A 134,641-nucleotide genomic window follows, 5' to 3' on the forward strand; every position below is an offset into this window, starting at 1 on the left:
TGCCCCGTCCAGGCTGGACGGTTCGTTCATCATGAGGGACCGGATGACGATATCATCGCTTGTCCAAGTGGCGTGCCGATGGCTCAGATCCCTTCTTACAGCCTCCAGTTCTCTCTCGTGGGGATCTGGCCGGGAGGATTTTGTCGAGGATGAGGTGCTGCGCAGCGAACAGCGGGATGATAAAACCAAACCGGCTCTCCTCATCGATTAGGAAGAGACTCAAGAGAGCAGATTGATGGCGACGACAGACTCGCTTTGTCGGACCTTGCTTGGTTTGGAAAGACTGCTTCCATGGCTATCCAGCCTGAGCTTACGATCTCATCTTCCGAAGAAGAATGTCTAGAAATAGCTTGCTCGGCTTAGTCTTGGGGAACATTTACATTTTCAGATAAACCAAAGGGCCCACTCAGTTCCCTATCGACTAGGAAGTTTGCGCAAAGGAGGAACGAGAAACATCCAATACCAGGGTATCCGTTGGTCGTCACCAACTTAATCACTAATCCGACCCTCAGTAGACACTTCGAGATGGAGCGAGGACATCCTCTTCATGAGTGTATCAGCAATCAAAGAGTGATGAGCATGTGGTCCTTCTACTTCTAAACGAAGCAGGATAAAACACTGTCGAGCACACCGTCGTGGTTGTTGGACTAGACTGTTAGCTCTACCTCTGCCATTTTGTATTCGTGTGGATTTTACAAAGCCCCTATCTCCTATCATTAACTTCCGCTCTGTGCTCTATTTGACTGAGGTAGGCGAGCTTAACTGCTTTGTTTCTGTTGTACAGGAGGTATTGATTCGTTTTAGCTTGCGAGTTATTCGTTTTGTGTGTAAGGGCAAGAGAAGGATTCGCTGATCTATGCAAAAGTCGACCTTCATGACCTCGCGCTACTACTGTTGCTGCTGCCATTGCCGTCATCCTCCTTGATGGGCAGGGTCTGCTTCTTCTCGTCGGCCTCCCACTTCTTGGCAAAGGCGTAGACTATGCCGGACACGAAACCCAGGGCGATCGCAGAGACGCTGCCGAGGGTGACGGGGGCGGAGAAGAAGATGAGGCCGCTGATGGCGATGGGCAGCTTGTTGAGGGCGCCGACCATGGAGTACGTGGTGGACGAGGTGACACGGATGCACCAGGCGGAGCAGTAGGAGATGAAGATGGTGGCGAGGCCGGAGTAGACGATGCCCACGCAGATGCGGTTGCGCTGGTCCTCGGGGAAGTTCCTGACGAGGTTCTCGTGGCCCCAGTCTTCGACCAGGAGAGAGGCGACGATGAGGATGGGGATGGTGAGTAGGTTGTTGTAGTACATGGCTAGACGGGGTCAGCGTGTTTTCACAGCAACGGGACAGCCCCAAGAGCAAACAAGGCACAGAGGGCGAGAGGGAGGGGGGACGTACTATCCCAGTCCTTGAAGTCCATCCTCTTGATGACCTTGCGCAGGCTCAGGGTGTAGGTGGCGGTGCAGACAACATTGAGGGCCATCCACATGTAGCCAGCGTTGAGAATGGCCAGGGCGTCCTTGGAGGAGTCGCCGCCGCCGCCGCCGCCGCCGCCCATATCGCCGGCGAGGGCGTTCCGGATATCGGCCCAGGCCGCGACGACGGAGCTCAGAACCATTAGAGAGAAGGCCACCGTGGCCATGCGGGTGACCTCGCCGCCCCACAAGAAGACCTCACCATAGGCAATGGCGATGATGGTCAGGTTCTTGAAGATGGTGTAGACGGGGACCGAAAGGTACTGCAGGGCCTTGGTGCTCGTGTAGATCATGCCGACAAGGAGGAACGAGATCGGGAACCCTATCGGGGTTAGCAAAAACTATATCTTGGAGCGTGACCTATTGCCTATTCGAGGCGGCTGGGGGGAGGGTGATGTAACTGTACACTTCTTAGACTTGTCGAGGGTGACCGGGGTAAGAGACTTGATCATGCCGACCCGCTTGCACGCGGTGATGACGGCGATACAGATGATGGCCTAGAGTTGATGGAACTGTAAGGACTGTCTTGAAGAGGGGGAGAATGTTTTTCATTCAATTTTTTTTGAACAGAAAAACGAAGAAGAAAACCCCATCTTGCCAAACATACCTGGGCGGCTAGATAGAAGAAGGTCAGGTTCCATGAGGCTCCCGAGACGACGTACTTGTTGACGACGGTCATGGAGATGGACGCCATGCAGTAGGCCAGGACCGAGACGGGCGCATTGTTGTCCATGTCGGCAAGCGACAGCGGTGGCAGCAAGGAGCTGCGTTGGGGGCCGGCGCGGGCGCGGCCGACGAGGGAGTCGCCCTCCTCCTCGCCGTCGAAGGAACTACCGCGGAGCGGGATGCCCTGATCGGTGTCGTCCTTAGTCCGGTCGGCCATGGTGATGATGATGACGATGTGGCGGATGGTCGAGGGCGAGGCGAGCAAACGGAGGATCCGTACACAGTACGTGCTCTGGACAGATGGTGGTTGTCAGGAATCGCGGTCGGCGAGTCTGTCTCAGCAGCCGCAGCACTGCTGTGTGGTGTGTGCTTAATGTACCTGCTTAGGGGGCTGTCCTGGCGGGCCGAGATTACTGTGGCGTCCCGTAAAATTGCACCACCCGAATTCCTCCCAAACCCACAGAGTACCAAGCCCACCAAGTCCACTCCAATAAGCATATCAAAGCGCAGAGATCTTGGCTCTTGTGGCCGAGTTCTTTTTTCCCCAACGACGGGCCATCGAGCCTTTGCGGATAACTTGGTCTTGGTACTCCATACCTGGAACGGACCAACGAGGCTCGGTTCGGGCCCTGATTCGCGTGTTGCTGATCGCTTAATCATTCAGAGTTTCCGGCGGGGAACTCATCCAACACCCTCGCGGGCTTGCAGAATTACTGCCGCTGCATCCGTACACTGCATTTTGCATCTTTCAGTCTGCTTAAACCTAGCAGCCTTCACTGCTACTACTGCAGCAGCCGTTTGCTTTTTGCCCGAGCTCGCAGAGCTTGTTGTTTTTGTCACCCACCTACCCTACCCGTATTTTGAAATGCAGCGTTATCGGGGGGGGTGGCAACGGCCCTTTCAGGCTCATTTCCCGTTGTTGACCAGGCTGGCTGCTGGTGCATGCTATCCCCCCACTTTGGCAATATTAGCTAAGCGCATTGGGCATAGCCGGGCGGAGAAAGACGCCTTATCCGCCAGTCTAATGCACTCAGACGAAAACCGTTGGCAACTAACTGTTCGCGATTGGCAACGAGCATGCCAGTCAGAGCCCTTCGATCCATTGACAGCTTTGGTGATGGCATCCCTTACCTGTCTTTCTGGGGGTTGGCATTCAACGCTTTATGCGTTTTCGTTTGCCTCTGTCCTACACGCCGCGTTGCCTCTACGACAATCAACACCTACACGTACGACACGAGGCCCCCACGCAGCACTTGGGTTTTGCGGGGTGAAGGGATGACAGAATCTTAATAAGTGGACCGTGGCACGCTGTGGCGCCGTTCTCCAGCAGCTACTTTTCCGAGTGAGACCTCAGGGTGTGATCGGCAACTCCGGCAAAGCAAAGATGATGTTGGGGTGAGTTATCTGATTCTGTCTGCTGCAGACGTTTACTGTCATGAGGGCCTGATGAAGTTTCGGACAATGGCAGATAGCGCGCTCGAGGATCCGTACTCTAGATCGTTAACGGCCCCCTATAGGACCTACCTGATAACGACGACACTGGACTCTTTGCACGGGCAATGCTTTTGCTGGGGAACTAACCCCGTTTTGGAAGGTGGAATTGATCACAAAATGAGGTACGGATGGATACACGGTGAATACTTGGCAGGCTCCAGGATCATTCGAGGTTTCTCCGAGGTCAGTCTGCACACCCATCATGTCCGCAAGCCCAATCCAGCCTAGTGCTGCTTGCTGGGTGGTCAGAGTTTTCCCAGTGCTTCTGGCTGGCGGTATCCGAGATCCCACTGAAGTCCAGTTGGCTTTGCCGATCACACCCTCATTCAGCCATTGGCCCTGCAACCCGACTATCAACCGAACTTCTTCGTTGACATTGGCATAGGAAATAAGCTCTCTGTTACGGAGTATTTGTTCGAGATCCATAGAAGAAGCAACACAGGGTTAATCGTTCAATAGTCATGCCGTCGTCCTAGAGCGCTGTTTCCGCCCACGGCCACAACAGCTGCTAGTAGTGGTGGTAGCCGTTGTCAGCAACAGTGGTCTTCTGTTCTGTACAAGTTGCGGTGATGCCAACTACCAAGAGTGTAATTTATTTCATCATAATTGCCAAGCCCTTGTGCGGGTTGCACATGAATCTTCCAAAGGCGGATCTCCCTATTCTCTCCTCCCGTCTCCGTATCCCGCTGCCAAGCCACTCCACCTCTCTTACTGTGCCGCCCCCCTTTCGCCTCTTGGGACCTTTTCTTGACCTCTCTATTCCTCATTTATTCTCTCGCTTGTCCCTTTGTGTTTTTTGTTTTCCATAGCTCCTTCTAATCGAGGGATCCCTTTCTCTCCATCATCCCCTTTTTCTTCGGTCCTTCGGCCCCTCGATACCCGGCCCGTCATGGTCGCCATCACAAGCTCCTTGCGGCGGTTGACGCTCGTCTGGCTCTTCGGCCTCTTCACCCTCGGCCTCTTTTTAGTCTTTTACCACGACGCCGCCTGGTCCGCCGCCCGTAACTGGAAGGCCCCCTTCGTCACCGACTCGGGCCTCGACTTCTTCGGGGCCGACGCTCGGAACAAGGTCCGCGTCACCATCCTCGAGTCCGTCGGCACGCACGATGAGGTCACCTCCGCCCTCGTCACGGCCTTTGGCGGCCAGCCCGACATCAGCCTGACCCTCATGCTCCGCCAGCAGCGCTACAACATGCAGGACATCATGAACTCCTTCAAGTTGGCCTCCCCCGTTTCCAAGATCCTCTCCCAGGACGACTTCGCTGCCCTGGTCGCCGGCGCCACCCTCCCTCACGTCCTCGTCTCCACCACCTGCGAGCTCGATCTCGACGCCAAGGCCAAGGAGTTCCGCGACCTGCTCGCCCGGGGCGAAACCTACCTCTTCTGTCTCGTGCACCACGCCGACCGTTGGCGCGACGGCCAGCCCGTCGATGTCATCCGCGAGTACCTCGACAAGGGCATGGCCGACTTCATCGGCCTCAGCCAGCACACCGTCGACTTCCTGCACCGCGATACCGCCGAACACTGGGATCGCGACCTCAACTTCACCGCCCATGTGCTGCCCCCCGTCTTCCCCGTCAACCTGCCTGACCCGGACCCGGAGGGCCTGTCGCTCGCCATGCAGGGCGACTACTCGTCCGGCCGCCGCAACTACCAGCACACCTTTGAGCAGCTCGGTCACGTCATCGGCGAGCTGCGCGCCAAGGCCGGCACCGAGGAGGAGAAGGGCAGGAAGGTCACCCTGCACGTCATCGGCCACGGCGAGCCCCCCAGCGTGCCCGAGGACCTCCAGAGCAACGTCGTCTTCGACCAGGACCTGTCCTACCCCGACTTCTACCGCACCCTGTCCGGCGCCTTCACCATCATCCCCGCCTTCGCCGACGACGAGTACCTCGACCGCAAGGCCTCGTCCACGGTGCCCGCGGCGCTGATCGCCGGCGCGCCAATCGTCGCCAGCGAACGCCTCCTGGCCGCGTACACCTACCTGCCGCGCGAGGCCGTGTGGCTGTCGGAGCCCGGTGAGGACGAGATGGACACCATCAAGCGCTTCGTCGGCGACACGGCCGGGTACCAGGAGCGGACGGGCAAGGTCAAGGAGACGCGGGAGAGGCTGATGCAAGACAACATCAAGAACGTCGGCGAGTGGATCGGCGCGGCCGTGGCCAAGGTCAAGGCCATCAAGGAGGAGCAGGAGCTCGCCAAGGGGAAACCATAGGGACATGAGCCTGCCCGGGGGGGGGTCAGCTTTGTTTGAGGTGTACGCTACGTTATAGACTGTATATTGATGTCATGCGCTTACGAGCAAATACCCATTTTCCTATTCACTTTCACATCCTTCTTGGTTTTGTGCCAACAACTCAAGTGTCAGCTATTAATCGTCCCTGCATGTACCACACCTTCCTCCTTGGGATCAGGCGTTTGTTCGGAACTTCTTTCCAGGAGAGTGGCAGTGGAAGATCCACCATCGAACGCGCTGCACGATAGGGCTGAAGGGTTGGAGTCGTGATATATCACCTGTGCCTTGGCTGAGAATACCCCTGTGCCATTCGAAACTCTGAAACACTGCCAGGGACTCTCCAGCAGCCAGACCAAAGACGGTGTAATGGTTAGAATACGCGTACGGAATTACATTTGGGAGCAGCTGGAGGGTGTTCTTAGATTGTGAGGCTTGTTCGTCACTGCTGAGACCATGTTGATAGTGTGCCAAGATGACTACGCCGCCGAACCAACGGTAGGGACGGATGCCGTTTTATCCTCTCCTCTGGTGAAACGGCGGAGGGATGAGGACGCTTTTTGGGAGCAACATCATTTCGTGCATCAGGGGTCGTAGGGCGAAGAAAAAGAAGTAAGGCGGCTAGAAACCAAGCACAGATAGTACATGTGAAAGCCTCAGAAGTTACGATATCAGAAACCGATTCATAGTCATCAGTCATCTCAGATTGCAAAAACACACTGCTTCGTAGCGTGCTTAGCAATAATATCAATATGATGCACGAACCTTGTTCATTTGAAGCAGTGTGTTGTTGTCTGTTTCACAAATCGGAACGTCTTCTCAGTAATCTGGCGCTATCGGTGATGGCCAGCAACTGTAAGCACTCTAAGAAACTTGGGGGTTCGTTCCAACTTAGCTTTACTATGCACTTGTTTACTTTTTTTTTTTAGTTCTGTCGATCTTATTTGGACATTTTGTACTTCTCCCCCTACACCCAGCCATACTGCTTATACTTCATGTTGCGGCTGGCTGCCATAGGTTTAACGTAACCTGGTTGGAGAATCACTGTTATTTCTTAATTCCAGAGGTCTTTAACAGTCGATCTAGTTATAGTAAGTGAAAATAGAAAGCGTTGCCTGATGAAGGCCTTGAAGAATAAAAGTGTCGAGGCCACAAAAAGCCAAATCCTCACCTAATTGTTCATTAGACGGAACATGTCACCTAGGCTAGCACCGGCGTCAAAAAACGACAACGATAGAGGCATGCCGGTCCTTCCATTTTATAACTATTTTTCAACCCCAAGTCATTCGAATGCATAAACTTAACAACAGGGATTGCCGAAGACGGCATCACCAACTTCAGATTGTAATCTAGTCGTTGTGGACCACCGAACCTGGTCCTGCCACAGCACACAACACCAGGCACCCGGCATCCGGCACCTCTGAGTTAGCTTGTGCGTGAAGCTTCATTGGCCAGTTGGGCGCACAGTTTACACGCGTAAGGGATGATGCCTACCATCAAGGTAATATAAAAGGTTGATCCATTGCTTCTGGTGTCTAACGAAGGGAAGAATGAAAGCCATACAGGCCCTCGGCCACAGCCTGCTGTTCTAGACGGGGCGGCCAAGCGTCGTGGCGGATTGAGACTCCGCTGGATAGGCCACTTCTTAGGGACCCGGCTCAGAATTTCGCCGGTCCCAAATTTTACGCCCGTAAGCCTGAGATATGCGCTTCCGCGCAGCTATGAGCAGCTGATCTGATTTCAACAGAGCCCCTGCCGGCATGGGAGGGTATGTTGCCGGCCTCTACTACTGAGGACACGAACTTCAGAGCTTGAGGGAGCAACATATTGGGATCTACTGTCTCATAAGCCTTTTGTTTGTGATAACTTTCCAGTTGGATCTAGCTACGTTGCTAGCTAAAGTCACATGCCATCGCGTTCCCGCCGCCAAGCCGTATCCATGATAGACAGCGTAAGCACTCTGATTCCAGATGACGTTAAGAAGGAAATCCAAATTAACGACTGCCTTCATTGCACTATTAGTGACTGAAAAACCATGCTGGATCCTGAACTTGGTCTAGGCCCGGGACATCTAAACTCACATCTGTTTATTTGCAAGAGTTGTCGCTGCAGCAAGTTCCGAAGGCTCCTCTTCCAGGACATGGTACGTCAAATCCAAGGCCCTTCTTGCAAGGGCCGTTAACGCCACCATCAAAGAATGTGGATCCAGGGCTAACATCGACACAGCCGGCTGAGACACTAGCCGTGAGCGCTGCGGCGACAAGGAGGAATCCGGAGAACTGCATATTGGTAGAGTTCTGAAGATGGGTGGAAGAATGACTATGTTCTGAGAGAGTAGCAAAAGGTTTATGGACTTGAAAGAATGATAGCCTGAAAGACTGAAAGGCTGAGTTGTTGAGTAAGAGACGTGATACCGAATGCTGTAAAGAGCTTCTCTTTAAATACCCACCCAATCTACATTACTCGGAAATCACGAAAATGTACCGACTAGCATTTTGGTAAGGGCATAGTTTCGAATAGTCGCCGAGCTCAGGATGGTCATGTGTAAGGTCTTAATGAATCCGCAGGAGCCGTGAAACACAGGGAAGGTACGCTTAATAAGACAATAGCTAATGCTATCTGATATCAAGGATAGTCTTCGCCCATGTATAAAACAGCTTTGAAACCAAACCTTTAGGGATCAGGTACCCGGTCTAGTATCCAAGGTAGTAGGACCATGCAGACATTTGGTTCGTCCAAGTGGATACTTGCTCTCGGTCCCTATTTACTTGGTCCAGTATCGTGTTTGGCGAACAGTCCCAAACGTAGGCCAGCCGGTGGGTTTTTTAGATTCTTCATCGGTGTCTCCATCCGTACAAGTGTCGTCTGGGAAGGGGCGACAGAATCACCCACCTCGCTGCTCTTCCTCAGCATGGACTCGGCAAAGTTGGGCCGCGCCGAGCAGAGTTCCACTCTGCGGTCGACATTCTACCAGACGAGGGTTCTATGGGACATATTCTTCTCGACAAGACTATTGAACACCAAGCTTTTGAGAAACGGCTTCAGAACGCAGAAGCTGCTTGCAGCTTTGCACAAGCACTGTGTCATGAGCAAGGGGGGTATGAAATCGCATCTACGAGTAGACTCTAATCTACATGACTAATCCTACAAGGTAAAAGGTCTGCTAGGATCTACATACCAAGGCGAATGAAGATATTACGATTCAAATGAAAGTATCACGAGTCGGGCTGGAACACTGAGTGACCGGAATGCTCCGATGAAGGCCGGAACGGTCCGGTCAGACCCGGATAGGCCCGGACGAGCTGGGGCCATCACAACACACACTGTATTTTGAGGTTTTTGAGATGACGCGAACCCGGGGGTAGTAGTCCGAGTTGTCGAGGCAGCCCAAGGACCTTCCGAAACGAACCAAGGCGAAGCGTTGCAGGCTAGTTATCTGTCGGAGGAGGCGGTTCAAGGAGGTGATCTACTCGACGGGCGTGATCAATTCAGGAACATCGGCGATTGGCCTTCCACGTCGGGAAAGTCTGCCGTGCGCCCGAGTCATACCCGCCAGATGGATGACTCTTTTACCTCGTTCATATCTTTCAATCCGGCCACATGACAAAGGATTTCCACGCCGGTCGGCCCGTCCTTCACACCATTACTTGAGCGTGAGCGTAATAAAGTTTCAACCCGCTTCACAAGGGCTACAGCATTGCTGAGTAGCTTCAGGTGGCGCTGAGGCTCAGTGGCCTGCGTAGGCTGCTGACTTACACGTATGATGCTTGTAAGGAAGCAAGAAGCAAAGCAAAACGTAAAAAAATAGAATCACTGTGTGAGAGACTATGTACTCTATGGACAGGCGTATCTACACCTGCTAGTAGTTGATGACTGCTGTTCACACTCAGGACGTGTGACACTCAAGCCTTTAACTAGAAACTTATACTAAGCAGCAGAACATTGCTTCAGCTTGGTGTAGCTAAAAAAAAGTTCTAGGACTCCAATTCCCATTTTGTTGGATCGAGAGATGTAGTTGACTGTGGGTATATTATGTGTTCGGTAGGCCTAGTTATATTTATGCGTGCCCAATTATTGTCCTTCTGGCTGACTAGGTATTGACATGGTCCTCGCAGACTAGCTGAAGCCTCTAAGCAGCGCATCTCTTAGAGCAAAGCGGTATTTTCAAGGTCGCTGACTTATCTATTACAGGATGAATCTATTCGTTGCTTGTCAGGCCTGGAGACGTAACCCTAGGTAGATGATACTTCCGAGACTGCAAGGGTAACCGGCTTATACGTCCTAGGACCTGAAACGAGATACAGCCTTTTCAGGTGCCACAGAGACTGTAAGTCACGTAGGCGCTATTTTACTATGTTGCTAAGTTAGAAGACAGCTGATCGAAGGACAAATTTACTGGTAGCGTTAGAACTGGGATTTTATAATGAACCACTCTTATCCAGGTCCAATTCTCTTTCATAGCACCCTCAGTTTGATCAGATAATTCTTTTTTGTAAAGTTGCGACCTGGTTGGAAGCTTTCTGCGAAATCATCCCTCGGCGTTTCAACTTCGTTATGAAGAGAACCTGCAGTGTTCCTATCAAACAGGTTAGCAGAGACACTGAGGAAGGGTTGGAGATTTTACGCCTGGAGAAGCCTGTATTTTTCAATTGATTTAGAACCTTAACTTTTATTTTCGAAAAACGACGTTTGCGTCTAGAAGATTGCTTTGTAAAAATTGATGTCAGGGTTGCCGGAGCAAGGGAGCCATCTTTGGGGGGGGGGGGGGGGGGGGGGGGGGGGGGGGGGGTGCTGCTGCCTGAAAAGGGAGAGAGCCATTAGTCCGACAAGGGTTTTAATAAAATAAACGGTCTCGGCAGTTAAGGGATGCGAAGGTCAAATTTGAACGCCAACACCCACCTATACCTACGTTCCTCGTCGACTCTCTCACTCTGTGTGAGTTCAGCCTGACAATTAGCTTCTTTAGCGAAGAGCCAACTTTTTTTTTCCTCTTTTCTTTCCTGGATAGAAGAAAATGGCATTGTGATCGTTGTTTCGTAAACGACTGTTCCTGTTCTAAATGGAATTTTGTCACGCACTTGAGTCATGCGTTTGAGGACCGTATTTGGGGGAGGCTGTTTATCAGACAGCGCAAAGTGTCTGCGGCCTGATTTGCGATTGGAAGCAACATCAGGCGATGATATACTAATGGCTCTGTTGACACCTGATTACTTTGTAGACCAGTCCGACCTTTATGCTGTCCTAGGTGATGGTATGGATGACTCTTGTTGTGTTCTGAAAGCTTTGCTGGTCGGTGCCTTTTGAAAAGAGCTCTTTTTCAGACGATTGCGTTCTGGCTACCTCTGCTGATCAGGAATGCTGTTATCTATTTTTGCATTGATTTGTGATGCCGGCTGATACCGGTCTGTATTGACTTGGGCTTCGACTTAATCCTCGTCGTCCTATTCAGAGGTGTCATTGTTAAATTCTGAGTCGGCTTCAGCATAGGTGCTAGTCGGAGAGCTGTCTTTCGCAGGCTTGGTGGCCAATTGGAGGTCAGAGTGCAGTGTAAGCACTTTCTGCAGTTGGCTCAGAGGCAGTGTGCGTTTGGATGCCTTTTAATAGTGACTAAAGTTACAGAGGACGTTATGCAGCTCTGGGTAGCAGCTCAGGTGCGAAAACTAGGCGTTAGTCGGTTAAACCAGCACAAAAAGGTTTTATCTGGATCGTAAAATTTCGTGTGTGAGAGTTAGTATGTGTGCGGAGTTCCCAGAGTAGCAGTGTGTATCTTTCCTTGATAGTGTTTTTGAAGCAGAGAATGGCGGTCTAGGGTTGTCCGTAGTTGAGCAACTTTTTTTTTCTTGTCATCTGAGTCAGAGGCTACGAGACCTCTTTGATATTTGTTCTCATCACTGGCCAAGTTCAGTGGCATTGCAGCCACCCTAAAAACCGGTTATTGTCCGTAAGGACTTTCTGGGAAGGCTGTTGGTGTTCAGCGCAGAACAAGTCTTCCTTGCAATTGAGGGATTTGGAGCCTATATATGATACAGAATCAGGAGAGCTTTGATGGAAAGCGACAGTTGACTCATGTTATTCTCATCTGGGGATACAGAGGATAAGGCCAACATCGCGACAGTGGCAACTCTAGATAGCATAGGTGGGTTACAAGGCTGATCCAATCTCTAAATACAAAGCCAAAGACGGAAGCAGGTTCTCTTAAGGAGTTTTTTACACCGCTGCAGACTTTTCGATGTGGTTGTGGCCTAATTTAACTACTACTGGGCAACATACAACCTGGATGTGGGCTGTGTTTTTTGAAGCCCTAACAGTGTTGATTGGTTTCTCTTGGTGGAGCTGGGAAGACAGGACCAGCTTATCTTTATTGTCTTCTTTGATCTTATGGTTCGAGATGAATGTGGCGTTAGAAATCGAGGGTGTTGGATCACTTTGTGTGATTAGATAGGAAGTAGAATCCTGAAACTGTTTGTCGATCTGGTTATTGGCTCTTCCGTTGAAGCGGCACAACTTGCCATGTCGTTGCCCCCGGGTTCCAGAGTCACGCGCTTCATGGCTATAGAAGCACTCGTCGTCACCTTCTTGCCTGTCATGATTGATCTGGTGAAACTATCTTTTGTGATATGCTCCTCGACTGTATCCTCTCATACCAATTTCGTTCTCGTTGCAAATCGCATTCACTATGCCCGCTAATATCAACTCTTAGAAGATATTACGATGAGATAGCATACTTGGCAGCGAGCGAAAATAAATAAATTTAAAAGAATGAGAAACTTCTGCAGGGCGATTGCAGTGCGAACATCAAGTAGCACCCGCTGCTCAACTACCTCCACCCCGTCTTCTCCTAAAAAGCGAGCGCCGGTGTCCGCGGCACTCTCGCTGTTGATAGGGCAGGTTAAGATGTCCTTTGCATATGGTGTTCGCCGAGGGCTCAGCAGGTTAAGTCAACATACCCACTTCCTGGCCCCCCCCCCTTCCTGGCCCCCCCAGCCCCACCAAGCTACACCAAAAGGTACTACTTTTTAGTATACCCTTAATTAATTGCCTAAAAGAGCTACAAAAATAAAAAAAATATTATTTTAAAGATCTTAACTTAAATTATAAATAAAAAAATAAAAAGAATAAATTAATAGTAAGATAAGCTTGAAATAGTACTATAAAAATAAAAGTTAGATTTTCTATATAATTTATGTTACGGTCGGCTTTCCGTGGTAGTGTCTATTAGCAGAAGCTGAGGCAACGAAGCTGGGGAACAGTGCTGTAAGTCGTGCTGAAAGGATCAGGTCTTCAGAGGATACGGTGATCAGTCGTATACTCAACAAAGGTCTTGTAATGTGTGTCACTAGTGAAGGGTGCCGAGAGTATCCGAGGGGATAATCACAAAGTTGATTGCTGAAGAGCTATGGGAGTCTGTCCTTGAGTGCGTCCAAGTCCATCCTATATACAAGTCCGCTCATGTAGTCTTAGAGGCATCCGTATGTTCAACATACGGGTGCCGTACTCTTGGCATACGGGTGCCGTATCCTTGGCGTACGGGTTCCGTATTTCTGGCGTACGGATCTAATCTAATCTTATCTCCACGTGACCTGTACCATAGTTCTTCCGTTCCGGGGGAGTCATCTGCTGAACCCTGTCTCTTGTCCATACAAAGGCTGTGCCGCCCGCGTCCTGCTGGCCGGGTGGGGCTCTCGTCGCCTGTAACTTGTTGGGTCGTAACATCAGGTCTCCCCTCCAAAGGTCTTGTCCTCAAGACCCATAAGTAGGTAGTGTCTCCCAGGTTGGGGAGTCGTCAATTCTGCGTCCCTGTTTATCATGATGTTGACAACATGACAGGTCGCGTCCAAAAGTCAAGGGACTCCAAATCAGCACTTCGTTCAGCGTGTGACGACGTCTTCGATCGTTTTGGTTCTTCTGATACCATGCCTTGTACCCGTTGCTTCCGCGCGAAGCGTCCATGTCGGATTGCTGAGGGTTCCAAAGTCTGCCAGGGTTGCAAGAACCTGAAGCGCCCTTGCGATGGCGTGGTGGTGGCGTCGAGCCGTGAGTTTTTCGTTCTTGTCGTGAGGTGTCTTCTTGGTGGTGTGCTGACAAGGGTAGTGCGACGCCTGAGTGATCAGCGTCAAGAATGGGAGGAGAAGGAGGAGCAAGCGAGTGATGCTCTCCTGGGGCTTCATGAGAAGCTTGCTCGTGTTCAGGCCGAGGTGGCTGAAGCGGCGGGTCGTTTGGCGCGAATTCGTACTATTCGCAAGAAGGTTAAGGAGCGTCATCTCGAGACGTTTTCTCGGGGTCTGCAGGAGCTGGAGGATGACGAGTTGCTTTCTGCTTTGGATGCTCACGAGCAGGGTGTCGTGGGTGATCTTCAATCCATAGGGGTTCCTAACGAGGTCGACTGGCCTTCCTTCGGGATTGGCGAGGAGTTTGCGGATTTAGGTTCCTTAGTTCCGGAGCGGTCTGAGAGCTGGAGTACTCCCGTAGAAGCTCCTGGGAATGCTGGAGGTTCTTGACTGGTTCCCATGAGTTGTCTTCGTGTCCGTAGCCTTTCCACTTAATGAGATATTCGTCATGACCGTCTTCGTTCCTGTGGTCGATGATTCGCTCGACTTCGTATTCTGGTTCGTTGGGTTCAACGATGATGCAGTCTTCAGTGTGTGATCCGCGTGGTGCCGGTTCGAGGAGTGCGATGTGAAAGACTGGGTGGACTTTCATCGTATCGGGTAGTTTTAGCTTGTAGTTGACTGGCGAGACCTTCTTGAGGATTTCGAAAGGTCCGAGTTTTTTGTAGTCCAATTTGTCGCTAGGTCGCTTGGTTTTGATATTTCGTCGTATGAGGTAGGCGCTATCTCCCTCTTCTAAGGATGGTCCTCCAATCCTTGAAGTGTTGGCGTATTTCTTCATTCGTTCTCTGACGAATTCCAAATCTTGGGAGACGTTTGTCTGGATTTCGCGCATCTTATTGATTCCGGCCACGGCCTTCAGGGCCCGTGGTCCTTCGCGTGGTTCTCCATGTGCGGTAGGTTCGAATCCGTAGTTCAGGTAGAATGGGGAGTGGAGAGTGCTTTCTCCGACTGCGCTGTTGTAGGCGAACTGGGCTGTAGGCAACAGTGGTACCCAGTTGTCTTGATCGTAGTTGACATAGCATCGTAGATACTGTTCGAGTATCTGGTTGATTCGTTCGGTCTGACCATCGGTCTGCGGGTGGAAAGAGGTAGACAGTTTGTGGTCTGCACCAAGTTGCGAAATCAGAGATTTCCAAAACTTCGAAGTAAACAGCTTGTCTCTGTCTGACACAATTTCGTTGGGTAGTCCGTGGTTGCTGATGATGTATTTCAAAAACGTGTACGCAAGGTCTTCTGCTGTACTTGCTTCCAGGTATGGAATGAAGTAAGCGTATTTGGTGAGTCGGTCCACAATGACCAAAACGCTGTCGTAATAGACCTTCGTCAGTGGTTCTCTTGACTTTGGTAGTTTGACGATAAAGTCCAAAGAGATCGAGTGCCATGCTGCTGGTGGTATTGGCAGTGGCTGAATGAGTCCGTAGGGTTTGTGTGGACTGTTCTTGCTTTTCTTGCAGGGTTCGCAATCCCGGATTGCGTCTGCGACGTCCTGTCTTGTTACTCGCTGGTCGTGATGTTGTCGAATTCGTTTCCAGGTCTTGGTAACTCCTTGGTGTCCGTGTGCTCGAGTACTGTGAATCTCTCTGATCATCTCATGCGTCATTTTGTTGGTCGTGCCAATCATGACTCGTCTGGCGATCATGAGGAGTTTCTGTGCTGGAACAAGGTCTCCATTCTTGTCTGTCTTGAGGATAACTTGTGTTTCCTCTGGAACGGGGACTTCGTGATCCGTCCTTCTGCTGAGAGCGTCGGCTCTGCCGTTGTCGGTTCCTTTTCTGTAGATGATCCGGAAGTTGTATTCCGAAAGGAATTCTGACCATCTGACTTGTCGTTTGTTCAGGTTCTTGGATGTTGTGAAGTGTGCGAGGTTCTTGTGATCCGTGTATACGAGGACTTCGTGTTTCGTACCAGATAGTTGTGGTCTCCATTCATGGAATGCTTCGATGATTGCCATGAGTTCTTTGTCGTGGATCTGGTAGTTCAATTCTGGTCCGTGGAATGCTTTGGAGAAGAAGGCACAAGGGTGTAGTCTTCCTTCTTCGTCGCGTTGACCAAGTTGTCCGCCCATAGCGAAGTCTGAGGCGTCGGTCTCGACTTCGAAAGGTTTGTTAGGGTCGGGGATTCGAGTGACAGGTTCTGAGCTGACTTGTTGTTTGACTTTCTCGAATGCGTCATTGCGTTCTTTGGTCCATTCGAATGGGGTGTCTTTCCGTGTGAGGTTCTGGATGCATTGCACGCTTCCTGCGTAACTTTTGAGAAATCGTCGATAGAAATTGACGAATCCTAGGAACGACTGGACGTCCTTGACGTTCTGAGGTGTAGGCCAGTCCCTGACTGCCTGTACTTTCTTCGCTTCCATCTCGATTTGCCCTGGGGTGATGGTGTATCCTAGGAAATCGATTCTTTGGGTGTGGAATTCGCATTTTTCGGCTTCTACCAACAGTTTGGCTTCTTGGAGCTTCTGAAGGACTTGGTGGACGTGTTCCTTGTGTAGCTCAAGGGTAGGTGAGAAGATGAGGATGTCGTCGAGGTAGACGACAACGAATATGTCGATAAATTCGCTGAGGACGTGGTTGATCATTGTCTGAAAGGTGGCGGGTGCGTTGGTGAGTCCGAAAGGCATCACGAGGTACTCGAAGAGTCCTTTACGTGTTCGGAACGCTGTTTTCCATTCTTCGCCTTCCTTCATTCTGATCAAGTTGTAGGCTCCTTTGAGGTCGAGGGCCGTAAACCAGTTTGCTCCATGTAGCAAATCTCGGAGTTCTGAGATGAGTGGTAGCGGGTAACAGTTCTTCTTCGTAATGCTGTTGAGTTGTCGGTAGTCAACGCATAGTCGTAGTTTGCCATTTTTCTTTGGCACAAACAGGATAGGGTATCCTGCTGATGACTCAGAGGGTCTGATGTATCCCTTCTTGAGGTTCTCGTCGAGGTACTTGTCGAGTGCCTCTCGTTCTGTTTCATTGAGTCCATATATCGGATGGAACTTCGGGTGGGAGCCTTCGATGAGAGGGATCTCGTGATCGTAAGGTCCATGTTCTGGTAAGCCTGTTTCCAACTCTGGGGCAAACAGCTTTTCGTACTTCCGGTACTCCTCTGGAATAGCTAGGAGTGGATCTGATCCCTGATCTGATACTGCCGGGGCTACCGTCTTGGAAGGCCGTATCTCCCGGAGATAGGCTACGTATCGGATTCGTTGTATGGTGTCGTCAAGAGGTGCTCTAGAGGATTCGTTTGAGGCCTGGCTCTTGCAGTGCTGCTCAGTGACTGAATCTGACCATTGGAGTTGGCCGGTTCTCCAATCTATTCGTGGGTTGTGCTTTCGTAACCATGTGATTCCTAGGATGACGTCGATGTCTCCCATTTCTGTGATGTCGAATTGGAGTTCTTCTTTCTGGTCATGAACTTGCAAAGGGAGGTGCACTGTCTCCAAAACAATGAGTCCGCCACCGTACTCGACTTGTTCTCCTTCGACCGTCCGTAACGCGTACGGGCGTTCTTTCTTCTGCCATGGTATCTGTCGCTCATTCACCAGTCTGGGTGAGATGAAGTTTCCTTGAGCGCCGCTGTCGATGATCGCGCGCGTCCGTTGTCCTTGGATCTCGATGTCCAGGTCGAAGTGTGCTGCGTCGTAGGTTGCACATAGGGTCTTATGGGTTGTCGCCGTACGTTGCCCTTCTGTCGTAGGCGTCATCAGTTTTTTGACTGTTGAGCTTCTTTTTGTGCCTTCCGCCAGGCCTTTGCCTTGGCTTTGGAGTGGATGAGGCATTCGTCGTGTTCGCATTCTCGCCATCCCTTGTCGTCGTTGTAGCATGACATGGGGTATTCGGGGTCTGGGGTGAAGGTGGCAATGTTTCCTTCGCCGTAGTATCGCATTGTCCAGAATGGGAGTTGTTTGTTGAGGTAGACATCCTGAATGGGTTCTTTAGTGTATCGTCGAGGGTAGAAGTAGAACTCCTTCTTGCCCTTCTTGTGTCTTCTGCAGTTGTCGTCCAGGCATTCGGCCCAAAAGAGGTCTTCGTGGTCCTCGTGGCTGGGGTTCAGTAGCGGGTGGTCTCCTGGTACGAGTGGCGTAGGTGGATGGTTCTTTTTGTACGCTGTCCCATGGAACTGAACTGACTGGTTGTCACTCTTGGGGTTGATGATCTGGTATTCTGGTCGCTTCGGGGGTTCCGGGCTCTCTTCTTCGGAGCTAGATGCGATGTAGGTTTCGTAGTACTGACTAGGCGTGATCCTGTAGTCGGGTGTTTCTTCAGAGTCGTAATCTAAGCCGTCTGGCCCTTCCGGGTGGTCGCTTGCAACGTGTTCGTACGCCTTTCTCTGCTGGGGGGTCCAGGTTCGTGGGTCTCGAGGGTTGTTTGCTGCGACTTGGTTGAGTGTAGTTATCTCGATTTTTCCTCCTGGTGCTACTAGTCCTTGAAGTGCAGGTCTCCTGACTTCTTCAAGTTGTCCTGCCTGGAGCATCTCGTCGAGTTGTTCGTTGATCTTGCGTGTGAGCTTCTGGTTGGAGCCCCTTCGCATCATGGCGAGGGTTCTTGGTTGTTCTTGGGTGGTTCCCTTTTCCTCAGGGGTGTCGTCCTTCTTGAGTCCTTTCCTTGCATCGGGGATCTTTTGGTAGGTAGCAATCCCGCAGGCTTGTCGTAGGACGTCGACACACTGTCGTTGGTGTTCTTCGGGGGTTTTGCATATCCCTGTCTTCTCATAGCCTGACCGGGTCATAGCTAGAGTCCGGGGGGTCTTGGGATACCATCCCGATTGTTTTTTGCCGTCTTGGTGAGTGAGGCAGTTGTCGTCGTAGCATGCGGTCCATGAGAGCGAGGCGTGGGGGATGTCTTTGTTGGCGATGTTGATTTGTCGGCCTTTCTCAGGTACTGGTTGGAACCGCTGTTTCTTGGGTTGTCGGCATTCTCTAGCCATATGTCCTGGCTTGTCGCAGTTGTAGCACTTGAAGTCTCGTGTTTTGTTGTCTTTCTGGGCCACGCTGAGGTCCATAGGGCCACTGTGGTGTCCATAGGCGGTGCTGTTGCGATTCTGGTTGTTCTGCCAGTAGTTTCCTCTAGGGCGCTCGGCTTGCCCGTTGCGTTGAGGGTGGTTCTGCTGGAATCGTTGTTGGGGTTGCCATTGGTATTTCTTGGCCGAGTTGGCTGGGGCTCGCTTTTCGCCTTTCTCCTTGCGTCGTTCGTAGAGGCGGTTGTCAATCTTGATAGCGAGTTCGGCGTACTGAAGGAAGTCTTCCGGGCGATCAAGCTTGATGATCTCGTCCTTGACTTCATCCTTCAAGTTGTTGTAGAACATGAAGATCTTGGTGTCTTCGGTGAGCTTGAGCTGGGCGCAGAGTCTTCTGAATTCTGCTGCGTAGGCAGTAGCAGACTTAGTCTGGCGTAGGTGGGCCAAGTCTCTTTCCGCTTGTCGTGATCCGTCGGGATCCTGAAATAGGGATTTCAGGGCGTCTTCGAATCCCTGGAAATTGGCGAATATGTCCCTAACTTCGCTGGAACAATGGTCGAGGGTCTCATTGTTGAGATATTCTTCAAGGAAGGGCTCGAACCATTGAAGGGCTCGTCCTCGCAGGAAGGTCGCGGCATGAATGACTCTCTCAGTTCCGTTGCGGAAGTTTCCTTGATGGAAATTCTGATAGTTCTTGACTTGGATGAGGAATCCCTTGAGTAGTCCTGGGGTTCCGTCATAAGTGATGGGAGAGTTGAGCTTGAGTTTCTCTCGTCCATCCATGGGGGTTTGGATGATGTTGGCGGCCGCTCGGAGGGTGTGAACCTCCTGTTGGAGCTTGTTGGCGAGCTGGTTCTTGTTCTCGAGCTCCGTCACGGCGTCGTTGAACATGGCCTGCATATGCGCGATGTCGTTGTTGTTCTTCTCGATGCGCTTCTGGAGGTTTCCGTAGACTTTCTTGGTGAAGTCGAGTTCTTCGTCAGAATCCTCGGCTTCCTTCATTTCCTCGTCCAGGGATCGAGCAGGTTGCTTGCCTGAGGAGGCGCTGGATCCTGGGGTGGGAGTCTTAGGAGCGTTGGGTCGCGCGGCCATGGTGTCGTTACTGTTCGTTAGCTTCGTAGGGTCAACTTACTGAACAGGAGCAATCAAAGTGTTACGGTCGGCTTTCCGTGGTAGTGTCTATTAGCAGAAGCTGAGGCAACGAAGCTGGGGAACAGTGCTGTAAGTCGTGCTGAAAGGATCAGGTCTTCAGAGGATACGGTGATCAGTCGTATACTCAACAAAGGTCTTGTAATGTGTGTCACTAGTGAAGGGTGCCGAGAGTATCCGAGGGGATAATCACAAAGTTGATTGCTGAAGAGCTATGGGAGTCTGTCCTTGAGTGCGTCCAAGTCCATCCTATATACAAGTCCGCTCATGTAGTCTTAGAGGCATCCGTATGTTCAACATACGGGTGCCGTACTCTTGGCATACGGGTGCCGTATCCTTGGCGTACGGGTTCCGTATTTCTGGCGTACGGATCTAATCTAATCTTATCTCCACGTGACCTGTACCATAGTTCTTCCGTTCCGGGGGAGTCATCTGCTTAACCCTGTCTTTTGTCCATACAAAGGCTGTGCCGCCCGCGTCCTGCTGGCCGGGTGGGGCTCTCGTCGCCTGTAACTTGTTGGGTCGTAACAATTTACTACTATTACTTATTATACTATTATTTTAGTATAGTAGTATAAATTCTACTTTTACTTTACTATATAGATTTAAGGTAGACTATAGTTACTATATTAACTTAATAAAGCTTATTATATATATTAATAATAGTTTTAGTCTATAATAAGTATTTTATAATAGTAAACTTTTACTAGTAAGATCTCTATTATAGAATAACTTTACTATTACTACTATTATAAAGCTATAAAGATAGCTTACTTTCTATATATAGTTTATATAAATATTATTTTAAATAATATAAATTCTATATAATTTATAATAGTATATATAGTAGTTAATACTTTAGTAGAAAATACTATATAAAACTTTATACTTTTACTAATACTACTATTTCTAAGTAGTAAGTATACTATACTACTTAATTTATATATTTCTATAAACTATACTTAAATATCTACTTATATATAGTTTTCTTTTTATTATAGTCTTTTTAGGTAATTAATTAAGGGTGTAGTAAAAAGTAGCACCTTTTGGTGTAGCTTGGTGGGGCTGGGGGGGCCAGGAAGGGGGGGGGGCCAGGAAGTGGGTATGTTGACTTAGAGGCAGAAGGGCAGACTTCAAACTTCAGATCTCTCTAGGTCAATTTCTCGGAGTTGGCGAGACCCGGGCAGACCCGGGCTCCTGTACAGGGAGGCCGGACTTGCCGTGAGCTTACCGGGGTCTTGCTATCTAAACTCTGGCGGGCTGGGTTTACTGGGATCACGTGGTCTTGCGTAAGATCTTAAGGTTAGGCGACAGTTGTAAGGTCTGTTTAAGACCATACGTGTCAACTAATCCAAGAAAGTTCAACCTCCTTCAGTGCATCCACGACCTACGTGTACATCGTTCTACGTGTACATCGTTCTAGGTGCCCCTGTGGCACCAACATAAGCTTCGTCGTCTAGCACAAAGACTACCATACTGATTGGGACGAGGACAAGAATGCAGATCTTCTGGTTAGTGGGGCCACTGGAGCAATGACGTGCTGTCAGTGAACACGAAAGCGATACATAAACCGGCGTTTCCGAGAAAACCACGTCCGAATTGGCTCAAAATCTTAGCAGGAAACTCTGCTAAGTCAAATCAAATGGCGTTGTTGGCAATGCAAAGAGAGGCTTGGGCCCAGTCTGCTATCTGGATTACTCAGCCTAATTTATCATTCTGCTATGGTTGGCAACAGCTTCGGTCCATTTAAAATCCATAATTCTTTTATCGAATGCTCTTTAAGACTGAAAGAGGAAAGAAGAAGCAGAGAAAGCCAAGCATTTCAGCCCATTAATTGGGGGGCCCACAAGGTCAAGCGAGGAATCAAGCACATCAGTTATGAATTTAGAGTTAATATTATGGAAAAAGCTAGCAAATTAGCAATGCAACCTTGGCTGGAAAAGGTGCTTTGCAGAGTGAAAACCATGAGAGAATAACAACGAATCTTTGCGCGATGTGAGAAAAAAGCAAGCCTATCCCTCTATATGCACAGGTAGTTTTTCTGATCATCCCGAGTCCTTCTCAAAACGCCACTACTTCGTGGTTTTCTCTCAAAAGACCGAATGTCTTGGCACTTTGGGCTCGGTAGTTGCGGCAGCCGGTGGGATGAACTGTCTGTGTTGTTCAATGTCCAAGTATGATATTTAAACGGACCCCTTCTGCCATGCAGACCGAGGCTTCTCGCTCACCATCCTCCTCGTCACCTCGATCAATATGGCCAAGATCTTCAACCTTGTTTCCAGCGCGCTTTTCGCGCTGCTGTTCCTCCAGCTTGCAGCTGCACAGGGCGCCGCCCCCCCACAGGACGCCCCCTCTGCTCCCGTCACTTGCGTCGAGGCTCCCCAGGACAAGTGGCTCGTGACCCAGAAGTGGAAAAAGTTCTCCTTTCAGTCACTCGGAGTGTGGTACGCCAACGTTCCGGCCTTGGGGTCTCAACCGCAGCGTCGTTCGTCCCTGATTGAGCGCCGCAAGAAGAAGAACAAGGACAAGGAGGAGGAAAACACTCCCGAAGAACAACCGCAGGATCAGGGTCAAGGTCAAGCTCAAGGAACTGGGGCCGACTGCACTTTCACCCAGTTGATACCCGGCGGAGATGGCACGCTTCAGTTCACGAACACCGCCAGCTACCGTCAAGTCGTCTGCGTCACCACGGTCTTGGCCAGTGACAAAATTAAGTGCTATTGGCTCAATGCCGGCGATAGCTGCACGACAGCCACGTCCACTCAATGGTTGTTGTTCAGTGTAAGTGTGCTAAACCAAAAGTCTGTTTCTCACCGCTGACCGACTGACTGTACAGGCTGGCCCGAGGCTTTAAGCTGAAGAACGGGATTTTGCGATCCGTCAGATACAACAGGATTAGAATTGGCTAGCTCCTGCTTCCTGCTTGTAGGATCAACCGAGTCAGCTCGCTTGAGGCCCAGAGCTGCAACAACAGGCAGCATCAACTGGGCTCGACGGACTCACAAGAGGAGAAGAGCGGTGGATCGCATTGCAGCTGATGCGTCCGCCTATTGCAGAATACAGGGGCTGGAGGCAGGGGGCGAGGGCCGAAGGATTCAATCCACCTGAATCCTTTAGGCATCAGGATTCTTCAACCTAGTTAAACAATCAACGAGCATGAAGTGCCTATAAAGTGGTCGTGGTTTCATCCGTCCACTCATGTTGTCATCGTTCTCGCAATTTGCATCGTCTCAAACTCTCTCCTCTGTGTCTTCCATCCACCGCACCGTCGCCGCCAAGCAATCCGTCAATATGCGTTTCCAGAGCCTCGCCCTCTCCCTCTTCGCCACGTCAGCAGTGACGGCTGCCATTGTTCCTCAGGAAGCGGTCGCAGCAGCCGCAGCAGGAGTGGAAGAGCGGGATGTGCCGTGCGGATGCCTGCCCGACTACGTCGGCAACAGTTATGGCTGCAACAGCCCGTTCCCCGGTCAAAACTACTGTCAGCTGAGGGGTGTTGCTGGCGACTACCCGGTATGTTGACTCCTTCTCTCGCGAAACTATTCATGCTCCGCTAGCCACTCGTGTTCAATTACTAACCATCTCAAAGAGGTGTCTCGCGTTCCCCTCCGGAGGCGGCTCGGCCAAATGCTGCACTGCCTGCAGTGCCCGCTGCCCTTGCTGAAGAACCCGAGAGCGAAGGACTGCTCAAGTCACCATTGGGTTGCGAGTTGGGAATGAGGCGGAAACATGATCCCAAGTGCCGAGGACCCGCGAATTTGCACTGCTATGCTGCCGAGATTGGGGCCGCATATGGAGAGACTCGCCGTCGCTGTCATGCTGCTTGGAATGAAAAGTCTCCCATTGTTGTGAAAATCGCGAAATGATTCACTTGGAGACTCTACCTTGTTATGACATGGTATCTTCGTTGCGCCTGTTTGGCACTGGGTTATTGCGAGTCCCATCTAGCCCGTCGTACTCGATTAGATCATGTTCTCCTGTCTCAGCCCGTTGTATTTCTAGAAGTAATGTTGAGAAGGCTTCTTCGCCGAAGAGCCAGCCCTTTAGCTGGGGCCCATGAAGGCAAGCATATTCCTGATCAACGGCTTTCCAGTGATCAATCAAGTATAATGATCTACTACATAAGACCGGAGCTTCTCCAGTGATCAAAACATCTCAATCTTTTCCGGAGAAGTGGCACTTCGAATCCTTGCCCCCATTTGTTGGTATGATGATGGAGGCGTGATGCTTTCCGTGAGCGTATCTTATGTGGTGAATATCTAAACTTGTCAAGATTCAGTTCTGTTTCGCGTTGTCTAACCTACAGATCTACAAGTCAAACCTTTTCCTCCCCTCAGATGCTTCGATGACCTGCCCGTTGATTTTCAACTCTTCTCCACGCGCAAGCTTTCTGTTCGCCCGCCAGTACACCCACATGATGCCCATAGACACAGGAATGGCCCCGGCATACAGAAACAGAATCGCTATGAAGGCCCTGGTGTACTTGGGCGCGTCATCCTCCCGGAACAGCTGGCCGCCAGCGATGCCGCCCAAATTACTGCCAATGACGGCCATTGCGAGACCGATGCTCCTCTTCGAGGGGTTGACGGCGTTGATACTTACCCAGGCGTCGTTCAGACCCTGGGCCAGGGCGTTTCCGCCGCTGAGAAGCGTGAAGATGGCATAGTGTGTCCACCGTCCCGACCCCTCAGGGAGGCCGTATAGCACGCCCGCGAAAATAACTGACCAGGAGAAGGCGACGATGCACCAAGGCCCGCGCCAGCGCGTGTGGTCCGAGGCGAACGAGATGCCCCACGAGAGCGCAATGACGAGGACGCTGCTGACAGCGTTAAGGAGGTTCGCGTTCGTGCGGGAGAAGCCGAGGCCCTTGATGATATTGGGACCGTAGAGCTGCAGGCCGCCTTTCGGCGCCAGAGAGACGACGTTTAACAGCATGTGTAGCCAGATACGATGGTCTGTGAGGGCCTGGACGAGCGTCTTGAGGGTCATATGGGCCCTGTCGGCGCCCTTTGACTCGTCGTCGGCTATGATGCGAGTGCGAAGGATTCGGCGTTCTTCGGGAGTAAAAAAGTCGAAATAACCGTGGACGGGGGCTGTATGTCCCGGGCTTCGGGGGAGAAAGACGATGAAGGCGACGAAGACCAGCAGAGTAATCGCCCCCTCGACTGCAACATCCAAGAAAGTCAGTCATGGATGGCACTTGGACGGAGACGATGACACTGGAGGGAAGAGAGGGAGATCTCACTAATGAACAACCACTGCCATCCGGAGAGTCCCATGATTCCAGCCATGTTCAGGACACCGGCCGCGATCAGAGACCCGGTAGCCGTGGCAGAATAGTTACCAAAGTAGAAAACCGCCGTCCGCAGCGCCAGCTCCTCGCGCGTGTAGAACAAGGCCAGCATGTACTGCCCGCCGGAGATGTATCCGCCCTCGAAGAAGCCCAGCAGGAACCGCGTGGCAAGGAAGGAGTGGATGTTGGTGCACCACGACTGGGTCAGGGCGATGGTGCCCCAGACACCCATCTGGAAGGTGAGCCAGACGGGTGCGCCGACGCGCTGCAGGACGAAGTTGGAGGGGATTTCTGCGATGACGATGCCGGCCAGCATGAGCTGGGACCCGACGTTGACGTCGTCGCGGGTGATGTTGAGGTCTTGCGTGATGGTGTCCGTCATCGCGTTGCTGATGTTGCTGCGGTCGAGCTGAAGGACGAAGAAGCCGGCCACCAGCAGCGGCATCAGATAGCAGTCCAGCCTGGTCTGTCAGTCGGCCCGGTCAAAAACCGCTACGTGCATGGGGATCCTGAACTCGGCTACCTACTTCCGCACGGCTGCCTTTTCTTGTCGAGGAGACCATGAGAGTTGGGGCTCGGCACCATTCGGAGTCTTTGATGATGACTTCTCGGCGTCATTGATGGTTGCGTCAGGTGGGTCGGCTTCTGAGAGGATTTGTTTAGACATCTTGGCCGCAAGTCAATGCTACTCAATGATGCCACAATGTGTTGAACCATTAAAACCGTCAGACTGATGGGTTTTGGGCCAGATAATATACTTCCAGCCGTCTTCGTTCGGCTCAAACTTCTGCGAAGCAACAATCTCGCCTCCAGGCACATTCCCGAGAAACGTATAGATAGCGATGTCGTGATGCATGGGGCGAAGCACGAACACAGAGCATTGGATCGGACCGGGATGGCACTTGCGGTGGTGAGCGACGGAAGGGGTCGGTGACGGCCAAATGGCTTCCCGGACACTAGAGGAGCTTTCGGGTGTGGCCGTCGGAGGTGAGCGTTAGCGGCCCCCGGAATCTTCGGTGTGGGGCCGAAAGACGGAAGCCCTTCCCCGTTGGCCGTGGCCCGACAAGCCCATCCCGGGACTTATCCTGGGATTTCCGGCTGTTCCCTCGAATTTCGCCTTTTTACTCGGCGTTCAAATATTGCGTCTGTCGCGTCATCGTGTGCGAGAATTTGTGCTACTCCCTGCGAACTCTCTTTCCGACACACCTCGAACACCACGACACCAGCCAACATACATACACCCAGTCTCACCATGTCGAAGGATCCTACGCGACCGAATGTCGTGCTCATCTTGGCCGACAACCTCGGCTGGGGCGAGCTGGGATGTTACGGAGGCGGCGAGCTTCGAGGCGCACCCACGCCCCGAATCGACAGGCTGGCCACCGAGGGCCTCCTGCTGCACAACTTCAACGTCGAAAGCGACTGCGTCCCGACCCGATCGGCCCTCATGACCGGCCGACACCCAATCCGCACGGGATGCCGGCAGTCCGTGCCCCCCGGGTTCCCTCAGGGCCTCACGCCGTGGGAGAGAACGCTGGCCGAGTGCCTCAAGGACAACGGCTACTCGACGGCGCACCACGGCAAGTGGCACCTCGGCGACGTCCCCGGCCGCTATCCCTCCGACAGGGGCTTCGACGAGTGGTTTGGAATCCCGCGGACGACGGACGAGACGCAGTTCACGAGCGCGCCCGGGTTCGACCTCGAGGTGGCCGAGCTGCCGTACATCATGAGGGGCAGGGCCGGCGAGCCGTCGGAGAACGTGTGCGTCTACGACCTGGAAAAGCGGAGGCTGATTGACGAGATGCTGGTGGCGCGGTCCAGGGACTGGCTCTCTCGGCAGGTCGAGGCCGAGAACGCGTTCTTCCTGTACCACCCGCTCGTCCACCTGCACTTCCCGACGCTCCCGCACAAGGACTTTGCCGGGAAGACGGGCCAGGGCGACTTCGCCGACTCGATGGCCGAGATGGACCACCGCGTCGGGGAGATCCTCGACCACGTCGACGACCTGGGGATCCGGGAGAACACCATCGTCATATTCGCCTCGGACAACGGTCCGGAGTTCAGGGAGCCGTACAGGGGGACGGCCGGTCCCTGGTCGGGAACGTACCACACGGCGATGGAGGGCAGCCTCCGGGTCCCCTTCATCATCCGGTGGCCGGGCCGCGTCCCGCGGGGCGTCACGCACAACGGCATCGTCCACGTCACGGACCTCTTCACGACCATCCTCTCCATGACCGGCGCCGCGGTACCGTCGGACCGGCCCATCGACGGGGTGGACCAGACGGGGTTCTTCCTGAGGCCGCCCGATCGGGGGACGCCGTCGCCCCGGCAGGGATTCCCGTTCTACATCAAGGACGAGCTGCGCGCCATCAAGTGGAGGGACTGGAAGCTCCACCTCGTCTGGGAGCCGAAGGTCAACCAGTCGAGCGGGAGGCTGGAGTCGCCATACCTGTTCAACGTTGTCAGGGACCCCAAGGAGGAGGTTGACATCCTTGCGTACAACACCTGGGTCCTGCAGCCCATGTTCAGGCTGAGGGCCGAGTTCCAAAAGAGCCTCAAGGACGATCCTGCGCCGCCTGATCCGCTGAAGGAGATTTAGAGTAGATTCAATGAGAATAACACTTGTTTGTGGACTGTGTACCCATGTTCTCAGCTCTGATGGGGGGGGGAGCATGAGGGGGGTAACTTCTGTGAGCAGTAGAAGCGGGTAACTACACTTTTGGAATCCGTGGATACCATCTCGATGCCTAACATAGATAATCACACTTCCAGGCTACATTCCCGAGACTATGCCAGATTCCCAAACCCCCAGTACAAGGCATCCAACGACGTCTGTGGCAAGTCGATACTGGCCAGCATTGACGGATCGTACGCCAGAGAAGACGTCCCCGGCTCCTGGATCCGTCCCGTGTCGCCGCCGCCGTCATCCGCGGACCGCAGCACAGAGTTGGCCAGGCTCTCGAAGGCGTCCCGATACACGGCCCCGGGCGGATACCTCTCGACCATGGCCCACAGCACGGACATGCACAGGTTGACAGAGGCGACCATGTCCCCCCGGTCGAGGTCCGGACACCGGCCCGGGGCGGCCCGGAGGAGGTGGACGCAGTAGGCCACGGCCACGCCGCTGCGGAAGAGGTTGTGCGTCGTGCGCCAGAAGAAGCGGAGCTGCCCGCCGCGAAAGGCGTGGCGGTAGTTGGCCACGCACGCGGCCGCGCTCCGCGCCAAGAGGCGTATCTCGTCGGCGGAAGGGTCCGGGAAGCACGCCGAGGGGTAGTAGAGGAGGACCATGTGGTGGTGCATGATGGACTCGAAGATGTCCGACGGGGCCAGCTGCGTCGAGGGGGCGGTCGGCGCCGGCGCGCTGCCCAGCCACTCCGTGACCCTCCGTCTCATGTCCTCCCTCCACGCGAACAGGTCGACCGCGGCGCCGTTCTGCGGCAGACTCTGGTTAAGGGTTACGTAGATCTCGGACTCGAGTCTGCGGTGCTTAATCAAGTGCAGGGCGAGAGCCCGACTGCCGCCGCCGCCGCCACCGCTGTCGCTGTCGCCTTCTGCGAGGTCTGGCAGCGGGGTGTGGATGGCCTCGTCGGGGATGGAGAAGGGCCTCCCGAGGATGACGCAGAGGTTCCTCTCCATCGTGTACAGCGCCCAGAAGAGCCACCGGCGCTGGTCGAGCTGCTCTGGGCCCGGCTTCGCGGTGCTGGGCCGCCGCTCGTCGTGGAGGCCGAGCTCGATGGCGAGCCTCGAGGCGAGGCCGAGGAAGTGCCACGCGCCGCTCAGGTTCGAGGCGAAGCAGCAGTGTTGCGCCACGAGGAGCAGGTTGCAGAGGTGGTGAAGGTCCCCGGTGCAGATGACGGCCGGGTGTAGGGCGATGAGGCGGGTGGCCGTGGCGAAATAGCCCTCGGCCCTGGACACGGGGAACGCGGGATCGGTCCTGTTCAGCAGCAGGACTGCCGTGGCGAAGACGGTATAGGTGCGGAACCTGGCCAGGGTCGCCCTGGCAGTGTTGTTGGTGTTGTTGTTCTGGGGGATCGGGCCGTCGTCGTCGTCGTCGTCGTCGTCATAGAGAAGCGCGGCCGCGGCGAGAAAGTCGTCTTTGGACGGCAAGATGGGCGAGAAGAACTCGCAGTGTTCAAAGTAGGCCTCAATCAGTCGACCGGCGGCGTCTCGACTTGGCAAGGCGGCTCGCGTCTCGCCTGGCAGCTCGTCCAGGAGGGACCGGTGGTCACTCTGTTTCGGCGTCTGGGAAACGCTGCGAAGGGGCTCGGCCAGCAGCGAGCGGAGGAGTGACTGTCCGTTGGGCGTCGCGACGGAGTTGAAGAAGACGCCGCCCTCTAGGCTTTGATAGACAACTTGCTCGATCGGGTCCCGGGACGAACAGTTCCAGCCAAGGGGACTCGGGGCGAAGTCGGCCGAGGCTGATTCGAGGTTCACGGCTTCACGACTGGCGAGCTGGGTCTCGAGGTAGGCTACGCGGTCCTCTAGGCTCTTGATGTAGCTGAATCAGGATTGTTAAACGAGTCGAGGTTCAACAAAAAAAACGCATCATCACGTTAGATGCAGAGAGGACGGACCTTCGGGGAGCAACTTGGCCGTCGATGTCGGTGCTGACGCAGGGAACGCCCGCTCGTTTGCAGTTGGAGCAGGCGGGTATGTTCTGGTCGCACCGTTGTTTGCGGGACCGGCATCGCGTGCAAGCAGTCACGTTTGTTCTCCGGACGTTGGACCGTCGGCTTTCGTGCTCCCGGGATGCCATGATCCGTCATTTAACCGTTTGTTTTGTCTACGGGTGCAACCGACCTGCGTCTCTGCTCAAGTTTTCACATGGGATGGAGCAAAGATTTGGTGCAGAAGAGCAACGCAGGATGCGGTTACAAGGGAATATCTATCAGCTCGTGAAATTTTTATGGCTTTTTTTTTTAAATAAAAAAAAAGAAAAAGGAAAAGGCAAGGCTCAGCTTCAGTCGTAAGGGTTTGTAATCCTCGGTGTGTATTGAATGCAGGTGGTCCGGCACGGATGCATGCATGGTCTTCTGTAAATCGCGCATCTGGAGGTTCCGCAACTCTACTGGTTCCAGCCAATCGCGTTGCTTCATTGCATCTCGCAATAGCTTCGATTTTGGTCCTTCATACGGTCTTGACAGTGAATTTGCTTGCTCCAATTGAAGAGCGATGAGGCGTTTTCACACAAAGAACGCAACGTGTTGTTCCGACATCGATTGAGAATTATTATACGTCAACAGAAGACAATCCCCGGCCCTGAATAATCCAGTACTCCCATGCGTTACAGCGCCACGCTCCGACCTTCTCCAGATGCAACATCTCCAAATACACGGGACAATAGAAGAAAAACCAGAGGGCCAATAAAAATACAATCTCAGAGAAAAGCCTCCCTGCCCCTGGACAAATCTCAGTTGATGCCCAGCATGGACGACTTCCGCCGCTCCGGACGCTCCTCGAGCTGCCTGCGGTACGCGTCCAGCTCCATCGTCGCCCACACGAGCGCGATCTTGCCCTTGTCGAAGCGGTACATGCAGTGCTCGTGGAACTTGACGGCCTTGCCGTTGGGCCGCGCGCCGGCGAACTCGGCCACCGGCGTGCCCGTGATCTGCAGCCGCGCGGCGACCTGCTGCGTCTCGTCGTCGACGAGCAGCTCCTGGATCTCGAAGCGCAGGCCCGAGATGGCCTCCCGGCTGCCCTCGACGCCGCGCCGGTACTCCTCGAGCGGCATGACGCGGTCGTTGTGCCGCACCTCGCGCCGGCAGCAGCGCGGGAACTCGGCGGCCGTGGTGCCGTGGTTGACGCTCGCGATGTACCGGCGGTACACGGCGGCCAGGTCGACGGGCTCCCGCGGCGTGCTGCGCGTGAGGAAGCGCGGCGTGACGGCGGCCTCGGGCGTCTGCAGGCGGATGCCGTCGTTGTCCTGCAGCGTGAGCATGCGGGCGATCTTGCCCTGGGCGTCGAACCAGACGAAGCACTGCTCGTCGAACTCGTACGTCGTGCCGGGCTTGTCGACGAACATCATGGCGTCGGCGAGGGCGACGCGGTTGATGTAGCGCACGGCGACGGCGCGGGCCTTCTTGTCGACGAGCAGGGTGTCGATCTTGATGCGGAAGCTGGCGAGGGCCTCGACGCGCGAGCGCAGCCGGTCGATGTGCTCCTCGCGGGTCTGGGTGCGGTTGTTGCGCTCGAGGGTGTCGGCGAGGTAGTTGCCGATGACGTCGAACCGGCGGTTGTTGAGGCAGTCGAGGTACTCGCGCAGGCGGGCGCCAATGTCGACCTGAATTCCCTTGCCGTCGCCGTTCCACCGCTTCGAAGACGGGCTCCTGCTCTTGCGTCGCGGCTCGCCGGCAGTGGCGGCGGCGGCGGCGGCGGGGGTATTGTGAGGGTTGAGCTCTTGGGCGAGGCCGGGGAACTCGGAGGCCTTGTGGTTGGGGGACTCGGGTGGCGGCGTGAGCATGCTCTCGTGGGAGAAGCATGGCGCCTCGTATTCCTCCATGGTCACCGTGGACATCTTCATGGTACCTTGCGGCGTGGTTGTGAGAGCGGTTTGGTCTGTGTGACAATCGACTGTGACGAGAGCATGTGTTTCCTGGGGGGTGCGAGGTGTGCAAAGTGCGCGATGAGTGTTGGTAGGAAAAGATGGCGATGCGAGCTAGATTGTATTATTTACTGGCCGTTGAAACGAAAGCTGGCCGCGGCGCGGAATGTGTTTTTATAGAAGAGCCCCGAGTGACAGCAGCATGCATAGGTAGGTAGCTTCTGCTTGTCGGTCATCGGGCGCAGATCGCAGATCGGCTTTTGATTTAAGGGGAATGGATTACTTCAACATGATTGCACTGGCACTGGAGGGGGGGAGACAAGCGAACGGAGCAAAAGCTCAGCAAATGTCCGGATACATAGATACCCTAGATACCCAAGGCGTGGCAGTGATAGCCCAGGTCAACCCAACAGGCCACGCCGCCGACGCCGACGGTATTGGGGCGTGACCATGAGTACAGTACAGCTAGGCTGGTGGTGACATGGGATACATGTAAAGCCTAGGTAGCCACAAGCAAGGGGCAGCAGGGGGGGAGAGAAAATAAAAATAAAGAAGCGACGGCAGGGTGAAGATCTTTCTCAGCAGTTCCAAACGCGCCTAGAACGCCACGCTCTCACGCGGGCATGACGTACGAATCCCCGCATTTTTCTCGCACTCTGGACGCGCTCGTTCCTTTGGTGGTGGCGAGGCGGGCGACACATAGCCAGGGGGGGTGGATGGAGGGATGGATGGATAGACGGACGGATTCTGCAGAAATAAACCCGTTTTTTCTTTTCGTTTCTGCCAAGTCGTAGGCCGCGCGGACCGCCAGAACAACATCCCATCCCATCCCTCCTCCCCATCAAATTAACCCCCAATAGTCAAACCTTCCCATCACGATCAACAGGAGAAAAAGGTCCGCCAAACTCTCTCTCTCGTCCTCGTCGAGTTCTCGTCGGACACACAGAGCTTCATCACCCCGCACGGCCAGTTGGGGATGGCGTCTCTCGTAACGATGGCAGGGGGGTGACCAGCCAGACCGACCCCGCGTTCACCATCGGCTTTGGCTGTTCATGATGCCCCGTTACTGGCGTCAGACATTGGAGGAAAACCGCCACTGACACTGACACTAAACAAAAACTTCCTTCATCGGCAATGGAAGTACAGACACACTACGTACATATGTACACTGAATCAAGCTCAACAAAAATATGGACACCCGTTGAATCAATCACACCACTTCCTCCCTCCCGCCCCACTCCATCCTCGATTGCCGGGAAGCCGAACGCACGGCCCCGCCCGCGTCGGATGGTGGATCCTCTCCCGTGCCGGGGTTCCCTCAGCAGGTGAACGGGGCCGGTCCCGGGTTCGTGTAGCTCGTCGGCGTCGGCCAGTACAGCTGGAACAGGATCCCCGGGTCCGTCGACTTGTACGCACCGGGGAACGACACGAGGCCTGTCGGGATGGTGCTCCCGCCGCCCGACACCGACACCTGCGCGCACGCCACGTAGAACTGCGCCCCGCCCTCCGTCGCCGCCCCGTGCAGCCCGATGTGCTCGACCCGGACGAGGTATTCGCCCGACGCGATGCAAGACGGGATCTTGGCCGAGAGCACTTGGCTGTCTTTGTGACGTTGATTTTTGTCAGCATGTACGTGTGATGTGTTGCATCCACAAGTCCCTCTTTTTTTTTTTTTTTCCACTTTCTCCTCTTTTGATTTTCTCCCCTCTCCTCTTTATGGCTTTTTTTCCTCCTTTTCTTGCAACACTGAATCAGCCTTACGGGGATGAGAGCTGTCTGCGACTCGACAAACTCTCCACAAGCGTCCACATATTATCATGGACGGCCCCTTTTCTTTTGAAACCCGCAAAACTTTTCCCATCCGGTTTTCTCTCCTTGCTGGAGTTCCCCATGGCACGGAGTCAGAGTCTCGCTCCGACAACCCTCCTCGCATGATTCTCACTGGAGAACCTTTCTTTTTTCCCGGTCCCGCGTGTCACAAAAACCGGAGAACGAAGAGAAAATAGAAAAAAAGAAGAAAGAAAGAAAAACTCACTGAATGAGGCCCACTCCAGCCCGCTGCTCGTGACCGTTGGCCGCTCGTGGTGAATCTTGAACCACACAGCCCCACTGCCGTCCCACGTCGCCGCCGTCTTCCCCGCCGGCACCTTGGCCATCCACAGGCTCGCCGGCCCCGGGTGTCCCACGACCCCGTTGGCCGCGAACCCGATCGTCGAGCCCGCCGTCACGGGCACCGTCGCCACCGCGCCCCTGTCCTTGGCGTCCGCCTCGTAGCAGCGGATCTGCGTCGACGAGACGCCGTCCGTCGGCCCGTTGGTGTAGAAGTTGAGCGTCTTGCGCACGCTCTGCCACTCGGGGTACGTCGTGCCGCCGTACACGAGCCGGCCAAAGGTGTCTGGGAGGAAGAAGCGTTAGTTGGGCGTCGGGCGAGGCGGGGGTTTCCCTCTCTGCGGTCTGCGGTCTGCCGCGTTACGAGACACGCTTACAATGGGCTTCGGCCGAGGCTGCGGCCAAGGCCACGAGGGTAGCAGAGAACTTCATTGTGCCTCTTGGGGACGACCGGAAGCTGGCAGTAGGTTCGGTATTTCACTGTATCTCAAGATGTCCAGGTGATGGCCTCTTCTGATCATTTATTGACATTTAGCACCAAGGCGTCGAAGAGGGGCCTTTAAATACTCCGTAACTCTCCTCGAACCCCCCCCCCCCCCCGATGGTGCCTCCTCATCACGCCAGCATTCGACAGAAAAACGCCAATACTGTTAATATCAGAACGATGTTTCCGTATCCCGGTGGAAATGACGGTGCCCATATTCCACGAATCTCCATCACCGGACCTCGAACGCCATGCCGGGCCCGGAGTCGAGCCTCCGAGAAAGGGTGACACCGCAACCCCTGCCCTCTCCCACACGGGCAACCCGCCAAGATCCACTGTATTGAACGTGTGACACCTCCGCTTCCCCGGGTAAAATAGAGTAGAAACTGTACCCATCGGAAGACCGCCCGTCGGCGTTGTGTCGGCAGCTCTCCTCCGCCAAGACCAGTGTGGGAGTTGATCTGCCGTCTTCCCCGACGACGTCCATACAAAAGCCGCTTGAGAAGGCCTTAGCGCCCCTTTATATTGGGTATCACTAGGAAATCTCGTGACACAAGTCTTAAGGTGAGTGATGGTCACCTAGCCGGCTGTTTGTGGTGTTGGAGTTGGCGGTTCAACCTGTGCATCGAACGTCGGGGTTTGCCCATTTTTTCAGGCTCTCAGACGTGTTGGTTTATTCCCACGCACTTCGTCGTAAGATTTAATCCCATAATGTAAGCTTTGTTGCCGGTCCTCGTATGTTGAAAGTGACTGATGCGGAAATGGCAAATTCTCATATGCTCGTATTCTTCACAACCCAATACCTGCCCACATCGTTTCAACTCGCCAGGTTGCTGATTAACGCCTGGTTCTATCTGGAGGTAGTGTCGGTCTTGACATGATGCAGAATCCTAAATCAGGCCATGTTTCTACAAGAGAGGTAGTAACAAGTTTCCTGCCCAACTCCGTTGCACATTGTCAGCTAACAGTTATCGGAAAACTTCCATTTGGTCACATCATGGGACCATTCGCCAATGCCCGTCTCCTGTTTACTTTTATCTGGGCCCCAGAAAGAGGGAAAGCCGACACCATTCAAATCCAGTCCTTTGGGCTTTCCAGCCGCAGTCTCTCGCTGGCACCCTCCGTCTCCTTGGCCTTGGCGTTCACGCTCTCCATCTCGAACCCGGCCACCCTCTTGTACACCCTGCCGATGTCCTCGAGCTCGTCCTTCGGAACGACGTCGTACACGTTCCGGAAGCCGTCCGGCGCCCTCTCCTCACACACCTGCAACACGTGATCCGGCCCGTTCCCCCTGTTAGCGAAGATGATCTTGGCCGTGGCCGGCAACCTCTCGGCCTCGTACGCCTTCAGCACCCCTTCCACGTCGTCCGGGCTCTCACTGAGCAGCCTAACCAGCGTCTCCGCGTCGATGATGGCTTGCGACGCGCCGTTGGAGCCGATCGGGTACATGGCGTGCGCGGCGTCGCCGAGGAGCGTGAGCCGCCCGAAACTCCAACGCTCGACCGGATCCCGGTCGCTCATCGGGAACTCAAACACCTTGTCCGTCTTGTCGACGAGGTCCTTAACGTCGAGACCGCCGCACCGCCACCCGTGGAACCGGCTTTCGAACACGGACTTGTCGACCGCCTTGGACCAGTCCGTCCGCGGGGGCGTCAGGTCCTCGTCGTCCTTGTCCCGGATGCGCAGCTCGGCGATCCAGTTGACAAGGCTCTTGCCGCCGTCCGCCGACCGCTGGCTGATCGGGTACGCGATGAACTTCTGGTCGGCGTGGCCGGCCCACACCATGGACGCGCCGGTGAGGTACGGCGCGCGCTCGAGGCATCCGCGCCAGAGCATGCGGCCGGAGAAGCGCGGGGGGCCCTCGTCCGGGTATAGGATCCGCCGCGCGGTCGAGTTGATCCCGTCAGCGGCGATGAGAATGTCGCCCGTCACGCTGGACTGCTCCGCCGGCGCGCCGTCCCGGCGTCGCGAGAACTCGGCCGTGATGCTCTTCGAGTCTTGGGAGAAGCCCGTTAGAGCGTGGTCCAGGCTGATCGCGTCCTCCCCCAGCCGCTCCTTGACGGCGCTCAGGAGGAGCATCTGGCACTCGCCGCGGTGGATGCTCAGTTGCGGAACTGCATAGCCAGCTTTGATGCCCCTCGGTTCGCTGAGGATCGGGTGCCCGTGGCGGTTGTAGAAGTTCAACTCCTGGGTCTTGATGCCAGTTTTCTCGAGGGCCTCGAGCAAGCCGAGATTGCGGAGAATGAGCACAGCCGAAGGCTGGACGTTGATCCCGACACCGAGCGTGGTGAGTTGTGACGAGGCCTCGAAGAGGTGGATGTTCGTGAACCCGGCGGCGTGGAGGGACAGTGCCGTTGTCAGGCCACCGATGCCCGCTCCGGCTATGATAATCTTGGGCTGGGAATCCAGGAATGGCATTCTGCTGGCTAGGACCGGTGTGTATGAGTTGATCAAGTCGACGTAGGTTTGACCGGGGGTTGCATGAGTCCGTCTTGGAGTTGCAACCTGCGAGGCAAGTCTATGGGAAAGTGGTGTTTGTATGACTCAAAGACTCAAGACGACGTTAATTGCGCTGATGTTCCGAAATTCGGAGTTTGTCAATGGATTGCCGACTTCAACTGCCGCATTCTGGTGCAGAAATTCACGAGATCCACTGCGGCCCAAGAATTGTAAGTGAAGCCTCGCTTGGCGCTTGAAGAGCCACCCTCCTCCGCTGTATTTCCTGTACACAAGAGCCACAATCCCCACGCCACTACATTTCCAGGGTTTCCATAATAAAAAGACTACCGCCCCCTATGATCCGAAGTTGAAATAAACTTGAATGTGCCTAAAAGAATCTTGCTCTACATGATGATTCAGCAAGACGTGTTTTCAACCCAAATGCTTCTGTGCTAGAACCTGGTGTTACATTTGGGACCACTGACTTATTGAATATGAGTTTTCGACCCTGCAACTTCAGAAAGTGAACTTCTTTCGCAGGTTTCGCTTGACGTCCTGGTCGGGAAGCGTAGCTTCTTAACAACATTGGAGACATGCCGCAAATGGTGCTCGTCGAGACTCCCAACCGTGCAATCTCACTGATTCCGATGACCACGATCAAAACTGGGAAGTGTCGTGACACCCCTCGGTAAAAAATTAAATCTTAATCTACGCAAAAAACAGGCAGGTGATGTATTCACCGGTTGCTCAGAATCCCGGAAACTGGTTTTAGATATGACGTCTACTTGTCTTTGACTTTTACTCACAGGGAATAACTATGTATTGTGTATCCCGGCATCTACCGTACTCAACGTGTCCAGTTTCTGGGGCATGAACGCATGATGCAGTCGAAAGTTAACGACACGACGACCTGGATTTCAGTCGACCTCGTACTTATGGTACATTGTCATCGTGCCTCTGACGACCGTGATCGAGTTGTGCAGCTGCCCCCGAAGCTTCACCGGCTTCTGCCTCACCGCATTCAAGGAGTGGAGCTAACCATTACCGGCATCACTATCTGCGTTTCTGCAGAAACTTCTTGGGAGCTCTACAGGTCGTGGCTACCGATATGTGCTGTGATCTTAGCAGCAAGGTGTTTTAAAAGCATGCTGGTAGACTCCCTTATTTTTGTCTGTAACTACATCCACTAGTCACAAACAAACTCTCAGCTGACTGGACGGGCACAGATAGGCGAGGTGGTCCCTCGGAGTATTGTACAAGTGTATCATATAGCAAACAAGTTGGAGAAAGAGCAAGAGCGTCATATTTCTCACGGGATACTGCGCAAGTGTTCTGGCGATGGAATGGAAGTCCCATCGAGGCAACGCTGGTTATAACCTTTAAATGAAACAGTGGTTAGTTGCGGCTAGACTTTCGTAGAGATTCGCGCCGTTCGGAATGCCTTACAACGCTGAGGAATAGAAACGTACGCAAGCTATAGGTTGCAGTTGGCTTAATAATTGCATAAAACCACAGAATGAGAACCCCGAGGATTAAATTGCAAGACTATATTCTCTAGCCCTGCAATCCAATTGTTAGCGCCAACAAGTCCAACACCCGCAACCGAAGAAAGCGGCTCTTCTCTTTGGGCAAACCTGACGAGCAGCGATTGAATGAAACAAACGACTGATATGAAATACAGACTGTAGCCTTAACGTCCAATAACAATGGTACGAATGGTTAAAACATCGGGAGAAAACCTTGAGTGTCCGTGTATGCGTTGGCGCGGGAGATTCGGCATTTCTGGTCGAAGCAAGCCGCCACCGCCTCATCTTATTGCCGACCTATGACCCAAGACTCCGTGGGTCTGGGGTTTTTGACCCCGAGACGTAGACGGTCGAACGGGTAGCCGGACTTGCTCGTTGCCCGGGCCGCATTGGGATTCCCAACATGGTAAATTGACTGGTAGGAAGTGAATTAAGCATTGTGTCTATAAATAAATTCCTCAACGGACGAAAAAGTAGGACGCCGCGCCGAGGCCCGACTTTATTAGGATTTGCATCTCGTACTCAAGAGATGAGCTTGTTGCGGAGCTTGCGTCCCACTATGAGTTCCTGGCGTATCTCTACTTACCCCTAGATGTCGTCAGATACCCCCCTAAGGGCGGCTGGGAGCATATAACACCTAAGTTAGTTAACTTGTACCTGAGTAAGAATAATGCTAAGTTAGATCTTGAAAAGTATATCCCCAACGTTAGCTACATTAAAAAGGACTACTAGTATAAGCTATAGATAGTCTACAAAAGTGCAACTGCTGTTAACGTTACTGACGATGTTGTCTTAAGCCTTCCTACTAAGTACGCTGATAAGTTTCCATCAAGCATAGGGAGGGCTACATCTTAGAGATCCTGCTGCATGTTTTTGGCAATACTAGGCGCTATAGGCATTACGTCTTCATTGATACAGAGCGCGACACAATCGTCCTCGCGGACCCGCAAACTGGCCATAACCTGACCAGACTATCGTAGTCAGTGAGTCTCAGAATACTGCCTTCCTTCTGCTCTCCCCGGTCAGCCACCAGGAGCGGTGCATGAACAGACTGGATGAGTGCCAGGAGCAGAAGGATTGAGAGAATCGGGAGCGTCAGGGAGAGGAAGAATCTGGAATCAGAGTCATCTAGGTCCGTTGGGCCAAAGATAAATACGTCGCATCGATTCGATTACTTGCTCTTGTTCCAGAAGCGTTTCCCCGGCATGGATGATGAAGCACTCAAAGAACGAATCGCTCAGCGAATGGTGGCTAGAGACAGTCTTTATGGTCGAAGTGATACCCCGTATCATTATCACGGCACGTCTCCAGCTCAGTCTGTGCCGGCCAGAACACACTTCGTCTCTTGCATACCCCGACCCTTTGAAGCCGGGCATCTGCCAATCACAGATTCCGCTACGAAACCTCGCCAAGTCTTGATGCTGCTTTCCCCGCAACTTCAACCTTTCAATCTGCAAGCCCTCCCGGCATCTCCCCCGAAAAGTTGGTTTTTCAGCGAACCCTTCTCGTTGTGCCGGACCAATCTAGCCGTCCAAGGTGGGTCAGAGTGGAACACGGAGATGTCCCGGCATTTGCGTAGGTTCGGACTAGGCAGAGCTCACCCAGTCACATTTCTCCGAACCAGAGCTGTCAACCCTCCGAGCTCCGCGTCCCCCGGTCTCAGAGCGAGTCGATGACGTTCCATGTCCGAGAAACACACGAAACCGTACTTGGGGGAGCAACTTCTAGTTGCCGATTGAGGAGGCGTGACGTAAGGTTGATATGTCCGTATTCAGTAAGGCCTGGGATTGAGGGGAAGCATAAGTAGTCAAGAAGATGTCTGGCGCCGCGTGAAAAGATAGACCTACGACGCTAGGATTGCAACATCAGGCGGAAACATGTCGAAACCAGTTCTCGTCATCATTGGCACCGGATGGGGCGGCTTCACCCTCACCCAGAAAGTATCGTTGGAGAAGTACGATGTGAAGGTCATCTCGCCAATTCGGACGATCCAGTACACCCCGTTACTCGCCAGCGCCGCCTGCGGGCTCTTCAACTTCCGCCTGGCGGAGGAGCCGGTGCGGAGGAAGCACAGGACGGACCAAGACTACTACAAGGCCATCGCCGAGGACATCGACTTTGAGAAGCGCATTGTGCGATGCAAGACCGACGCGCCGACCGCTAACGAGGATCCCACCTACTTCGAAGTCCGATACGACAAGATCTGCATTGCGCCGGGATGCGAGACCCAGGACTTTGGCACGCCGGGCGCCAAGGAGCACGCCCTCTTCTTGAAGACGACCAACGACGCGCGCCTCATTCAGCAACGGATCCTTCAGATGCTGGACAAGGCATCGCTGCCGACGACGAGCGAGCAAGACCAGCGGGACTACCTCAACATCCGGATCGTCGGCGGCGGCGCCATCGGCATCGAGGCGGCCGCCGAGCTGTGGGACCTCTGGTTCGAAGACATGCGCTTCCTGTTCCCGCACCTGGACGGCAAGCTGAACATCACCATCCACGACGTCGCGCCCAAGATCCTCTCGACGTTCGACGCCAGCCTGAGCGAGTATGCGACGAGCTCGCTGGAGGGGAAGCACGTGAAACTCATGACGGGGTCCAACATCCAGAGGGTTGAGGCCGACGCGATCTTCACCAAAGAGGACGGCCGCCTGCCGTACGGGCTGCTCATCTGGGCCACCGGGAACAAGGTGAACCCGCTGGTCGACAGGTTAGCAGTGAAGAAACCCGAGAGCGGGCTACCCCGTATCCTCACCGACAAGTACCTCCGGGTCCTGCGCCCGGACGGGAGCCCAATGGACGGCGTCTACGCACTGGGGGACGCCGCCGACATCGAGGGGGAATCCCTGCCGACGCTGGCGGAGGTTGCGCTGCAGAAGGGCGAGTACCTCACCGTCGTCCTGAACTCGAACGGCGAGCCTGCACCGTTCAACTACAAGCAGCGGGCCCTGCTGGCGTACCTGGGCCGTCGCGATGGCATCATCGGCGGCCGCAAAGAGTGGACCGGCGTAAGCGCCTGGCTGGCCTGGCGGTCGGGGAGCTTGGGGTGGACGAGGAGTTGGAGGCGGAAGATTATGATATCGATCAGCTGGATCTTCATCTGGATTGCCGGGAGAGACATTGCGAGGCCCTAGTTGGTGCGGTGCAGTTGAGGCGGTTCTCAGTAGTAGTGGCGTTTTTGCGCCCAGGTTGCATGTAATTACCAAGAATGGACACGGCTGTAGCGATTGGCAAGCGATAGTGTCGGAGTTTAATTGACAACTTCACCAGACTCAAGGATTGCTACCTTTTTAGTCTTCTATTACTTCGTGCTGTTTGCAAAAAAAACCGAAGACGCTTGACGGGTGTGTCATTGAGCGTCTTTGAGCAGGTGGCAATTGAGACTCTAGATTCAATCAATGTGAGTCTTGTTCCATGTCAATTAAAGTTGGAATAGTTCAGAGCAAGGTCATTGCTACTGTGCTCAGTTACATGGAGCTACAGCTATGCACAGTTCCACGGATTTATAACTAACCCATGGTCATCACCAATGATTCTTCTGGAAAAATGGACCAGGACATATCTGAATGTCACGGGTGCAGGTCTGGAAATGGATCAGTGTAGCGTTCAGCGTGACGTCAGCTTAGAACTCCTCGATGTTGACTAGACCACTGCAAACGATAGAAATTCGAATCGTAGATCCAAAATACCCCTGCTTAATTGTGACCCAGTTGTTCGGTTTGTTTTCAATTCTACATTTAAATCCTTCGGGTCGTTCCCCAACTTCATAAACAACCCCCTTAACTTACCACTTGGCACCAACCAACCACCAAAAAGACCGAAGAATGCATCTCCACTCTTCGGCCAAAAGAGGCGAGAAACCCCGTGGCAGATCGGAATACGAGATGGAGGCTTGGGGGGGCCGCCAAGCGTTGTGGTCCCCGGCAATGCAGGCGGATGCGAATGCAACTCTGCGAAGTATCTGCTAAGACCGCCAAGCAAAAACGATCTCCATACCCCCCATGTTGGTCCTCAACTTCACATCAAGAACAGCGATGAGCGAGAAAAAGAAGTTCATGATGCATCAAGTTTATTTTATCCAATAGAATGTACCCTCTTCCTAGTAAATAAATGGCAGAAAAATCTCAAAATAGGGGAATGCCGGGGTTTCGATCCCGAGGCAGCGAAGGCTTATAAACAACTCTCTCATTCCGTCGTAATGGGGGAGGCTCGTTCACTCGCCCGGGATAAGGGGGCTCCCAACTCCCCTCATATGAACAGTGGGCAAATAGAGTCTTGGGCCGGCAAGTGACAGAACGTCTCCCAATCCCCTGCCTGCCCATTTTCTTTCCTTAGTCGCTTGACAGCTTATCAAACAGGCTCGCTTACGCACCGGCGCCGTTGTAGGCGATGAGGTTGGGGCTGCCGTTGAGGGTGCCGGTGATCTTGTTGGGCGTGCCGAGGGCCTTGAGGCGGGCGACGATGAGGGCGGGCGTGGCCAGGCCCTCGACGGACTGAAGGTAGTTGACGAGGCCGGCGACGTGGGGGGAAGCCATGGAGGTACCGGAGATGGTGTTGGTGGCGGTGGTGGAACCGATCCAGGTGGACAGGATGGAGCTGCCGGGGGCGAAGATGTCGAGAACGGCGCCGTAGTTGGAGTAGGAGGCGATGGCCCAGGTGCTGGTGATGGCGCCAACGGTGATGGCGTTGGCCGCGCTGGCAGGGGACACGTTCGCGGCGTTCTGGGCCTCGTTGCCGGCGGCGACAACGGTGGTGACGCCGGAGGTGTAGGCCGAGTTGATGGCCGTCGTCCAGGCGGACGAGACAGGGCCGCCGAGGGACATGTTGATGACGGACTTGGAGGCGCGGCCCTTGCTGGTGATGTCGTTGACGGCCCAGTTGTAGCCGGCAAGAATGACCGAGGTGGAGGCCGAGTTGCCGACGAAGACCTTGACGGAGATGAGGGACGTCAGCTTGGCGACGCCGTACGTCGTCGAGCCGATGGTGCCGGCGACGTGGGTGCCGTGACCGAGGGTGTCGGTGTGGGCACCACCGGCGGCGTTGTAGCCGAGCGAGGCGCGGCCGCCGAAGTTGGTGTGGGCCGTGTTGATGCCCGAGTCGACGACGTAGGCGTAGGTGCCAGAGCCGGCGCGGTCGTCGTAGACGTACTGCGTAGACCCGGAGGTGCGGTGGGAGATGGTTCCCAGACCCCAGGGGGCGCCGGACTGGGTCGCGATGGCGGACAGAGTCCAGATCTGGTCACGCTCAACGCTGGCAACCTGTTCACATGAGGTCAGGAGGGTTGGTCAAGAGTTTTTGAGAGAGCGCGGTTTCATACATCGGGAGAGTTCTTGATGAGCTGGATGGTGGCATCGTCGAACTTTCCAGAGTATGCGCGGAAGCCGCCAAAGGAGTAAGTACGCTCAGTTCCGGTGAACTGGCGCTTGTCGAGGCTGAGGGCCTGGACGCCGGTGAGCCAGGCCAGGTGGGAAGTGAGGCTCGTGAGGCCGAGGTTGTCCTTGAGGGTGATGATGTAGCTGTTGTCCGCAGCAGTCTGGACTGTAGTCTCGGTCTGGGGGGTGGGAGCGGCCATGGCGCAGGCCGCGGCCGCGAGCATGGCGAAGTGTTTGAAGCCGACCATTGCGCCTGACTAGTGAACCGAGGAGCAGGGAGTTGGGATTGTGTGAAGAGGAGTGGTGAGTGAGTGAAGAGGGAAAGAGACAGAATTATCGCAGGATATCCAGGAATGTTATATATCTTTTCCCTGGGTCTCGCACATCGTGCTTGATGAGGTTTGAGCATGGTTCTTCCCCCACGACCTGGACGTGGCTGGATCGTCCAGGTCCTCGGGGCTGTCTTTGTCGCCGCTCGCAGACAGAGTTCAGGGGCGTTCTTTGAGAGCTAGTACGTACACGATCTTGGCTCATGTCTAGATGCCAGCCACAACCGCGGACTCGGTACAAAGCCAGAAGAATCTCAATGGCGGCAAAAAAAAACCTGATACATCCTTCCAACGGGCAGAGAGAGTGGTTGCGATAGCTGTAACATTGGACAAGACAGGTCCGTCCTGATAAGCCGATGCGGAAAGGGGAAGGAGAGTACCAATTGCGCCATGTGGCGACATAAACCGACCATATTGAAAGCTCGTGCACCTCAGTCGAAAAGAGGAAGTTGATTAACAACGAACGTTGGTGACGCGGCGAGATGCGCGAGGTGGGAGGGATGCTAGGTCGGCTTGGCAATGCAACGAGGCTATCTGAGGGCCGCGAAGCAGCCCTCGAAGATTGGTGCAGAAGAGGAATCTTGCTGGCGTCTGGGGGCGTGGTCGCCACGGTCTGGGTGGTGAACCAATGATGCACAAGAGGACTGTTCGGTTCAAAAGATATGCGTCCAGCGGGGTGAGACTTGACCACACAGACAGGGCCTTCGCTGGACCAGGTACAGACTTGCCGTTGAAGCGGAGATCTTGCGGCACAACCACCGGTAGTTGGACGGGGCATTGGCAAAATGTCACCCCCGGGTGAGACATAGAAACCAGATGTCTACAAGGCCAGATCGACCGACAAGACAAAATGGGAAACCCACGGTCAGCCCGTTGAGCATCAGGCAGTTGCCTCGACATCCAGCAGATTTTACCATCCCATGTGTGCCAGGCTGGTTTATGCATGATATGGTGCCCCAATGAATTTCCGCCGTGCATTCAGAGCCCCTGTCGAAAAACATGATGAGTGAATGTCCATTTTTTGTCTGAAGGCCAGGACCTAGACGACAAGTAGCTGGTGACGCTGCTTCAGACAGTAGGTGTGGTGGTTTTTGGGTTAACAATGACGGCCTCCCTACCTATCGGGAGCTATCTTAACCCCTGCTAGATATCAGTGAGTACGGTGCCTCTGCCATACCCCATGTCCAACAACATCCGGCTCCCCTAGTTCAGCTGGACTAGCGAGTTGGAGGCGTTAGCTTGGGGACTCCGAGGTGTAGCGGCCGTGGTTCTCCGGGGAGGGATGGGTTTGATCCTTGCGCATGAAAGCGATGTAACCCCAGTTGAGGTATCTCGCCTTCCGCTTTTGGACGTAGGCCGCGGAGGGTGACAGTCGGCGATCTATGTAGGATGGTATGCTTTTATGGGTTTGGGGGCTAAACCGAAGGTGCAACAAGTCACCCCGGCCTGTTCATGATGAGAAATGCGCAGAAGATGGCGAATCAGTCGTCATGGCAGCTGTGAAATGTACGAAGCGCCGCGATGTCACCCCTGCTACTAAGGTGTGTCCATCTGTTGACCTGTCGTAGGTGTATAACTATGGGGGACTCAAGAGCGGCAGGCCAGCCGCAGGCGGTAGCTTGCAGCTCACAAACTATTGGCCGACGTTGTTGTTTGTGGGACCCAGGCGCCCCGCACAAACGCCGTTGCTGTTGTTTCTTGCCTGACGATGCAAGCAGGGCAGTAATAATGTTGCAATGCGAGGGGAGAAAGGTGCTGTTCCGTTCCGGGAGCTTATGCCTATGCATGTGGGGCGAGTCAAAAGCGGCAGCGCCAGGGCCTCCTCGGCCATTCAGTCCAAGACCAGACGACCAGAGTTCCTGAACCAAGAAGCGCATAGCGGAGGCTGCAGCCTCTTTCGTCATCCCAACAACCTATGTATCTTTTTTTTCCCTCTTGAAACTCTAAATACCGTAATTGGACTGGCAAGACACGATCTATCGGCAGCCGCTGGCCGGCGATGGCTTGAACATACTAAAACTGAGGGCTGAGCCAGAAGAGTATCGTGGACGCAAGTTGGGCGAAGAAGCGAACACGCCAAACTCTCGCGGCGGACTTAGTGGATGGATGGCGCTGGGGGAACCGCTTATGGTTCCTGAACCAACATCCCAGGCTAGCACCTGTCTTGGACGTAGTCAGCATCAGCAGCCCCCCCGCGCTTCTTTGTTCAGTGGGTCGGAGAACAGAACGAGGTCGGCCGAGACATGCCTGTTGAGATCTCTTCTCGCTCTGGTTCTCTTGGCCTTGGACACGAAAGCGAAAAACACCCCCGGTCAGCAGATTCATCCAAGATGTTCCTTTCTGTGGATTCCTTTGGCGCTCGAGTTGGTAATTGAGGCGGCTCATGGCAAGGAAGGATGATTATCTCGTCCACCTAGTCAGTCACATGCTGAGAGCGTAGCAGTACGTACCGTCCGGTATCCACTCGGCCGGGCGGGCCATACCGGATTTCCCGTCGGAAAGTGGGCAGTATCCGTCCGGAAGGTGCACTAAGTGGTCTGAGCGCAGTGAGAAAGCACCTGCAACGTGATAAGGTAGTGGGTCCCTTCCCCTCCAGCGAAGCAGCGAAGCTGACAAGAGCAGGGATCCCTGCAAACGAAGCTTGCTCTGCTATGGAACTCAATCCAGACCACTACCAGCCCAGCCAAGCCCAAGGCCCAATCTGCTTCATTCTCCGCCTTTTGCTGTTGTGATGTCTCTCTCTACACACTACTCTCCATACTCTTATTCTGCTTTGGCTACTTCGACGTCTCCCAGATAGCCTCTCATCACCCCGGGGCCAGGCTTTAGTGCCTAGCCCGCCATTCTAGCCTCCTTCCAGAACCGTCTCCCACTGCAGGCGACCAACCACGCAGTCGAGACATGGAGAATGAGACAAGGAGAGGGGAAGACGCCACATCTCATCTGGAGGACGCAAAAAGCCTTAGCGGAAGCCTCTCCATCTCAGCCCCGGTCAACCCCGCCGCAAAGAATCGGCATCCTTGGACCTTGGAAGGGCCGCATCGCTGCCGAGAACCCAGCTTGGCGTGGGGTGGCCGCTGACTGGTTCAACAGACCTGCTCTTCTCTTCGTCGTGTTGCATGCATCCTTGCCCAATATTTCCTTTTCAATATCTCAAATGATGCTCAACGCTTCTTGTCTCCTCCCGGGATCTCTGTCGGCCAATATCTCGTATGCGCTACACAAGTTGTCGGCCTTCCTGTTGCAGTCTTGGGACACATCGCCTAGCAGGCCTCGACAGCAGCGCCTGCACCTTTGTCGGGATAGCAATGTCACACAAACTCAGCTTAGTATGCTTGCCGTTGCAGAGGTTCCAACGGCTTGATCTTGCGTCAGCTATCCATCGGATGTCGCCCCGTTGACGGACGTGCCACGACATCGCCGCTTTCCTAAAGAAGGAGGTGGTTGTCAGGACGAGGCTCGGACCCGGACAACCCAAGGCTGAAATTGGGCGCTCCTGACCTTCTGGAAACGGCCTGCAGCCGATTCGCATTCATCACGCCCTCCTCTGCCGTGATGGCGGCATACTTTGCGTAGTCTGGCCTGAACCTCGCTCACCCGATACAAGTCGTCAAATTCATCCAGGAACGGCCGGCACTCAATCGTCCCGCCAATGCTTGGCTTCCGACTCCGTCAAGGATCTTCAGCTCTTATGTCTCGCCGTTACAACATACTTTTGCCAAGGTTGGCTCTTCAAGGGGGCTGGATTGTTCACAACCCACTTTCCCTTCGAGACACTCAGCTAGTCATGTTGCATTGAAACGTCCAGAACCAAATAGCTACGTTAGTGCCTTTCGAGTCATTTTGTCGTTCACTTAAGCGGGCGACTTATCGGGTCGTTCTAAGCCCACTACCACATCTTTTCGTCCGCTAGTTACACATAGCGCTATTTTCTGTAGATGAGCGTCTCTGGAAAATGGACAGTTATCGTCTCACGCCTATCGAGTCGTGTAACGACAGCCAAAGATATTGCATAGACAAATTGGATCCATCAAATGAACAAAACCCCGACTCATGATCCGCTCTAGCCCCTCTGTACATCCGACGCATTTCTCCGGGCTGATGCCGAGCGACACCGTGAGAGGGTAACACGAAAGACGCTCCGAGGGCGTCCCGCCAATACAAGTTGCGCTACATGTCTCATAGGAGCCCAAAGTGGTGACACTTCATCTTCTTCATCCATTTGTATAGATGTAGAATCATCCCACATTTGATTGACAAGGATCAATTGTAAGACGTCCTGCGTTGATATATCGTCGCCAAAGAAATCAATACAGAGTGCCCCCTCGTCATCTTTCAAGCTGATTGCGTTACTTCAGCGAGCGACCTGAAATATGACCAATGTTATCCACCTGCCACTTCTGACTGTGACACTCTCTGAAGTCTCGGGACTTTTCTGTGTTGCATTCGTCAGACTCCCTTGCGGCAACCCCTTTGGCAAAAGATCCCCTATACACCAACGTCCCCGGGCCACTCAATTTGAAGTTGTTCGTTTCCATGTCCTTGCTGCTCGTTGCGAGCTTCCCCGTGATGATAGAATTGGCGGCCGTGGCGAGCTTCCCCATAGCGGTAAATCACGCTTCTCCTGGCTAATCCGTAGCCGATGCATTCGGAGCACGGGTCTTGGCTGGTCAAGACACCGTCAACCCACACGTGATCGGTGTGTTCTCTTGGGCACCCGATCCCTCGGTTCCTGGCCGCTTGACACCTTTCGAACCGGCTGAATAGCCCGACGCGACTGCAAGAATACTCGCCGACTATGTAAGATATTTGGCACATGATCAAGGTGTCCGAAATAAGATTTTGAACGGTTGCGTATTAGGTCTGATTTTGTTGGAACGGATGGATGCCTGGCGTCAGATCGAGGTGGAATGAAATAATCAGTCAAATGTTCCCAAAAACTTGTGCGTTACAAAACCTTCAACTCCATAGCGGAAAATGTACTCGAAGTCACCCTCTTATACAAGATTCGAGGCCGAGACCTGTCCGTGGTTCACAAACCCCCTAGAACTGGCCTCTATTCACTGCCTGCACTGACGAATTTCAATCACAGTGACTTATGTCACGATTCTCGAAGTGAATTGTAGATGGTACCAAAATGGCGTGGTTGACCTGTGAATCGAATGCAAGTTGGAATCATCAAGTCCACCTTCTTGCAACGTGCTACGACGCTAGCCCGACAGGTACTTTTGCTGACTCTGCCAGTCTTGGTGTGTCAGTTAGCTGCCCGGGCCTCGTCACACCTTTCCAACGTCCAAGATGATAAATGTTTTCCATAACGTACAACCCTTTAAGGCTTCTGACACAACTTTTTGGACCAGTAAACGCGTCAGTCAACTTAATGTTAGCTAATGTATTAATTTTGCTGCCGCAGAGTACTAATGTAGCAGTGATAATGGCAACAGTTAGTTGGCTGTAGGAGATCGAAATAGTCTGGGCCCCCCTCTACCGAGAGGTTCAACTGACGCAGTCCCGCTAGCGAGGATAATGATGTTCCATATTCTCTGTTGCCAGAGACAACTATCTACACAAACCAACTGATGCATATGATGGATTATTTCAGTTCCGGGAAATGAATGTGTGATATCCTGAGTTGTTTGTATTTATAACCAAGATAGAATACTTTCGATCCTTCACGGTGACTGACAATAGGAAAGTCTGCCTCACCTTAGCGTTCATCAACCTGTGCATAGGAAAGTGCACGTGATGGAGGGAGGTCAGTCATTTGAACAATTCACTGGGAAACTGGCGTGGAAGTAAAACCCACTAACTAATTCCTGTTATTTTGATTCCGATCAGCCTTATTTAAACTATTTGTTCCATTCACTTGAACGCATACTGAAACATGGCAAAGTGAAGCTTGCCTATTTTCCTTTGGACCATCTCGACTGTTGAGCTTTCTAGTCAGGAATTGTCTTATTTTGACGAAGACATACGTCATTTTTGGAATTTAGACCCAGAAAGGAAGAACCGACTGGTCGTGGAAAGGATGTCATGTCAATATATGTTTTGAGCACCCACAAAGCAGAAATGAAGACAGATCCAGCGGTAGTAAATGCAGCAAAGATTTGGAAAAGGTAAACCTACGACGAAGAAGACTGGACTATATCAGGCTTAACAATGATTAATTCGAACAATCCTCGAACTTCTGATCAGGCGTTCAGTATAGCCTTCACAACAACCCTCCAGACCTATTCATATAGGCTGGTATGCCTGTTCGTCCACTCTCAACCAAAATGCGGAAGCAGGCTGCTAGCTGAGAAAACGACCGACAGCTTTTCCATGTAATCAGGCTCCACATTATCCTCTGCATGCAGATCGTCCTGCGTCCACAGGGCATGCAGCAATATCCTGATGTAATGGAGCTCTCGGTCCGGGGGTGTGTTCTCTGTGCTGGATACCAGGTCCAGAACGCGAAGCCTCTCGACGTCGGTCCGCGCCTCGCAGCCGAGAATGAGTAGGGGCAGCGGACGTTCGCAGGGGCTCATGTGTTGCATGAGGGACAAGCTTCTGTCTACCAGAAGACAAAGTTCCGACGGCCTGATCAGATCCGAATTCGTAGCGCGGCTTAGGTAAACAAGTGTCGAGGCTCGGAAGACCTCTGCCTTCGCGGCGGCGCGTTGTATCCTGGGGTCCGATGGCGTTGGTACCTCGAGATCCCGGGCTCGTCTCTTCAGTTGCGCAATTCTGCCCTTGTATTTTTCTGTGTGACTTGCGGGATCTGTCGATGGAAGGACCTCGGCAGCGACTTCTGATAGAAGATGGAGGGGCTCAAACATCTGTTGGTGCTCCATAGGCCTTTGCCATTGGATTATTCCAGTGGCGGTATACCACCAGTCTCCGTCTCCCGGTAGGTATGTCTTTGATTCACTTGGGCATACAGGGCGACCTGGCATCACAATTTCAGGATATCTCCAGTGTCGTAGGCTGAAACGCGCCATCACTTCGTGATAGTAAGCCCATTCCAACATGATGGGTCCCTCAGCGACTCTGCCAAACGTCTCCAATGAGACGCCTTCGATCACTCGCCATGCAGAGTACAGGTAACAAAGCCACTGATTTGAGGAAGACGAGCTTTTCTGAGTCTAAAGATAGAAGTTAGTACGGTGCCTGGGTCTGAGGTTCCCAAGTTTATTAGCGTCTCCAACATGGATCACGAAACGAACCTCGAACATGCAGAGAACCATTCCTGCTGCTACATGCTGAACGGCGCTTTGCGACTGGATCCCTCCCGCCGCCGAGGCTGACAGAGCGTGGATGGCAGATAGCTTCAGTTCTTCCGCCCTCAACCCTGACCCGTAGCGGTACTGGGACGAAACCGCCATTAAAGCGCGTCGCAACGCAACGCTAGCAGCGGAGCCGTCCAGAGAGGCGAGCCGGAGCAGAGTCTGCCCGAGCGGTTGATTACTGAAGCTCGATAGCTTGAAAGCTATCTTCTGCTCAACTACAAGATGACTATATCAGCTTTTTGAAAAATCGACATCTAGACTCGTCGAAGACGGGCATACAAAATTGGAAAAGGTCCCTTTCTGTTGCGGAGAGCCCGGATACTGACCACGATAGCGAGTATCGCAAAGCTGGGAGAGCACCATGTGGGGAGGCTAGGTGGTGATGTATCTCGATATCCCATGTCGTCGCGTTGATCATGTGGAAAGAGCCCGAGGAAAAGTCATTTCTGCGACCGTTTTTCATCGGTGACTGATTCCGGCTGATGATCAGGCGTTTCCGGTCGTCGTCCCTGGGCCAGGACAGACGGAGCCCGTAGCCCTGGCAGGCCCGGTTCGACCGGACGCAACTGGAGCATTGCGGATACCGGCGGTCGCAGCTGATTTTACGATCTACGACGGTGAGCGAAGTCAAGTCAGTACATCCGTTGTCTCTCACCACTGAAGAGCAGGGAATATGACGGACGGGGCGGGGTGCCCGCGTTCGATGTGCGTACCTATGCAAGTTCCGCATCGTTTCTTCTTCAGGACTGGGGCTGTGTCCCGCCTGGCATCCTGATTCTTCATCGTGCCTCCCATGTTACTTGGTGGCATTAACTATTGCCAGCCGGTCATGCAACATGGCTTCTGTTCACGATATCATCTCGCAGAAAGTTGCTCTTTGCGACATGACTAACGTGCCTTGATTTCTAAGCGACGTGCGTTATGCATGTCATCTTCCAGAGCGAGTGCGCTAGGCAGTATTCGGCTTGAGAAGTTCGTCTGCAACTTTTTGCGAGATGCCAACCCCAATGGATTCACGAAAGTAGCCAATCATGTTGCAAGACCATCAGCCCGCATCGAGATGGTCTCGGAGCTCTCACCTGTGCAATGGCATCTTTTTGCGAAGACTGTCATGCATGACGGGGTCACGCCTAGGTAGCCACATTGAAAATGCTGATCTCAAGCAACTTTTTGCGACATCCTCTGTGAGGTTCCAAAGGATTAACAATCAGAATTACCAGAACTACGTTGGCCAAAGGCCGTTGCGTCGTGGACACGTGGACCGAAGTCGAATGCCAAACGTGTATTTAATACACAAGTCTCTCAATGCGAACAAGTCAACAACCATCAACAACCATCACTCGAGACGGTCGCCATCAACCAAAACTTTCATTGCAGAAATTCGTTGAAGCTGAAGGCAGAAAACTTCTTTCCAAACCACCCAATCGAAAACCATTGCAAGACTTTACAACATGCCTTCTTACCTCGTAACTGGTGTGAACCGTGGCATTGGTGTATGTGTCTACAGACTACTTCTCTAGCTCGTCTAGAAGCGAAGTGCTGACAGTCACCCGAACAGTGGGCGTTCCTCCGCAAGATCTCGGATGACCCCAACAATACCATCATCGGCACCGTCCGCGACAAGGCATCCGTCGAGAAGAAGATTGCCGACGAGCTTGGGAGCCGGTCCAACATTCACATTGTCGAGGTCGAAATGGCAAGCTACGACAGCATCAAGGTACGTGATCCACCAATGTCACCATGACTGGCTTTGGCAAAAAGAAAAGTCTAACTCAGCTGCCACAGAAATCCGTCGATATTGTGTCACAGATCACCGGCGGCAAGCTCGACTACATCATCGCTAATGCAGCCTACATCTCAGACTGGCAGGCCTTCGAGCCCATTGGAAAACTGTGAGAGCCTCCCAGTAGTCTATCACTCACAATATGTCATGTGAGATACTTCAGTCAGTCAGCATCCGCTAACAAGCCAAATAATACAGGGGAGAGAACCCCACAAAGCTCGAGGACGACCTCTTGCAGTCTTTCAAGGTCAACGTCGTCGGTATCGTCCACCTTTTTAACCTTTATACCCCGCTTGTCCTCCAGGGTGACGTCAAGAAGGTCATCACCCTCAGCTCGGGCATGGCGGACATCGACTTGATCAACCAGTACCGGCTCTACAACAGCGCCCCCTATTCCATCAGCAAGGGAGCCGTGAACATCGCCGTCAGCAAGTTCCACGCCCAGTACGCCGCGGACGGGGTGCTGTTCATGGGCATCTGTCCCGGGATGGTCGAAACGGGGCACAACAGCAACTGTGAGTTGACGCATTCGAATGAAATACCCTCCCCCCCTGAGTACACTTGACTGACACCCTGTACAGTGCAGCCAGACCAGTTGGAGGGTGCTCAGAAGGTAGCTGCGATTTTCAATGAGTATGCGCCCGGTGCAGGCTCCCGGGCTCCGGAGGACTCCGTCAACGACGTTATGAAGGTCATCTACGAATCAAGCCTCGAGAACGGTCGTGGAGGTGCCTACATTTCTCACCTGGGCTCTAAGAGATGGCTGTGAGCTGGGGAGCAGGGGATATAACGCGGACCCGTGAAACCTGAGTGTTCTCACCCAAAGTCATCTCTCCGTACTGATCTATCCTCAAACTCGAATACAGCTATTATTGTGCTTGTGTTCTCGATCTTGACGGCTTGGAAAGCCAAAGCTGCGCGTAGCACTTCCTGTCGAAGTTGACTTGTATGTAGGCATACCGCCAGCGATCCAGACGAATATTTCGCTCCCTATTTAGAGCTGCCTCTTGCTGCGCCAGCTGGCCTTCCACAATATTTTATCTGATCATGATATTTATTTGGAGTTTTGTATGCCTTAGTTTGAGCCCGTCGAGGAAGAGAAGTCCTTTTGTTTTGGTCTGTCTAGTTTATCATGCCTTACCTCCAGCGCTTTCTATCCAAGAAGCTCTGTTTAGAAAGATATTTCTTCACAGTAACTATTTTTCGGTCGCAAAGGGCACTGCACGTGATGTTCGATGTCGTGATAACCATGCTGTTGTTGCAGTGATGTATCCAAAGGTGGGCCTGCTGGCCGCCGTCGAATATGTGCCTTACCAGCCCCATTACTCGGATTTCCATAAAGCCCCGCGCCGGATTGACCACCGTGCTCGGGGCTAGATCACTCCCGAGCCTCCGGAGGTCGCAGGTTCGGTTCCAACGAGCTCAACGAACTCACACTTCTGTACGGAGGTGACGGAAGCCTCGGAAGCATCGGGACGTATCAGAATCCAGAGAAGACATCACAACAGGGGATACTTCTGAAAGTCCGGCTCCGCTGACAATAAGTTGCCGTCAAAAGTACAGTGCCATGCGAAGTCTGACCAACTTCGAAGCTTGGCTTTAGGATCCAAAAGCCAAGTTTCCCAATCTTTAGACTGCAAACGAGTGCGTCTACCCTAGTCGTCCTGTGTGAACTTCAGAGTGACCGCTTTGGCAAAGCACCTTAGTCTATCCTAGTCGTAGCCTGTGCGTTCTTGCGTTCGACTCGGCGTTTGGTGCAGTCTAAGTATTATTGCACAACTTCACAACAAGCAGACATCGGCATTCTAGTCACCATGAACACAAGAAAACCAGAACGCAGAGATATCCTACAAAACCTCCTGGAATTCAGCTAAAACATAATAAATCACAAAATCTTGTAGAGTGTCACAACCTCGGTGGAGTGAGCTGGAAACAGGGGGTATGAATCAGTGTATACCTGCTATTTTGCAATTACCTGACACTTTTACTTTCAGTTTAATGTACATGCATAGTGAGCGGATCAACATAGTGAGCGGATCACTTTCCCCTTCTTTCTTACCTTTCCTCCTTACAACAACTTTCCTCTACGCACGACTATGGAATCCTCCTCAAATGAAAGCCGCATTATTCTTGCACTTAAAGCTATCCAAAAAGACCCAAAACTATCCGTACGAAAAGCAGCCTCTATCTACAAGATCCCATTCTCAACCCTTAACTACCGACGCATCGGACGACTACCACGACAAGAAACGCGATCGAAATCAATGAAGATGACTGAGCTAGAAGAAACAGTGATTCTTGAACGAGTTATTGACCTAATCGATCGAGGATTTCCACCGCGACTTGACGACGTACGAGATATGGCTGATTGCCTCCTTGACGAACGCGACGCGACGCGTGTTGGACCCCGATGGGCAGAGAACTTCGTACGACGTCAACCACAACTAAAGACGCGTTTTCGACGTAGAATCGACTATCAGAGGGCATTAGCTGAGGATCCTGCAATTGTGCAGGCCTGGTTTGCCCTCGTACGAAACACAATCGCAAAGTACGGAATCCACGATGACGATATCTACAATTTTGATGAGACAGGCTTCTTGATGGGAATGCTGTCGCACGCAAAGGTTGTTACAACTTCCGACCGTAAGGGAAGGCCTCGTACGAAGCAGCCTGGCAATCGCGAATGGGTTTCTGTCATTCAGGGCGTATGTGCAGATGGCTGGGCGCTGCCTCCGTACGTCATCGTCAAGGGCAAATATCACCTCCTCTCGTGGTATACCAATGGCCAATTCCCACCCCAATGGCGCGTCCACCCTAGCGAAAATGGATGGACTACAAATGAGATTGGCCTAGATTGGCTACAGCATTTTGAAAAGTGCACAAAGTCTCGTACGAAGGGTGCTTTCCGGCTCCTAATCCTTGATGGCCACAACAGCCACAAGTCCACCAAGTTTGACGATTACTGCAAGGAACACAGCATTATTGCTCTTTGCATGCCTCCCCATTCATCGCACGAGCTCCAGCCTCTTGATGTTGGCTGTTTTAGTCCACTAAAGGCGTCGTACGGCAAGGAAATTGAGAAAATGATGCGGATGCAGATTACGCACATTACTAAGGACGATTTCTTTCCTGCCTTTAAGGCAGCCTTTTTTACTTCAATGGGTGAAGAAAACGTACGAGCTGGCTTTAGACAGGCTGGCCTTGTCCCTTTTAACCCAGAAGTAGTTATTTCCCGGCTGGATTTCAAGCCAAAGACGCCAACACCATCCAACTCACGCCCAAGCAGCCAGGGCTCCTGGGACCCAAAGACACCAACTACAGCACATGACGCCGTACGAAGCTCTGCATCACTTAAGAAAAGGATTACTAGTCATCAACATAGCTCACCAACCCATTTGTACGAAGTAGTTGACTTGCAGGCTAAAGGTATTAGCAAGTTAGCACACAAACTAGCTCTTGTTGAAGCTGAGTGCCGTGGGCTTCGTACGGCAAATGAGATACTAAGCAAGCGTCGGAGGGCTAAAAAAACCCAACTACGTCTTGGAGGGTCCCTTAATGCAGCTGAAGCAGAGGCAATCCGGGTAGAGAAGGGTATTGTTGATGCTGGAGGCGAAAATGTGCGTCAGGAGGGAGCTCGTACAGAGGGGGGTGAATTGCGCGGTCGGCGATGTGGCAATTGCGGAAAGACTGGACATAACGTACGAACATGTCAGGTAGTTTGGGAGACCTCTGAAGAAGAGGATGATAAGTAGTTTTAATTGATTTCGTACGATGCTGCTGAATTAACTTACAATAATAGTAGGAAGGTAGAGAAAGGTGATCCGCTCACTATGTTGATCCGCTCACTATGCATGTACGTTAACTAAACACAAAATAAATTACAAAACTTTGCAGAGTCTCACCGCCCCAGTGGAGTAAGCTGGAAACAGGGGGTATGAATCAGTGTATACCTGCTGTTTTGTGATTACCTGACAATCTCACTGCGACATTCAATTCTACAAATTTGGGGCTGCTTCCACAGATTGCATAGAAAGGAATGTGTCGTCTCGGTCCAGACGTTTTATTTCTTTCCTCTCTAGCCATACCAACACACTCAATAATGGTCTCTCTTTCTCAACTTCTGTCATGGGCAACACTTGTTGCGGTAGCTGTCGCTGTTGTTGGCCAAAACGGTACACTACATCTTTTTCATCTCAGAGAAACTAGGCACTAATTCTTAAACGCATAGGCGAATGCCGCACCATACGAGACTGTGAAAGTGGCTGTATTGGGAACTCGAAGAGGTACCTCTACTGTCAGAGTAAGCCTAATCTTTTCCTAGTCGCTTTTGCCGCTATCTTTGCTTCTGGGAGACTAAAGCGGCTGTCTTGAGTTCAAGACGGGACGTTTGGTTGGCTAGCTTACTAACATGTATTTAGCGGATAAGACTTCGACCACTGGCTTTAGATGTTTGCTTGGCAGAGCTACAAACCCGGGATGCGGTTGAGTTAAGCGGTTTCTAGATAGCATTTTGTAACAGTTGGATAAGAGCTGAAGTGTTGTAAGGTTTGGGTTGCAGCTACTTGCGAAAGAGTTATTTCAGGAGCAACGTGCAATGGAACTTTGATCTTTGCGTTGTAGAGATCTTAGTGAGCACAGTCCTTGAAGCTACTGGAACTCTAAAGTTTGAATGGTGCCGTGAAGCAAAACTTGTTCATCAGCTTCCTTAAGTGACACAGGCCACACCCAGATGTCACGTGACCGTTCTCTTAAATATTTCAACCAAAACCTTTGCGTTTGATAGATTTTTGCAAAATGAACCACCCTTCATTCTCCTTTTCTTAGACGTATGGCTCTCATCACAAATGGTCATAAGACATCTCACGCAGTGGCATGAAGAAGAGAAAAACTGGAGAGCGAAACCTTTTGACTTAAGACTTGCAACCGATGATGATCCCGAAAAAAGGGGGGCCGGAGAGGACCCGGGCGGGCCCAAAAGTGGATTGAAAGACGTAACAACAACTGCTGAATTTTCGCCCGCCCGTTCCCCGTCGTCCCAGATTCCAAGCGGAGGTTCCGGATCCAGTAACACCTCTCGTCGTCAACCGTGTCAGGATAACTGGTGCCGACACTGATTTGATAAATAATCAGGTGGCGCGGAAGAGACCGCGGGAGTGAGTCAAACAAGGTAGGGTGAAGAGATGTGGGGGACGGGGGAGAGAGATTGCGAGCATCGTTCCTTTAAATCTTTCTTCCCTTGAACATCCGCAGAAAGACAACACCTGCCCATCAACACAAGAATCCGGGGAACCCCTCAAAAGTTAAACGCCTGCATGTCACAGCCGCTTTCTCCACCAAGCCAACCTGCATCTCATGTTGTCACTGTCACCCTGTTAAGTCTGTTGTCGTCGAAGTAAGCCGCTCCACCGAGCGCAGTCGGTTCCACCCCTGAGCCGTGAGAGAGGGTTGTGATACCAAGGGCAACGGTAGTTCCCATCGATCTTCAAACCCCAGATCATCATCATCCAGAAAATCTCATCATGGGCAACGAAGCTGAGGCCGAGACCGTGAGGGCGCCCGTTGACCCCGAGCGTCAGGACGTACCTGTTTCCCCGCCCGGGCCCAAGGGCCGCGTCCACAACCATGATCCTAACACACCCCCGGCCTTTTCGACTCACAACGGCGGCATCGTCGAGAAGGAAGAAGGCGAGCTGATCAACTTCAAGACTCTACACTGGCTGTGAGTCTTTCAACACGGCACAAACGCCATGGGAGACACGCTGACCACGACAGCAGACAAGGAGGAATCGTGCTTGTCGCAGAGACAGTCTCCCTCGGAATCCTCTCCCTCCCTTCCGTCCTCGCCACCGTCGGCCTCGTCCCCGGCATCATCCTTATTTGCGTCATCAGTGCACTCGCCACCTACTCCGGCCTCGTCCTCGCCGAGTTCCGGAAGCAATACCCCTTTGTCCAGAACTTCGGCGATGCGGTCGAGCTTATTGGGCAGCCGATCGGCATGGGCGGCCTGTTCCGCGAGTTCTTTGGCTGGGCGCAGACGGTCGTCCAAGTCTTTCTCATGGGCGGGCACATCCTCATGTGGACCATTTGCATGAACACCCTCACCAACAGCTCGACCTGCACGGTCGTCTGGGCGGCGGTCGGCATGTTGGTGTTCTGGGTGTTCAACGTGCCGAGAACGCTGAAGTGGACGAGTTGGATGTCGGCGACTTGTAAGTCTTTTCTTTTCGTTCAGTCATCAATCGCATTCCACCCCGAGCGGCTGCTGACCCTCTCTCTTAAGCTTGCGTTTCCATCGTCGTAGCCGTCCTCATCACGGTCATCGACGTTGCCATTGAGAAGCCTATCGGGAGCGGTTCTATCGACGTTTTCAAATCCCTTGGCTTCTCCCCTGCGTTTCTGGCCGTGACCAACATTGCCGGTGCTTTCGGTAAGTGATCTAACAGAAGAAAAAGAGATCAAGCCATCTCTTCGTTTTGCCTGGCGTTTTACTCATTCGTTTAGCGAGTCACTCCATCTTCTTCAGCGTCATCGCCGAGTTCAAAAACCCGGACGACTGGCCTAAGGCGCTCGCGTTCCTGCAGATCACGGATACGACGCTCTACATCATCGCCGCAGTTATCATCTACGTCTACGTTGGGCCCGACGTGCCCTCCCCGGCGCTGTCTGCAGCTGGGAGCGCCACCATCCGCAAGGCTATCTGGGGCGTGGCAATCCCCACGATCGCTATTGCGGCCGTGATTTACGCACACGTCGCGTCGCAGTACGTCTTCACGCGCATCTTCGGCAACACCAAGCACGTGGTGAGGCGAACCAGGATCTCGACCATCGCTTGGCTGTTGATCACGCTGGGCATCTGGGGTCTCGGCATGGTGATTTCCGAGTCCATCCCCGTCTTCAACAACTTGCTGGGCCTCGTCTCCGCGGCGTTTGCCAGCTGGTTCTCGTTTGGGCTGCCAGGGATTTTCTGGCTATGGATGCACAAGGGTAACTGGTTCAGCAGTTGGCAGCAGAAGTGCCGGTTCGCGGCCACCTCTCTGCTCCTACTTGTGGGCATCGTGCTTTGTGTCCTGGGGCTCTGGGTTTCTATCGAGGCGATAGCCAAGGGGGGATCGGGTACAAAGCCGTGGACTTGCGCCAGCAATGCTGCGGAATAAAACCTGTATAATAATATCATGGGGCTTAGGTGCCCCCCGTCTGTTAATTTCATAAGATGTTCCGGTCATTCAAAGCTACATGAACGGTTGATACCACCTGGGAAACCCTGTGTGGACAGACATTAACACGTAGCGTTCGAGTTTATCGTCTTGAATGTTCGAATGCGGTTCCAAAAGATCTTCAAAGGGCTCTTTCCTTTGATGCAATACTATTGTTGATCAAGGCTACAGTCTGTGGGACTTTTGGTTGACGTGGTCAAAAGTTGATGAATGTGTTGAAGTATTCTTAGTCCGTATTGTTCAGCTATATGCATGTTTTCGAAAAGTTTCATGTAGAACCATGATGATTTGCCTGATATGCGGTGCCAACTCCAATCCCGTCGCTATCCTCAATGTCCATCGCCGCCGCCTCCAGTATTGTTCAGTGTCATGCACTCCAGTAATGGCAGCAGTGTCCGGCGATTAAATTATGTTTAACACAAATGAACCACCCATGACTCATGAACTTGTTGGTATCACAGATTCAATCAAGTGAGCGAGCGGCTCAATAAAGTGAGGTTATTCGTAGATTGTTCGGGTGGCCGGGAGAAGGTTCTAAGTGAAGAGCAGCAATCGATCGACGAAGGCCGTGATATGGCTGGACCAACTCTGACGGAGATGGACTTGCGTAATCTGATTGGCCCGTACAGGCCGTGGTCTCCATTCTCCCATTGATAACTCCGGTACGCATTCCAACAGAATTAATTCTTGGTATTACCGCCGGTCTTGTCAGTGTAGGCCCACTCGTGATTTGGGACACCTGGAATAGGGATTTGCTCTATCCCCAACTGTTTTGACATATAAGTGCCTGTGGCGATGAGGCCCCAGCTCTCTGCATTCTCAGCAGCCCGTTTTGCGCCCTCCAGTAGGTCTGGTTTCTTCTCGGTTTTCCGGTCGAAAATACCTCGAGCGGTCTGGTAGCAAACTAGCGGGTCGTAGGTATGGTCATCGAGGGTCCTTTGAAGTTTATTTCGGTCAGTAACAGTCGCCGAGTATGCCCAAATCACCAGGGACAGAACACTTACTTCAGTTCTGTTTCGGCTTTCCGATTGAGCAGCTCTATGACTGGCTTTGCCACATAGGAAGTATGGGTAAGCTCATGCAGGATGATCTGGCTTCTCATGTTGCCGACGCTGCGCATATTGACAATCGTAGACCCGGTGTCTATATCTTTAGGGTTTTTGTCTAGCACCTCTCTGAACTGTCGTAGTCGACCTTCAGTCGAAGCGAAAGCTGTCGCGTCCTGCGGAGTCTCGAAAAAGTCTCTGCAAAACGCCATGACGGGGACATTGGGCCCAAAGCGTGATGACTTCCTCCGCTCCCACACTAATGCGGCTGAGTCGCCCCCCGCTACAAGACAAAGCATGCTGCGGCATTCGATACGGAACTTGTCGTCTTTGTGGAACCCGTCCAGGATCTTGGCCGTGCGAGTGAAGAGCTGCTTGGCCGCCCGTTCAAGCTTCTTTCCTTTAAAGAAGGGATGCTCTGGGGCCTGGAACGCCCGGAAGTAGGGGTACTCGGTGAAGTGTTCAGCCGCAAACTCGGCCGCTTCCTGGGCGATCTCCAGCTCCTTGAGAATTATGGCGACATCCTCTGCCTCGCACCCGCCTACGGCACCTTTCTTTTTGCCGACAAACTTGAACCCGCGCGGCGCAATCTGGTTGTGAATTTGCGCGGCAATGACAAGCAGGAACAACTGCTGGATCAGTAAAATAAACCGCATGGCGACGAGGGGAAAGAAGGTGTGCTGTTGGCAGATCGAGTGTGTTTGAGAGGGAGCGGGCTGCACGTCTTGGTATTGTCAGCTGATCAAACAATATCTTTGTCGTCTTCTGCGCAGACGGCTTTTATAATAGTTGTTACCTCTTTAACTAAACGTTCAAATATCCCCTCTGAGCATTGTCACCTTCAGGGAATGGTGATAATAACTGAACCCTGTACCGCAGTCTCCATTTCGGCACGTCCGCAACTGAGTGTCCGTGTTTTGTCATGCGTGCAAGCTGACAGATACTGAGAGACACGCAGGCCGATAATTGGTTCGTGACAGCGGACGGATAATATAAGATATCTAGGTCCCGGTAGCCTCGACGAGTTCGAATCTCCGTCTCGGTATTTGTTTTCTTCTCTCGCTACGTTATGTCAAAGTCAAAGCGACTTTTGAACAAGACAACTACCCACCCACCTTGTCTCCAGCCACCAACGAGTTGCTTTCAACGTCCCTTATTTCTTCTTCTCATCGTTGAGGCCGGGCTTTTACGCGCGAAATTTAGTTCGACTTCTGGGCCAAAGGTGCAAGGCTCTCACTCAACCACTTGGAGGCCAGCCTAGGGATGGGGGGTATACCCACGACATGGGGACCTATTTGACCAGTTTAAACTCTGCCTAATAAATTAGAAAGTAATGTCGACAACAGCTTTTGTATCACTAAACAGAAATAATTAAAATAAGTACTGGTATGTGCTTTTCTTTTTGTGGGGGTAGGGGTTTATTACTTGCGGCATCGCCGGAAACCAGTCAGGTCGCACCGGACGGCTTCGACGCCTCGCCCTTCAATACCTATTGCCGTAAGACGAGTATGAAAAAGCGAATCCCCCTCCTACTCTCATCTCTTGGGTGACTGGGAAGTTCATCAAAGGCCTGATATGCTTCAATAGCAGCTGCCAATATCCCAACTTGCTTGGACCAAACTTCCAGGTTGCACAAAAGGTTGAAAGTGGCATGCATGGGCTTTGGTTTTCTGTGAGTTTCTCCGATCCCCTGTAGTGTAGACAAGATATTTGGTGCAAACAGGGTTATAACAATACTGTTATTTCTTGTATGCATAAAGGAGCAGTTGATTATGCAACACTAGTCTAGAATATGGGAATGGCGAAAAAGGCGATTCTAGCTTATCACAGAAGTCAAAAACACATACTTGTTCTAGAACTTTAGAGCTAACTCGGTTGTAGGTGATTGCTTCTTGGTGGGCTAATTCAAGACTCGGCTGTCAAGATTTGGATAGGCTCTCCCGGCTTCAGCCATTTGACCTGATCCAAGACGCCCTCTGACTCAAACACCTCCGCCAATACCTCTCCATGCTGAGTGAAATGGTCCCAGGCATCATAATGCATAGGTACTATGCAATCAGCCTTGATGTCGCGGAACAGACGGGCAGCTTGCTTTCCACCCATGGTGATCTGGACCTTCGGAGCAGGCAGCGGCTCCAACTGAACACAAGCTTCGCCCAAGTTCATGATAGCGGCAGCAATGTGGAACTGCTGTCCGATCGCTGCAAGCTCTTCCATGTAGACTGTGTCTCCTGTGAAGTAGATTGCGTTGGGTCGGCCATCTGCAACAGTGCCAAAATCGTCCGTGGTGAGGACGAAGCCAACACATTCATTGCCGGGAACGTGTTTGCATGGCGTGGCCATGATGCGGAACGACTTGCCGCCGAGAGTTAGGTTGACCGTTTCCCATGGCTTCATGCCTTGCACTCCAGGTCGCGGTGCCAGGTTCTTGGCACCATCCTCGGTAGTCAAGACATGGCGACCGTCGAGTAGTTGGCGACCGAGTTCGTCCAGATTATCCCAGTGGTCTTCGTGGCTGAGAAGAACGGCGTCAATGGGCGGAAGGTCCTGCATGCTGAGGCCAGGATCGTGATGAACTTTGAGAAGTGCGCTTCGAGTGGCGTCGATTGGATATTCAACGGAGGACTCGGCCTGATGAAAGAAGGGGTCGGTAAGAAACCGTACTCCGTCGATCTCGATGATTGCTGTGGCGGTCCCGATGAAGGTAATCGACAAGTTGCTTCTGAACCCGGAAGGAGTAGACATGATGGTAGTAGCTTGAAGAGTTTGTGTCGAATTGATGTAGAAGACCCTGTGTTGGATTGATATTATTCGGAGTTTTCAGTCGCAATCATGGAGTCAAGTTGAGATCCTTATATCAAGATGCTGGCGTGTTGTTCGGTCGTGTTACGCTGCGTGATCGACAAGTGTTGGTAAGCAACATTGTCTACAAAAGCATATTGCCTCAAGTTTGATTTCCAATTTCTACTACTTGATTTCCAATGCTGAGATCTTACAGTCTCGGGGTTTGGTACTGACTTTCTCTTACGCGAGGCAGTTTGATGTATGGCAGGCTAACCCCATACATGAGTTGATGTGTAGCGGATACTCTGTCGGGGTCCAGTTTGGGCTAGCGTCTGCAGAACCTGATTGGTTTGCTATCTCGGCGTCTGATATCGCAACTGTCTTTACCTAACGCTGCATGGTTTTCGCGCCGGTGGGCCTCAACGACAAGGTCTCTCTCCACTTGAGAAGGAATTTTACTACGAACAGAGCGAAAGGCTTGGTTTATAAGCGAATACGTCAAGGTATCAAACTCCACTGACACTAGCCGCAACGGCCTTGCTGGATGCTGTGAGTGGGAATGAGCAAATTACAATGACCAGCCGTGGCATTATTCATTTTGAGGATGCAGGAAAAGTTCCTATGGTCTGGAATTTTCTTCATTTTCCTCTCTTGTCCCTTAATAAGAAACGTGAAAGCATGCGTATACTAAGCTTGGTCTTTAATTATATAAAAATTCCTATTTTCAGCATCGCTTTTCCGGTGCCTCGCGGAATCTCCACGTTACGAATTCGAACACTTACACCACCCATCGAACAATAATGGCCCAAAAGCTTGAGCAGGACGATAGCGGAGAATCCGAGCCAAGGAGCGTGGCCGAGAATGCAGGTGGATCCGAATTGTTGCGGAACTCCCGAGACCAACCACTCGCGATGGCAGAACTGGGTACGGAAACATCACTGGCACAAACATCTATCCGAGGACTTTCGGGTTCAGCCGCACCGAGTAGTCCTCTGCCAGATGGGGGCTGGAGAGCTTGGATGTCAGGTATGTAGTTCTTGCAGTTCTAGTGGTAACCTTCCCCGGCCCCGGTTCGAATCGAGCACTGATTGTGTTACGCCGTAGTGTTAGCAGGCTTTTTGTCCATTATGAACACTTGGTATGCTTCATCCTTACTTCGGGTTGGTTTGATTACTTCTGTAAGACAAAAGCTAAATGTCGTGGATAGGGGCTCAATTATCTCCTTTGGTGTCTTTCAGACTTACTATGTCACCAACTTGAATCGGCCGCCGTCCGACATCTCATGGATAGGATCCATTGCCGTTTTCTTCCTGTTCGCCGGCGGCACCGTTACTGGCAGGCTCACCGACGCCGGATACTTTCACCATGTCACAATCTTGGGCGCAGCTCTTGTTGTTCTGGGCACTTTCATGACATCCATCAGCAAGACCTACTGGCAGGTTCTCCTTGCTCAGGGGCTATGTGTAGGACTTGGAAACGGGTCCTTGCAGACACCCATGATGGTTGTGATTGCCACGTACTTTGGGAAGAAGCTACCTCTTGCCTTTGGCATTGCAGCGTGCGGGAGTGTGACAGGAGGCCTTGTCTTCCCATCCATGGCGAGGACACTGCTACCGACCGTTGGTTTCGGCTGGACGATGAGGGCAATTGGTTTCATACAGCTGGGAACGCTGGCTATCGCCGTCTCTTCGGCCAGGCCAAGACTGGAGCCGAAAAAACATGGCAGCTTTTTGGACTGGACTGCTTTTCGGGAAACCGACTTCAGTCTTTTTACAGTTGGGTGTTTTATGGTGAGTGTCGGCTGCAACGCGCAAGGTGGGCCATCTGTCCGTATCACTAACTTGAGATGCAAGTCTTTCATGGGAGTTTTCTTTGGCTTCTTCTTCCTCTCTTCCTACGCCCGGGATATTCAAGGCATGCACTACACCGAATCCGTCAACCTCCTATTGATCCTGAACGGAGTCGGCTTCGTAGCGCGGATGCTACCCAGCCTTCTTTCCCGGTACTTTGGCACAGTCAACACCTTCTTCGCATTGCTGTTTGGGTCCCAGATGGCCATGTTCACATGGATAGCGGTGTACTCGACTTCCGGACTCTACGTATGGACAATTTACTATAGCTTGGTAATCGGCGGTGTGCAGTCGCTGGCCCCGGCTGCTGTGTCTTCTTTCAGCCCGGACTTGCAGAGACTAGGTTCTCGGATGGGCATGGTATTTGGTGTCATTGGGGTCGGGGCCCTTATTGGGTCACCGATCGCTGGGGTATTGATATCAGCGTTGGACGGTTCTTATGTTGGCGCGCAGGCTTTCGCGGGTACGAGTCTTGCAGTCGGATGTGCCTTTGTGTTTGCAGCCAAGGAAGTTGCGAGGAGGAAGAATAATGCTTCCCTATGGACGAAAATGTAAATAATTCGGGAGGTCCTGAAGTATCATTGGCAAGAGACAGGACTATGGACCGAAATCACCATGTTTGAACTATAGGTATCGATTGCCGTTCGTCACAACTCTCTGGAATACGTACTTGAACAGGAAAACACGGCTCTTTACAGAAATCTACTAAAGAAGTTCGAAGGACAAGCTCTGCTCAGACTTGATTTGATGTTTAGACATTGAAATCATAACACACAGGTTAAAATCCTGAGTCGACAGCATACAGTTGTCCTACAGATCAATGCAAGTGTGTGTTCCTCTTGCCTTGAGCCGTTTATTGATTCTCACCATTCCATATCAGAGGTCCTAATTATGTTCGATGGTTCTTAGACGAGGTGGCGCAATGGCTTCGCTTACCTGGATTTGGGGAAAGTCCGTCTGCGGCAAGATGAGGACTGGGTAAGCGGAATTATTCTGATTCTGATGCTAGACAACAGATCCTGACCCCCCGGAAGGGCAATGTTGAACACACATTTCCTTGCGTCAGCATCAGCCGCCGTCTCGGTTTCCCCGACTCAGTCTGTGGCGTGGTTGTGGACCATGTCTCTCTTTTTCTTCTTCGCTTAAGTCGGCGCGACACGCAGAGGATTTCACGTGAAACGGTCTAATACACCCCCTGCAGCGAGTCTATTTCGGGCATCTCTGACCAACATCTACATTCCGAGCAAGACATGCCGACTGCTAGACCTGCATGTTGTGCTGATATTGAAGCCTCTAGTGCGTATTAGAGTGGATAACTTGGATTTTGTTTTGGTTTGGTATCTACGACGTGACTACACATTATTTGCAAGAACACAGCTCCCCCCCCTCCAGTGAAGGAAAATAAAATCTTGACTTCATCGCGTTGCAGATGGAAAAACACGGGCAGCCTCTCCTCCCAAAAAAAAGGAGAAACCAAGGCAGTCGGACGGGGTGCTATGTGCAGAGTTCCAGCCCTGGGGGCCCCCGGGGCATCACTTATTATCCTGTTCAATCGAAAGGTGGCGAAAAGTGCCGGCTTAGAGGATGAAGGCGGCAACAGCAGCGGCCAGGCCAGCTCCGGAGATGGTCATGAGGGCAGCGCCGGCGGTGACGACGGGGCGGATGGTGGAAGTGGGCGAGCCGCCCCGGGTGCCGTTGCCCTGGGTGCCGTTGCCATCGACGATCTTGGTGCCGGAGCCGGAGCCGGAGCCGGAGCCAGAGCCGGAGCCCTTGCCGCCCGTGGAGCAGGTGGCAAGCTTATCCTGCATCTCGGCGAAGATGCCGTTAAAGTGCTTGATCTCGTCGCCGCCCTTGCCGCCGGCAGGGAACTTGGTGGAGATGGTGGTCATGAGGGTGTTGACGTTGCCGCCTGGAAAAGGGTTAGTCCCCTGTCTTTTTTTCCCCTCCATCTCACTTATGAACGGCCCCGAAAACTTTTTTTGGTTCTGCCGGTCCCGTGCAAAGAAAAAAGAGAAGGAAAGAAGAAGAAAAAAGACTTACCGACTTGGGCAACCCAGGTGAGGGTGCTGTCGCAGGCGCCGCTCTTGGCGAAGAGCGGGACCTTGTCGCTGAGGTCGACGAGCAGCTTGTCACCGGCGGCGTTGAGCTGGTCGGACAGAGGCTGGAAGGCGATGGCCTCGTCCATGGTCAGGGGCAGCATGGCGGCGGCGTTGTAAGTGGCGGTGCGGATGATGGTGAGCATGGTGGCAGAAGCGTCCTCGAGCTCCTTGCCCGGACCGCCCGAGTAAGCGCAAATGGAGCCGTCGAGGCTCTGGATGCCGTTGAGGACGGTGGTCATGATGGTGTTGACGGTGCTCAGCTCGCGCTCGCAAAGCTCGCTGGGGCTCGGGGCGGCGATGGCGCCGGCGGCGAGGAGGACGATGGGGGCGAAGAACTTCATCTTGACAGTTGGGTGGGTAGTGAAGTGTGGGTGAGCGAGTGTGATGATGATGATGATGATGATGAAAACGACTGACGGACAAAGAGCGAATGGCTTGCTAGAAAGAACGTGGAGAGGCGAGAGAGTCCTTTTTGAAGGCGGGTGTGGCTGTTTTGATGCTGTTGTCTGCTGTCCGAGGGGATGGTGGGATCGACAGTCCATGTGCATGCGCCGTGTTTATATATCCATGCCATCCATATGCCATGCCATTTCTGGGAGGGGGGGAGAACAGAGAGACAGAGACAGAGACAGAGAGAGAGCCTCGATCGCTTTGACTTTTCTTCTCAACCCCCTGAGATACCCCAGATAATCTTAGAATCTTAGATGGCAGTGACACCCTCACGTGTACGGGCTTGCATCGGCCGGCTAAGGATCTTTCTCAAACGACGCCGTCGCCGCGTGCTATTTTCTCCCGGGTCCTCTCTTCCTCTCCAAAGGCCCCCTCTAGCCCCCGTGCTCGGACAGGTACCATGGGGATCCGAGTCCCGCTGCACTGTAAATAAGCAGCGAGAGCGTGAGATGAGGGCGCCAGTGGCGCTCGCGCTAGCGGAGCCGTTGCTTTTCTAAAGCAGACATGGCGCCCGGCCTTGGCGGAATGAAACAGGAACCGCGCCTACTTGCGCCTTGCGCGCCTCTAAATCTCCCCTCCCCCCCCCCCCCTCTCTCTCTAGAGCTGAGTCAGAGTCATTTAGAGATTGAAGGCATAAGGGGTTTTTTTAGATTTGATTTTTTTGGTGCCATTTCTCCGGCAGTAGTAGTCCCAGCTAACTTACACGCTTGCTGGTCCTTCTTTGCAGGCTTCCATCCTAGGCCGTCTCTCGAGATGGCTAAGGCGCTGAGACGAACCACTCACATCCTGGCAGCTGTCTTGGAAAATCTGGGAAGGGTTCCTCCGATGATTCGGACGGTTTTGTTTTCTTTTTCAGCTTGCGCAAAGACCCTGATCGGCTACCTCGCCCAGCGTGGCACTGGTCGAAGGAATTTGACACTCGTTGTTCTAGGCCTCTCCTCGCTCAGACTCGTTGTGGTTGTTGATGGTGTTTTGGTGTCCTGGTTGTTGTGGTAGCCGCCAACCCCCAATGCTAACAACCTCAAACGGCCTCAAAGTCCATCCAGCACGATCGTGGTTAATTTCCAATCAGGGACTTCGGGCCATTCTAGAAACCCTCATGCCGGGTGAGCTGTGCACATCGTCCGTTGCCCAGGCCCGTGACTGGGCTAGTCTGGCGGTGCACAGAACCTCGTCCGCCTCCCGCGCGACTCAACCCCCTTCATTGTTTTTTTTCTCCCCCTCCACTGTCTCCCAGTAGAGAGACGTCTTTCCCTGAACCGAGAGCCTGATCTCCAATAGTCTGGGTCATGGCGTTGCCTTGAGGCTGAGGCTCCCTCGGCGTTTCCCGCTGTCCGCAGACAGGCTAACCACTTCGCCTTTGCATTCGTTTGGATAGAGTTGGAACCAGGGGCGAAGGAGGACCTTGTGAAACCCGGGCTGCTGGAGCGACTGGTGAGAAGGGCTAAGAGAAGCTTGAATTACTGATAGTTTGAACGCCCTTTTCGGGGGGCCTATTTCTTCTGGACGGTCTCGAACGAGACATGTCTGTGGCTGGTTTCTCGTGGACATCATTACAAGCATGCACTGACCACGCCAGGCTGAGAACAGTTGAACGGGCTTTCAGCTCGGCGCGAAGCTGACGTTGAACAAAAAGGCATTCTGGAGCAAGACTAACGATATTTTCGAACACATGCGTTCCTTGTTCCTAGGTCCCGTGGAGTGTCGACAGCTCCGCCTCTCTTCCTTCCTCCCCTTCACTCTCATCTTCAGCCCTGAGACATACTCCCGTGCTCATAAAAGGTAAGGAATGACGCTATTGTTAGTAACCGGGTCAGAGGCACCGTGAAACTTCCCGATGGCTCTCACTAATAGATCTGCCTGTGGCTACTGGTAAATCGTTACAAGCCATCACTCATTGTTATTTGTATGGATGTTGAGTTTAGGAAACTCATACCTTGGTGTTGGTATTATTATGTTGAGCGAGACATCGTCCCTTTCCTCCCTTCTCCGTTTCGTTTCTCCCGTTCGAGAGTTAGATGATTCTGCGAACAACTCCCTTATATTGATGATGCGTCCGCTCATTAAGAAGGTGTAGAGATATGACGGTGTGCTGGTGACAGAAAATACACGCTTGGAACGATTTAGGTTATTGCAGCTTGCTATTTGCACACAGCGCAAGATCACTTCCTAAAACCAAAAAACAAGAACGTCAGTGTCAAGTAGGTAAGTCAGACTACCCACTTTTCGGCACCCCCCCCATTTCGGCACCCCAAAAATGCCTCAAATGCCTCATCACCAGAACATACCCCTCAACTTTCAACATCAACAACATTTTCTATACTTATGCGAATAACCTCATTTTTTCCTCAGAGCTTCTTTTCAACCTTATGGGCCAGTATACCGAAGATGAAGTCAATCAGGCCCTTGACGCAATAACCAACGGCATGCCCATTAAGAGGGCTGGTCAGGTGTATGGCATCCCAAGATCAACACTTCAGTATCGGATTAAGGGCACTCAACCAAGGTCAATTGCCTTTTCTGACCTGCAGAGACTTTCTGTTAGTCAGGAGGCTAAACTGGCTGAATGGGTTCGCATTCAGCATGCCCTTGGTGTTGCCCCAACCCATCTGCAAGTGAGGCTATTCGCAGAAAGGATCCTCCATGCCATGGGGGATACAGAGCCTATAGGAAAAGGCTGGATCCAAGCCTTCTTGAAGAGGAATCCATCAGTCAAGGTCCAGAGAAGTCGCCCTATCGATTCTAGGCGTGTTAATGGGGCATCTACTGAGGTCATCAGGGACTGGTTCAAACTACTCGCCATACCAGAGATCACCAGCATCAAACCAGCTAATAGATACAACATGGATGAGACTGGTATCCTTGAGGGCCAGGGATCTAATGGGCTGGTGCTGGGCATGTCTGAGACGAAGTCTGTACGTAAGAAACAGCCTGGATCAAGGGCATGGGTATCCATCATCGAATGCATCTCTGCCCTGGGCCATGTTCTGAATCCCCTCGTTATCTATAAGGGCAAGGCAGTCCAGCAGCAGTGGTTTCCTCTAGACCTTGGCCCTTATGAAGGATGGCAATTCACTGCAACGGAGAATGGATGGACTTCAGATGCCACTGCAGTTGAATGGCTGCAGAAGGTCTTCATCCCTCAGACTCTTCCTCAGGGCAAGGAGGTCAGGCTGCTGATCATGGATGGACATGGGAGTCATACAACGACTGACTTTATGTGGTTATGCTATATAAACAACATCCATCTATTGTTCTTACCGCCACATACCTCCCATGTCCTCCAGCCACTTGATCAGTCAGTCTTCAGCCCTGTCAAGGCAGCCTATAGGAAGGAGCTTGGATACCTTGGTCAGTGGAATGATTCAACTGTTGTAGGCAAGAGGAACTTTATAGGCTGTTATCAGAAGGCTCGTACTGCAGGTATGACGATGCAGAACATTAGAAGTGGTTGGAAATGGACAGGGTTATGGCCTGTCTCTATGGCGAAGCCTCTGATGAGCTCCCTACTGCTCCCATCAACACCAGCAGCATCAGGATCATCTGATCAGGTCAGCAAAGGGCAGTCTGGAGGCAAGGAAGCTGAAGGATGGGTATCTGCGTCATCTGCAGTGGCATGGTCGACGCCAAGGAAGATGAAGGATCTAGCTGGGCAGTTGAAGCTATTCACAGAGCTGGAGAATGATGCCTTTACTCAACGCCTTCTATTCAGGAAGGTAAAAAAAGGCTTCAGCGAGCAGGCATATGAGCTGGCAAATACCCAGCAGAAACTGGAGCTTCTGCAGGCCCAAGTCACCAATACTGCAGTAAGGAAAAGAAGGGCAGTCCAGCTGGATCCTAACACTAAGTTCGCCAACATCAAAGACATCCAGCAGGCGCAACTTAAGGCTGGGGAAAAAGAGGATGATGCAGCCGAATCCAGCGACTCTGAATACCCTAGTGAAGCTGAAAGCTGTATTGTTGTTGCATCTAGAAGAAGTCAATGATTAATTGAAGTCGACGAGTATGATGGGAATAGCTTCATTTTTGGGGTGCCGAAATGGGGGGGGTGCCGAAAAGTGGGTAGTCTGACTTAAAGTGCAAAGCCATGGTTTCCCAACTCCCTTGTTGAACACGTATAACCGACTGGAGACATGAGTAGATTGGCAATCGGGTCCAAAGTACGATGTGTCATTAGGTTCGCCGATACCATTCCCCACGTTGAAGTTGGAGGCTGGTGTTGATTATTTAAACTACGAATTAAAACTATGGAATGGAATAATATAATTAACTTTCGTGAACGCCAGGAAAGGTTTGTGTCTGTAGAAAGCACCATTCGTATATCAAATCCCCCGCTGCAACTCCCTCCCGCCATCAAAGCTTGGCTATCGAGTCGGTGCAGTCAGCCATGGTCCCCTTGTCGTTGCCAAAGAGGGCCATTCTCTCCATCCTGTCGCCCGCGTTAGCTACTAGTCCATCCGTCCGTCCGTTCGTCCGCTAACGCGCAGCAGGAAGATCACTCACGACTTCTTGAAGCTCTTGCTCCATTTGTCCTGGTCCCCGATGAAGCCCTGGAACCACCTGCCGACGCTGCTCGCCTCCGAGGTCGCGATGCCGGCGTCCGAGGGGAAGACGAAGACGCCCGCCGGCGCGGTGCCTTTAGTGGCAAAGTCGTGCGTTTGCTTGTAGTAGCTGACGTCCAGCTCTCCGGGTCTGTTTTTTCGTTCCTCGGTGAGGATCACGTCAGCGAGCCCTTCTCAATTCGTCAGCCCTTCATGGTTGAGAATGATACTCACGTTGAGTCCTGCGACGCCCCCGCCTGCGTCGCGTTGACGAAGCTCTGCGTGGAGGTGCTATGGGCGCCGAGCAGCGCCGCGAGGGCCTCGGCATCGAGACCCTTGGCCTTGAACAGCGCCAGCAAGTTCTCGGGGGTGTCAAAGGGGCTCGGCAAGCCGCCCCTCGTGGCCGAGTTCGTGTTGTCCTTGCGGCCGATATAGGTCCTGACCTTGGGCCCGCCGGGACACAAGAACACAGCAGCGTCTGGGACACGGAGGAAAAGTCAGTTACATATTCAGAAACGAAATAAAATCAAAGATTTAGGGGCTCAAGTTGCCAACAACCACGAAGGGATCGAGACTCACTCCCGGCGAAGATTATCATGTCGGCCTTGGTCGTGTTGTGCTTCCCGGCCAGGTCGCTCAATGCGCCCGCGATGTTCTGCAGGCCCCTGTTCTCGATCCGGTCGAGCTCGACGTCCGGCGCGACGCCGGCGATCAGGGATCCGTCGCAGCCGCCGCTGAGCCCCTGGGACTGGTCCCACGAGCCGCAGTCGTGGAAGAGGGCGCTGATGGCGCCCCTCGCGAGGGCGTTGCACTTCCCGCCCTCGAGGAACAGGGCGTTGAGGTCGGCGTTGACCAGCTTCCAGACGTCAGGGCAGTTCGGCGCGCGTGCCTCGAGGTCTCTGGCCAAAGAGGAAGAAGAAGAAGAAGAAGACAAAGAAGGAGAGGAGGCGGCGGCAGCCGCGGGTTCGGGCAGCGCGATGGCGTTGACGAGCGCCAAAAGGCCGGCGAGAACAAGGTCAGTTGCGCGCATTGTTGAAACGAATGTATGAAGATACCGTGGGAGTCAGGACGGAAGGCAGATGAAAGATGCTCGGCTATGCTTGTGCTGATACAGGAGATCTAGGGATTAATCGCTCCCTCATATCTGTGTGCTTCTTTTATAGCATCCAGACATCCCGCAACCTCTTCCACGGAAACCAGATCGTTCCGGCGTGTGAACACAACCTCTCATCTCGAAATCTGCAGGTCCGGCGGCCGATTTTCAATAGCCTCATGCCGGCGCCGGTGATTGCCCATATCCCATCTTGGATCCCTCAGGGGTGGGGAAGCTACATCGCTGGCTGATAACATGCTGCCTGATGCGACCGATAGGCCTCGTCGGCTCGGATGTTCCCAGCTGGGAGATGTGGTGTGAACAATGTCCGATGCTGGATGTTGGATGTTGGATGCTAGACGATGCTTAGCGTCGTCGACGGAAGACAAACAACTTGCTGGCTCCGTCGCCGCTGGCCAGAGGCGTTCCACGTGTGCTTACATTCGGCCGCACTCCCGTTTCTGCTACCACCGGGGCCAATGGGATGTGGCAAATCGATCAATCGTTTTCCACAGCTGATGCAGCATGAGAGCCGCAGGAATTTCTCACGCCTGAACGATTCCGGGCGTGGCAAACCAGACGGAGACGACAGGACATGCGGGGAGCGGCCTGCAGATGGGGCCTTTTTTCTTTCCTTTTTTTTTCCCCCCCTCGCTACTGAAGCGAGAGATGAGGGTGTAATTGCACATGTGGAAGAGTGCTGGTCCCAACGACCAAGGCTCACCGCCGTCAGGCCGTCAGGATTGGCTCCAAGACGTGCGGGTGATAACTTGGGTCTCTCAGCCCGTCAAGCGCGGGAAGCAGTTCGAGTATCAACCACCGATGCTGTCATCAATGTCCGCTTGTTAATCCGAGACACCTCGTACGAGCCCTGGTGAGAGATTCTACACAACAAAATTCGTGAGTCCAAAACATGGACGGAATCCCTTTAGATTGATCAACGCCCAACTCGACCAAAGAAAGGCCCGGTGAGGAGAGCAAAACCCCGTAAGCTCCCTGAGACATTCCGCAGCCAATACGGAGCTCGACGCCGTCAACACACGCTGTCATGTACGGAATGCCTCCCGGATGTATCACGACATCAACGACGCTGACAAAAGCCCGCACTGACACTGGGTCCTGGCTCCCGGACATCTGGGCCGGAGATCTCCAGCGGCGCGATCCCACACCCACCCACCCACTCACCCAAGCATGCAGCCCACGCGCCGACGCCACAAAGGGGAACACCGAACGAAGCCTGAACCGTCTGCAGTGTGCATGCTGCGTGCTGCGTGCTGCGTGACGTGTGATGCGCCCAGACTGGAGGCCGGTTCAGGCCCAGCCCCAGCCTCTGCTTATTACTACATACCCCAGAAGCCTTGCAGCGTGTGTGGGTGGCGCTCAGCGGGCGGCATGGGAAGGAAAGGTCTTTTGGCCGATGTCTGCAGCGCAGTGGGAATTCAGACGGCCGCAGCTGCTGGGTCCGTCTTAAGGGACACACACCGGATCAGACCGTGGGGGATTGAACAATGGGATGCGGGAGGAGGCATCGAGTTTTGAACCGCTTTTCACTCGACTTCGCCACTTTGTGATGACCATCACTATTTGGAAATGATGTAGTCCGATTATGAGCTTCTCGTAGGTTAAAGCACCTTCCCGGTCAATCCCAAAATGCCTAGTTGATGGCGGTATCAAATTCGCAAAAGAAACGCACTATCGCTCGGATATCATTACACAAAAGGCAAAGTGTCGAGACGTGCGAACCAGACATCGCCGCCGCACAAAACGCTAGCTGACAATTTCCCAAACCATTTGCTGTGGCGTTCCGGGTTCCACGCTCCTTTATTCCCTCTTCGTTTCTCGCACGCCAGTTCTGTTGTCTCCTGTCCTCCATTCCTCTTTGGAGGACTACATGTCCTTCATGAAGTCGTCGAATTCCGTCCTGGTCTTCAGATGCTTGGGCATCATCAGCTCCTCCAAGACGGAGGCAATACTGGCCAGAGCGTCGAGCTGCTGCTGCTCGACAAGCATGCACACGTAGTGGTCGCGCACCATCTCGTCGCTCCACTGGCCATGGTCCGTAGGATTGGATACCAAGTTGCAGATCTGCAGGAGACGTACCCTGAATCCGTCGAGAGTGTTGGGGTCCAGATTGCTGAACTCGGCGTGGGAGAGCAGCCCGATTTGGGCGCGGCCGAGGTCGCTTTCAAGCCACTCGGAGCCGTTGTTAGTCAGGGCGAGAGACACGGCATTGAAGGTAGACCCCAAGCGTCGCACAGTATCGGAAGCGCTCCCCGACGCAGCCGCGGGGAGGAAGTTCTGGCTGATTGCCAGAACCTCTACCGTCTTCTGCAGCTGGTCCTTCAACCGGTACATGGCATTCCGAATCTGGGAGAGGCGGTCAGTGGGCCGAGGTGGAATGTTGCCTGCAAGCTTAGGGGACCTGTGTGCCTCATCTATATCCTCGGTGGGGAAAGGCATGTTCTGGGTCCGATAGTCGCTGAAGTCGCTTCTTGTACGTTAGCATCGGTTTGCTCCTGGAAACCGTATACTAGAGGAATGACTGGATGCTTACACCTGAATTATAGGCAGGAAGTCGTTCATCTGCTTCATGTGATTGTCCAGCGCATCGTCCAACTTGACCAATGCTGATCGGACCTTCTTGCCCTTCTCAGTGTTGGCAAGGGCTCGCCAAAGTTTGCTCTGCCTCCGCAACTTCCTGACGATGGTCCGCAGGGACGACAACCACAAGGACAGACTAGGGTCGAGCGGTATGTCTTTCGCCCCAAGAGGTTTCTCCCACTGGGCTGCATACTCGGCGAGGATGGGGCGGAGCTCGGTGATCTGCGCCAACAGGGCGTGGCAGCTGCTGGTGATACCAAGACACTTATTGAGGCCAGCAAGCAGCGTGTCGGTGAGCTTGAGAGTATCCGTGATGTATTCGTCCATTGACTCGAGTGCCTGGCTGATGAAGACAGGATCCATCGAGGAGTCGTCTAGATCGAGAGTCTCCCCCAGCGTGCCCTCAGGTTTGCTCAACGACTCTTCATCTTCCTGGAAACTGCGGGTCCTGGTTAGGCGACGACGCATCAAAAACATGTCCTCCTCGGCTTCGACATCGTATGCGGACTCGCAGCTGTCCCGGATCCCTTCATTTGGAATAGGGGGCACAGGGAGTGAAGAGAATTGGTGTCGCAAGGGGCTTCCCAACCATTCGAGACGCTTTGAATTGCGTTCTTGAGGGCTCACAGCAACAGCAGTGGTGTGCTCACGAGACCCTCCAGCATTTGTGGATGCCTCTTGGCTTGCGCTGACAGCCTTCGCAATCTTTTCGGTTGGAAGCTGATAACCTTTTACCATGGTATGAGGACGAGCCAAGGGCTTGTATACACGGTCAGGGGCCTGTCCAGTGCCGACCGAAGTGGATGACCGGGCTTCATCACGCGGGGTACAGGTCTCGCCAACGACCTCTGACGACACGGATTGTGTTCGGTCGGGCCGCGAAAGTCTACCGGGTATCTTGTTCGCTTCGGCCTCGGTGTAGTCGGGAGGAGCGCCGCGTGGTGCCGTCGAGGACGATGCGGTAGGAGCGACTTCTTCCTCGTCGTCGGAAGACGACAGCGACATGACGGAGAAGTTATCAGTGACCTCCTCCCAGTCGTCGAGGTCGAGTTTGGTGGGGCTCTGGCGTACTGCCATGTTGCCTTCGTCGTTGCTCTGTGGCCGCTACAGGGGACAAGGGGGTGTTTGTCTAGATGAGAAGCTAGACAGATGGACGTCGACTATGGGATTCGGTCCGGAGTTCCTTTTCTTTCCTGCGAGAGAAGATGTTAGATCCTGCTGAGCGGGGAATGGAACGACGTGCAGAAGCAACAGCACAAAACACAGTACCTTGCGTCCTCCTAGCCTAGTCTAAAGAGGATATCTGGACAGTCGAACCAAGGAAAACTGCGATGTTTGTTGGCGATGAAGGGTCGAAGCGTAGCTGTGGGCGGCGACGAATAGTCAAGTAGGTAGCTCCCGATGCGGCGAGGCAAGGGTGACGCGGAAACGGTCGAGGGAAGCGTCGCCTGATCCGGGTTTACGTTGCGGCTGGTGATGGGAATTGGGAGAGAAGCAAGAAAAAAAGGATGCAACCAGAGCCTCTGGTTGATGGATGTTGATGAAAGAAAGGAATCCGGGCCCCAACGGGTTCTTGGTTGAGAGACGGACGACCAAATTAGAGGTGCCTGAGCACCTACGTGCCTTATCTAGGTAAGGTAGGTAGGCAAGTAGATGCCTTGGTAGGTCAGGTCGGTCTCTATCTGCCTGGACCTGCTGAAGCTCTCCCACCTGTCACTGTCAGTGAGCTGATGCGGGGGGGATCCATATCGACGGTTAGGTGTGCCTGCTCTCAGACCCCTCTCCCCCCAGGGCGCCTTGTCACCCTGCAGATCCCACGCCCCAAGGCGGAGGCGGCTCCTGGCCCGTGCTCCACCTCGCTAAAGCAAAAAAGTAAAGCTGTTGGTTCTTATCGGTTTTTGTCTCGATAAGGATAACGATAAGGCACCGACACAGAGTTGAATTCTTCCCTCTGGCGAGAGCCCAGACTCAGAGCAGTCGTCTACGACGTTCTTCTATAAATCCTTAACAAGAAAAAGGAAAGAAAAGAATAAAAAAAGCCTGATTGATTTCAGATAATTCTGGAAGAAGCCAATACCATTCTTCTATTCATCCTTAATCCGACGCGTTAAACAATCTCGATCGTGATGCTACACCACGAGAGAAACCTACTGCCTCCATACCAACGACACCAAATATCCCAGAAACCAATGTTTGATGCCCTGACAGGTGAAAGGTTCCCCAGCTAAAAATCCTTAAGCCTTGCCGCGCTTCTGTTACCATCCAAACATGACCCAACACTATCAGGCCGTCGCTAGTGTTCTCATCCAATTGCATCATCACCCCGTCTCCAACCCAATGTGCGATCTTCTTCTACGCACTCATGCTGCTGCTCTCGTTCTGCACCTTTCCAAACTTCCTCCCAATCATGACAAGCTCGAGGCCGTTCTTGATGGGCCGCTCGCCGCGCAGCAGCAGGCCGATCTCGCTCGGGTGGAACCAGTTCATCCACACCATGACGAGGAACATGAGCGTCGCGTCAAAGACGTACACGTACGCCTCGTTGGTCATGAGGTGGCCCTTGTTGCCCTCGAGGTACTCGATGACGCGGAAGACGCTCCGGACCCAGATCAGGACGCTGGTAACGTAGAGCGTCAGGAGGTAGTAGCGCCATCGGATATCCGGCTGGTGGGACTTGGCCGTCGGCACCAGCGTCATGCGCCGGTGGAAGAGCGCCGCCGTCACGATGAAGAATCCGAAAACGGTGAGCTGTACGAAGAGGCCGACGATGATAACGTTCTCGCCAATCTCCATCATGTTGTTGCCTTCGCCGGCGGCTGCCATCATGCCGCCACCTGTATGTGTGTCGTCAGCAACGTGGGGGGATAGGAAAGGTCAATGGACGAGAGATGTATTCTACATACCGCTCGATTGCAACAACAGAGACAAGACGTCACCGGCAACAAAGACCTTTGTCAGCCAGCGTCTCTTGATCAAAGCGTGGCTCTCTCCATCCGTCAGCTCGATGATGCGGCCGAGGATCATGTAGATGGAGGCGGCCATCAGCGCCGGGGCGATGAGAAGCAGGACATTCTGAATGATGTACGGGAGGAGGGTCCAGCATCCGGGGTCCTCCATGGTGTTCTTCGCCCGGCTGGCGTATCCGACGAACTCGCCTATACCATCAACCGCCGTTAGTCTGTCGTGTTTGAGTGTCGACCCTGGGTTGCATTTTCAGACTTACACACGCCACCAATGACAAACGCCGTCATATACCACGTCTTGGTCCTGACCATCTGGACGGCGTGAATCCCGGTAGTGAGTATGTAGATGATGCAGAAGAAAATCGCCGCTGCCGTCGACGGCTCGAATCGGTAGAAGGACCACTCGGCGTTGACATAGTCGGGGTTACACGGTCGCGCCATCTTTTCGGTCACTATTCTAACGATAGAACAAACGAGTGGCTGTCGATAGCGGGAGGTCAGGTACAAGCGGTGTCCAAGTCGTTGGCGAATCGAAGCACAGCTGGATGAAGGCCTATGCTACCGTCTCTTTTTCGGCTCCGGGGATCTTTGTTTGGTCGGTACTTGGATGGAGGGATGAAGACGAGGAGACTCTAGCCTCAAGGTAGAGGGCCACGTTATGCTTAAGTCCTTTTCAGTCTTACAGGCCTACCGTCTTTGATGGCAACGAGCTAACCCCCAACGCAGTCCACGTGTGTGGGCGGTGCATCGCGCAAGGGGGGAAGATTCGGGAATCAGATTGGAGCCCTGCAACCCGCTCCGCTACCCTAAACATGCCCATTCTTGCTAACAAATGGCAAGTCTCGATGTTTTTTTCGCGCCGCCCGCTGCCTGGAATCCGAGTATTACTGCGCCTTCCCCTGCGTCCCGAGTATTCGGTCGTCGCTAGGGGAATTTTGGGGAACGATGGCGGCTCCCACACGTATTCCCGTATCAGAGGCTCGGTGATCCAATCGTAATCGTTGGTATACGACTTGGCGTCCCTTTCCGGCGGCAGTACGTATCTTCATAGTGTGATAGGGGCCCGGTGGGTCACAAATGCCAAGAGCCATAAGGTCCCGCTCTGGCCCGGAAAGAAGAGCCCCGCAATTGCGAGTATTCGCTTTTCGTCTCGTATCGGGGCTCCGCTGCCTCCGCCTCAACGCTTCAAGGCTTCATTTTTCTTCGACGATTTAACGCTCGGGATGAGTTTTCAATACGATGATTGCGCGGCTATGCTTGCTTTGACTCGGCCCATTCCCTCCTTTTGCGTCCAGCTTTCGTCCCCTTTTTTATGAGACCATACCCGCGTGTTCGTACTCCGTGCTCTCTCTCCCTCAACCTCTCTCACTCGAACCCGATTCGCTCCAAAGAGACTCAATTAGACGCCCTTGTCAAGTTATCCGCCGAGATCTGTGTTGTGCCACTAACGGAGATTTCCCCAACCGAAACCTTGGACGAACAACTCCCTCCACACCCCGCGGCTCATCCAATGGCAACTCGTCGCTCCCACACCAAGTCGCGCACCGGCTGCCGAGACTGCAAGCGGAGGAAAGTCAAGGTGAGAAACCGAGTGCCACCCGCCGTCCTCCGCTTGCGCGCGCCGAACACGCGGGTGGAGGGATCGGGGGTCCGCGTTCGCTGGTCTGACGGCACTCTACCCACACTTCTCTTTCCCCCGGCCCGGTGCGGCGTGGAAGAACTCTCACTGACGGACCGCGTGTCAGTGCGATGAAGCCTATCCCTCCTGCTTCAACTGCACCAGGCACGGCATCACGTGCAGTCTGTCGTCGTCCTCGTCCTCGGGCGACGTGTCATTCAGCACCACTCCTCAACGCTCGTCTAACACGCCGTCGGCTAGCGGTCAGAGCCCGGAAGCACCAAATCATTTTCTCGATGTGCTTATCCATCGCAGCCGACCCGTCCCGCAAGCGCCGACCATCGAGCTCTGGGGCCACGGTCTGGAGCTGATGCACCACTACACCTTACACACCGCCAACACCATGTCGTTGAAACCCGAGATGCAGTACGTCTGGCGCGTCGCCATTCCCGAAATCGGGTACGAGTGCCCCTTTGTTATGCACGGCATCCTCGCCATCGCCGCATTGCACAAGGCGTACCTCCTCCCCCCCGAGCGAGACAGGTATCTCGACCTGGCGACATCCCATCAGACCGCCGGCCTCGAGGGCTTTCGTGCCGTGCTGCAAACACTGGACGATAGCAACTGGGAGTCCGTCTTCTGCTTCGCCTCCATCACTCTGCTCCACGTTTCCTTCCACCCCGTGCGCAAGAGCACCGATCACGACGCCGAGCTCTTGCCGGACATCACGGCTCTCTTCGTCTTCGTGCGGGGCATAAGGGCCATCCTCGAGCCTTACCATGGCGGGCTTGGCCGAACGAGACTCGGCCCCATGGCCCACGGTATCTGGGTCATTGATCCGGGCGATCCTCAGTACCAGTATGTTCCGCAACAACAGTTCCAACACGTCTCTGTCAATGCACGCGAGATACTGACAACCGACAACCGCCCAGAAACCCATCTCTCCGCCACTCCCCGCTGCCGAGAGACACCTTTGATGCCCTGCGCCGCCTCGCCGCGTTCTTTGAGGAATCACTCCCCGACGGCACGCGCCGCGGGTACGCCACCGCCGTCCGGGAGCTCGAGAAATCCGTTCGCCTGATGGCGCACGCTGGGACCCACCTCGAGGTCGGCATGGCCATCTTCTGGCCTTACGTGATCTCAGACGCCGTCATGGCCGACATCCAGTCTATGAACCCCTACGCCATGGTTCTCCTGTCGCACTTTGCCGTCTTGCTGCGCGCGATGGAGCCGACGTACTGGTACCTCCGCGGCTGGTCGGCGAGGCTGATGGCCGCCGTCGACCAGCAGCTGGCAGGGCGCCCGGCGCTTTTAGAGGCGGCGAGGTGGCCCAAGGAACAGATATCCGAGCTGTATGGGCCATACTGAGTCAGCTTGTGGTTCTCAAGGGTGGTGGAGGATATTGTAACTTACACCAAACTCAGGAGGTGGTTATTGGGGCATTCCGCACGCCTGCGATATCGACGAGACATGACTGTTACTCTGTAGGGGTGGTCCAGGATATGGCGTTTTCCTTGTCCTGCCGGTAAGCGCCTTAGACAGGGTCGTTTGATCCAAAGTTGGCAAATGCGTATGCTGCCCTCTCCCTCTCCCTTCCCCCTCAGCCCCACTCAGCCCATTCGTTGATACGCCACGCGAACACACCCATTCTCCTGTTGTTCGTCGCACCTTTTTTTGCAGCAGCCATGTCATTCGCTATGCCGTTCACCATACGATCCGCCGCTTGCCCCTTTGCTCGATATTTTCTCATGGCAGGACCACCAAAGGTCATCCCGTTGTGCCGTTCTCACCGATGCCAATACAGCATGCTATCTGCTGGAGATACCTTCCGCGGTGAATGTGGCCTCACATACCGCTTGGTACGCCCATTGGGGTCCGACTCTCGCAACAACGTCTGGAATGCGGTCGACGCATCTCGCGAAACGAGCCAGTACATCGCAAAAGGACCTTCCGACGGCGATGACAAGTCCCGCGACTGGCTGGCGTTCCAACACGAACTCGACATGCAGAGGCTCTTTGCTAAAGCGCCCATGATCCGAGAGATCGTCGACTTCGTCCCCATCTCTGAGTCGGCCGGTCCTCTGATGATTCTCGAGCCGATGCCCATGACCTTATGGGAGGCCCGCAACACGCGTCGTTTGACCAAGCGGGAGATCAAGTGGATCATGAGGGGAATCCTCCTAGGTATCGGCGCGGTCCATGCCAAACGTATGGTCTTTAGTGGTCTGTTGCCCATCGGTCCAAGTGATAGAATGGGAGCATTTGCTGACACGGTGATATTTCAGACTTGAAAATGGAGAATGTGGGCGTTGGGGGGTTCGACGCCGCGAACCCCAATTCCAACGTTCACGAAATCATTGTCCTGCTCATGGACTTGGGCTCTAGTACGGCCTTTCTTCTTGTTGGCCTGTTGACTGTCTCTAACGATTCCCATAGTCAGTCCACCTTCTGACAGGGAGATCACATCCCTCACCTACCGAAGCCCCGAAGTCCATTTCGGGAAACCGTGGGACCAGAGTACGGACATCTGGTCGTGGGGTGTCATCGTAAGTGCGTCGTCTTCGCCCATCATTGCTTTCTGCTGACACCAGCCCCTGCCCAGCTGGCCCAGTTGCTCCAGGCCGCCGTCGACCCTGAGTCTCCAGGCCTGTACGACAACGTCACTAGGGGAACACTGGAAGAAAAGACACGGGCAGTTCGCGACAGACTGGCGGTGGATTTCGATCTGCACTCGGTGCCATTCTACGCACACGACGAGAAATGCCGAGCCTTGCTACCGCCGCCTCGACCAGATGAGGCTTACATGTGGGCGAACAGCATGGTTGAGAAGGGTGTTTCCGGCGAAGACATCCAGTTCCTTGTCGAGGTCCTCCATCCGGACCCTGCGTGTCGATTGAATGTCAGGGAGGTCCTCGAGAGCGGTCACTTTGAACTCTAAAAGTGGCTCCTGCCCGTATGGAATGGCTGGATAGGTGCCAGGTCGTCCCTGAGCAGAAGAAGAAAAAAAAAAAAAAAAGCTTTCAAACCCCTCACACTATTGACCTTAGTTGTCTATCTATATTAGAGAGTGAATGAGGAGATATGGATCTCAGTGCCTACCTGAGCATAGGAGCACTTCCGTTTTTCTCAATAAGTCAGACTACCCACTTTTCGGCACCCCCCCCATTTCGGCACCCCAAAAATGAAGCTATTCCCATCATACTCGTCGACTTCAATTAATCATTGACTTCTTCTAGATGCAACAACAATACAGCTTTCAGCTTCACTAGGGTATTCAGAGTCGCTGGATTCGGCTGCATCATCCTCTTTTTCCCCAGCCTTAAGTTGCGCCTGCTGGATGTCTTTGATGTTGGCGAACTTAGTGTTAGGATCCAGCTGGACTGCCCTTCTTTTCCTTACTGCAGTATTGGTGACTTGGGCCTGCAGAAGCTCCAGTTTCTGCTGGGTATTTGCCAGCTCATATGCCTGCTCGCTGAAGCCTTTTTTTACCTTCCTGAATAGAAGGCGTTGAGTAAAGGCATCATTCTCCAGCTCTGTGAATAGCTTCAACTGCCCAGCTAGATCCTTCATCTTCCTTGGCGTCGACCATGCCACTGCAGATGACGCAGATACCCATCCTTCAGCTTCCTTGCCTCCAGACTGCCCTTTGCTGACCTGATCAGATGATCCTGATGCTGCTGGTGTTGATGGGAGCAGTAGGGAGCTCATCAGAGGCTTCGCCATAGAGACAGGCCATAACCCTGTCCATTTCCAACCACTTCTAATGTTCTGCATCGTCATACCTGCAGTACGAGCCTTCTGATAACAGCCTATAAAGTTCCTCTTGCCTACAACAGTTGAATCATTCCACTGACCAAGGTATCCAAGCTCCTTCCTATAGGCTGCCTTGACAGGGCTGAAGACTGACTGATCAAGTGGCTGGAGGACATGGGAGGTATGTGGCGGTAAGAACAATAGATGGATGTTGTTTATATAGCATAACCACATAAAGTCAGTCGTTGTATGACTCCCATGTCCATCCATGATCAGCAGCCTGACCTCCTTGCCCTGAGGAAGAGTCTGAGGGATGAAGACCTTCTGCAGCCATTCAACTGCAGTGGCATCTGAAGTCCATCCATTCTCCGTTGCAGTGAATTGCCATCCTTCATAAGGGCCAAGGTCTAGAGGAAACCACTGCTGCTGGACTGCCTTGCCCTTATAGATAACGAGGGGATTCAGAACATGGCCCAGGGCAGAGATGCATTCGATGATGGATACCCATGCCCTTGATCCAGGCTGTTTCTTACGTACAGACTTCGTCTCAGACATGCCCAGCACCAGCCCATTAGATCCCTGGCCCTCAAGGATACCAGTCTCATCCATGTTGTATCTATTAGCTGGTTTGATGCTGGTGATCTCTGGTATGGCGAGTAGTTTGAACCAGTCCCTGATGACCTCAGTAGATGCCCCATTAACACGCCTAGAATCGATAGGGCGACTTCTCTGGACCTTGACTGATGGATTCCTCTTCAAGAAGGCTTGGATCCAGCCTTTTCCTATAGGCTCTGTATCCCCCATGGCATGGAGGATCCTTTCTGCGAATAGCCTCACTTGCAGATGGGTTGGGGCAACACCAAGGGCATGCTGAATGCGAACCCATTCAGCCAGTTTAGCCTCCTGACTAACAGAAAGTCTCTGCAGGTCAGAAAAGGCAATTGACCTTGGTTGAGTGCCCTTAATCCGATACTGAAGTGTTGATCTTGGGATGCCATACACCTGACCAGCCCTCTTAATGGGCATGCCGTTGGTTATTGCGTCAAGGGCCTGATTGACTTCATCTTCGGTATACTGGCCCATAAGGTTGAAAAGAAGCTCTGAGGAAAAAATGAGGTTATTCGCATAAGTATAGAAAATGTTGTTGATGTTGAAAGTTGAGGGGTATGTTCTGGTGATGAGGCATTTGAGGCATTTTTGGGGTGCCGAAATGGGGGGGGTGCCGAAAAGTGGGTAGTCTGACTTAGTAGAAAGACCGCGTGTTTTCAAATGCTAACCCTTTGGCAACTGTTTGGAATGATTGCCTATCAACTGCTGCAAGATTACAGTGCTAGAATTGGCCTATCTACTGCTGTTTTCTCTTCTTTTTGTAACGTGTAACTGGTCTTGACTGCTGGATCCAGTTCGGTGTTACGGTAGTTGTATTAGCGTTCTTTAATCGACTGCGGCAAAGAGGTCTCTGCTACGGACCGGTATCCGCAACCTCTCGTTGAGGAGCAGATTTGCTATCCTTAAAACCCCATTGTTGAGGAGCAGCCGCCACCGATTTCCGTCCGTGAAATTGAGAGCGTACAGGATGCTCAAGGTACCGAGCACCGGCCTGTTACACCCGACACGGAACTCATCAGAAACGTGTTCTGCTCTGCATCATCTTCAATCAGAGACAGCCACCAGGTCCTGCGGAGAGACCTGTGGGAATTTACGATGTAGATCAAGCTATCGACGGATTCGAACAACGCCGTTGATACGAGCCACCGAGAGCACTAACAGCCGTTCCGTCACACAAGCACTACGCCATAGCTCCGGGTGGACGGGCAACTACACGAACCGTTCCTAGAGGTAGACAAATCTGCGTTCCTGTAGATCAAACGCAACATCAGCTAACGGGATTGGAAGCAAACGGAACTGGACCCTGCAGGCCACACCAAGGCCACCATCCCAGACAAAGGCTCGACTCACATCCGCACGTCGAAGGACAGACGGTAGCGGAACATGGAAATCACAATAGAGAAAACCGTCAAGCCACGAGCCAACCCGAGCCCCTCAATTGAACGGCGTTCCCGGCCTTCTTCTAAAATCAACCATGCCCGGTGCCCCGCGGGGGAAAGATAAAGTGACTGGCCAGTCGTTGTTCAGTTTGCAACGAGAGACCGGAGATCCGCTATGGCGTCCCGAAAACCGACAACCGTTCATACACGCATGCTAAGCCAGGAGTAGAGAGATGACCGCACGATGAGACGCTAAGGGATGGATTTACTGTCTGAGGATCGAGGTGTGTGGTGCAAGCACGCCCTGGTGACGTTTTGGCTGCAGATCAGTGATTGCGCTCGTGATTTCACCATGATATCACCTGATTCGCCCCCTTGGCGCTCTTTTCTAAAGACATTGGAATAGCTCCTGATCTCTTCCCCCTTCTGTTTATCGAGGACATGGCACCTATCTTGTATGACGGAGCCTGGCCAAAAGCGTCCTGGCGATGTTGCTCAGTATCGCTTCTTGGTGGATGACCTTTACCGGGATAATCGAAGGGAGCTATGTGATACCGGCGTTATGCCATCGACGTCACGCTTACCCTGCTATCAGTCTTGATCGGGCCTTCGGGTATCGAACCCAAGCAATGGACACTAAACTGTGGAACAGCTCGAAAAGACCATGCAGCCCAACCACACTTGATCTTCAATGAGTTGCAGAAAAAGCAGGCGATTGGCAGGCCCAGGGACAACACACTGTTTGTAGGGGAAAGCTTCCCGGAAGTCTTGTTCCAGAGTGACCGTTGGCCAACCCTGGCTCGGGTCATTGGAAATTACATTGCCTATCATCAAGGCCCATCTCTCGTCCGCGGGAAGTTTGGACTAACATTGTCGAGAGCCAGTTGGATAGGTAACGGGCGGCTCTGGCCCGGGACCCCAGCAGGGAGGTACGTTTCCCGGGGAAAATCAAGATGGGCCAGGCCCGTCCTGGCCACAATGACTTCATTGTGGAAATTGCTGCATCGCAAATGTGGAAACGGAATGGTAACGTGATCCGATGCGGCCCAGGTCGGGCAGGACAAACGGTTTCCAACATGGCAAACAAGCTGCAACGGTCGCAAAGAGGCAAAGGACTCGGAGGCAAGGGCGATCTCACGACGTCAGGATAGACTAGGCCGCGTCGCAGAGAAACAAGCGCCGCCGTATTCTCGCTGATTAATGCCCAATTCCGTCTCAAAAGCGAGAACTGACGCTGTCGAAAGTGGCCTTGGCCAATGAGGGCGAAGTCATGATGACAATCCACGTGCTTTTTTGAGCCGTGGACAGGCCGCCCACCACCCTGCGGCAACGCGCGGGAAACCGAAGACATGCTAGACAAACGGTGGAATGACGTCAACGTGTGTTTTGCACCTCGCCCAATCTTCTCGTGAGTCGGCGTGCATATAGTTGCAGCACTAACATCGGCATGGTTATGTTGGTTACATCAAGATTCAATTAGGGACCGTTTCCTCGGTAGGACGATCATGTTGGGATGGCGTTACGGCGGGCCGATAGTACACCGCTCGTGATGTATTCTGAAAGTAGTACGTTCAATGGTGTCTTGCACGTTTGCTTGCCACCTGCATCGGCTAAGCAAGGCAGCCCAAGAATGGGACCAGCATGAGAGACTGGGGTCTGTGAGGAACGATGTACCAACTCGGACAACATGGATGTGAGTCGCGTTCTGGGTTCGGTCAAAGGACCGCGGGGCTGTGAATTACGAGAGTGCTCAAGTGTGCGGTGCGTAGCCTAGCAATCCCGGACCATGTCTCGCAGCGGGACGGCGTTGGACGGTTGGAGAGGCGAGACGAGTTACATTCAGAGGTGTGGCTGGTACCGCCGGCAGCGGGAGAGGGATGTGACTTTGCGGCGTGGCTGGTGCTGCAGAAAGGGTCCCAGGAATCCTGTTACTGCTCGTGCCAGACAGATGGAGGACTGGGAGACTCCTGGAGGGGCCGAGGGAGAATGACGGAAGAGGGTGACCTGTGCGGAAGCAGGGTCTAGACCAGTCGATAAGCCACCCCTGGGCTTTAGAGTTCAAGTTCGCAAGCGGAAGGCCGAAAGCGCAAATGGGTTTGTCTTATTTAAGTGCACTGGACTGGGCTTAGACGAGTGCCGGAATTTAACGTACCCAGGCTAAAAGTGATGGTATTAATAAGGGAAGCTGACCTGGTCTTGGGGCAGCGGAATATGAGGTCATTACTGGGGCGAGCAGTCAGTCGCATGCAAAGGGGATGAGAGAGGGCAGGGGGGGACCTTAACTGTTAGTAATCCAGACTCGGCCTGGGGTATCGTGTCGAGTAGGTGATGTTTGGGATACAATGACAGGCGTACTATTCGCAAGTAGCAGGCATATTTGCGCATGCTCATGGATGATGGCCGAGGACGCCGGCAAGAAACGATACATCGTACAGTCAGATAGACGCGACGCAGACGCATCGGGCGTTGTCAGTTAAATGAAGGTGGCGTGTGTGGCTTGCGCATCGCAGCCTGTGGTTCGCGGCGGGGGGTTGTTTCTGTTTCGGCAAGTAGCGAGGGCGAGCTATACTAGTAGGAGTAGGTAGTGTAGAGCAAGTAAGCTGGCAAGGTTGACGATAGTGTATGGATATTTTGGCCGCGAATGTGAGCGAGGGAGGCATTTCGGCGAAAGATGGGATGGGTGATGGGTGATGGATGGTGGGTGGGTGGATGGATGATGGATAGTGGATGCATGGGCAGAAGAGACAGAGGCATGAATCATGAGCCCTGGCCGGTAGGCTGCGCCATTGCTTCCTGAGGCCTCAGACAAAAGCAAAGTCTCCACAGATACCCTCCAATGATGCGCCTGCTACCAGCAACGTCATCCCTGCCGCACAGCGGGTATGACGAAGCGGCAGACGTCATGATGGAGAGCCCCGCCATCCAAACGAGTGGAACACGCTCCGATCCTGAATGAGCTTGGGAAGCAGCCGAGCCCTGGTCGTGGCTCCCTGTTTTTTGGGGTTTTTTTTTTTTTTTTTAATATTCCAGGTACGAATGCTCCGAGCTGCAAATAACCATGGGAAGTATCCGTACAGAGAGCAGTGATGAGAATGGGAGAAATCGTGTTTTGCTCTTTCTCGGGAGTCGACTCCTTCTGGCATCACCATACATGTCGTGTAGTGCATGTTCAAGCCCCGAGACCCAACAAGCAAAAGCCCGACGATTGACGCCACAAATGCCCCCGAGCGTCGCTTCCTTGGCATGATGGAAGCGGCATCCATGGGCAAAACACAGTCAACCTGGCACATCAGACCGATGACAATGGGCGGTCCTTATGTCATTAGTTTCCAATAGCTGTCCCTGGACCTTGACGACTTGGTCGTGTACAGCGACGAGGTGCGGCAGTATGATGATTGTGATGATGATGGTGGTGGTGGTGGTGGTGGTGGTGGAATGCAGGCTGCTGCTGCTGTGTTTGATTCCCGCGGGCTCCCCTCCCCCTTGCTGCTCTACCCCTCTACCCTTGCTTGGTTGGTCCTGGTGCAATGTAGCCATCTACCCTGTTGAACCGTGCCCAATCTTGGATCTGTCGCATGCCGAACGGGTCCGGGGTTGAGCGATGGGCGCGGCGGCGGCTTTTGATGAAAACGACGACTTGAAACGATGGGGCTGGCTGCAAACATCATGGTCAGAGACCTTGAAGCCAGAGAAGGAAAGGAGAAGGGAGCCATGATGGAAGGATGAAAAGTCACTCACTTGGGTACATGCGATGTACACGATGTGAGGAGTACCTACCTACCTACCCAGATATGCAGCCGAGTAAGGAGCAAGGCAAATTGCAGTTAAGTACCTAAGCTCTACGTTCCGTGCTTCATTCTCAGTAAGGACAAGATATGCTACAGTACCTACCTAGGTACCTACAAGTAGGTAGGTCACTGGGGGTTAGTAGGTACGATTCGACAGACGGATAGGGAAGGCAGGGGACACGCTCAGTCAGGACGTCTCCGTCTGCCCCGCCTTCGTTCAACATCGGGAGATGTGCCAAGAGGAGGTCCGCTGCAGCCAGTCAGACGTCGCAATGTCGACGAAATACCCCACTTTGGGGCGTAAGTGTGAGGGAGGAACAAGGAAGGGACGAGGAAGGAAGAGAGGAAAAAAAGGAAAAGGAAAAACGAGAAAGGAAAGCAGAGGGGAAAAGGAACGGGGGACAAAAAAAAAGGAGGGGTTTCCTGTCTCCCGCCCCCTTCACAGCACCGTCCATTGATGGATGCGATGACTGACTGACTGAGACTGCCTGGGCCGTCCAGGCTTCCTGGCTATAGACTGTAGTAGTTGTGTGACTTGATACTTGCAATTGGTTCCCATCGACTTCCTTCCGTGCTCCTCCTCTCTCTTCCGCTTTCCACTTTCCATTTCCCACTCTTCCCGCTTCTTGCACCCTTCCACCCTCGATTTCCCGGCAAGGTTCATTCGGCTCTCCATCTCCATATTCTTTCATATCCATCGTCGCCATCGCCCATCCATCACTACTGGCTTACAGATAGATAGATACCAGCCAGCTCTTGAATCACACTACTGCACCTGTCCAACCTGCAACTTTCGACACATTCGAACCACACACACCATACATCGTACACACACCTCATACCTCGCCTCACACACACCTCGCCTCCTGACGCCTGCCTCATTTTACCTACGCGTACCTTGCTCTGTACAGATTCCCACCCCTCTGTCATCATTGCTTGCCAGTGCGAAACCCAACTGACTAGAGGGAATAATAGCCTGACGGAGAGAAAGAGGACGTCCCCGCGCGCACAGAGCACGGCTACGCTACGCACTGCTACACGCCGTCATCGTCCTGCCATTCTTCGCCTGGCCCTGTCGACCTGAACCTTCCACACCCCCGGTCCATTCCCCCTCCTTGCTTTTGGTACCTAGCGTTGTCGGGGTTTTATTTTTATTTTTTTTTAAGGCTGCCCCAGTCTCAACTGCTTGCTTGCTTTCCTGCCTACTGTAGCTCGCCTTCCCGCCCGATCTTCAGTTGGCCCTGTTCCTCCAACTTCCGTCATCCGAGTCCACGTTGCCCCTCCGCCAACATCACCACTGTACGCCGCAGTCCACAAATTCATCCTTCTCACAACAATTTCTCCCCTTCAGCCGCCACATCCCCCCCTCTCTCCCGACTTCACAAAGAAATACAACCTTGCATTTCTCTCTCGTCCACCCGACGCAGACTCTCAACCTTGTTTTCCGTCATACAAACCATATCGCTACGTCGACCTTTGCCCAGTGTTGCCCAATCGCACCCGAGAGCATATTCCCCCCACGACTCGTGCTTCGCCGTCTCCGCATTACCAATCACAGAAAAGCAACCTTCCCCCTCCCCTCACCCCGGGGCACGCCGACTGAATCAGCCACCGCCGATTGCGACTTGCGATTCGGACCAAGAGATATACTCTCGCGAATAACCTCACATTTCGTCGCTCTCCGTAGCGTCCCTGGCGATCACCATGTCGACGATACAGCAGCTTAAGAACTTTATCCGACACGGTACGGCATCATGATTTCTCGCCGCCCCTGACCTTCGCCTTTTCCATAACCCTTCCCCGACCATTCCAAAGTCCGCCGCGTTCGCGCCGTCCAGCTCTCTGCCTTCTTCTTCAGTCGCTCATTTCTCTGCGTTTTGCTAACGTACTTGGCCTCCAGGAAAGCAGGCCCGAGTCAGCAACAACGATGAGCAGTCACCTAAGCAGCAACATTCGCCCCCTCAGAAAGCCCACGTTGGCGTTTCCGAGCCAGCCTACCCCGTTGCCAACCCCGTCCAGGCAATTCCCGAGGCATACTCGGTCGCCGGCGATGCCCAAGCCCGCGCTGCTCAGGCCGGCAACGTCGCCGCCCATGCCGCCGAGCCGAACCAGCATAAGACATCCAAGGCTGGCAAGAATATCGACAGCACGCACATTGCGAAGCTGATTGCCGAGGAGAACGAGAGCAAGAGCAAATTCCCGAGATACCCTGGCTTGGAGAGATGGGACTTGCTTGAGAAGATGGGCGACGGTGCCTTCAGCAACGTCTACCGCGCGCGTGATACCACTGGCGAATATCCCGGCGAGTGTGCCATCAAGGTCGTCCGGAAATATGAAATGAACAGTATGCAGGTGAGTTGTCTATTGGGTGGTTACGGCCGCGACCATGATTTCTTCATTGTTCTTCGGCATTTTGTTTTGTTTATGGCCTTCTTCCTCTCAACCGTTCCCATACCAACGACGGCAATCATAGGGAAACAAGCATTTACACCCGGACTTCAAGAAGGTCCCCAAGGCTGCAGAGGTGCGAAAACTCTCAATATTTCATTTGTCTCTTCTCTCGTCGGGCCATCCTCACTTTTCGACTTTCATGTTGCTCTATTGTCACTGTTATCTCAAGGATGGCCCTCCATTAACCATTTTGGCCAACCTTACTGACGCTATCACAGAGAGCCAACATCTTGAAAGAGGTGCAGATCATGAGACAGCTTGACCACCCTAATATCATCAAGCTCATCGACTTTTCCGAGTCGCGGCAATACTACTACATCATTCTCGAACTGGCCCCCGGTGGCGAGCTGTTCCACCAAATCGTCCGTCTCACCTACTTCAGCGAGGAGCTTTCAAGACATGTCATCGTGCAGGTTGCCCAGGCTCTGGAGTACCTACACGAGGAGAGAGGTGTTGTTCATCGGTACGTCCATTACCTCTTGATGTGCCCCATGACTCTCTTTCGCATGTTCCGGTCTGGAACCAAGTTTGGTTGTCTGACTTCGTGACGTCATCGTTCTTCGAACGAATTGCTGACATTTCCCCTTTCAGTGACATCAAGCCGGAAAACATCCTTTTCAGCCCGATCCCCATCGTCCCGTCCAAAAACCCCAAACCCAGACAGCCCGGTGATGAAGATAAGGTCGACGAGGGCGAGTTTATTCCTGGCGTTGGAGCAGGCGGCATCGGTCAGATCAAGATTGCCGACTTCGGACTCTCCAAGATCGTTTGGGACAACCAGACCATGACGCCATGCGGCACGGTCGGATATACAGCTCCTGAGATTGTCAAAGACGAACGATACTCCAAGTCGGTTGACATGTGGGCCCTGGGATGTGTTCTCTACACACTTCTTTGCGGTTTCCCCCCCTTCTACGACGAGAGCATCGAGGTTCTGACGGAGAAAGTCGCCAAGGGACAATACACGTTCCTTTCCCCTTGGTGGGACGACATCTCCAAGTCGGCTCAGGACCTCATCTCCCACCTCTTGACTGTGGATCCCGACAAACGATACACCATTACCGAGTTCCTGGCCCACCCGTGGGTCAAGGGATCCGGCCCCACGCCCCGCGACGAGAAGAAGACGCAGCCGGATATGCTCCGCGCATTCGATGCTTCGAGAATCGTGGACGGCGACCGCCGCCACGACTTCCGCTCACCTGGTGCGGTTAACCTGCGTGAGGTGTTCGACGTCGGCTACGCCGTACACAGACAAGAAGAGGAGGCCAAGCGTCGGAAGCAGGTCGGTACCAAAGGCGGCGTTCCTGCTCGTTTCTTGAACAACCTCAACGAGGAATCGGATGAAGAGGAAATGGCCGAGAACAAGGAGGCCGAGTATGTCCACAAACCGACGCAAAACACGCAGGCGCTCGAGCAAAGCATGCGCAATGCTCAAATCAAAGATCAGCAAGAACAACAACGTGGTCGCGAGCGCGAGCGACAAGCGGCCCCGGGCGAAAAGGGCTACGGCCAGCACTCGGCAGCTGTTACCGCTGCCGCTCGTCAGCAAGTTAGGGACCGCAACAGGCAGAAGGGTGCTTTCGAGCTCAGCCTTGATGGCGCCACGCTGCTGGGAAGGCGGAACAAACAACCTCTCGCAGCCCGGGCCGGTGGGGCGTAGGAGCCCCGAACCCCTAGCTGCACTCCCCCCGGGAGTGAGGTTGGTCTCGCACAAGGCCTCGATACTACGTGGTAGATCTAGGAGGAGGCATTATGAACCAAAGCGGGGTTTTTCTGGCGTATGGGTTTACAGGGATGGCATATCTTGGTCAAGTGGCCGAGGACACTACTAGCGCAAATCATGAGACGGACGTCATGGATATCCAATTGTGTGTCAAAGTCGGGGATTATTTCTTGTTTTGATTTTCTTACCGGGACGGATTAGCTACGACGACTCATCTCCTTTTCGCGGCATCATATATACATAGGCTTGGAGTTCATTGGCAACGGGACCCTACATCCCTCATTGCGACCATCAATGAATGTCATTTTGCAATTCGACTTTCTCTCCCTTGGCAACCGTGTTGTGCGTCCGTCCAGTGCTCTCGAATCGTGTCGAATGCCCGAATTCTTGAGACATAGTTTTTCTGCATAGCCTGAAACATGGTCGTAATTGAACAACGACTGATAGACTAACGGGGCTCCGTTCAAGATGCCTATTCAAGATGCCTGTTCAAGATTGGTCCCGACGTTGGGACCCTGCCCTGCCATTATCTTACACCATTCACCTTCAGTCTTAGATGTTGAGGTACGCGTAACAATCACCACCACCACGTGTGAGACGACGCGAGCCCCAGGTTCGTTTTTAAAGACGGAACGAAATCACTTGGTCAGTCTTGACCTTTCGCGCATTGTTGTCTCGGGGGATGCTGAGATCCAGTCGAGCCGGGTCTTGCCTCCCTCGAAAACTGGTGCTTTATAATCAGTGTGAAGGGCACATTGTAGCGGGTTCAGGGCCACGCGGCTTATCCTTCTACTGTGATGGACCCCGACGCATTTCCTTGGGCTCGTTTTTCGCATCTTCGCCTCTCTGCCTTCTTTTGGGAACGGGTCGGGCCGTCAGTGGGCAGGGGGGCGTTGCAAGTCGTAGCCGATACTTCCCGGCGGATGCTGGCGAAAGCTTCGTTGCTCCGTGTCTCTCAGGCTACTTTGGGGTCAAGGCCTCGGTGGATAAGTCTTTGGGACATTGGGTATAATCTTCCATCCTTCCTGGTGTTCTTGCCGAGTTTTACTAACGGAATCATGGACACCAGGGGAGGATCCAGCCTGTCTCTATTACCACGCACACGCGGTCGAATCTGTGACGGACAACGTGATGTCCAACACGCCGCCCCCCCTTCGCATCCGTGTACGCACATCGGCCCGACGTCCCTCGCAGAACAGGCCTGAAGTAAGCTCACTGAACAGAGAGTCCATCTTTTTGTCATCTGAGCCAATGCCGCTTTAAGAGCTAGGCTTCGGGGCTGGATGACGAGCGGAACGGCCCGCGCACGTATGCCAAGCGGAGTGCTCGTCGCCTTTTCCCCCCGCCTCTGAAGGGGGGTCCCGTGGATCCGGGGATATCGATGGGAATCCCGAAGGCCACGATCTTGGAAAGGAGGGGGGCGCTTGCCCCAGATGGCGCAATTATGGATACCTTGGCGGCATTGTTTTGTAGGTCGAACGCAACGACATGTCTTCAAGGGAACTCGGAGGAGTCGTTCAACTTGTTGGGAAATTACGCTTGCAATAAAGGCTTTCGCAATTCCTGGGGGTGGTTGGAGAGATGCGCCGATGACTTGTTTATGGCGTTTATGGCCGCTGTACACAGCCCGGTTGAGATCAGTGGCAGTTACCCAACCAACCCACTTGGATTATGGGTACAATACTTTGACATCGAGGGCCAGGCTGAATGTTTCGATAGCGAAGCGAGAACGTTGCCGCATTTCAGGATGCCGTGGCCGGTCGATAGCCGGACGTTGTTCTCTGACGATTCGCATCATCGCCAAGTCTTCAAGAGTGTCCCGCGGGAGTGTTGAATGGGAAAAGCTGTGTGCAGTTTGCCTCCGCGGGCAGATGGCGTCGAGTATTCCCATCCGCCATCAGCCAACGAATGTCGACGACGTGAAAGAGTCGCCGGGCTATCGGTGGCCTCACACCCTCGTCTCTTCGGCCCGCCACATTAACAGGCGCAATTGGGGGCATCGACGGACATACAATACAGTCAGGTCTCACTCATTTTGTCCCCCTTCGAGGTCAAATAGCTGGGTTATTGTTCTAATTAACAATTAGCTAGAAGACCTTTTGACCTAGAACGGGATGATACGCAACGTGTCGGGCATTCGAATCTCGCCATGTTGGTCAACCTCCCGGCCTATCTCGACCCGGCCACAACCCTCCCCTTCACAGTCGATCTGTGGAAGAAGGGGACGACTGATCATTCGGGCACAGCAGACTGTTTGGACCGTTTGGACCGTTTGGACTGCTTGGCTAGGGATCTTGTTTAAAGGAAGAGGAAGAGGAACAGGGCGGCAATGTTCAGTCGAGAACCCTGATGGCCTGCATTGATAAGAGCCGAATCAGGTGTGTCTCAGGAACCCGGATGGCCAACCCTGATGGTCTCTCCTCCCACACAAAACCCGTCCCGGCCATTTGCATCCTCGCCTCCTCACCAACCATCGCCCCCGCGATGCCGGCGGTTTTCTTGCGCAAGATAGCCAGCACACACGTTAGGTCACTGGTCAGGCGGCATGGCACAAGATTGAGCATTGACGACGGGAGACAGTCCACGGTCCACGGGCCACGGATGCTGATGGACCGCTCGGGGTGTCGATGAGACAATTTCGGCCAGCGGATGCTCCTCTCTTCTGGGGATGAGCCATGCTGCCTGCCCTCTCCTCCCTTCCACCGCCATTCTGAGGTGGACGCTCCTGGCTGACGGGACGGAGCTGGCGAGCAACATATAAAGACGCCCGTCTGTCCAGTCTCCCTAGTGTCTGTACGCACCTCTTCGCCATCTCTTCATCAGACAACTATCAGGACACGAACGAAGCATCCAAGTTGAACCGGCTCGGTTAACCACCAACGTTGGCTGGCCGAAGGAGTATACGGACGCAAGGCCGGAGTTGCGTAGACTGAAGTACAGAAAAGGATCAGAAAGAGGAGGAGAAAAGAGAAAGAAAAGAGAGACAGAGGAAACGAGAAAAGACTTGCTGCAACACAGTTCGGGTCCTGACCCTCTCCCTTTTCTCCCTCCCAACGTCTGATGGTTTGTTTCCCTGACCGGAGACCGGCGCATCCAGCTAGGCAAAGGACGGCGAGTTGGCCCCCACGGTAATCGAGCCACAGTCTCACGTTCCTCTCATTTTCTCTCCTTCTCACCTCGTCCATCGCCCTCCCCGTCCTTCTCTTTACCTCACCCAGTCCGCCCCCATCACCTTGAGCCCAGAGGTCACCGGCTGATTGGGCGCAAACCCGCTCCATCGCGAGGTGTCCCATCCATCATCGACGCCGGCGGCTGCGTCCGAGATGATTGGATAACCCACGCCCTGTTAGCTAACAGTTATCGCTTTTCTTTGTTCGCGCAACCTCCGATAGCGAATTTTTTCCCTTCACCGGAATCTCTCTCCTTCTCTCCTCCCTCTCTCTATCTCTATCCCTCCTAGCAAGGTTCTTTTGATGCCTCTGCCCCCCTCCATCCAAGTTGGAGGAAGGGCGGAGCATGGGCAGGACTGGGGTCTTAGGCCAGAGCCTGCCCATCTCTTCTCTCTGGTGAGACTCCGTCTCTCTGCGTCGCCCCCCGTCTTGATGAGGCCTTTTCTCTTTTCTCCCTCTCTCATCATGGCCGTAGATGACAAGGTCATCTGGCGTGGTCTCATCCATCGTCTGTCTGTCTACAAGTCCTTTTCTCTCATACTCTATCTCTCTCCCCATATACCATTCACGTTGTCCGCTCTTTGGTACGATGCTACCTAGTAAGCAGGCGGACGCCTCGCTGGCTCAACTTGTTAGTCAGGCCCCGGCTCTGGCCAATACGGGTATGGCCGGGTCGCATCACCTGAAGTCCTTGGTGTGGGATGGCACAAACTCTGTTTCGCGCGGGTGCCGCCGCCAAGCGCATCACAAGCAGAGTTTCCCCCTCCGTCGTCCTACATACATTGTCATGCATACATGTACGCCAACGGGTACATACACTACACCACGCACCACATTGTGCCCAACCACGACGAGCAACGCCGCCGTCGGGTTTCTCCATTTGTTTGGTCTTGTCCGTCCTCTTCCCTACCCTCCTCTTCCAAAGGCAGTCCAGGCCCACCCCGTGCGTGTATTGTTCCCATCCTTGGCCCATGCGATAATACTCTTCACACCAAAACCCATACCGGCGAGCTCTGTCCACACCCTCCCACGCTGCCTCCTACTAGGACCGAACGTCTGACCGACGATGGGGCAGGGCGACCCTGTTCGGACACTTCTCGTCCAGTCAATGTCGACGATCCCTTCAGGCTCGCCTCGAGCATCCGCTGCCGCCCCTCTCCAGGCTACCCGTTCACGCGACCACGGCATCTATGCACGCCGCTCCATCCACAGCCTGTCCCGCCGCCCAGCCGCAGGCTTGCTACGAGCGTCGAATCCACGACTGTATGGGCGCCCTGCTCCGCCGCATGTGTTCCGCCGCATGTGCTCCAATCACAACATCCCAGGTCGCCGTCTTTGAGAAGGGAGACACCCTGCTCCACGCCACCACCTACCCAACCACACGTCTCGGAGCTTGCTTTGCTTGCTTGCACCCACAGACTCGGTCCCAGACCCCGCTTCCACCACGAGCTTCTCCAACTCGTCTCTTTAGGGAAGACGCAAGGAGGAGCTATTGTGGATCGGATACGTGTGTGATGGGGTGAAGAGTGACCAGCCTGATACGCCCATCTCAGACAGCCAACCCGGTCTTGTCAGCTTCGCGTCTCAATCCCCCTCCCATGCTTCCATTCATCCCCTCTACGTTGTAGACGAAGCTCGTGCGGCATTCGCGGTCTGCTTCTCCGGCCTTGTCGTAGGGGAGGGGGGACAAGGCACACCCCTTTTCCGGCCATGCCCGTCGCCCTTCACGTAACCTCGAATGAAAACCCACCGTCTGATCAGATAGTCGCCTGATTTTCGGCTGACTGATATGGTGATGGGGGGGGGGGGGAAGATGCCTTCTTAGAAGACGGGTCAACGGCTATATAAACCGCGGGATATCTCTCGTTGGCATCGAGTCTTTTTGTTCTCCTCCTCATCCGACTTCATCAGCTTCAATCTAAAACTCTCAAACTACAAACAAAACACTCAAGCTTTTTCGCTTACCCCAACAACTATCAAAATGGCCCCCTGGTGAGTTCGACGCTATCTCAGCTGTTGTCCCACTGGAGAGTTTCGGGGCCTCGTGAAGCCGCTTCCTGCGAGCTTCACGACATACGGAACTCCCGCGGCCGCAGACTGTTTGATGCAAACTCCATTGCTGACATTATCGACACAGCTCCTGCTCCTCGTGCGGCGCCAGCTGCGCCGGCTCTTGCTCCGCCTGCTCCTGCGGCTCTTGCTCCGTAAGAAGCACCCCAAGAACATGTCTGCGAGAAGACGCCAGAAACTGACTCTCTTGTCCCAACAGCACTAAGTTCAGCATGACGCTTCCGCGCCGTTAAATATCCGCTGTCCTCCCGAAAGAGGCTCGCTCGCTAGACTGGCCAACCTTCTGAAAACCGCCGAGCTGTGTGCCCTCCAGTCGAACCATTTGGATCCGTCGTTCTTCGGGTGGAAAAAGGGGGGGGTTTTGGAGGATATTTTGACTTGGCAGTGGATTCCGGTACCTTGCTGGATACGGTGGTTTGAGTATCCTTAGTGAATCTGTCTGGATGGGGAAATCTTTGCTCTCTCTTTTCTCTTTTCGACGTGGAGGACGGCATCGGCATCCACGCAGGAGAGGAAAGGCAGGTGGGGGTGAGGTTTCGTCAACAAACCCTTTCCCGGCGGATTTACTTTGGAGAAGTGCATTCGAGATGGAGAGAATCTAGTTTTCCTTTTTCTTTTTGGAAGCTCTTTTTCTTACCCATTCTCGTGGTGTGATAGTTTTTTTTTTTTTTTTTTTGTACTTGTTTTGATGAGATACGGCAAATAACGAACTGAAATGCTTGATTTCCCGGGAATCCATACTTGAAAGCACCCTCCTCTGTGTTGATCACTTGAGTGATTTAAAAGACGCTCGCTCTCGTGACGTTTTCGATGTGGGGTCTGACTCTGCGGACAATGGATACTTCGTACAATCTCGAGGGAATCCATAGTAACTATTCAGTCAAGAAAACAAAAAGAAACCGGGCATGATTCACGTCCGTAATCGACGAGGGTCGCAGCAGGTTCTTTCCCAATCGATCCATCCCGTCCCGTTCCTATCCGATAGGGACGAGGCAGGGGTGAGCTCGGCAGAGCTGGAGAAGTCTCGAGGACCCCCCACACATTGCATGATGGGGGTTTCATCCGTGCATGCGCTGCTATCCCGCGCCGGGTTGGGACGACCAAAGGGGGGGGCGGGGGTTAGAGGTACAGACGCACACGCCCGCTGGTCGCCAACGATAGGTGGAACAGGGCGTCAGCTGACCGGTCTTGTTGATAATGGGTGTGGTGTTGTTGGCTGGTGGTGTGGCTGTGTGGGTAGAGGGAAGTCGAGCTAAAGCTGTTGTCGGAAGCTTCTGCATTCGCGGGGGGGGGGGGGGGGGGGGGGGGAGAGTATGGGCGCCGTGGACGGGCATGTTGGTATGAGATTTATGGGTTAGTTTGGGGTTTGCTGGCCGAGTTGTCTGACTGTGGCTGGAGGCTGACTTGTTCATCGATGCTGAAAGTCCTGCTCCTTCGAGGCCTCGATGCTCAGGGTTTGGGACCCGGATCAGTAGAGGAGTCCAAGTGCCGGGATGCAAAACAATATCCGCCCCCATGTCTGTTTGTGAACGAGAGAAAAACAGAAAGAAGGCGAGGGACCATGTATCTCGGCGAACCCTGAGTGCGTATCTTTTGGTGGGCGGGGAGTCACCAACACATCGTCCAAGTTAGCTAGGGTCACGCATTGTACACTAGTTGTTATCTTGCTGTATCACTCCAGCGTCGCATGCTTCGAGATTCGCGCTCTTTGCTGTGGCCATCATCGACTTACCACATCTCTGCCTCTACCTGTCGATGACTTCTCAACTCTACATTGTAACATTCCGTCTGCAGACCTAAGTTCCGCAACCGGATTTTCTTCTGGGGATTTTCTCAAAGGACTACTTCCTCGACATACTCTTGGCAGGTTCGAGTCCTGTCCCCAGCTAGACACAGAGGGAGTTGCCCACATTGACCTGACACGGGTCGACGGCTCAATTTACCTAGTTCGCACGACGCGCATGATCTTATCCTCCCAGGAGACTACTCAATTGTTTCAGTGGTCACCGTAGGGCAAAAACGGCATCTGCCAACCACAGCTGATCAGGGCAGGAGGAGGGAACACCAAAACATTCGAGGGCGAGGGGAAGCGCACATTGATACCACGAACAAATCACGAGAGAGCATAGCCTCCGACCACGACATCACGAGTCTTGGCCGCATCCACCAGCCACAGATAGAACACACACTGCCGTCATCGGCAATATAAACTTTACTGCTCTCCCAGGGTAGAGCCTGCGCCTATCCGCTGAGTTGTCAAATCCGGCGATCGTCCCAACCTCGACATCGACGGCAGGGAAGATGCCCGCAGCCGCACGGGCGGACCATATTCTCCAAGGCGGGGAGACCATGCCAGCGGGGCCTGGCAGAAGTGCCGGTAAGGCTGGAGGGGGCGGGCTGGTAATCCAATGTCAGAGTCTTGTCCTCGCGTCCCTAATTCGGGCCAGAGTGTTGCGGGAGACCTGGAAAGCCCGAATCGCATGGTGAAAGCCAGGAATGATGGCTAAATTCGAGAAGAGTGTCGACCGTGGTGCGACTTCACCCGGGGATTTACACGTGTGCGCTGTACGTGGCATATCGCCGTCCGACACGCCAGCTCGCATCGGCATAGGTCACCAATAGGCGATGGCTGATAGGCGGTCGGATATGCAAGTCTCTCCCCTTCCTCGAACCGTCGACGCGGCAGACATGGGCACTTTCCGGATCCAACACGGATAAAAGGGTTTCGAGCACCAGTGCGATCGACTTTTCTGACGGCACGGCACGGCTCGGGTTCGTCCATCCCGTTTCCCCTGGCGTCAATGGTATCATCCGCCGCAGGTTGGCACCACGGTCTGACCGGCGCGTGGTGGTGCGTCGGGTGTGTCAGACGTGGCTTCTTGCTGTCGTGCGAAGGTTGTCACGGCAGAAGGCAAGAGAGCCGATATGTCGTCGAGCCACGCATGCTCGGCCGGTCTCGCTGTCTAGATGGGGACGTGTCGAAGTGGGAGACGCCGTGGGGGTTTCAAGACACGCTGTGGTCTCTTTGAACTGGGACGCGCTGTTATCGACGGGAGGTTCATGGTTCTCATTCATGGGAGCGCCATGAAGAGCATCGAGCAAGGCGGGAGGAGTATCCAGTTCAACGATGAACGTGTTGAGCGACCAAGGCTTCGCAGGGTCGTCCTTGAGGATCAAAGTACTCTTGGAAGGGGGTATACCGGACCAAAGGCCAAGGAACGATACCATGTCGGTGTACTGTCGGTTCTGATCCTAGTCTTCCTCTTCGAATCCTTCCACTCCCATGACTTCATCACTTCCATTGGACCAGAAACCAAGCCTACCTCCTTCATGCAACAATATCAGGGTTATCGCTTGTCATAGGGGGGTGCTGTAGTCACACACTGCTCACACCATGCATTCGTTCCCCCCTTGATGACAGGAGACGGCCTTTGAAGGGCAAACTTTGGTAGAGAGCTCAACACAGCACAGTCGTCCCGGTGATGAAGACGGGGTATCCATTCCAACAAGTGTCCCCCGACTTCTTCGCTAGGCCACCTCCTTCAGGTCTTTTGCGTTGGAGAACAACCTGGAATCTATGGACAGTCACTGAAATAGATGCTTCATGGTAATATGAGTTGTCCCCATCGCCCAAGTCGGTTGTCAGATGACCGCTGGATGTTAGAGTAAGGAAAGAAAAGAAGAGTTTCAAATATCAACTTGGACATACGAACTCAGAACCACTATCATGGAAGGCTTACAACTCCGCTGTGAAGGCGCTGTCTGTTTCGTGGTTGGTATTTCCTCCCAAACTCTCTGGACCATCATAGCCCTCCTCAACGAAAGCCCGCAGCACCACCTGCTTTCTCCTATCACAAAGAGAAACGTTGATGCTAGCATCATGTCAAATCATATCAAACGCTTTTCAGCACAGTCCCAATCATGAGACAAGTCTAACGCCTTCCTAGCACGCAGGTGCTGATCCATCTTGGAGACATTAACCCGAGCCGGGGAGTCGGCTTTTTGTACCTTTGGGATTTCTCCACATTTTACAATATTATCCGTTGGTCTTTCTGCTGAGGCTCCATGTGTATAAAAAGGTTTGCCGAATTTCCCTTTATTACTGTCTGGTACTGGCAGATTTCCTCGCATCTTTCTAGGATCGGGAGCAAAATAACTGTATCGCTTTTACCTATAGATGAATAGAACCAAACCCATTACAATCGGTAGTAATGACACTATGTGCCAGTCAAACACGAAGACGTGTGATTCAGTAACGCTGTGTCGAATCGCGAGGTCAGCAATTTTGCTCAGCCTTCCGGTTCAGACTGCCTTCCATGCCATGACGGCTGATCGAGAATGGCTGATTCACCTGATCGGACACCTCTGTGTCCTCCCAAAATCCATTGATGCTTGTCGCTAATGCAAGAAGAATATCTAACATCGTGACATGGATTACCGTGAGAAGCAAGTGTGGAGCTTTGCCACTCGGCCAGTGTTCCATTATTTCTGCGAACCACACAATTTAAGGCAGAAACAGGTATCTAGCTGTAATAAAACCATGCCATTCAAACGAAACATCAAACGGCCAAGGGGCTACTCGGAACTCGCAGGCATCTATTGAGCATTTTTGCATCCGGGTACACGTCTTTTAGTCGCTGACTGGGTGGAATATTATGACCCCATTCCACTAGTAATTCTCTTCATGTAAACTTTGCTTCGACATCGACTTCTTCCCTCAGCTCTAACCCCGAAGTCTGAGAGGATGCAGCAGTGGACGATTCTCCGACCTCAGGATACCCGACTCCTGTCGAAACAGTGGTCTCGGGCGTCAGAGTCAGAGTTTGGGGGCTGATAACGAACGGTGGTGCAACCGAAGCCAAGCTACCACGACGTGTAGCTCTAGTAGGTGTAACAGAACCAAAGAGAGATACGGCCGATCTCGGCGTCATTGCCCTAGAGGCTGCCTTCAAGAGTCGATTCTCCTCTCGCTTCGCCTTCTTCTGCTGGTTTTGCAACCTAATAAGTAGATCGTTGCTTGCGCCGTCTTCCCTGGCATCCGTCTCCAGTTTATTGAGCTCATCTGTGGGCAAACACTACCAGTTAGCATCCGATCAAGAAAGGTTTTGGAAGAATAGGTTACCAGAATTCAAGATGTGCCTGACCACCGGGAGAACGGGCTCTGGAAACCGCTCTTGGGCTATGTCCTCGATAACCCACTCGCTGCCGAGCAAGACGTTTACCGGCAGTTCTCCGTTGTGAACCAGAAATTCTGTGGTCCTCGTTCGCGCCTGGTTTTCAGAAAACCACGTGACTGAGGTAACTCCAAGTGGCTCGAAGGGAAGGGCGTCTTTGCCGGCGCCGATGAACTGACCAAGATCGTCTTCTGGTTGAAATGATATAGCAGCTCTGGAAAGGAGCTGGGCACTGATCCAGTTGGGCCTACTACCTGTATCCAACTTGACGCGCGTCTCAAGAGGGTCAGAATTCTGAACCACGATGCAAAACGGAAACGTCATGCGATCTCGGTCGAACTGGTCATGGTTTCTCATATTCAGGCGAATGATAGCCCGAACCTCGTCAATCTTTCTCTGTCTTTCATTCGATGACCATTCGGGATGTTCCTCCTCCATCTTCGTCAGTGCTGCGGCGAACTCATTGTCAAAGCTTGCGCCCGCTTCCGTGTGTTTTTTGATTGACTGGGCTGTTTCCCAAGTCTCCGCGCTTTCTCTCGTCGATTTACCCAGCATTTCAAGAATGGTATCAAGATGCTGCTGTATTCCCTTTGACGCTAAACTGTTTGGTTTCCCTCAGCTTTCTTTGCACATATATATGAGTCTAGAGTTGACTTACATTTGAGCGACATCTCGTGAAAAATACGCCAGTTTCTCGATTCTCTCTGCCAGCTGAATCATTATTCTTTCAGGAGGAAGCCCCGCACTCATAAGCCGAATTGGCATCTTTAGCTTCGATGACTCAAGAAATCTGTGGAGCTCCTGGATCTCGTCATGAATGAAAAGCCGGTACTCATCCCAGGTCTGGCCTTTGATACGCTCATCGAGGCCAGCCTCCGAAAGCCATAACTGCACAAGAAGGATTGAACGGTTAGTTCTATAAGAAATAGACTTTAAATCTGCCGATTTAGGATAAAACTTGGTTATCGATTGCTTCAATACGCGCCAGAGATCAACGACAGCCAATATGGATGCTGCCAATGACACTGCCTCCATTTTGGGAACAGGCAAAGAGAATCAAGTTCAACTTGTGGTCAATTTTGATTATAAGATCGGACAAGTGCATCTGAAAATCTTGATTTTGTTACGATTCTCGCAGAAATGGTCTCAAATCACTCACCCCGCACCAGGAGTTGGGCTTATCCCACGTGACATCTTACCTGCCGTCAACGCTGTGCAACATACATATCCTAATGAGACGCATACTGTCCTGCTTGACGTCATAGGAGGGGTTTGAAGGGGAACGACCTTGAGAGGGTTCTCCTCGTGAAGTCGTTTCTCACTTTCACCTTTGGTAACTGGTACCGATCTGGGGTCTAACATTTGCGTCCGTCTCAGCCCAGATACCCGAGGGCGCAATTTCATGAGACGAACCCTGCCTGCCAGAGCCACACCGTCCTCGGGACCAAGTCCTACAGTCAGTTTTAATGCCAATATGCCGCTCCTCACTAGCACAAATGATGAAGGCTACGGAAAGCTCGCCAAACTATTCGCCGAAGCCCAGGAGATTGCCATCTTTCGTAAATTCGATCAACTGAACATGTTAAATCTCTTGCGACTTCAGGCAGAGATTCATGAGCTAGAAGAGGACCTAGGAGAGATACGAGCCGAAGACAGAGACTCGAATGACACGAATCGGAGATTGTACGGGCTCAACTTTCGTGTTATGAGGGAAAACGCTGAAGACGGTGACTCCGAGCAGTTGGAAACTCTTGAGAAAATTGGCCTAAAGCTCATTGAGTACAGTACGGAAAACCTCACGTCTCCCTTTTCTCTATTCAGTCTTATGTGCATTGTGATTGACCTCATTTAATGTATCCAGACCAAGCATTGCAAAATGTTGCGTTTCTCCACAAGGCGTCTCAACCATCAGATGCTGAGATAGCCTTCTTGAGGATATGGTTAGTGAGAGACAAAATGGGAGACCGGTTTCTCAGGAATGCCGGAGTCGAAGCTACGGTATGGGACGACAAGTACCGGACCGACCTACTCACTATTGGAGGATCCTCGGGAACCTCAGACAGGCTCAGCCGGTTGATGAATGGGAGACTGTTGAACTGGTACCATTTCGCTATCGGGCGTTTCACCAAAGTCAGTGTGCATTGTCAACCATTATCAGTTGGGATACGCAACTCAGCAACCAAATCCCATGTGCTACAAAGCTGACAGTCTACTAGTCTGGCAAGAGGACTAATGACGAGATGATCCGGGACTACGACTCAAGGAAGATTCAACGGTTCAGCGACGTCGTTGTGGGAGCCTTGTCAGCTTCGATCCCCACTGTTGCAATTTTGGTTCTGTACTTTGTTCACAACATGACGCATCGAATTGGCCTTGTCATCGTTTTCACTTTCATCTTCTCGGTGGCTTTCTCCACGATAACTGGGGCCAAGAAGGCCGAGGTCTTCGCTGCAACAGCGGCCTTCGCAGCAGTGGAGGTGGTGTACATCGGAAGCGTGGCTTCAAATGACACTGTTTGCGTCTGCTCTCCTGGTCAAGCCTAAAGTCCTGGTGAAGAAATTCTTTTTCAGCCAAGAGACAGGACTGTACGGAAATCATGGTCAACGAAATGAAGGGTGGGGGGAGGGGGACGACTGATGCATCCAACAACTTATTGAATGAGACAACGTAGCCGATATGCATACAACGGCTATCAGAAATGGAAGAAATTAGCCAAGCTTAGCGAGTTTCTTAGCAGCTGTGATGACCTGCTGAAGGGTTTATCTTCAGTGATGGACTCTGTAAATGTCTTAGGGAGCCTGAAAAAGGCCTGCTAATGCCCGGTTAAAGTGATAGAAGCAGCTGGTCGCATGTGAGAATAGAAACTCAGAAAAGGCAATAACAATAACAACATACGCACTTTACCCTAACTGGCCCAATGGCTCCAACATGCTAGGGGATGATGGTTGGAAACTAGCAAATCGAAGGCAAGTTCACCACTCGTGAGCGTGTGTGGATCGATACCAAGAGATGTAAAATCCAGGGGATTCTCGCCGTGTGTTGCTCCGAGTCTCGGACGCCGTGTGCCCGGAACGCGGACCCGCCCACGGCCCGCCTCGCAGTGACCTCCTCAGTCCTCCGACAGCCCAACCGGAATCAGGTGTGCCGCGGCGATGGGAAAGAGAGAAAAGACCGGCCTCTGATTAGCAGCGGCAGCCTGAAACAAAACCCGCTAGATGTGTGGCGCGGCGTGGGTGGGCAGAACCGGGGCTGAATGCGCATCGGCGGAGTTGAGCGCATCGCAAATGGCTGTGAGAGGCTCAACTCGACGTGGCGGTGAGCTGTTCTCCCACTCACCGCATGCGGGCCTGCATCCTGCTCGTTCGGCCAAACCGTTTCTCGCCTGCGGTTTTGAAACTATCCACTTAGTCACGCTTGGGCACAACGGCATCTGGCGATGTCTGCCCAAGCAAAAACTGACCACCCTTCATAACACTACCACAAGGAACATCCCAGGTGCGCAGCAACCGTAGAACTATCCTCGACACAAGAAACACAGTCGCTGCATCTGTCCCACACGGAAGCAAAATCCACGACGACAATGACAAGTCCCCACCTCAAGACACTCAAAACCAACGTCCCGAGCGAGTACGCCACTTCCGCCAGGGTGCGGCAGTGGCTGCTCGAGCACCTCCAGAACCGCAACGTCCAACTAAAAGACGGCCCCAAAGCCTTCGTCTGTCAGTGGAATGGCGCCGAGCTTCACTCGCTGCACCCGAACCACATCTTCGGCTCCTTCATCTCCCAGGGTGTTGCCTCAGAAACGGCTCACCATGTCGTTGGCGACGTGATGGAGTGTCTCCAGGTAAGACGCGGCTGCAACGACGTCAAAGACCTTCTTTGCTCAAGATCTTTGCTGACGAAACCCTTCAAGGACTATCGGAATAGACGCGCGGCCTGCGTGGCGGCCGGCCAAGTATGGTTTCCCGATCCGGAGCCGGAGTCGCAGCCAAGTCCGAAACAGAGTCCCAGCCAGGAGCAGCGCCAGCGTCTACTCCGCGAAGATTGCGAAGTACTTTTGGAGCAGCCCGAGTCTTCTCAAAGCTGGTATTCCTCATTAACCAGTGCCAAGGGGGGTTTCCTCGCTGCCGGGCTCTCCCTTGCTGTTGGACTCGGTGTCATGACGTGGTGGTTGGTCAGCCCCCCGGCTCGGAAAGAGGTAGACAAATAGTATGTGCAACTTCTCGAGGACTTATTAGGAGGTAATAACGCAGACCACTCTCTCATTTCCAGAGCTATGAGTGTTTATTGAAATATACCACCCTCTCCTTAAACTTGGAGAGTGAAGGACGCAATGGTAGATAATGTGGACAACACGGATGGATTGATGTGTGATGCCTTCGAACGATATTTTTGCCACCCTTAGCAGGTTCATAGCATGAAGGATTGAACTTGAAAGATTGCTTCGGTTCCGCAAGCATGGGCCAATACCAGTAGAAGGTGATGCAAAAGTCTAGCAAGGGGAAGATGGGTGTGACGAACTCGCTGACTGAAACCATGCGTAAAAACAACAGAGAGCGTCTTTATTTCTCATTCAAGTCCTCTAGTCAATATCAAATCTGTGCTTGTTTGGATTTTTCTAACGCTCTATTTAGTTTTCATGCAAGTAAGATTTTCCCTGCAACACATTAATCAATATGAACAACATCATCAACATGACTTGGGCAGCCAAGTCCCTATACACCAGCCGCAAGTCGTTCTAGGCTTTTGTCTCTTAGTCACGCAAGGTTCTTGAGCTTTCCTAAGACGGCCTGCTTCTTAGGGTATGAAAAACAGGAGGAGAGAGTAGGAAAATACAAGAAGAATGAAAGGAAAGATCGAGAACTCAGAATTGCAATCCTGGGAGTCTTATGGGTTCTTCCATGAAAAAAGGAAGCTGCTCCCTGATCGATACTTTTCATCACTGTTCTCCAAATGTGACGGTGGTCGTTGTTATTATCACTGGAAGGAGTTAACGTTCCGAGGATTGGAATCACCCGACCTTCCTCGATAAATCACCAACCCTCCTTGCCGGCAAGAACCAGACCAACCTGCTTCTCTCAGCGAGCGCCAAAAGCTTCACCTTCTCCCTCTGAAGACAGGATATGGCTATATCATATCAAAATGTGTCGGAAGATTCCAACACAGTGGGATACAGCCCCAGTGATGACACAGTGTACAAAGCTTAGCTTTCAGATGCTAACGACCTCAAAGGGTCTGAGGGGTGCTTGACTCTATATATGTGGGCGAGGCATTCTTTTTGAATCTTTTTGTACTTTTTTGAGTTTTGTGTGGTTTTCCATCTTTCGTGCTGCCAGGGTGCATAGAGTGTCAAACTTTCCACATTTTAGGTTTCAATTTCATCGCCTTCAGAAACGGAACCATTGCGTGGTTTGGGAGCAAAATGGGGATATCACTAGGGTTCTTGGACGAATCGAACCCAAACGGCTGGGATCAAAAGGGTGCCAATACAAAAAACAACTCAGTCATGAAACCTTGCACGGTAGCGTCCTACAGGAGGTAGCAGGAATGCTGGAGGAAGCTGGGAACTTTGCTCCTGCTGGTCTTGAGATCGGGTTGGTCATTGTAGGCTTATTGGAGGAGGAGTGAAGACACTCGACTCCCTGGTCCTTTCCAGCTAACACAGCCATTCTCACCTGACTGACCCTGCTAATGTCAGGTGGGACTCAGCCATCTTAAGCGCCGACCTTTTTCACTAAGCAAGTGCCTTGTTTGAAGGCCGAGGTTTCACTTGAGATATCAAGAAGGCCTGCTACAAGGTTTCGACGACCTTGGTGGTGTGTTCCATGAAGCGCTCACCGAGTGACTCACGTACTCAACGACCTTAGGAGTAAGTTGTGTAAGAGCAAGATTTGTTGGAAGAAAACAGACGCTGCCTATTTAGTATACTGTATCTCTCTAACCCCGAAGACTGACCAAAAAAACGGGGTTAACGCTCGTCAATCGGGCAAATGCAGCTTCAAAATATCGTCCTTCCAGCCTTACCTTGCTTCGGAAACCCAGCCCAGCAACCAGATGTATGGGCACCCACTCCAACTCAGGGGCAGCAGTTATGGAAATGGTGACGGGAAGTTTCTCCTCCTGCTTGTGATCTGGGAGGGGAAAGATCGCTCGCCGACAGCAACGTTGAGGTCCAGCCATTTAACACGACTGCGCGACATCCTAGTACATCTAGACTCTGTTAATACATGAACATCTTGTGATTTACAACAGGACTTGACGCATAGAGGAAAGCTTTTTAGCTCAGAAACGGTCACTCAAGAGGGGGGCACATCTGTGATATAGCAGCTGCACCTGGCATTTCCTGTGACAGCAATTGAATTCCTTCCTTGGCAGTAACGCGCATAACATGCAACTCAAAGTTGATGTGGCGGCTTCTTTAGCCCAATGTAGATATCTAAGCGGTTGGTGACATATCCTTGATACCCGAATGCATACAAAATTGGAACGATGTCGCGTGCGTCTGCAGAGGCATGAGTAAAGGTCACATCAAACCACCGCTCGCGTCGCACACAGCAGGGAACTCTCGGCCACTCGAAGGAGGATGAGAAGATACAGAGGGTCTATGAGGTGCTTACCTGCCGAATCATGTTCAACGTCTGCATGATGCTTACACACACCGTTTGGCCAGCCCCGACTAGCGTACGAGAACACTATAGCCCGCATCGGTTTCGAGGCATCGCTTCATTCCCCCGGTGTATGATAGGTTCGCATCCAATTGGAAGCATGGCCGTTTTCTCCGGTCCGGCGACACACATGGCCGGTTACACCTGATTTTCGCTGCAGATGCAATGCCGTTACTTTTTCCAACATTTAGTCAGGTCGTCGAACTCTTCCAAGAAATTCCTCAGCATAAGACGACTGGTTCCCCCATCTCTACTGCCTTTTTCTTCTTGAATTTGATTGTTTGTTATTGTTTAAATCGACGAGGCTGAATCGCCACGCAAGCAACCGTCTCTGCGACGGCTTAGTCCTTTGAGAGCAACATGACTTCTTCCAGCTTTCTAACCATTGGCGTCCTCGTACTTTTGTTCACCCTGGCTCTTGCTGGCCCGTCCCCGAGAGACAGAGTTGATCGGCTGCAAGATGCTGGCATGAGGAAGCTCAAGGCGCATCTGGCTCGCCATCCGCCGAAATCTCGTTGCACGCTCAAGACTGCCGTTAAGCGAAAAGAGTGGTAGGCTCACCAAAGTCCCGAAGTAGAAGAAGCCGTACTTATGACAGACGGCCCAGGTCTTCACTCACGCTCGACGAGCGACGTAGTTACATCTCGGCTGTGAAGTGTCTCGCGTCGAAGCCGCCGAAGTACTCACCGTCGGTTGTTCCCGGCGCAAGAAGTCGTTACGACGATTTCGTAGCCACCCACATCCAGCAAACCATGAGCATCCACGCAACTGTTAGACCTCGCAATGCTTGGGTAAAAGATGAGGTTGCTGACCACCTGCAGGCCAACTTCTTGTCATGGCATAGATACTATGTCTGGGCGTACGAGAAAGCACTGAGGGAAGAATGCGGGTACAAGGGTTATCAACCGGTCCGTCTTGTCGTTTGAGTAACGCCCCGTAAACTTAAGTTGACATCGGCTTGCAGTATGAACACTGGCCATACTATGCCTCCGATCCCCTGAGTTCTCCGCTTTTCAACGGCAATGAGACAAGCATGTCTGGCGACGGATCCTATGTCCCTCATCCCGGAATCCCATTCGGCACTCTGACCATCCAGCCGGCGAACGGGGGAGGCTGCATCATGAGCGGACCGTTCAAGGAGTGGGTGGTTTCCAAAGAATCAAGTCAGTTTCGGTAACTTACACATCAATCAGCTTCAAGACGAACCTTGGTCCATTAGCCCCGGTCCTCACCGACGTCCCGCCCAACCCCCGTCAAGACGGCCTGGGATACAATCCCCGCTGCCTCCGTCGCGATATCAACCCCAACTCGTCCAAGTTTACGAGCGAGGCCCATACCTACGACCTACTCACTCAAAACCCGGACATCTACTGGTTCCAGACTGTGATGCAGGGCGAGATGGAAAAGGGGCAACCCGGCGTCCACGGGGGTGGGCATTTCACCATTTCCGGTGACCCTGGCGGCGTAAGTCAACACACTAAAACGGGCAGTCGTTACGATTGAGTATGTACGACGAATCCGATACTGACGACGCACGTCTCCAGGACTTTTTCAATTCCCCTGCTGACCCAGCTTTCTTCCTCCACCACGCCATGATTGACCGCACCTGGTGGATCTGGCAGATGCAGGACCTCAACACGCGCTTGAAGGCGGTGTCAGGAACGATTGCGCCGATGGGCGTCGGGGTGAACGGTACGCTCGACGATGACGTTGACCTGTCGGTGAATGCTCCGAAGGTCAAGTTGGGTGACTTGCTCGATACGATGAACGGCCCTTTCTGTTACATCTATGTGTGAGAGAACACCCTCGAAACCTGGCGCTTTACCAGTGGGTTGGGATGTTCAATACTCGGTGTTTGTTCTGTTTCTAATGCTTTTTTGTCACTCATTTTGTGCATATACACCACATGACACAGCACGCGCATTATTGCCATTTCTGTCGAAGAGAGTTGGCGAGCAAATGAAATATTGTCATGACACTTTAGAAGTTGTCTAACCTCTTCGCATACTGTTTACGCAGAATTAAGGCATCATCCATCACGCTGTGGTTGCTAGAAGCATACCGTCATAGTTGACCAATAGGTTAGTCCTTGCTGTCCCATATCCCAAATCAAAACACGCACGAGATCCAAAACTGGCTTTAAGATCAAGCTTCATAGCGGTTGAGATTCGAGTAGTCATATCAGTAGCGTGGACGAGGCCAACGTATGCTGCCGATGAATCTGTCGATTTGACGAAACTTGTCGTCTTGTTTCCTGAGTCTAATAGAGTGAGAAAGATTCCTTGAGCTGTTTGATTGAGACTATCTCTATCAACCAATATGTGTAGGCAAGGCGGTCTCCTCGGTCAAGAGAATTTCCCCACCAGCGAGGTGGCAGGAGCGGCTGTAGACTCCATTTGGCCATAGTCAACCTGGACCTGGACTCGTGTCTCCGCCGACGTAGACATCTTGGCTTGCAGCAGCGTCCGGTGAATGAAACCAAGTGGGCGTACCGAGGTACGTTTTCGAAGGCGGAGGAGAAGCCATCAAGTCACATAAATCCCGCAACCTACGCCTGGGAGTGCCCAGTCTCGGACGACATACCTCGCCGCTCACAATTGGCAACGGAGAAACAGAACTGCCTGATTTACTAATTTTTGACGGAGATGTGACGGGGAATGCCTCGGTGTTGGCAAGTGTAAGAGAATATCGAGGTATCGTACGTATAAGAGGCCTCCACAGGTGTATCGTGGCCAATTTTCGATGACCGCACCGATGCTCTACCTAATGAGACAAAGCTCGGTTTCAGATGGCAGGTTCTTCAACCTGAACAAGTTGATAATCGCTCAAAGTTGCCACTGTCTTGATACCAAAACCAACTGCAAGTACGGAAACTTGAGGTCTCGATACCATTATAGAAACATATGTCCTCATTTTGTGCTCATCATTTGCACAAGGTGGGAGGCTCTTGAATCCTCCCCGTCGAACCCTGCTTACCATTAGAGATAGGACTGATAGATACACTCAGTGAGTCTCGTTTAAGCAGATCCAGGTTTTGTGTTGGCACCGGGTGATGTTTTCCGTATCTTATCCGCAGCCATGGCTCTCTCTGGGCGATTGATTCGGATATACCGATGCCGTTCCGTACTGCACAACACAGGCTCTCTTGGGAATTTGTCGTAGATTTGTCGTAAGTCCTTCCAACTCCCCACATGAGATTAGGCTTGAGTTCGAGGCGGGTTTGGAAGAAGGAGTGTGGAGTATGGATTCGTGTTCTTCTGTATCCGTGACGTGGTGCTCATGGTGGGGCGGATGCCCGTTCTGCCCCCTCCCCCCCCGAGACATACCTAGGTTGATATTGAAGAGTTGGCGGGTGAGAGTGAGCAAAGGGGACAAGTGACGTGCTGGGGAATGCTTGATCGACCATGAAGTCCTCGGTCAGAAACCCGCGGCCGTTTGAGATGATGCGTCTGTGAGCGAGACAGCAATCTTCGCACGAACAAATCCCAACCCAGAAGGCTTGGTTTCGCCATCGACCATGTCTCTGCACGCGCGTCTCCCGGCTGCGGAAAAGAGTCGACGGCGAGAGGGAAGCTTCGAACTGCGCACTATACATGTAAACCTGTACTTTGCTGGTCGATGAACATCCTACCCATAGATGATCAGGGTCAACCGGCGAGACGCGTGTCAGAGAGCTCGTTGTTTGTCGCTTCACTTTTCACCATTCAAGCCAAGAGCATCTCTACCAGCCCCGATCGATGACGTTTGTCCCATCCGAATATTCATTATCAGCTGCATCTTGGAGGCATCCGAATAATAGTCAAGAGGGGGGCACAATGTCCGGCACAACATCCCAAGGCGCGCGAGAAGCGAGGCAGAGCTCAAAACCCGGACAACATTATCCACGCCAATTCAGCTCGAGGCAACCTGTCAGATCACATTCAATGAACTGTTTCCCGGGTCATGTCGCAGCGAAGAAGAAGAAGGGGAGAACACGAGAAACGGCAACGACAAGAAGTAACCTGACCTTGAGCCGCCAAGCGCGAAGCGCCGAGCCTCACCAAGAAGCGCCCAGCGCGAGGTGGCCCCAACGTCAGCCAACAATCCCTGTCGGCCAAGGAGGTCCCAAGAACAAGATAACGACACCAAGAGCGAAAGGGAGTCCTGGGACAATGTCTGTCCAAGACAATCCTTTCTTGGCCGGCTCAGCGGCGGTCATCACGCCGGGAGGGAGTCTTGCGAGTCTGTCCCAGTGAGTGCCAGCCACTTCTCCTCTTCCCCCCCCCGACGTCGCCCCTGCGGCCTCCTTTTTTGCTTCTCACCACCTCCAACACACGGCGGAAAACCCACAGTTCGCTTCCTCCGCTTGGCGCCGAGGCCGCGGTGACACCGCCGCGAAATACGGGCCCCTCCGCCGAGAGTCTGAGGGCGGGCCACAAGCATACTTGGACGACATTTCATCCAATCGCCGCTCCGCTGTCCCGGTGGCGGCCCCTGAATACCCCGTCGCTCACCTTTGTCCCAAGACAACCAAGATTCTTGTCCTATCTCGCCATACTGGGCAGTCCACTCTATTTGTCTGGGCAGGTTTGGTCTTATTGACAGCACCTGTAACTTGTTTTTTTGCGCACAGAGGGCGATGTCGCACCCCGTTCCCAGTAGTCCCGGCCGTCCCTCCTCCCATCCCCTGGAACTCGTTTCCTGGATGCTGTTCTCTCCAGGTTTCCCCTTCGTCTTCGTCCTGTGTCTTCCTCCCACCTCGCGCTCTTCCGCCGCCAAACCCAGGTCTTGGCATTCCGGAAAACAACGTCGTCTCAAGATGTTATCAAGCTTTGCAACAATGAGATTCACAGGAGCGCCAGCTAATACAATTCATTGTTGAAAGTCTTTTGTGTAAGGTGTCATGGACATTGAAGCCAAGCAACTTTGTTTGTCCAACTAGTGACATCTCATGCACTCCAGTAAAAGAATCGACTCTACTCCACACTCGTACATGATAGATACGGGCCTCCCAAGACATCATCTCCCTCTCATCGACCACGCTAGAGGGCCGTACGTCAAGAGACGTGCCAGGACCTCTCTGGAGCGGTTACCACATGCCAACCCCAACCAAGCGTACTGCTGCTGGCCATTGTCGTCCGCTGTCAACAAAGTCCATGCAATTCCCGCTGTTTCTGCGGTCTTGCCCCCGCCTTCCGGCTGCTGGGTTTCAAAATCTTCAAGGCCTTCCGTCAAGAGAACCAAGATGCGTCGCCATCACCATCCCTTTACCCCCCCCAGCCCCCCACCGATGTTCGTCTCGGAAACACGAAAAGGACGGCAAGCGCCTCCTCGACCAGGCTGCTTGATGTAAGACATCTCCAGCCAAGCGGCCGAGATTGACCAGCAGTCTTGAAGATCCCGCTCCAGTCGCCTCGTCAGCGAGGACGCTTCGCCTGGCTGAGTTGCATCTTGGATGGATCAAACACCGCCGCCCTTGGCCTCCTTTCTATGATTTGCATTTTCTCTGCCCTCTTGCCCTTTTTCCGAAGGATGAAGCGAGGGAGGTGGAAGCCGCCATTTCTTCTCTACACTGCACGTACTGGGTACTGGGGGGAGGGGTCTCTTCTCGCCAGCGCTTCTCCGGAGATTCCATCCATAGCCACGGGTAGCAGTAATACCCTATCAGGATCTACGAGGGGCGTACTTGGCCCTGAATCAGAAGCGTTTGTGATCCATTTCCATTTCCAAAAAAAAAAAACCCCCATATCATTGCCCGCCTGCGATCTGCGGCCAAGGCGCGCCCCCGTTCAGTTCGAGGCCAAGTGCCGTCCCCCGGTAAACACACCACTTGGTTTAAATAGACCGACTCTCGGCGCTGAGAGAGGAATCACTCGCCCTATTTTCCCGCCGCCAACCCAACCAGACCATTTTATCCATCAGCAGCGCTGGGGTACCGGGTGACCGTCATACCACAAGAGGCATAGGAGCTTGCCTTTTCCTCTCTCCCTCTCTCTCTCTCTCTATCTCTCACTCTCTGTCTGCGTCCAGCGAATCCGCCATTTCAAGTTTTTGCCCTTTCCTGACTTCATCTTTTGCGGGATTTTTTCTTCACTTCTCTAGACGCCCTTCTAATTTCCTTTATCTTCCCCTCCAGGCCTGTCTTGATATCTCTTGCTCTCTCTCTCTCAACCCTTTCACCCCTCCGTCAATCTATGCAATCATCGTATGAGCAGTAGCTAAAGAGATCTCCCCCTCCCCCTTAAACTCAAAGCCCTTGCCGGCCAAGGCAGCCTTCCTCGTCACACACGTACCACCGGCCTCTGGGCGAAAAAAAACAAAAGAGGAATTTCCCAAACCTTGGAAAAGTTGAAGAAGACAATCAGCGACCCAAGATGCCTACTCTCGATCCTAGCGAACTGAATGTCGTGCTCGCCATCTTTGGTGGGTAAGTCAGACTACCCACTTTTCGGCACCCCCCCCATTTCGGCACCCCAAAAATGAAGCTATTCCCATCATACTCGTCGACTTCAATTAATCATTGACTTCTTCTAGATGCAACAACAATACAGCTTTCAGCTTCACTAGGGTATTCAGAGTCGCTGGATTCGGCTGCATCATCCTCTTTTTCCCCAGCCTTAAGTTGCGCCTGCTGGATGTCTTTGATGTTGGCGAACTTAGTGTTAGGATCCAGCTGGACTGCCCTTCTTTTCCTTACTGCAGTATTGGTGACTTGGGCCTGCAGAAGCTCCAGTTTCTGCTGGGTATTTGCCAGCTCATATGCCTGCTCGCTGAAGCCTTTTTTTACCTTCCTGAATAGAAGGCGTTGAGTAAAGGCATCATTCTCCAGCTCTGTGAATAGCTTCAACTGCCCAGCTAGATCCTTCATCTTCCTTGGCGTCGACCATGCCACTGCAGATGACGCAGATACCCATCCTTCAGCTTCCTTGCCTCCAGACTGCCCTTTGCTGACCTGATCAGATGATCCTGATGCTGCTGGTGTTGATGGGAGCAGTAGGGAGCTCATCAGAGGCTTCGCCATAGAGACAGGCCATAACCCTGTCCATTTCCAACCACTTCTAATGTTCTGCATCGTCATACCTGCAGTACGAGCCTTCTGATAACAGCCTATAAAGTTCCTCTTGCCTACAACAGTTGAATCATTCCACTGACCAAGGTATCCAAGCTCCTTCCTATAGGCTGCCTTGACAGGGCTGAAGACTGACTGATCAAGTGGCTGGAGGACATGGGAGGTATGTGGCGGTAAGAACAATAGATGGATGTTGTTTATATAGCATAACCACATAAAGTCAGTCGTTGTATGACTCCCATGTCCATCCATGATCAGCAGCCTGACCTCCTTGCCCTGAGGAAGAGTCTGAGGGATGAAGACCTTCTGCAGCCATTCAACTGCAGTGGCATCTGAAGTCCATCCATTCTCCGTTGCAGTGAATTGCCATCCTTCATAAGGGCCAAGGTCTAGAGGAAACCACTGCTGCTGGACTGCCTTGCCCTTATAGATAACGAGGGGATTCAGAACATGGCCCAGGGCAGAGATGCATTCGATGATGGATACCCATGCCCTTGATCCAGGCTGTTTCTTACGTACAGACTTCGTCTCAGACATGCCCAGCACCAGCCCATTAGATCCCTGGCCCTCAAGGATACCAGTCTCATCCATGTTGTATCTATTAGCTGGTTTGATGCTGGTGATCTCTGGTATGGCGAGTAGTTTGAACCAGTCCCTGATGACCTCAGTAGATGCCCCATTAACACGCCTAGAATCGATAGGGCGACTTCTCTGGACCTTGACTGATGGATTCCTCTTCAAGAAGGCTTGGATCCAGCCTTTTCCTATAGGCTCTGTATCCCCCATGGCATGGAGGATCCTTTCTGCGAATAGCCTCACTTGCAGATGGGTTGGGGCAACACCAAGGACATGCTGAATGCGAACCCATTCAGCCAGTTTAGCCTCCTGACTAACAGAAAGTCTCTGCAGGTCAGAAAAGGCAATTGACCTTGGTTGAGTGCCCTTAATCCGATACTGAAGTGTTGATCTTGGGATGCCATACACCTGACCAGCCCTCTTAATGGGCATGCCGTTGGTTATTGCGTCAAGGGCCTGATTGACTTCATCTTCGGTATACTGGCCCATAAGGTCGAAAAGAAGCTCTGAGGAAAAAATGAGGTTATTCGCATAAGTATAGAAAATGTTGTTGATGTTGAAAGTTGAGGGGTATGTTCTGGTGATGAGGCATTTGAGGCATTTTTGGGGTGCCGAAATGGGGGGGGTGCCGAAAAGTGGGTAGTCTGACTTACCCCAAGCCCTTGGTCCCGTTTGACTCTTGACTAATCGCTGTCTCACTCCCCGCGTAGGAGCCTTCATCATTCTCTTTGGCATCCTTTCGGTGAAGATTAAGAATGTGTGGTACTTGGGCGAGGCCTGTAAGTTGATCCTTGGAATGATTGTTTGGATGCTACCGTCGTGGCTGCCCGCGGACCAGTAATATTCTGTGTATAAGCTGGGACAGCTCGTGGACTGACATTGTTTTGCTCATCCCATAGTGCCGGCCGTCGTGTTGGGCATATGCCTTGGTCCAATAGCGGCCAGATTCATCGACAGTGAACGATGGGGATCGGCTGTCGAGGGTCAAACCAACGACATCACTCTCGTGCGTACAGACCCGCCATGCTTTCCGATATGGAATCTTCGGAATCACTGGCTAGTGTGCTGACCCGGGTGCTTTCTCATCATCATAGGGCGTCATGAGAGTGATGATCGGCATCCAACTGGTCATGGCCGGCTACCAGCTCCCGGCGAAGTACCAGAAGAACAGATGGAAGGACATGCTCGTGCTCATGATCCCCATCATGACGCTCATGTGGCTGGCCACGACCATCTGCATCCTCGCAACGATCCCCAAGGTGACGCTCCTGGGCGCCATGGTCATCGCGTCCTGCGTCACCTCGACCGACCCGGTGCTGTCGCAGGCCGTTGCAAAGGGCCCCTTCTCCGACAAGTTTGTCAGGCGGTCCCTCCGCGAGATCATCTCCTCCGAGGCCGGCGCCAACGACGGGTTCGGCTTCCCGTTCCTGATGCTGGCCACGTACCTCATGCGGCACGCCGAGGGCTCCGAGGCGAATGCGGACGCTTCGGCGGCGCAAGCTGTAGCCCGGGCGATCCTGCCCCGTGCCGGGGACGTCGCCCGTCAGGGTGGCGGTGTCGGCATCGCGCTGCAGAACTGGTTCCTCGAGACGTGGCTCTACTTTGTCCTGATGAGCATCGCTTACGGCGTCGTTGTGGGAACGCTGATCAGATTTGCCCTCAAGTACTCTGTCAGGAAGTAAGTCATCAATTAATCGATAAAAAAGACCCCCGGGACGAGTTCCGGACAAGTTTCGCTGACGAAAACAAACACAGGAAGTGGATTGACTCGGAGAGCTACGTGCTCGTGCCCACGGCGATCGGTGTAAGTCACAGACGTGTATCTTGGGTAGCTCATCCGACTGACATCGGCGACAGCTCTTCATGATGGGCACATCCGGATCCATCGGAACCGACGATCTTCTATCTTGCTTCGTCGCCGGCAGCGCGCTCAACTGGGATGGCGAGTACCTGGCCGAGGCGCAAAAGCGACACGACGAAGTCAACGCCAGCATCGACGTCCTTCTCAACTTTGGGGGCTTCATCTACCTCGGGAGCATCATCCCCTGGAGCGAGTTCAGCTCGGACGTCACAGGCATCAGCCCCGGCCGACTGTTCGGCCTCGGCGCCCTCGTGCTCGCCTTCCGCCGCATCCCCGCCGTCCTCCTCACCTACAAGCTCATGCCCAACACCATCAAGGACTGGAAGGAAGCCCTGTTCATGGGATACTTCGGTCCCATCGGCGTCGGCGCGGCGTTCTACGTGGAGCACGCCCGCCACCTCTTCCCCAAGGTCGCCGAGGCCGCCGGCGACAACGAGGTGACGGACATGCTCCGAGCCATCGGGCCCGTAGTCTACTGGCTCGCGCTCTTCTCCATCATCGTCCACGGGCTCTCCATCCCCGCCCTCAACCTCATCTACGAGTACATGGGCGTGCAGCCCATCCAGGAGGACGCCGTCGCCGTCCGACGCCGGTCCGTCCGCGTGCCGCCGCCGTCGAACGCCGTTGAGGGCGACAGGGAGACCTTCATCGCCTTCAACCGCTTCTCGCGGCCCAACCTGTCGACGGAGTCGCTGTCCCACATGGGCGACGACGACTCCTCTACGGTGACGGACGAGAAGATCCGGTGGCCCGACCTCGAGTCGGGCCTGCGGCAGGCCAAGAAGAACGCGAAGCTGTCGCCGAGGCGGAGCTTCAACGTCCCGCGGCTGAGCCCGCCGCGCAGCCTCAGTCGGCCGGCGACGAGCGCCAGCCAGGTCAAGTGGGACCAGTCTCACGCCACGCAGGATTAGCAAGCGTGACGAGGAGGAGGGGTGGAAGTGGCAGAAGAAGAAGAAGAGTTGGAAGATTTATGCCGGATACCCTTGCCGCAATCCTTGCGACAGCAATGAAATTTCTCGTGTGCTAGGTTTCGTGGTGGGAAGTGCGGTGTGTTATGTGCAAGCCTATTACTGTCGTTACTGGACATCGCCACATGTCGCTCGTTGAACATCCCCTGATAGAGACTCTGATTAGCCGACGCGCAGTCTGGAACGCCGCGATGAGGATAGAAGTCGAGCAGAGAGATAGAACAACATGATTATTCTCAAGTCATGACCACATGGCGTCCATCGCCTCACTGGTGATGCCAAGCATAGTGCAACACACGTCAATGACTATTGTTGACAAAAGTACTGCATCGATTCTGTTACCGTTGTCGGCAATATGCAGACTAACATGGCGTTATCAAGCGACTGAACCTCTTGTCAGTAGCATGGGCCCTACTCCGTTGAGTACGAGTTTCATGAGCGGCCCTGACCACTCCAGGGAAAGCAAAGGATTTCATCCAGAACACCTTGGGAAAGACTTGTCTTCTTCAATCTCGGTCCGTCCTTCTATTTCTATGTCCCCCGCGTAGTTCACTGGTGAAAAATTGAAGACTTTACACGTTTGAGAGATTGAGGGGTTCGCAAGCATCGATTTCTCCCATTCCCTATGTGAACATCGTGTAGCCAGACTGCAAATAACTTTGCGGGGGACAATGTCTGTCTTGCACCAATGTACACACACATTCAAGAGTCATGGGGCCATGTGAAAATGCCTGCGTCTGTTGTGTTACCGCTACATCAATTCTGAGTCTAAATTAACCACGGAATCTCCGTTTTGCCCAAGTTTACAAACAGTGCCTTTGAGAGGCTTGGAGGTGCAGTCCGGAGCTGAGTGGATCCCCGGCCCGGACCAGGGCCGCATACCTCCGGTCCGCAAACGACGAGACCAGCAGAGGTACTTCACCGTGAGATTCGAGACTCCTCCTCCCGGGCGATGTGTCTCCGGTCACCTCATAGCCTCAAAAGATGGACGGGATCAAACTAACAACAGCAATCTTGGCGGTCGTAATGAATCGCGGTTATCATCTGACCAACCCGCAACGTTTGCCAGCAGTCAGAAACCGGACGCTTGAAACTCGTCAAGAGACTGGCTGTACCACATATGATGATCATCCCCAGAGGCAAAATCGCGAAGAGTATCCCCCAGCACAAGCTTTCAAGTGCCGAACGTGGGAGTCGGAACATCGAATCATGATGCGGCCGGGAGACGTAATGATGCGGGGAACAGACGCTATGGAGGGACGATCTGGAGGGGGCATTACCCCGCTGGACTTGGCGCGTGTCACTTGTAAGTCGTAACCATGGGCCCCCGGTGCTCGCCAGTGCTCCATCATCTGATGCAGGATGCGGTTTCACAGAAACAACCTCCCGTCTACCTGCGTAACATGGCTCAGCTTCCACTTTATATGTGAGCTGTCCGTAAGTAGGTCAGGGTGATTGCCGTCTCGAGCTTTGGGGAAACGCTACAAGCTCGTCATTCTCGCAGCTGTGTCTGTTTGTATGACCACGTGTTGCTGATAGTTCCAAAAACATCTGTTCGCGAGCATTGAAAGACCGCAGTCTTTGATTCATCCGGTTGATTGGGTTTCGAGGCTCTAGCACCCATCCATCATGCGCGGCTTGGCAGTCTTCGCGTCGCTAGGCACAAGCCTCGCCCTCGGACTGGACGTCCCTCGGTCCTCTGTCGACACGCGTGTCGCGGTGGCGGATCCGAACATCCCGAGCCCCAGCGCCTGGGCCGAGAGAGCAGGGAGGGAGGGCCGGAGGTTGTGCATTCTCGAGCCGGACGCCGACGGCGGGGACGATGCGCCGGCGCTGCTCGCCGCGCTGAACGACAGGTGCCGGACCAGGAGCATCGTCGTGCTGCCGGGTCCGGTCTACCACATCAAGTCGCCCATGGTGACCACCGAGCTGGACGACGTGGTCATCGACCAGCGCGGCAAGTTGCTCTGGAGCAACGACACCAGCTACTGGCTCTCCGTGTCGATGCCCGTGGGGTTCCAGAACCAGAGCACGGTCTGGCACTTTGGCGGCGACCGCGTGGTGTGGGAAGGCCACGGGGTCGGGACTCTGGACGGCAACGGTCAGGTGTGGTACGACCTGAACAAGGGGGGATCCAACATGCCCCGGCGGCCGATGAACATCAACTTCCGGGGCCTCTCGAACTCGGTCGTCAGGGGGCTCCGGTTCGTCCAAAGCCAGATGTGGACGATGAACATCATGCACTCGGAGAACCTCGTGCTCGAGGACATGTACGTGAACAGCACATCCTCCACGGAGAACAACTCGCTCAACACGGACGGCGCGGACACGATGTACTCGGACAACATCACCTTCCGGCGGTGGGTCGTGGCGAACGGGGACGACGCGATCGCCGTCAAGGCCAACTCGAGCAACATCCGCGTCTACGACAGCGAGTTCTTCGGCAGCACCGGCATCGCCGTGGGGTCCATCGGGCAGTTCGCCGGCCAGTTCGAGTACATCGAGAACGTCTTCGCGCGGAACGTGACGCTGCACGACACGCTGCGGGCGTGCTACTTCAAGACGTGGACGGGCGTGCAGATCGGCTACCCGCCCAACGGCGGCGGCGGCGGCACGGGGTACGCGCGCAACGTCGTGCTGGAGGACGTGACGCTCGACGGCGCGCGCGGGGAGCCGCTCTTCATCACGCAGTGCGAGTCCTACTCCGGGCACGCGGGCGAGTCGTGCGACACGTCGACGTTCGCCATCTCGGACGTCGTCTGGAAGGGGTTCAGGGGCACCGTCGCGGACGGCGTGGCCAGCGCGGGGTTCTTCCGGTGCAGCGCGGCGGCGGGCGGGTGCGGCAACCTGACGGTCGAGGACTTTGCCGTGAAGCCCGTCGGCCGGGACGGGGACGGGGTGCTGGATACGTGGCTCTGCGAGAACGTCCACGGAGGCGGAGGGTTCGCGTGTCGGGAGATCGAAGACGCTGACACTGACACTGGTACGGAGGAGGAGCTCTGAAGAGAGGTTTCGTGGTTGTGTTATCATCGCTGATCCGGCGGATCCGGAGCTGCCTCCCGCAGCTGGAGGTGAACTGGCCCTGGGGGGTCCGTCTGTGGTTCCATGCTGTGAATTGTTAGGGTTTAATGAACTGGCGGGTTCCTGGTCAGGGCCGTCGACGTTTTGATAAACATGCTTCGATCCAAGTGGGCATGTTCCCGTTGCCAAGGCCCCAAAATCCATCCACGTTTATTGAGGATGGCGGACCTCGGCCGAGGACCGGGGAGTTAGGACTCCGTACGCCGATGTCTCGCTCCCGACGGCAAATGGAGATTCACGTCTTCCCGCGAAACGATGAACGGTCCCGATGTCCCGTTCGTCCTCCTCTGTACGGGCAAAGATTGTAATCCGTTTGTGGGAAAGCGCCTCTTGGCCACCAGAAGTCGCAGATAGAGAGAGAGAGAGCCCGTCAGATTAGTAATTCTTTATGTTGCCCGGCGGCGGCGCCCGTCATGGCCAACCCGGCGGCGCGAAGGTAGACTTGAACAACGCTGTGCCACCCGTTGAACCGGGATTCTGACCCCAGCAACACATCAACAGCTTCCCGCTGACCTCATCGGCCGCTTCAAAGCCCGTTAACTCCCGGCGGTGGCCATGCTCAACGGAAACTGGCACCGGTGGTCGCCCGTCAGCTAGCTGGCGCCAAGCGTGGCTGCGTATCAAGCTTCTGGTCTTAAGTCGCCGATGCTGCTGCAGCCGACTCCCCAGTAAGGAGGAGCCCTGCTCGTCTGCTGGCCCTGGCACTTGCGCGAGCTTGTCCGCGCTCACCAGGTGAGACAAGCAGACAGTGACAGACAGAAAGACAGACATACATGTGAGAGGGAGGGGAGCAAGGCTGGACTGGGTGGCGGGCCGGGAAAAAGCTTGTCGGTACGGACACGCTTGGTTTCCTCCCCATCAGGTTTGTGTTTTGACAGCGGGACGTTATCTCTCTTTTTTTGCCCATATTTTTAGTTTTGGTTTTATTTTTCTTCAGAATGTATGTCGGAAAACAGAGGGGGGGAAAAAGGTTTTTACACGCTCGGACGCGTCTTTGGGCTGATGTTATGGAGAAAGGAAGAAAAGGAGAAAAAAAAAAAAAAAACCATGCTGCATGCTCCCGTGCGAACCTCCCATTCTTGGAAAGGATCTCGAATGTGCATGACTCGAAGACGAGGCCAAGATTGAGAAAAAAGATCGATTGAGTTTGCACATCGACCATTCCAGAGTCTCTTCATGCTCGGACACTTGGCGAAAGGGAGAGAGAGAGAGAGAGAGAGAGAAGGGGGGAAGAAGATGACGCACCATCCATCGAGAACTACAGTGGGTGGCTCTTTGTCGAGACCCGGACTCTAAATTTGAAGCAAAGCCTGTCTCTGTACTATCAAAAAAACAACAAGACGCCCTGTAAGAACCCTCTTTACACAGACGTTGTTGGACTTGGCGTCCGAGTACAAACCCCCTGGCATCGATTCCGGTTGTTCCGGCTGCCGAGAACAGCCATGACAGCAACTCGGCCTGCGTCCAATGGATGAGTGGGTTGAGTCCGAGTCGAAACGGGGGGTGGAAGGTCCACCAAATTTCTCCCACATCGGCATCCGTCACTCCCACCCATTCATGCTGATTGCAGTGGTTCCAGCGTGGAGCCTCGGGGAGGAGAGGGGGGAGCAAGGAAGTGGAATGAAAACTGGGTTCTTGGCTCACCTACAGAGTTGCTTGCTGCTGTTTGCTGCTGCTGCAACGTTCCTGGGCGCAGTCACACGCGTCCTGGTGGGCTTGGCTCGCGTGCCCTCTTGCCCACCGGGTCATATCCTGCGGTGCTTGGGGGTAAGGGGGGTAGGGGGGGGGTTAAGGGGAGCGAGCAAGCACCATGATGGGAGTAAGTAATAGTAGGATGGATGGGATGAGATGGACTAATGATGGTGAGGAGAGGAGGGTGTGGGACGTCCGTCAGTCGTATGTCTCCAATCCCGCTCCGCCTTCTCCTCGACTTTGATGCCCCCAGCCCCAGCCCTCTCTACTACCATCCATCCCATTCCCCCAACGGCCGCCTCTGTGCGGTTGCACCAAGCAACTTACTTACCATTCAAGGCTGACGGAGACGGGATATCCAACGTCTGGGCGCCGATCTGATCCAATGCTTGAACCCCCAGTCCCTACAGTTGATTGCCCTCCGCCCGAGTGTGGGTTTGTTCCGCCATGCGGTCCTACTCCTCTCTTGGTCCATTTGTGATTTGTCTTGTCTGTCTGCCCTGGCGAATGCTTATTAGCATCAGCATCCCTCTCTCTCTCTCTCTCCTTTGCTTCTCTGTTTTTCTCGAGGTTTTCGGTTGGATTTTTGGCAGTTCTGTTGTAATAACTTCTCGTCATTCACTCCTTTTCTTCTACCTTTTTCCTTCCGGTCTGCCTTTTGGTAGACGAGACAACTCGCCTTTCTGCGACTCTCAATAGACGACCGCCAACACATCTCGGCACGAGTTCCCTTTCTCGGATAACTCATTACGTGTTTGTTTCTTTGGGTCTTTGGTGGTAAACCTACCCTGACCATGGCTCCAACCCTCGGTGTGCTGAGGAACGTCGTGGAACCAGCTTGTAAGTTCCTGACAACAACACGTCCTCCTCCTCCTCCTCCTTCTTCTCTTCTCCCTTAACCCAACTAAACCCGTCTTTTGGCTAACCAACCCTTTTCCACCAGTCATCATCTTCGCCTTCACAGTCGGCGCCCTCATCAACCGCCGCAGGCCGGACCACGACGATGACGTAGACTCGTGCGAGCGTGGGTCGGAGGATTCCTGCTCGCGCCCCACCTCTCCGCTCCTCAAGCCGGGGATGCGGGCCGAGTCGGGCGAGGTGTCCCGCATCGACAACAAGCTCCTCGTGCGCTTCTACCGCACCTTTCCCTTCCTCGCCGAGATTTGGTACTGGAACCTGACGTACTGGTAAGGAAAGCCTTCTTGGCCTTGGCAATATTCCCTCCCTCTCCCCAACTTACATCTTATCCGGGACTGGGGAGGATTCCCCCCCCCCCCCCCCTCGTTCACTCTTGTTAATCTCTCTCTCTCTCTTATAGGGTTTACCAGCTCCTCCGCGCCGTCTCGGCCCGCATGATCGCCGGCAACGAGGCCGTCTTCTCCAGGGCGCGGGACCACGCCATCGCCATCCTGAACCTCGAGCGGTGCCTCGGCCTCGACGTCGAGCTCGGCGTGCAGCGCTCCGTCCTCGACAACGCGCCCTGGCTGATGCCCTACCTCGCCAAGGTCTACTACTCCCACATCAGCCTGGGCATCTGCTTCATCATCTACTGCTACACCTTCCTGCCGCCGGGCACCTTCCAGCGCATCCGCCGCACCATCGCCATGGACAACGCCGTCGCCTTCGTCGTCGTGACGGCCTACCGCTGCATGCCGCCGCGCATGCTGCCGGCCGAGTACGGCTTCGAGGACGTGCTCCACGGGCCCAGCGGCGGCGGCAACGTCTGGACCCAGAACCGGTTCCAGCTGACCATCGCCGCCATGCCGAGCCTGCACTGCGGCACCGCCCTGTTCCTGGCCTGGTGCATCTGCCGCTTCTCGCCCCATCGCCCGCTCCGCCTCGTCGCGCCGCTGTGGCCCGCCGCCATGCTCTTCACCATCGTCGCCACCGCGAACCACTTCATCCTCGACGCCGCGGTCGGCGCCATGGTCCCCATCATCGGCTGGAGGTTCAACCGCGCCATCCTCGTCCTGCTGCCGCTGCAGAACTGGGTGCTGGAGAGGCTGGGTCTCAAGGCGCCCGAGGAGGAGGAGAGCCCGATTTACGCGCCTAAAGAGTGGTGATTTGAAGAGCGTAAAAGAGGCCGGGGGGGGGGTGCAAACAGAGACACGATTGCACGATTTGGTCTCTCGAAAATGTATACAAAAATTCAATCATACCCAAGTTCTTCATTACCTGCTGTTCGACAAAGCTGCTCCAGGCAGCTATACTACGACGTCTGACTTGCTGCCCGTAGCGCAATGCAGCTCAAACCGAAGTCCAGGCCTTTCGACGTAAAGACATTGTGGCAGCCAATTATCAGGAGGGGAAGTGTTGTCAAGTCCTCGGCTGCTTAACAGTGTTGTATACTCCAATTGCCAAACAACTAGACACTTTGCGTTGGAGGACGAGTCTGATTCGTTCTCATAGCTCTCTTGAGAACGAGATGATTCAGACTCGACCCAGGCTCCCGGCATGAGAATCTAGGTGGCTGTTGACCGCAGGCAGAACCACTCAGCAATCGCAACTGCTTGTGAGCAATCTTCCCACAGCCGTATCGAACTAATCGAGCTCGCTCTGGGCGATTCTTCCCGTAATTGATGGTTTCGCCCCTCTTGACCCTCGGCGGGCTCTCCTGGTCTAGTCCGTCAACCACGGGTCTTGTAGAAGCTGCCTCCCCGTCGGCCGATCATTCGGGTCCCACGTAAGAGCTCTGCGAATGAACCTCAGGAACTTGGCATTGTCCTCCAGTTTGGTCTCTGCTGCCTCGAGAGTCTTCTCCGTCGGGATGGGCACAAATTCGCCCCAAGTCCCTGGCAGCCAAGTGAGTGGTCAGACTTTCTTCCAACAAGACGTCGATACCGGGGCGTGGTTTCGCCAAACGTACCATGTTCGTCCCAGTACTCGAGCGCCCGGCTGCGGTGTCGGTTAAGGAGCTCCGCGGGCGGCGGGCCCAGTGCCGCGATGAGCTCGGCGAAGTGTGCTCCGTCCGAGAAGCTGCCGTCTTCTTTGCGGGCGCTGAATAGCGTCTTTCCTTCGAGGAGATCCCACGCCTGAGGTCAAAAGGGGGAGTGGTCAGTACTGACGGTGGCCGCGAAACTGCAATATTGATTCGATGGAGACATACTGTGAGTCCCACGCTCCAGATGTCGACCGGGTAGCCCCATTGGATGTACAGGAGCGTCTCCGGGGCTCGATACATGATGGGCATGATGTCGCCGGCGTGAGGACCGGGGCCGAGCCTGGCTTCCCCAAAATCGGAGAGGAGCAGTGGCCCGGCCTTGGGCTTCATCAGGCGGGACAGATAGATGGTCCGGTCTTCATGCCGCTTGCGAGGCACAGGGCTCGACTGCTCATTTTCTTCCAGCTTCTGGAAGAGGGCGTCGTCGTTTGCCCCGAGTAGCAGATTGCCGGGATGGACATCTGGTCTCGTCTCAGCTGTGAAGGTCTGGCATATGCCGCGTGTGTGGGTTGATGCAGAAAGAAATGCATGTGCAAGAAAGATACGAGCAGAGGGAGGGAAGAGACAAGGCACTTACCAGTATGTACGGACTGTACCACTGTGTGCAGAAAATCGAGGGCCTCGAGAAGCTCCTTGACGGCCCCCTTGACGAATTCCTCGGGAAATCCGGCGCCGTCCATGAAAACCGTACCCATATCACGGATGCTCATCTGAGAAACCTGAAGAGCAAGGGCGACATGTTTGCCATGGGGGCCAGTGACTTCGAAAGAGGAGAGAAGTGTTCTGACGTTTTTAGCGCCAGGGTGCAGGCTCGGAAGAAACTTGTCCAAGTGCTGGTAGAATGGCAGTTCGCGGTGTTGAGCCGAGTTGTGGATGTAGATCTTGAGGGCCAGGTATTGACGATCTCTATCATGTTAACAGATGGTCAGTGTGTATGGTATCTCGGCATGTCGAACGGAGTGCTCACTGGAGGTCGCGGGCGAGCCATATGGTGGAGGAGGAGCCATAGCCAAGCTTCGCCACAGTCTGGAAGCGATCGTTGAAGACCTCGCCGAGCCGAACGGGATAGAAATGTGCCGGGTTGTACTCGGGCACGGTCTCTTCCTCGACGAGCCCATCTTTCGCGATGGCGTCGAAGCCTGCCGCTGGGAACGTTCGGGGCGCTGTCCGTGGATGCTGCTGGGATGACAGCCTGGCGTCGAGGGAGCTCGCATGATATTTGGCTCGCGGAAGCAATGAATGGAGAGAACGAGAAAGTGACCTGCAACGGAGAGGCCGTCGGCAGATGACTCGATACAGAGCCATGGCCGCTGCTCCGAAGGATGTGTGTGTGTGTGAGAATACGTTTGTTTGTGTTTGTTTGTTGGGGATGTATCTGCAGAGTGTTCGGGGTTTCCCGTACTCATTTCATGGGTGGCTGAGGCCCAAAGGGGCTAATAAGCCGCCCGTTTGTATCCCCAAGCAGGATTCTATTCGCCAAAGATCCCTGAAGTAATTCATCTCGGGAGTTGCGTTGTTGCATGTCTGGGACCATCAACGAGTGCACTCTCCCCTATCGCTGTCAATCTTTGAGGCGCTGACTTGACTGTCCGGTCCAGTTCACGATGGGGTTCTCAATGTAAGCAGTCCTGCTAGCATCGTCACTCTGCCATTTTTGGTTCAGATGGACAGCATCAACATCAAGATGAGCAGCGGGCAAGTGTTATATCTATCATCTCCTTGCCACAACGAACCCCTCTGCCATTCCTCAACCCAATAGCATACCCCCTCTCTCTCAATCCAGCAAAGCCCTCTTCACGATATCGACCTCCTCCGCCGTCCCGCAGATCAAGCCGGCCCTCCCGTCGCAGTCAACCGACGCCTTGTCGAGGAGAGGCCTGCCGTCGGCCGGGTCGATGGCCTTGCCCCCCGCGCACTCCACAATCAGGGCGATGGGGTACAGCTCGTACAGGAACCTGAGCTTGGGGAGGGTGCCGGGCGAGACGGGCGAGACGTAGACGCCGTGGCCCTTAACGAGCGCGTGCACGATGTCCGGGACGAGGCCGCCGCAGTAGCGCAGCGTGTACTTCTCCCGGATGAAGCGGGCGATGAGGGCGCCGTACCGCTCGTCGTCGGCCGCGTGGCGCAGGTTGGCGGGCGCGAAGTAGCGCGTCTTGAAGGGCGCGTCGGCGAACCGGACGGAGGCGCGGATGATCTCGCAGTCGGCGACGCCGTTGGGGCCGAAGCCGATCTCGAAACACACCGGGTCCGCGTCCGGGCCCGCGCCGGTGCCGGTGCCGGTGCCGGGGATCCGCAGGGCCACGACGGCCGTGATCCGGGGCCCGATGACGCCCATGATGGCGGCGATCTGCTTCTCGGCGGGGAGCTGGCCCACCGCCGTCCGGCCGTCCCAGATGCCGACGATGGTGCCGACGGTCCAGTTGGGCGCGATGATGGAGCTGCCGTCGAGGGGGTCGAAGGCGACGGTGTACTCTTCCGACGTGGTTGCAGGGGAAAGGGTGCCGGCCGCCTCGCCGCTTGGCCTCGCCGGCTTCTCGACGGGGTCCTCCTCGCTGCTAGCCGTGACGATGGACGGGCACCGCGCGATGGCCTCCCGCATGACGTTCTCGGACAGCACGTCGACGTTGAGCTGGTCGTCCCCAAAGGCGTTGGCGGTCCCGGCCAGCGAGACGTGCTGGGAGGCGTGCAGCGTGCTGGCGATGCCGGCGATGGCGCCGAGGATCTTGGGGATCACATCCTCGCGGAGCGCCGAGCGTTCGGCCTGGGGGATGACGCTTCTCAGGTGCTGTTCGAGGGCTGGTGACGCCGCCATGGTGTGGGTGATCGGATATTGTCGGTTGGTTGCTTGGTTGGTTGGCGGGGGGTGGTGAAGTTGTTGTTGTTGAGTCAGTTGAGCTATTTTAAGATCAGACAGGATTTGAGAGAATTAATTTCAGCCAAAGTGAATATGCATGCCGTCGTCCACGTCGCCCCCACATACATTTCTTCTGGCTGGATTATCCCTTGATCCACCTACCTATGAAAGATGCTGTCTGTTTGTCATGTCTGCCGTTCCAGACTCAATTTCCTCTAACCATTATTCCACATGAAAGTTGACTCAGATGACAGGCTTTCCTGGGCTTTTATTTGATAAAACTAAGCGTTTCTCACGATGGTTTTAGAGACTCTCTGAAATAATCTCCAAAATTGCTTGTCCCTCATATTTCAACTACGTCCAAGTGCCTTTATAAAACGCATGAGAACACTTGCATCTCTCATCTACCTAAGCCGTCATATAACCAACCGAGCACTTCTAATCATCCCTGCGAGCTTTCCTCGCTGTCACCCCCCCTCCCCTGGCGTTTGAACCCGTCGTAGAAGCGTCTCTCCTCAAACACCCGGATGTCGTCGTCAAAGTTGACCTCCCCCAGCCTCCGAGCCTTGAGGATCTTCCTCCGGACCCTCATCACGTCGTACTCGGTGTTGCGCGTCAGCCACCACGTCCACAGGTTGGCCAGGAACGACGCGATCGTCGTGGCCGCCGCGATGGCGAAGCTCGTCTTGTAGCCGTTGTGCGCGAACCGCGACTGGAAAAGCTGCGGCCCGATGACGCCGCCCAGCTGCGCGATGCCGGACTGAAGGCCGAGGGTGAAGGCGGTGCCCGTCGACCCCGAGAGCGTGGCGGACCGCCAGGCCCAGAACGGGATGAAGTACGACTGGTAGAACAGGGTGCCCAGGATGCAGGAGATGTAGATGCCGTAGCGGTTGGTGATGGTGAAGAAGAGCACGAAGCACACGACCATGCCGGACATGAGGATCCTTGATAACACACGATTAGACGGGCATCCTTTTGAGGGGTGGGGGGCAAGTTCTGGGAAAAGACTCACATGATGTACGCCGGCCGCACGATGTATGCCCTCGACATGAACCACGCCGAGAAGATCAGGCCGACGATGGCTGCAAACGCCGGCGGCATGTTGAGCAGCTGATTCCTCGGCAGCCCGACGAACCCCAGGTTCGTCACGATGGTCGGCAGATACCACGTCAGCGCGTAGCCGCCAATGTTGATGAGCGTCTGCGAGAGCATGAAGGACCAGATGAGCGGCGTCCGGAGCACGGCCCAGATCTCCCGGCCGGCGAAGTCCGGGTCGCTCGTCAGCGGCGCGTTCTCGGGGAGCCTGGCCTCGACGAACTCCCGCTCCCGCTCCGTCAGGAAGCGGGCGCTGCGCGGGGACTTTGGGTAGTCCGGC

The 134,641-nt window shown here is 53.7% G+C and overlaps 37 protein-coding genes across 37 annotated transcripts in view; 18 read left to right on the forward strand and 19 right to left on the reverse strand.

Annotated features, from left to right (window-relative positions):
* Positions 1-872: 872 nt before the first annotated feature.
* CH63R_05572 (Gdp-mannose transporter) lies at positions 873-2,352 on the reverse strand (the record flags this gene model as incomplete). The annotated part of the gene is made up of 4 exons (XM_018300547.1): positions 873-1,306; positions 1,393-1,791; positions 1,876-1,966; positions 2,077-2,352. The coding sequence occupies 4 exons, from the start codon at positions 2,350-2,352 to the stop codon at positions 873-875; spliced, it is 1,200 nt and encodes a 399-aa protein (XP_018158397.1).
* A 2,166-nt stretch (positions 2,353-4,518) lies between these two features.
* On the forward strand, positions 4,519-5,844 carry CH63R_05573 (uncharacterized protein; the record flags this gene model as incomplete). Its single annotated transcript, XM_018300548.1, has 1 exon — positions 4,519-5,844. One exon carries the CDS (start codon positions 4,519-4,521, stop codon positions 5,842-5,844), a length of 1,326 nt encoding a protein of 441 aa, XP_018158398.1.
* Positions 5,845-8,773: 2,929 nt separating this feature from the next.
* Positions 8,774-9,052, forward strand: CH63R_05574 (uncharacterized protein; the record flags this gene model as incomplete). The annotated part of the gene is made up of 2 exons (XM_018300549.1): positions 8,774-8,960; positions 9,021-9,052. 2 exons carry the CDS (start codon positions 8,774-8,776, stop codon positions 9,050-9,052), a joined length of 219 nt encoding a protein of 72 aa, XP_018158399.1.
* A 13,264-nt stretch (positions 9,053-22,316) lies between these two features.
* CH63R_05575 (uncharacterized protein) lies at positions 22,317-22,917 on the forward strand (the record flags this gene model as incomplete). Its single annotated transcript, XM_018300550.1, has 2 exons — positions 22,317-22,844; positions 22,900-22,917. 2 exons carry the CDS (start codon positions 22,317-22,319, stop codon positions 22,915-22,917), a joined length of 546 nt encoding a protein of 181 aa, XP_018158400.1.
* Positions 22,918-23,354: 437 nt separating this feature from the next.
* Positions 23,355-23,724, forward strand: CH63R_05576 (uncharacterized protein; the record flags this gene model as incomplete). The annotated part of the gene is made up of 2 exons (XM_018300551.1): positions 23,355-23,573; positions 23,650-23,724. The coding sequence occupies 2 exons, from the start codon at positions 23,355-23,357 to the stop codon at positions 23,722-23,724; spliced, it is 294 nt and encodes a 97-aa protein (XP_018158401.1).
* Positions 23,725-24,368: 644 nt separating this feature from the next.
* CH63R_05577 (Alternative sulfate transporter) lies at positions 24,369-26,020 on the reverse strand (the record flags this gene model as incomplete). Its single annotated transcript, XM_018300552.1, has 3 exons — positions 24,369-25,225; positions 25,306-25,814; positions 25,881-26,020. The coding sequence occupies 3 exons, from the start codon at positions 26,018-26,020 to the stop codon at positions 24,369-24,371; spliced, it is 1,506 nt and encodes a 501-aa protein (XP_018158402.1).
* Positions 26,021-26,605: 585 nt separating this feature from the next.
* CH63R_05578 (Sulfatase) lies at positions 26,606-27,952 on the forward strand (the record flags this gene model as incomplete). The annotated part of the gene is made up of 1 exon (XM_018300553.1): positions 26,606-27,952. One exon carries the CDS (start codon positions 26,606-26,608, stop codon positions 27,950-27,952), a length of 1,347 nt encoding a protein of 448 aa, XP_018158403.1.
* A 188-nt stretch (positions 27,953-28,140) lies between these two features.
* Positions 28,141-30,109, reverse strand: CH63R_05579 (Fungal specific transcription factor domain containing protein; the record flags this gene model as incomplete). Its single annotated transcript, XM_018300554.1, has 2 exons — positions 28,141-29,851; positions 29,928-30,109. 2 exons carry the CDS (start codon positions 30,107-30,109, stop codon positions 28,141-28,143), a joined length of 1,893 nt encoding a protein of 630 aa, XP_018158404.1.
* Positions 30,110-30,763: 654 nt separating this feature from the next.
* Positions 30,764-31,852, reverse strand: CH63R_05580 (SnoaL-like polyketide cyclase; the record flags this gene model as incomplete). The annotated part of the gene is made up of 1 exon (XM_018300555.1): positions 30,764-31,852. One exon carries the CDS (start codon positions 31,850-31,852, stop codon positions 30,764-30,766), a length of 1,089 nt encoding a protein of 362 aa, XP_018158405.1.
* A 1,360-nt stretch (positions 31,853-33,212) lies between these two features.
* CH63R_05581 (Glycosyl hydrolase family 61) lies at positions 33,213-34,435 on the reverse strand (the record flags this gene model as incomplete). Its single annotated transcript, XM_018300556.1, has 3 exons — positions 33,213-33,496; positions 33,930-34,289; positions 34,381-34,435. 3 exons carry the CDS (start codon positions 34,433-34,435, stop codon positions 33,213-33,215), a joined length of 699 nt encoding a protein of 232 aa, XP_018158406.1.
* A 1,123-nt stretch (positions 34,436-35,558) lies between these two features.
* Positions 35,559-36,905, reverse strand: CH63R_05582 (monooxygenase; the record flags this gene model as incomplete). Its single annotated transcript, XM_018300557.1, has 1 exon — positions 35,559-36,905. The coding sequence occupies one exon, from the start codon at positions 36,903-36,905 to the stop codon at positions 35,559-35,561; it is 1,347 nt and encodes a 448-aa protein (XP_018158407.1).
* A 3,424-nt stretch (positions 36,906-40,329) lies between these two features.
* CH63R_05583 (Pyridine nucleotide-disulfide) lies at positions 40,330-41,586 on the forward strand (the record flags this gene model as incomplete). Its single annotated transcript, XM_018300558.1, has 1 exon — positions 40,330-41,586. The coding sequence occupies one exon, from the start codon at positions 40,330-40,332 to the stop codon at positions 41,584-41,586; it is 1,257 nt and encodes a 418-aa protein (XP_018158408.1).
* A 1,230-nt stretch (positions 41,587-42,816) lies between these two features.
* Positions 42,817-44,072, reverse strand: CH63R_05584 (Subtilase; the record flags this gene model as incomplete). The annotated part of the gene is made up of 2 exons (XM_018300559.1): positions 42,817-43,710; positions 43,770-44,072. 2 exons carry the CDS (start codon positions 44,070-44,072, stop codon positions 42,817-42,819), a joined length of 1,197 nt encoding a protein of 398 aa, XP_018158409.1.
* A 6,347-nt stretch (positions 44,073-50,419) lies between these two features.
* CH63R_05585 (Zinc-finger transcription factor) lies at positions 50,420-52,204 on the reverse strand (the record flags this gene model as incomplete). The annotated part of the gene is made up of 4 exons (XM_018300560.1): positions 50,420-51,277; positions 51,359-51,636; positions 51,701-52,030; positions 52,135-52,204. 4 exons carry the CDS (start codon positions 52,202-52,204, stop codon positions 50,420-50,422), a joined length of 1,536 nt encoding a protein of 511 aa, XP_018158410.1.
* A 668-nt stretch (positions 52,205-52,872) lies between these two features.
* On the forward strand, positions 52,873-53,973 carry CH63R_05586 (Short-chain dehydrogenase; the record flags this gene model as incomplete). Its single annotated transcript, XM_018300561.1, has 5 exons — positions 52,873-52,914; positions 52,980-53,138; positions 53,207-53,313; positions 53,403-53,719; positions 53,786-53,973. 5 exons carry the CDS (start codon positions 52,873-52,875, stop codon positions 53,971-53,973), a joined length of 813 nt encoding a protein of 270 aa, XP_018158411.1.
* A 4,750-nt stretch (positions 53,974-58,723) lies between these two features.
* On the forward strand, positions 58,724-60,358 carry CH63R_05587 (Transmembrane amino acid transporter; the record flags this gene model as incomplete). Its single annotated transcript, XM_018300562.1, has 4 exons — positions 58,724-58,923; positions 58,980-59,413; positions 59,485-59,631; positions 59,706-60,358. The coding sequence occupies 4 exons, from the start codon at positions 58,724-58,726 to the stop codon at positions 60,356-60,358; spliced, it is 1,434 nt and encodes a 477-aa protein (XP_018158412.1).
* Positions 60,359-61,098: 740 nt separating this feature from the next.
* Positions 61,099-62,120, reverse strand: CH63R_05588 (uncharacterized protein; the record flags this gene model as incomplete). The annotated part of the gene is made up of 2 exons (XM_018300563.1): positions 61,099-61,354; positions 61,423-62,120. The coding sequence occupies 2 exons, from the start codon at positions 62,118-62,120 to the stop codon at positions 61,099-61,101; spliced, it is 954 nt and encodes a 317-aa protein (XP_018158413.1).
* Positions 62,121-63,369: 1,249 nt separating this feature from the next.
* CH63R_05589 (Zn-dependent hydrolases of the beta-lactamase) lies at positions 63,370-64,209 on the reverse strand (the record flags this gene model as incomplete). The annotated part of the gene is made up of 1 exon (XM_018300564.1): positions 63,370-64,209. One exon carries the CDS (start codon positions 64,207-64,209, stop codon positions 63,370-63,372), a length of 840 nt encoding a protein of 279 aa, XP_018158414.1.
* An 839-nt stretch (positions 64,210-65,048) lies between these two features.
* CH63R_05590 (Riboflavin transporter MCH5) lies at positions 65,049-66,653 on the forward strand (the record flags this gene model as incomplete). The annotated part of the gene is made up of 3 exons (XM_018300565.1): positions 65,049-65,274; positions 65,353-65,386; positions 65,456-66,653. 3 exons carry the CDS (start codon positions 65,049-65,051, stop codon positions 66,651-66,653), a joined length of 1,458 nt encoding a protein of 485 aa, XP_018158415.1.
* Positions 66,654-67,675: 1,022 nt separating this feature from the next.
* CH63R_05591 (Cell wall protein) lies at positions 67,676-68,538 on the reverse strand (the record flags this gene model as incomplete). The annotated part of the gene is made up of 2 exons (XM_018300566.1): positions 67,676-68,007; positions 68,139-68,538. The coding sequence occupies 2 exons, from the start codon at positions 68,536-68,538 to the stop codon at positions 67,676-67,678; spliced, it is 732 nt and encodes a 243-aa protein (XP_018158416.1).
* A 4,462-nt stretch (positions 68,539-73,000) lies between these two features.
* Positions 73,001-74,218, reverse strand: CH63R_05592 (Versatile peroxidase VPL1; the record flags this gene model as incomplete). The annotated part of the gene is made up of 4 exons (XM_018300567.1): positions 73,001-73,076; positions 73,151-73,339; positions 73,423-73,666; positions 73,768-74,218. 4 exons carry the CDS (start codon positions 74,216-74,218, stop codon positions 73,001-73,003), a joined length of 960 nt encoding a protein of 319 aa, XP_018158417.1.
* Positions 74,219-76,168: 1,950 nt separating this feature from the next.
* CH63R_05593 (uncharacterized protein) lies at positions 76,169-77,959 on the reverse strand (the record flags this gene model as incomplete). The annotated part of the gene is made up of 3 exons (XM_018300568.1): positions 76,169-76,327; positions 76,382-76,769; positions 76,836-77,959. 3 exons carry the CDS (start codon positions 77,957-77,959, stop codon positions 76,169-76,171), a joined length of 1,671 nt encoding a protein of 556 aa, XP_018158418.1.
* A 1,275-nt stretch (positions 77,960-79,234) lies between these two features.
* Positions 79,235-80,286, reverse strand: CH63R_05594 (RTM1 protein; the record flags this gene model as incomplete). Its single annotated transcript, XM_018300569.1, has 3 exons — positions 79,235-79,716; positions 79,786-80,037; positions 80,106-80,286. 3 exons carry the CDS (start codon positions 80,284-80,286, stop codon positions 79,235-79,237), a joined length of 915 nt encoding a protein of 304 aa, XP_018158419.1.
* A 1,069-nt stretch (positions 80,287-81,355) lies between these two features.
* Positions 81,356-82,831, forward strand: CH63R_05595 (C6 zinc finger domain-containing protein; the record flags this gene model as incomplete). The annotated part of the gene is made up of 3 exons (XM_018300570.1): positions 81,356-81,585; positions 81,629-82,321; positions 82,396-82,831. 3 exons carry the CDS (start codon positions 81,356-81,358, stop codon positions 82,829-82,831), a joined length of 1,359 nt encoding a protein of 452 aa, XP_018158420.1.
* A 317-nt stretch (positions 82,832-83,148) lies between these two features.
* Positions 83,149-84,401, forward strand: CH63R_05596 (Serine threonine protein kinase; the record flags this gene model as incomplete). The annotated part of the gene is made up of 4 exons (XM_018300571.1): positions 83,149-83,686; positions 83,749-83,847; positions 83,900-84,013; positions 84,055-84,401. 4 exons carry the CDS (start codon positions 83,149-83,151, stop codon positions 84,399-84,401), a joined length of 1,098 nt encoding a protein of 365 aa, XP_018158421.1.
* An 8,295-nt stretch (positions 84,402-92,696) lies between these two features.
* Positions 92,697-95,103, forward strand: CH63R_05597 (Calcium calmodulin-dependent protein; the record flags this gene model as incomplete). The annotated part of the gene is made up of 5 exons (XM_018300572.1): positions 92,697-92,736; positions 92,893-93,344; positions 93,466-93,516; positions 93,662-93,906; positions 94,035-95,103. The coding sequence occupies 5 exons, from the start codon at positions 92,697-92,699 to the stop codon at positions 95,101-95,103; spliced, it is 1,857 nt and encodes a 618-aa protein (XP_018158422.1).
* An 8,168-nt stretch (positions 95,104-103,271) lies between these two features.
* On the reverse strand, positions 103,272-103,634 carry CH63R_05598 (uncharacterized protein; the record flags this gene model as incomplete). Its single annotated transcript, XM_018300573.1, has 1 exon — positions 103,272-103,634. One exon carries the CDS (start codon positions 103,632-103,634, stop codon positions 103,272-103,274), a length of 363 nt encoding a protein of 120 aa, XP_018158423.1.
* A 1,454-nt stretch (positions 103,635-105,088) lies between these two features.
* Positions 105,089-106,615, reverse strand: CH63R_05599 (uncharacterized protein; the record flags this gene model as incomplete). Its single annotated transcript, XM_018300574.1, has 3 exons — positions 105,089-105,468; positions 105,529-106,181; positions 106,239-106,615. The coding sequence occupies 3 exons, from the start codon at positions 106,613-106,615 to the stop codon at positions 105,089-105,091; spliced, it is 1,410 nt and encodes a 469-aa protein (XP_018158424.1).
* Positions 106,616-106,982: 367 nt separating this feature from the next.
* On the forward strand, positions 106,983-108,123 carry CH63R_05600 (uncharacterized protein; the record flags this gene model as incomplete). Its single annotated transcript, XM_018300575.1, has 3 exons — positions 106,983-107,364; positions 107,442-107,710; positions 107,797-108,123. The coding sequence occupies 3 exons, from the start codon at positions 106,983-106,985 to the stop codon at positions 108,121-108,123; spliced, it is 978 nt and encodes a 325-aa protein (XP_018158425.1).
* A 1,037-nt stretch (positions 108,124-109,160) lies between these two features.
* CH63R_05601 (uncharacterized protein) lies at positions 109,161-109,790 on the forward strand (the record flags this gene model as incomplete). Its single annotated transcript, XM_018300576.1, has 2 exons — positions 109,161-109,424; positions 109,494-109,790. The coding sequence occupies 2 exons, from the start codon at positions 109,161-109,163 to the stop codon at positions 109,788-109,790; spliced, it is 561 nt and encodes a 186-aa protein (XP_018158426.1).
* Positions 109,791-112,605: 2,815 nt separating this feature from the next.
* CH63R_05602 (Tyrosinase central domain-containing protein) lies at positions 112,606-114,041 on the forward strand (the record flags this gene model as incomplete). Its single annotated transcript, XM_018300577.1, has 5 exons — positions 112,606-112,796; positions 112,853-113,153; positions 113,210-113,385; positions 113,439-113,709; positions 113,790-114,041. The coding sequence occupies 5 exons, from the start codon at positions 112,606-112,608 to the stop codon at positions 114,039-114,041; spliced, it is 1,191 nt and encodes a 396-aa protein (XP_018158427.1).
* Positions 114,042-120,969: 6,928 nt separating this feature from the next.
* Positions 120,970-122,641, forward strand: CH63R_05603 (Sodium/hydrogen exchanger family protein; the record flags this gene model as incomplete). Its single annotated transcript, XM_018300578.1, has 3 exons — positions 120,970-121,547; positions 121,625-121,673; positions 121,727-122,641. 3 exons carry the CDS (start codon positions 120,970-120,972, stop codon positions 122,639-122,641), a joined length of 1,542 nt encoding a protein of 513 aa, XP_018158428.1.
* Positions 122,642-124,327: 1,686 nt separating this feature from the next.
* CH63R_05604 (glycosyl hydrolase family 28) lies at positions 124,328-125,701 on the forward strand (the record flags this gene model as incomplete). Its single annotated transcript, XM_018300579.1, has 1 exon — positions 124,328-125,701. The coding sequence occupies one exon, from the start codon at positions 124,328-124,330 to the stop codon at positions 125,699-125,701; it is 1,374 nt and encodes a 457-aa protein (XP_018158429.1).
* A 2,564-nt stretch (positions 125,702-128,265) lies between these two features.
* Positions 128,266-129,534, forward strand: CH63R_05605 (Integral membrane protein; the record flags this gene model as incomplete). Its single annotated transcript, XM_018300580.1, has 3 exons — positions 128,266-128,311; positions 128,415-128,658; positions 128,790-129,534. 3 exons carry the CDS (start codon positions 128,266-128,268, stop codon positions 129,532-129,534), a joined length of 1,035 nt encoding a protein of 344 aa, XP_018158430.1.
* A 556-nt stretch (positions 129,535-130,090) lies between these two features.
* Positions 130,091-131,717, reverse strand: CH63R_05606 (Protein kinase; the record flags this gene model as incomplete). The annotated part of the gene is made up of 5 exons (XM_018300581.1): positions 130,091-130,263; positions 130,338-130,503; positions 130,578-130,888; positions 130,990-131,318; positions 131,380-131,717. 5 exons carry the CDS (start codon positions 131,715-131,717, stop codon positions 130,091-130,093), a joined length of 1,317 nt encoding a protein of 438 aa, XP_018158431.1.
* Positions 131,718-132,186: 469 nt separating this feature from the next.
* CH63R_05607 (Fructose-1-6-bisphosphatase) lies at positions 132,187-133,224 on the reverse strand (the record flags this gene model as incomplete). The annotated part of the gene is made up of 1 exon (XM_018300582.1): positions 132,187-133,224. The coding sequence occupies one exon, from the start codon at positions 133,222-133,224 to the stop codon at positions 132,187-132,189; it is 1,038 nt and encodes a 345-aa protein (XP_018158432.1).
* Positions 133,225-133,708: 484 nt separating this feature from the next.
* The window catches only part of CH63R_05608 (High-affinity nicotinic acid transporter), a gene marked incomplete at both ends in the record, with an annotated part of 1,962 nt that continues 1,029 nt past the window's right edge, over positions 133,709-134,641 (reverse strand). The window contains 2 exons of the mRNA XM_018300583.1: positions 133,709-134,210; positions 134,279-134,641. The exon at positions 134,279-134,641 is cut by the window's right edge and continues 246 nt beyond it. Of these exons, the coding sequence (XP_018158433.1) occupies positions 133,709-134,210; positions 134,279-134,641 (865 nt within the window). The remainder of the gene's footprint in view (positions 134,211-134,278) is intronic.

The sequence above is a fragment of the Colletotrichum higginsianum genome, chromosome 4 (assembly GCF_001672515.1).
Source record: "Colletotrichum higginsianum IMI 349063 chromosome 4, whole genome shotgun sequence".
Lineage (NCBI taxonomy): Eukaryota > Fungi > Ascomycota > Sordariomycetes > Glomerellales > Glomerellaceae > Colletotrichum > Colletotrichum higginsianum.